The sequence below is a fragment of the Manis javanica genome, chromosome 11, assembly GCF_040802235.1.
Source record: "Manis javanica isolate MJ-LG chromosome 11, MJ_LKY, whole genome shotgun sequence".
NCBI classification, from domain to species: Eukaryota; Metazoa; Chordata; class Mammalia; order Pholidota; family Manidae; genus Manis; species Manis javanica.
In genome coordinates this window covers 86,130,588-86,274,766 of record NC_133166.1, presented here as the reverse complement: position 1 = coordinate 86,274,766, position 144,179 = coordinate 86,130,588, and positions in this window count along the sequence as shown.

The window sequence follows — 144,179 nt, the reverse complement described above, 5'->3', positions numbered from 1 at the left end:
ACCATATATGTTTGGGTTAATGTCTGGAGTCTTTAATCTGTTCCACTGGTCTCTGGCTCTGTCCTTGTGCCAGTACCAAATTGTCTTGATTACTATGGCTTTGTAGTAGAGCTTGAAGTTGGGGAGTGAGATCCCCCCTACTTTATTCTTCTTTCTCAGGATTGCTTTGGCTATTCGGGGTCTTTGGTGTTTCCATATGAATTTTTGAATTATTTGTTCCAGTTCATTGAAGAATGTTGCTGGTAATTTGATAGGTATTGCATCAAATCTGTATATTGCTTTGGGCAGGGTGGCTATTTTGACGATATTAATTCTTCCTAGCCATGAGCATGGGATGAGTTTCCATTTGTTAGTGTCCTCTTTAATTTCTCTTAAGAGTGACTTGTAGTTTTCAGGGTATAGGTCTTTCACTTCTTTGGTTAGGTTTATTCCTAGGTATTTTATTCTCTTTGATATAATTGTGAATGGAATTGTTTTCCTGATTTCTCTTTCTATTGGTTCATTATTAGTGTATAGGAAAGCTACAGATTTCTGTGTGTTAATTTTGTATACTGCAACTTTGCTGTATTCTGATATCAGTTCTAGTAGTTTTGGAGTGGAGTCTTTAGGGTTTTTTATGTACAATATCATATCATCTGCAAATAGTGACAGTTTAACTACTTCTTTACCAATCTGGATTCCTTGTATTTCTTTGTTTTGTCTGATTGCTGTGGCTAGGACCTCTAGTACTATGTTAAATAACAGTGGGGAGAGTGGACATCCCTGTCTAGTTCCCGATCTCAGAGGAAAAGCTTTCAGCTGCTCGCTGTTCAGTATAATGTTGGCTGTGGGTTTATCATATATGGCCTTTATTATGTTGAGGTACTTGCCCTCTATTCCCATTTTGCTGAGAGTTTTTATCATGAATGGGTGTTGAATTTTGTCAAATGCTTTTTCAGCATCTATGGAGATGATCATGTGGTTTTTGTCTTTCTTTTTGTTGATGTGGTGGATGATGTTGATGGATTTTCGAATGTTGTACCATCCTTGCATCCCTGGGATGAATCCCACTTGGTCATGGTATATGATCCTTTTGATATGCTGTTGAATTCTGTTTGCTAATATTTTATTGAGTATTTTTGCATCTACATTCATCAGGGATATTGGTCTGTAATTTTCTTTTTTGGTGGGGTCTTTGCCTGGTTTTGGTATTAGGGTGATGTTGGCTTCATAGAATGAGTTTGGGAGTATTCCCTCTTCTTCTATTTTTTGGAACACTTTAAGGAGAATGGGTGTTATGTCTTCTCTGTGTGTCTGATAAAATTCCGAGGTAAATCCGTCCAGCCCCGGGGTTTTGTTCTTGGGTAGGTTTTTGATTACCGTTTCAATTTCTTTGCTCGTAATTGGTTTGTTTAACTTTTGTGTTTCTTCCTTGGTCAGTCTTGGGAAGTTGTATTTTTCTAGGAAGTTGTCCATTTCTTCTAGGTTTTCCAGCTTGTTGGCATATAGGTTTTCATAGTAGTCTTTAATAATTCTTTGTATTTCTGTGGAATCTGTCGTGATTATTCCGTTCTCATTTCTGATTCTGTTGATTTGTGTTGATTCTCTTTTTCTCTTAATAAATTGGGCTAGAGGCTTATCTATTTTGTTTATTTTCTCAAAGAACCAGCTCTTGGTTTCATTGATTTTTGCTATTGTTTTATTCTTCTCAATTTTGTTTATTCTCTGATCTTTATTATGTCCCTCCTTCTGCTGACTTTAGGCCTCATTTGTTCTTCTTTTTCCAGTTTCGATAATTGTGATGTTAGACTATTTATTTGGGATTGTTCTTCCTTTTTCAAGTGTACCTGGATCGCTATATAGTTTCCTGTTAAGACTGCTTTCGCTGCATCCCACAGAAGTTGGGGCTTTGTGTTGTTGTTGTCATTTGTTTCTATATATTCCTTGATCTCTATTTTGATTTGTTCATTGATCCATTGATTATTTAGAAGCATGTTGTTAAGCCTCCATGTCTTTGTGAGCCTTTTTGTTTTCTTTGTAGAATTTATTTCTACTTTCATACCTTTGTGGTCTGAAAAATTGGTTGGTAGAATTTCAGTATTTTGGAATTTACTGAGGCTCTTTTTGTGAGCTAGTATGTGGTCTATTCTGGAGAATGTTCCATGTGCACTTGAGAAGAATGTATATCCTGTTGCTTTTGGATGTAGAGTTCTATAGATGTCTATTAGGTCCATCTGTTCTAGTGTGTTGTTCAGTGCCTGTGTGTCCTTACTTATTTTCTGCCCGGTGGATCTATCCTTTGGGGTGAGTGGTATGTTGAAGTCTCCTAAAATGAATGCATTGCAGTCTATTTCCCTCTTTAGTTCTGTTAGTATTTGTTTCACATATGCTGGTGCTCCTGTGTTGGGTGCATATATATTTAGAATGGTTATATCCTCTTGTTTGCCTGAGCCCTTTATCATTATGTAGTGTCCTTCTTTATCTCTTGTTACTTTCTTTGTTTTGAAGTCTATTTTGTCTGATATTAGTACTGCAACCCCTGCTTTCTTCTCACTGTTGTTTGCCTGAAATATGTTTTTCCATACTTTGACTTTTAGTCTGTGCATGTCTTTGGGTTTGAGATGAGTTTCTTGTAAGCAGCATATAGATGGGTCTTGCTTTTTTATCCATTCTATTACTGTGTGTCTTTTGATTGGTGCATTAAGTCCATTTACATTTAGGTTGACTATTGAGAGATATGTACTTATTGCCATTGCAGCCTTTAGATTCTTGGTTACCAAAGGTTCAAGGTTAGCCTCTTTCATATCTTACTGCCTAACTTAGCTCACTTATTAAGCTGTTATATACACTGTCTGGAGATTCTTTTCTTCTCTCCCTTCTTATTCCTCCTCCTCCATTCTTCATATGTTGTGTGTTTTGTTCTGTGCTCTTTTTAGGAGTGCTCCCATCTAGAGCATTCCCTGTAAGATGCCCTGTAGAGGTGGTTTGTGGGAAGCAAATTCCCTCAGCTTTTGCATGTCTGCGAATTGTTTAATCCCGCCTTCATATTTAAATGATAGTCGTGCTGGATACAGTATCCTTGGTTCAAGGCCCTTCTGTTTCATTGCATTAAATATATCATGCCATTCTCCTCTGGCCTGTAGGGCTTCTGTCAAGAAGTCTGATGTTAGCCTGATCGGTTTTCCTTTATAGGTAATCTTTTTCTCTCTAGCTGCCTTTAAAACTCTTTCCTTGTCCTTGATCCTTGCCATTTTAATTATGATGTGTCTTGGTGTTGTCCTCCTTGGATCCTTTCTTTTGGTGGTTCTGTGTATTTCCGTGGTCTGTTCGATCATTTCCTCCCCCAGTTTGGGGAAGTGTCATTTTCTTCAAAGAGACTTTCTATCCCTTTTCCTCTCTCTTCTTCTTCTGTTACCCCTATAATACGGATATTATTCCTTTTGAATTGGTCACATAGTTCTCTTAGTATTGTTTCATTCCTGGAGATTCTTTTATCTCTCTCTATGTCAGCTTCTATATGTTCCTGTTCTCTGGTTTCTATTCCTTCAATGGCCTCTTGCATCTTATCCGTTCTGCTTAGAAATCCTTCCAGGGTTTGTTTCACTTTTGTGATCTCCTTCCTGACATCTGTGATCTCTCTCCGGACTTCATCCCATTGCTCTTCCATTTTTCTCTGCATGTCATCCCATTGCTCTTGCGTTTTTCTCTGCATCTCCATCAGCATGTTCATGATTTTTATTTTGAATTCTTTTTCAGGAAGACTGGTTAGGTCTGTTTCCTTCTCAGGTGTTGTCTCTGTGATCTTTGTCTGCCTGTAGTTTTGCCTTTTCATGGTGATAGAGATAGTTTGCAGAGCTGTTACGAGTGACAGCTGGAAGGGCTTTCCTTCCTGTTGGTTTGTGGCCTTCCTCTCCTGGGAGAATAGCAACCTCTAGTGGTTTGTGCTTCGCAGCTGTGCGCAGACAGGGCTTCTGCTTCCTGCCAGTTTGCTATGGTGTTTATCTCCGCTGTTGCAGTGGGCGTGGCCTGGCTGGGGCTGCTCCTCCAAAATGGTGGAGCCCTGTTGGAGGGGGAGTAGCCGGGAGGCTATTCATCTCTGTAAGGGGCCTCTGTGCTCCCTGCTGCCCAAGGGGTTAGAGTGCCCAGAGATCTCCAGATTCCCTGCCTCTGGTCTAAGTGACCTGTCCTGCCCCTTTAAGACTTCCAAAAAGCACTCTCCAAACCAAATCAACAACAGCAACAACAAGAGAGAAAAAAAATTAAATAAATAATTTTTTTAAAAAAAGGAAAAACACACAATTTTCTTTGTCAGGTGCCGTTCTCAGGCACCCGCTGACTGGTCTTGCTGCCCTGTTTCCCTAGTATTGGGGTCCCTGTCACTTTAAGGCTTCCAGAAAGCACTCGCCAAAAAGAAAAAAAAAAAACCCCTCCCGTTTCTTTGTTCTCTGGTGTCAGCCTCAGGCACCCTCTCACTGGTCCTCGTGCCCTGTTTCCCTAGTATCCAGGACCTCACGCATGCACTGTGTCTGTGCTCTGGTCTGGAATCCTGGGGCTGGGTGTTCAGCAGTCCTGATCTCCCTCTCCCTCCCTGCTGACTCCTCTCCTCCCGCCGGGAGCCGGGGGGAGGGGCGCTCAGGTCCCTCCGGGCCGGCCTTGTATCTTACCCTCTTCTTGAGGCTCTGGGTTCTCACAGGTGTGGATGTGGTCTGGATGTTGTCCTGTGTCCTCTGGTCTCTATTTTAGGAAGAGTTGTTTTTGTTATATTTTCATAGATAAATGTGGTTTTGGGAGGAGATTGCTGCTGCTCTACTCACGCCACCATCTTGGCTCCCTTGTCCCACTCATAGTCCTTTTAATTCCCCAGTGTAGCCAGTGAAAAAGCCAGACAGCTCCTGGCGTATGACCGTGGACTACAGGGAATTGAATAAAATCACACCCCCTTTGCATGCTGTTGTCCCCTCTATAGCAGCCCTTATGTACACCCTAGGTTATCAACTAGGGACATATTATGTTGTGGACCTTGCTAATGCTTCCTTCTCTATTGACATAGCACAGGAAAGTCAGGAACAGTTTGCCTTTACATGGGAAGGCTGGCTGTGGACATATACTGTCCTTCCACAGGGATACCTCCACAGTCCCACTGTTTGTCATGGACCTGTAGCCCAGGACTTGGCCACACAGAAGAAACTGAAAATGGTGCATCTGTATCACTACATTGATGATAGTATGTTCACATCTGATTCTCTTGCAGATTTAGAAGGGGCAGTTCCTAGACTGCTGCAACATCTACAGCAGAAAGGATGGACTGTGAACAGCACCAAGGTTCAAAGATCTGGTTTGTCAGTAAAGTTCTTGGGGGTTGTCTGGTCAGGTAAAACTAAAGTTATTCCTAAAGCAGTCATAGACAAGGTCCAGTCTTTCCCTACCCCTATGACTGTGGCAGTATTACAAGAGTTTTTGGATCTTTTAGGATACTGAAGAGTGTTTTTCCTGCACTTGGCACAAATTCTGAAGCCCTTATACCAGTTGGTATGAAAGGGCATCAGTTGGGCTGGGATGAGACATGTGCAGCTGCTTTTACTGCTGCTAAGCAAGCAGTCAGGGCTGTACAAGCCTTGAGTACAATGGACTCATCAAGGCCCTGTGAGCTAAATGTTCAGGTAACTGAAGATGGTTATGGATGGGGTTTTTTGCAGTGGCTTGAACGGGCATGCCAACCTATTGCATTCTGGTCACAACTATGGAAAGGAGGAGAAGTCTGGTACACTTTGATAGAGAAGCAACTGGCTGCTGTGTACCACACCTTGCTGGCTATGGAGCCCATTGCTGGAACAGCTCCAACTAAGGTAATAACCACCTATCCCATCACGGCTGGGTGCAAGACTGGACCCAAAGGCCATGGAGTGGCGTGACACAGACTCCTACACTGGCCAGATGAGATGCATATTTACAGCAGCATAGCACCCTCTCTACTAGCCCCTTAAGTGGAGAACCCCAACACTTACTGAGGCCAGTGACACATACCTGTGGAAAGCAGGAAGAACCTGCTTTTCAGCCATTGGTAGCTGAGAGTCCTTATCAGGAGGGAAAAGCCCCTATACTTGAAGATGCTTGGTATACAGACATCTCCAGTCATGGGCAGCCCCTGAAGTGGAGGGCTGTGGCTTTCCATCCTAAGACTGAGACAATATGGATGGAGGATGGAAAAGGGAAGAGCAGCCAGTGGGCTGAGTTGCAGGCAGTGTGGGTCATGATCACCCAGGAGCCCTCCCCCATAGTTGTCTGCACTGACAGCTGGGCTGTCTATCAGAGCTTGACCCAGTGGCTACCAGTATTGTACCATGCCTCCTGGATGGTTGGTCACTGGCTGCTTTGGGGGCAAGAGTTGTGGCAAGACCTACAGGCCTCTGGTCAGAATAAGACAGTTACCGTAGATCATGTGATTGGCCATTTGCCTTTGGCATCCTCAGGGAATGATGAAGCAGACACACTGGCCCAGGTGTGTTGGCTAGAAGGAAAGCCTGGCTCTGATGTAGCCCAGTGGTTACATAAGCGTTTGTTGCATGCAGGGCAAAAGACAGTGTGGGCTGTAGCCCATTGGTGGGGCTTTCTGTTAACCTTTGAAGAAATCAGCAGAGCCTGGAAGGAGTGCCTTGTGTGTTCTAAGAGGGACTTATACCGAGTCCCACAGCAACATGGAACAATAGTAAAGGGGCCTATACACCTTGTCAGATGGCAAATATTATTGGGCCTCTGCCCATATCAGAAGGATATTGGTATACCATGGCTTGTGTGGACATGGCTACTGGACTATTGGTTGCTTTTCCTGCACATTGTGCAGATCAGCAAACCAAGAGGGCCCTGAAAAGTCTCTTTGTAGCCTATGGCCACCACAGGTGATTGAGAGCGATCAAGGCACCCACTTTACTGGACATGTATTACAAGAATGGGTATAGCAATTATGAATAAAGTGGAAATTTCATGTACCATATAATCCTACTGGGGCAGGCATGATAGAGAGGTACAATGGTTTGTTGAATTCTGTCTTGAAGTTGGATGCCAGTAGTCTATGGGTTTTGTCAGTTCACCTGTGGACAGTGCTGTGGCGTTTGAATGAGAAGCCACGTAAAGGACCTTTGAGCTCTGTGGATATGCTCACACACCTTGCTGCCTCTCCTATAGAATTGTATGTCCAAACCAAAGAATAGTTATTGAAGCCAGGCTATGGCTAGCAGAGCTATATCCTGCTGCCAGCCCCTGCTGTATTAAACCCTGGAGATGCTGTTGAATAGCCGTGGCCCTGGACATTTTGACACATGGACCAGCAATGGCTGGCACTTCTGGCACCTCGGGGGAAAGGCCTGAAAGCTGGCCTCATGTGTATTCCTGCTATAACAGCTGAGTGCCCCCCAAAGATCTTGGTAGTGTACCCAAAACATCCAGGAGGTCAGAGTGTCTTGCACGGAAGTTTTGTGCACGGAAGTTTTGTTTTGTCTTTTATGTCCAGTGCATGTACCTCCCATAGCCCTATATATTGACCCATGTGTAACTCCCACAGGGAGGGGGGTGAAAGTCTGGTATACTAGACCAGGAGGAGATCCCATTCCTGCTACTATTCTATCACAGGACCACTCTCTTACATGCATCCTACCTGATAGACAAGATTTGCCTCTGCTGGTGTCATTAAAACATGTGTCTTATCGCTCTTAAGGTTATTTTCTCCTACTGTCCTTGTGGCCTGAATGCGCCCCCTGGCTGCAGCTGCCACGTGATGATTGCTCTGAACCCTCAGCTACTGCCTGCCTATGGAATGGACGAGCTCTGGACTTAATCTCCATAAGACTTTGAACCTAGCTGAATCCTCGGGCTTGAGGATTATCATGATTTTATTGCTATTTCTATTGTTATGTCATTAGTCTGGTCACAATGCTCTAGTTTTCTCACCCAGGGACCATTGTGGAAGAGGGGGAATGAGTAGATTCTAAGGAGAGATTTCTGAAGGGGTGGCCTGTGGGTAAAATTGTAATATTTCCAGAATATCTTGCCTGGCTTTAGTGCATTTGCATATCCTCAGGGGTGGAATGAAGTTTATTTCCATATCAGTGCATAATTAACTGGGCAACTGAGGGCGTGTCTGAACCTGAGAGGTTAAGGGGAGGGGCTGGCTTGCTTGCTTATGCCAGAGCAGGAGAGAGAGACAGTCCTGGACTGCAGTTTGTAAGCAATAAAGGGGTTTTAAACTTTATTTCTCCCTTTGACTGATTTCGGTTTTAGAAATATTTTGTTCCGGGATTTCCTTTCCCCAGACTTACACTCATATTACAGAAATGATGTGGTAAACGTAAGCCAGAGTAGCAGGTGAAGAAGAGGTATAGATATGGATGGTGACAGGCTCCACTCACTAACAATAAGCCCTTGTCCACCCCCCTGCCCCCGGCCTTCCTGTACCCTCGGGATACCTTTACCCTTTCCAGGGCAACTGGAAAATCTCAAGATTAGGAGGTTGCAAGATTGTGAGGATCTAGTTCTGCTTTTTGGTTCTTCTCAGCATAGTTCTTGGCTTCTGCTGTTTCTACTGAAGACAGCCTGGAGAGATGTAGACTGTAGAGGTCTTGGGGTGGGGAGGCAGTTATTAGAGTGACCAAGATCAGTTTTTCTTTGTCATCCTTATAGCCCCCTCTTTATTTTATGGCCCCTGGTGTTTTATGGTCCTATAATTATATAGGGACTGGCACACTGAGTATGTGTGAGGCCATGCCCATTCTGTTATTTTAGTCTATGCAATAGTTTGTACCAACATTATTAAACAGAAGTGACTGGATCTAAGAAACCGGAATTGGAAGGTTGAAAAGGTTAATGAGAGAGCAGCAAAGAAACTGGTGGACTGTTTACAAATATTGCTTCACAGTGAGATTATTTAGAAATTTGGAACCTATATAAGTCCCTGGAGGGAAAAGGGGATATTACATGTGTATATATTTTATTTATTGTCTTCTCTCCAAACAGTAAGTAATAAACAGATGAAATCACAAGGTAATAGAACTGTATTAGCTTTTGGCTTTGGCCAAGTAAAACTTTAATTTTCTACCTAGAGATAGCAGACACCTCGTATTACTGTGAAGCAGGGTAAGGGCTAATGTAAAATCTTCACATAAGGGGATTTGCTCAGGGCTTTAGTGGCTCCGGGGGAAAAAAATGCACAGGGGACTGGTTGATCTAAGGGAGAGTGTCACGGATTAGGGTAAGCTCCCTCCCAGAGGCAGGCCAGTCAGATATATAGTGTTTTCTGAATGTAAACTGAGTTTTCTGAATTCCAGTGGTAGGTCATGGCTTTTTTCCCTTTTCCAGCTCTTCATGCACAGCCCCTAACCTCACATTTAAAGTTCAAAAGGTCAATAGATCAATCGTTGATTTCCTCCTAGCCTTCATGGCCTGACCTGGCAGGATCTGGGGTTAGCTCTTTCTGGCTGTATGACAAAGGGCACCAATGATTACTGTATGCATATTATTCGGGTTACATTAAACTGTGCTGCAGTAATATCCCTAAGATTTCAGTGGTTTAACAACAAAAGTTTATTTCTTCTGCAAAATCCCCTGTGATTCCCAACGACTATCCGGGGCACTCTACCCACCCATCCATCCATCCATCCATCCATCCATCCATCCATCCATCCATCCATCCAGGTTACTTCAATCTTTTGGCCTGATCATCTCAACACATGGCCCCCAGACTCCCCACTAAGGGAAAGAGCAAAGCTGGAGAATCTCACTGAGACTTTTGCTGACTCAACCTGAATCACTTTTCATATGATTTTGTATACTTCAAAGAAGCTGAATTTTGCAATTGTCCATGTGCCCAGGAAGGAAAAGAACTACTTATTGGCAAGCACTGGTGCCATCTACCATAGTGTTCTTCCCATATTCCATAATTTTAAAAACGAATGATATGGGCTATCTCTATTATTATTCCTGCTTTTCAGACCAGGACATTGGGATTCAGAAAAGTTAAGGACTTGCCAATGAACCACTGGGTCAACATTCAAGGCAGGTCTGCCTGGCTCTCATACATAGGGTGTGTGTTTGACTTTCCACCGCAGGTACAAAGGCTTTTCTGTTTTGTTTTGCTTATTTCTATGTTCTCGTAAAATGTGTGCTCATTTGAATAGCCTGTGCTCTTTCAATCTTGATATACCATCTCTGACCTCATTAACAATCTCTGGCAGGACCTTATAAGCATAGTGAATATGAGAATTGTTTCCCATAGAGAGGGAAACAATTATTAGGTACATGTAATAACTTCATACACTTGAGGTAGATATCCCCCATTTTCCCTGCAGTAGTATGGGGAAGTAGTTTGCAGTAGTTTCCCTTTTAATCTGTACTCAGATCCCCAACCCTGTGTTTTGCCTATTCTGGTCATAGTTAACCTTAGGGCAGTCAATGAATGTCTCAGGGCCTCAGTTTTACCATCTATGAAATGAAGACAAGGAGAGCTTCCCTGTACCACTAAGGGATGTCTTGATGTTTAATTACTTCAGAGGGCAATCTGAAAACCCAGTTTCCTTGGAGGCTAGAGCATTACCGATAGAAACTCTTATCATCCTTGCTTTCCTTGTGACAGGTTTATAGCCTGTGGGACTCGGTACCTGTCACTTACTTTCCTCTTGATCCCTTCCTACAGAGCTTTATCTGTCACTGCATCTCAGGATCAAAAGAGTGTATAAAATCAGGCTCCTGGGGGATAGTACTGGCGACACATTGTTTTCTACAGGACACCAAAGGTGCTGGGCTGCCCTCAGCAACAGGAGGCATTTTAGGAGAGGCTAAAGTCTGGTCTACTTGTGGTTACCCAGCCTACACTGTTAATTAACCCCCACTGTGGGCTAAGTACACCCACTGTGAACCACTGTATTAAGAAGTGTGAATACTTTACATGGTAGTACAAACCATTTCTGATTTATGTCTTTCCTAACTACTGGCTTCTTGTCCAGACTTCCTAAAATAGCATCCTCTATCATTCTCAGGTAATTCATTTTTTTTAACCCTTTGTACTTCCTGACATCTTTTGTATTTGTTTATTTACTTTTCTCAACCCTACTGTTGTCTATTGGCAACATAGACAATGGGGACATAGAGTTGAGAGCAAGGACTCTTGTCTTATTTGCTGTTAATTTTTCAGTGTTAGGACAGTGACAGGAACATAACAGGACACATTTGTTGAGTGAATCGTTGGTTAGGTCTCCTGAACATCACCTCTTCTGTGTATCTGTCCGATGAATATCTGTCCCCTGTGTATCTTCCTCAGAGTTGTGTATGCAGTAAGGCGAGAGTGTATTAAAAAGTAACACCAACATCCTGTATTTAAGTAATAGTGTCATTAGGGGACAAGGCTAGTTTGCTTGAGATGAAACTCCAAAGCACTCTGTTGCTTTCCTGAGCAGTTCTAATTGTATTCATTGTACTGTGCCTTCCAAACTCCCCTTGTGCAGCACTTGTCGGCAGGCTATTATTCTTTATTCTCTTTCTTAAATTGAGGCTCTTTGCTCTAGCAGTTAGCAGCTGTGGTATTTCACCTCTAAGTTGTCTGGCACCCAGTAGAATGGCGAAGTGATTCCTATGTGAGCTTATCGATATCCATTTGATATGTTTGTCTTCTAGACTAGCTCCTGCTCAGCCTGCCCCAACTATTCTTTAACTCTGTAAGTCATTTTAATCTGAGATGCTCTGCAGATGAAATTTATGCCACCCATCCCATATAAATTAATATTATGATGCTAAGACCATTCCATTTGTCTAGGGATTTGCAATGATTTACTTTTTATGGGTAAAGTTTTATTCAACTTTTAACAGTGAAGCATAAAACTGTTACAGTTATAATGAAACCTATAAAAGCACAGAGGGGTCTTGGGCAAAATGTCCCAGAGGGGGATGATGATACCTCTGAGAACCCATTGAGGAAAGCTTTGGTTAGTCATTCTCAAAGGTCATTATCATATTTTGGGTGGTCCTAGACCGGAGCTCAGAGCCAATATTGTTTATAACTTAGGTTTCCAGCAATAAAATTTGGAATGCTGAGTGTTCACAGAGGGCCTCAAAAGGGTCCTCAAAAAAAGATGAGCCTATTTCTAACTCCTTTGCCAAGTATGGAGCAAGTTGGGTATGCCAGGTATGTTGGCAGTACGTAACCAATGACCCAATTACATTAGAATAATTTTAGGGTATTTTTATTAAAGGAACTGTTTTTAAAGGTAAGGTGTGGGAATAGTCCTAAGTGATAGTGCAGTACCCGGGTGCTAGCAGCAGTGGGGCTCCAGTTCCACCTCTCCATCTAAAGGAGTGGGGAGACCAAGTGGGTCCTGGAGCTGTGGGACAGACAGAGCTTCTGGAGAGCATTGAACTATAGCCTAAATCTTTGGAAACAGGCAGCCTACAGCAACCCTTCTGGAGTGGAACAGTGGTCCCTCCCTCCCTCTGGTCTCCTGCCATTGCTCTCAATTGGCCAAACTCAACTGGAAGCCGGAGGACAAGGGGACCCGTGGATGTAGACTACATAGGTTAGACCTGTGGGAATTATGAGTGGATGTGCATGGGGACCGTAGGGGCAGAAAGGCTTCCTTTATGGGGAGGAAAGGCCCATGCCAGGATCTCAGCTGTCGTGGCAGTGAAGATGACAACTCTCCAAGCTGCTATAAAACCCTGTGCAATGCACAAGTCCACTGGAAACTCTTAGGCTGAGACAAGTTATACAGTTTTTGCTTCCTGCCTGGTTTTCTGGATGTGACAGACAGCAGAAGGGAAGGTGAAAGAGAAACAAGAGCCCTGGCAAAGTTGAACTCCAAACCTAAGGGAAAGGCTCGTTTGATATTGTGGCATTCATTAGTATCACAAATTTCACCACTAATCAAAGATTTTACCTATGTACTTCACCCTTAGACTTTGGAATTCTAAAGCTTTATTTTGTAATTTAGGAGTAAGGTGAGAAATGTTTTGGTACCACGGCAGGTCTTTATAACATGCCTGGTATGAATCACCATCTGCTTATGTCGGTCTTCATCAACTTTTCCTAAAAAGCTGTGGTCATCTTCCCAGGCTCTCACAAAGGATTTAGAGAGCTGAGAATAAGCAGGAATGGATATTGCTGGTTTTGGCTCAGGCTCTCTGGCCTTGTTGAAGAAACAGTTCCAGAGACCAAACAGGTGTGTGAACCATACACCAAAGCAAGAGTTGTCAGCCTTTGAGTTGCTGCCCATAGTCGGTTTTGCCTTGTTTGCTTGACTGCCCTGCTTCATCTCTTCACTGTTTATCTCTCTTTAAAATGCTGTGTGACACAGGTAATTATGAATTCTTGTTTATTTATGAAATCTGTTGAATGTTAATCATGTCCTTCTGTTCATGGTACATTATCATTAGTCCATTTAAGGTCATTCATTCATTCATTCATTCATTCCCATTTACCCCATTTCCTTCTCTATACCCATAGGAAACCATTCTAATGTCTAATATTTATCCTTTTGTTTAGATGTATTATCTTAAAATGCTAATTTTTATTTCATATACATGTATTTTCATTTTACATTAAGTTATGTTATACACAAAGGAGCACTGTGTTTTCAGATCCATCCACATTAATATACGTATGTATAGACTGCTTCTGACTTATTTCATGAAGTGCATCCATGTAGGCAAACAGTACCATACCAATGATATTAGGTCCTTAATGGGTATCATACCACAGTTTTCCTATCCATTCTCCCACTGATGGGCACTCAGATGATCTCCAGCTGCTTACCATCTCAAGCCGTGCTTCAGTGAATAGCCTCACAGTGCTCAAGAGTTCTTATAACCCCACACCTTCACTAACACGGATATTATATTAACAATATATATTTTTTGCCACTTTAATTGGTGTAAAGTGACATCTTGCTGTTGCTTAATTCATGATCGCCTGATAATTACTAATTTTGAGCCTGTCTTATATATACTTCGTAGCCATTTGGATTTCTTCCCTGTGAATTGTATGTTCCTACCCTTTAACCATTTGCAAATTGATGTTCCTGTATATATTCTTTTAAATGTTGACTTGCATGAGTTCCTGTGAGTTCCTACATCATTCTTTTTTTTATTTTGCTATTATTCATGTACAATTACATGAGTAATATTATGGTTACTAGACTCCCCCTATTATCAAGTCCCCACCACATACCCCATTACATTCACCATCCATCAGCGTAGTAAGATGCTATAGAATCACTACTTGTCTTCTCTGTGTTATACTGCCTTCCCCGTACTCCCCCCTTCTGCTAAATTATGTTTGCTAATCATAATACCCCTTTTTCCCTCTTATCCCTCCCTTCCCACCCACGTTCCCCAGTTCCTTTCCCTTTGGTAACTGTTAGTCCATTCTTGGGTTCTGTGAGTCTGCCGCTGTTTTGTTCCTTCAGTTTTTTCTTTGTTCTTATACTCCACAGATGAGTGAAATCATTTAGTATTTGTCTTTCTCCGCTTGGCTTATTTCACTGAGCATAATACCCTCTAGCTCCATCCATGTTGTTGCAAATGGTAGGATTTGATTTCTTCTTATGGCTGAATAATATTCCATTGTGTATATGTACCACATCTTCTTTATCTATTCATCTGCTGATGGACACTTAGGTTGCTTCCATTTCTTGGCTATTGTAAATAGTGCTGTGATGAACATAGGGGTGCATATGTCTTTTTCAAACTGGGCTGCTGCATTCTTAGGGTAAATTCCTAAAAGTGGAATTCCTGGGTCAAATGGTATTTCTATTTTGAGTTTTTTGAGGAACCTCCATACTGCTTTCCACAATGGTTGAACTAATTTACATTCCCACCAGCAGTGTAGGAGGGTTCCCCTTTCTCCACATCCTCGCCAACATTTGTTGTTGTTTGTCTTTTGGATGGTGATGATCCTTACTGGTGTGAGGTGATACCTCAATGTGGTTTTAATTTGCATTTCTCTGATGATTAGCGATGTGGAGCATCTTTTCATGTGTCTGTTGGCCATCTGAATTTCTTCTTTGGAGAAGTGTCTGTTCAGCTCCTCTGCCCATTTTTTAATTGGCTTATTTGCTTTTTGGGTGTTGAGTTGTGTGAGCTCTTTATATAATTTAAATGTCAACCCCTTATTGGATATGTCATTTATGAATATATTCTCCCATACTATAGGATCTCTTTTTGTTCTATTGATGGTGTCCTTTGCTGTACAGAAACTTTTTAGTTTGATATAGTCCCACTCGTTCATTTTTGCTTTTGTTTCTCTTGCCCAGGGAGATATGTTCATGAGGAAGTTGCTCATATTTATGTCCAAGAGATTTTTGCCCATGTTTTTCTCTAAGAGTTTTATGCTTTCATGACTTACATTCATGTCTTTGATCCATTTTAAGTTTACTTTTGTGTATGGAATTAGACAGTAATCCAGTTTCATTCTCTTACATGTAGCTGTCCAGTTTTGCCAACACCAGCTGTTGAAGAGGCTGTCATTTCCCCATTGTATATCCATGGCTCCTTTATTGTCTATTAATTGACCATATGTGCTTGAGTTTATATCTGGGCTCTCTAGTCTGTTCCATTGGTCTATGGGTCTGTTATTGTGCCGGTTCCAAATTGTCTTGATCACTGTGGCTTTGTAGTAGAGCTTGAAGTCAGGGAGCGTAATTCCCCCCACTTTATTCTTCCTTCTCAGGACTGCTTTGGCTATTTGGGGTCTTTTGTGGTTCCATATGAAATTTAGAATCCTACATGATTCTTGATGGAATATTTTATTTTTGATTTAAGGCATTATGAAATATCATCTTAATATGTGATCTCTTAACTTCGTGATACCCTTAGAATAGAAAAATATTTAATTTTGATGAAAACCTTGGTGTTTTTTTTTTGCCTTTATGACTGCTGCCAATTTTTTAGGGAACACACCTAAAAAATCCTTCATTACATATAATGTGTTACAGGTTGTTGTAATATTACCTTTAAAAAGTTAAGGAAGTTGACTGGTTATTGATAAAACATTTTTTAAAGTTGTCATCATAAATGAAGGTGTTGAACCTTGTCAAATACTGTTTCTACATCAATTGAATTGTATTTTTATTCTTAAGTCTATTACTGTCATGAATTACATTTACAGATTTCTCTGATTTTTGAAATCACTATTTCAATACCAGAATCACCTATAAATAATCAACATTTTCTTTATTTTTCTTACACAAAATTAGAAATAAAAAGTACATAGAGTAGTATAACCATCTCCTATAATAACCACCTAACTTCAGTACTTATCAACTCATGAACCATCTTGCTTCTTCACACACCCCAGACTGGATCATTTACAGCAAATTCCAGGTGTTCTAGCAGCAGTCTTCCAAAGATGCTGGTTAGCCACCCCTGCTTTCAACATTTCACCCCAGCATGCCTCTGCACTCCTGGAATTTAATGCCAACACCAATTATCTGGAATGTAAAATGATTTCTGCAAGGAAGAGGCTGGTGGTAGTTTTCTGAAAACAATGAGGGAGAAAGCTAAGAGCCACAGTGAAAAGCTTTTCTCCAGCCCACCTTCCCACTGCTACTTCTCACAGCCTCTGTCTCACAGTGCAGCGCAATCACCACCTACCAGTTCAAAACATCTGTCCATCTCCTATGAGATTCACATTTTTTATTAGCTTCAAACATTCACATTTCCCTCCTGCTTCTTCATATATTCCAGGGTTGAATTTGAAGTAGGAGTCAGCAGGTAGTAGGTCATCGTCTTCACAATTTCTGGAAGCCTAAATATAGCTCTTTAAAAATATTACTTTATATGATTTTATTACCTTGAAAAAATGTTTTTTTGCTATTTCTTAAAGACTTTAAGGTAATTGAAAGAGAACTCTGATGTCCCCAAATGAAGCTTGGTTGGTATATTAGGGTTCTTCATAGAAGCAGAACCAATAGTATATACATCAGAAGAGATTTATTATGAGGGATTGGCTTATGTGATTATGAAGGCTGGGGAGTCCCACCATCTGCTGTCTGCAAGTGGGAGACCCAGGAAAAGTGGTATAATCCCAGTCTGAGCCTGATAGCCTGAGAATGGAGGTAGCTGAGGGTGTAAATCCCAGTGCAGGGGCAGTAGATGACAGATGTCTCAGTTCAAGCAGGTATGCAGGAAGCAAAAGGGGTGCATCCTTCCTTCCTCCACCTTTTTGTTCTGTACTGAGTCTACCAATTCAGTGCTGATTTCATCCAGAAACACCCTCACAGACACACCCAGAAATAATATTTAATGTGGGCACTCCTTAGCCCGGTTACACTGACATAAAATTAACCATCACAGTTGGCATTAGTGGTGAAGTCAGGTAAAGAAAGGACGCTGACTTCCCAGACAATGAAACCCGGAAGAGCACAACTCGATCCTCATTCAATCAATTGCCCTCTCATCATCAAGCTTCCATGTCTGTGAATTGGCCATAAGAATACATGCCCTGTTTCCCTCACATGGTTGTTGTGCTGCTCAATAGGATAATACCTAGGGAAGGCACTCTGAGCCCCACTCTACCCAGGAAGAGAGCAGCATTTTTAACATGGACCAAAGAGCATTTGAAATGATATTAACTCTCAGGAGACAGAATGTTCTTTGGCTGTGAAGGCAGTAATCCCTCCCCTCAGCGACCTCAGTGAATTTCAGACAGATCTTCAAAGCAGATCAGGTCTCTGCAGCACAGAATGGTGAAAATATTCCAAGTTCTCTGACCTCTCCAAGCTGGGGAAGGTTGGCATCAAGGACAAAAGCTTTCAATTGCATTGAACATGGCCTGGACAGGCTCCAAGCGGGTACTTTATGCTTACTTAAAATGTCCCCTTCAACTTTCAAGGGATAGAGCATCCCTCACTTCCTGGATTAGTGGGGCTTGTTCAGCGTTGCTAGGCATATGTTGAACAGCTGCCCCGGTCACCCACCTCAGCAGACATCACATTTTAGTAATGAAGTCAGGGCTCAAATTGGGCAAGACGATAGCACATTTCTTTGATTAGTGTGTAAGACAAAAGTGGCCTCTCTTTGAACAGTAGGGAGGGCATTTAGCATGTTTTTTTTCCATCGCTTGCATCAGTAGCAGGAGTAAATGGAGCAGGTTCTTTGAAAGCCAGCTTTGAAAGTGCTCTGACATGAATCTAATTAAGGAAAATGTATTAATTTTATCAGAATCAATAACCACATCAGTTACTCTTTGATTTTGACAAATACATGCTCTTGAAAAGTGTGGGAAACAAAATTTCATCTCAGGAATTGTGTCCTTTGAACGTCTTGTCTTATGAAACAGGTTGCTTATGGGCATTAAAATACCTCCAGTCTGAAGGGAGGCAGGCTGTGGGAAGTGAGGGATTTCACAGGGCTCCAGATCAAAAGTTTATTTTGAGTGGTCTCAAATACGCCAAACAGCTGCTTCTCTCCCACCCCCTCATTTTTTCTGTGGCCAAGTTCACATAATGATTTTGGTCTAGGCACATAACTTTGCTGAGCAGCACACTCTTTCATTCACATGTTGATGCCTCTCTCACAGGCCTCTTGTGAGGAATAAAGAAGACAATTATTCCTGGCACATGGAAAGAACTCCATCAATGTTTGTGACTGTTATTACTATTGTTGTTACTCATCTTTCAGGTCTTAGTTTAAATGTCACTTTCTTTGTTACCACTAACTTCAGCCCTTAGTTCAAGATTAGGTTGAGTGAATGGCTTTATGCTTCTATAGAACACCTTACATTCCCTGTAAAAAGACAGCATTTTTTTGAGTATGTACCAGGGTTTCTGCACTATTTGAATTGTTTTCCATGTGTATATTAGTATGCTGTTTTACAAATAAAGGAACTTAGGTACAAAGAATTCATACAACTTGTAAGGGGGAGGATTGGAATGTATTTTGACTCCAAAGCTTGTGTTCTTAACTGTGATACTTACCATGTTTTATGGTGTGATAATTCATGTAATTTTCTTTTCTAGACAGTAAGCCCTGTGTGTCCACCAGCCCCTCATCCTTTCCAAAGCCACCACCACTAGCTTATGTGTGGTCTCCCTCTCTCCAAAACCCACAGATGCCCACAACTTTTATCTTTTGACTCCTCAGTTTCCTCTCAACCAGTAACATCTTTCTCTATGTTCTTGACTTCTCATCTAATCTCTAGTTTAAGGTAAGTCACATCAATATTGCCCTTGCTGACAATTAGGTTTGCTCTCATCCTTCTGACTGTCTACTATACTGTGTGTATCAATCAGGGGTTTTGACTGCAAGTCACAGAAACTGTCTCTGATAATTTTATGCAGAAAGGGCATACATGCAAGGACACGAAGGGCTCAGAGAATTAGAGGGGCTTAGAAAATTAGAAGGAACCAAGGATCCTATTACCCTTCCTGTAGTCTCCACCAATCCCTACCTTCTTGTCTTACGTGTTCAGGATTCAAAGTCTTGGAGTCTTACTGGCTAAGCACAGGGCCAGTGCCTACTTCCTAGGATGGCCAAGTACGGGAGGAGCCGGGATCTGGTTCCCCCAGCTTCTGTAATGGAAGATGGTAGCGGCAGACATGGTGGATCATCCGCACTGGAGACATCATCACACAGGTGGAAGGATATTTCCTCACAAGGAAGGAGGACATATGCTTGACAGTAAAAATGTTACAATTGTCCACTCTCTATTTCAACTGTTAACTCTGGTCACCTCTACCAAACTGTGTAATTTCTCAGTCTCAGTTTCACAAGATCAGGAAGTCTCTCAGACTGTAGCCCAGGTCCACTCATATGCCATGTGATCTCACTTCAGAAGCCTTGTGCTGAATGCTTTGCATCCTTTTGATCCCTACACTATATGCCTTTCCGGTGGCCTGCCTGGTTCCCTGGCAGAGGCCTTTAAAGCTGGGGTAGAGCCTGCCTGTGCACAGTCACGGTGATCCCATCTTAGTCGCAGCACGGTATCTTAGTCTAGGCAACATGCCTCCCAGCTCGCTCCTCCGAGACATCTTTCCAAGCTGGGATCCTTGACCATGTAAATGTGTTTACCTCCCTTTTTCTTCCTCTTCCTCTTTCTCTTTCACTTTTTAAAATGTACTGATTTTTCTTTCACTGCCATAGCCTGCACTTCTCTTTTCAGGAACACTGTGGTGTCTCCCCACTTCTGCATGCTCTTGTGGTGATTGTTTCCACTAACCCTGGGCTTCTGGAGTCTTATATGGCTTCACTCTGGCCAACCAGATCTCCTGGGATTCTGTGTTCAAATCCATCTTTACCACGTCCTGAAGCTACATGTTGTCACTGCTGGTTTAATCTTTTTGGAGATTCCAGAACTCATGTTGATGGTGGTAGGAGCAATTAATGTAGTGTGACCTTTATGACTAGTTACAAGAGAGGCCCAAGATTTGTCATATTTTTAAGTCTCAGTCACTTCTTTGTCCATAATTCTGATAAGTAGCCTGCTGTACCTTTTCTTCAAGAACTACTCTTCAGAGAAAATCTCAATTTTAGTGTAAAGCTTGTGACCTGTTTTGTTGTGCTGGTCCTGCTTTGGTAACCTTAGTGTGTTAGCCTTTTTCAGGGCTGTAAACTTGTCCTGGGCTAGTGTCCTGACTTTGACCTTGAGACCGGCTGGCTGTGACACCTCTCTGGAGCTGCCTGCTTGTTTGTTGATGCCAAAGGGCAAGCACACTTTAAAAATACTCTATGAAGGAAGTGGCCTCAGTCATGGATAGCTTGATAAGAATATGGCCACACAGCCGCAGAGGCTGTGAAATAGCAGAGTTCACTGAGCTGCACTAGTGAGCCCTTTGATGCCTGTCTCTGTATTTGCTTCTAAGCTCCTTCTCTAGTCTTCTCTACTCAATTTGGTCTTTACTTTTGATTAGAGTTCTGAGCATCTCTTTCATGTGCCCTGGGATCTAAGGCAGCACTGCTCTGGGTTGCATTTTCCTTCCTTCCTCTGTCACTCTACCACAGGATGCACTTAAATATGCCTTTGCCTTCCCTATAAGTGCTCTTTATCAGCCTGTCTGGGAGAAGCCAGCCCCGTCACCATAGAAGGTTTTATGTCAGGTGTCCCTCATATATCTGCTTTGTTTTGCTGAATACAACAAGGATGTCTGACATAGACCTTGTACCAAGGGAGGACACTGCTGCCTATTAGCTCTTCTTAATCTCTTCCACTCTCCTTAAGGTTCCCACATTAGCAGTCCTCTTGTTCTCTCAGCAAATGGGTTTGCTCTGTGCATTTCTGAGACAATGAAAGCCTACTGGAAGTTTATTCTCTACCTGCTCCCTCAAATATCTTCATTCTCCTCCTATCTTGGAGGAGAAGGAGTCCCTTTTTCCTAGGCTCACTCCTGACCCCAATATTTAGTGCTGGTCCCTATCTCCTCTTTCAGAATATTATGCTTTTCTTGGGCATTTTCAATTTGTCTTCCTCTCTGTGGGATCCTTCCCATCTGCCTTTAAACCAGCTTGATCTATTGCCTCTAAAAGTATGGTCCTATGTTTTCTCCTTGCCAAACTTCTTGAATATGTGAGCTCCACCCACAGACTGGGCTTCGTTACCAATATTCCACTCCAAATGCCCTGCAATCTGGCTTCTATTGTCACCATATTTTTGAAGTTCCTCTCTCAAAGTTCACTGTTAATCTCCTAACTGCCAAACATAAAATTCTTAGATTTTATGTCCTTTGTTCCATCAGCAACACCGGTACTGTTATATAGTTGGTCTTAGCTTTCCTGCTTGAAATTATTTTCTATATGACTTATTTTTATTGCATGTTTAAATGCTATTTAGGTTTACCTCTGTTCTTTTGTTTGCATTCTTTCCAGCCATACATAAGTAGTTCCCTTAGGCTGGGAGCTGTATGCTATAGAAAGGTAGATGTACATCATTGTTCCAAGAGCACCTGGCATCATGCAATGTACCTAATAGATGTATGATAACTATTTTCTAAATGAAGAAATAATAGCACTATTCAGAGTCCACTAAGCACACAGGAAAAGGATGTTAAAGGTGGGAACTGGCCAAGAAAGCTGAAATTCTCCTGAGAAACGGAGGGTGTTCCCTAAGTGAAAGGCAGGGACCTTCTCCAAGTGAATGTAGTGGCCTGATGAAGGCTGGGGGAAAACAGGTGAATGGAACAAATCCCCCACCTAGATGCATGGGGCCTTTCCTGAGTGCAAGACCATGTCCCACTGGAGGCTGCTATCAGGGCAGGAAAATTTATGGAAATCTTTCTAAGGCTTACTGAAACTCTCAGTGGCTCTTCACCAAATGTACTGAAGATGCTCCCTTATGGCTGGGGGAAGATCAGCAAAGGCAGAACAGAATTCCTCCTAGACATTTCAAGTCTTTACTCAATCCATTGCTACAGCTCTCTAAAAATTGGAGACAGGGCTTCAGAGTGCAAAGAGATCTCCTGAGGTATAGAAAGTTAAAAGTGGGGCTAGAAAGAAAAGAGAACTCCCCCAATGACCCCAAAGCTGGTGGTCAGGCTGTAGAGCAGAGAGCTCTCATGGTTCAGAAAGATGGTGACTGAGGTACAAAGCAGAAAAAAAGTCTCCAAAGTGTCCTTGGTGCTCAGATCCCAAGTTATGCTAAAGGTAAAGTCTTAATCCTGTCCTCAAAATATTTAAATGCAATTATAAACTGAATCTATCGAAAGCTGCAAGAAAGCCCAGTTAAATACAAACTAGATGCAAACAGGCCCTTATAATAGTGGCCTGACAGAAGAAAGGTTGCTCTATTTTCTAGGAGTAAGTACTTTTCAGTCTAATTTTTTTTGTCACAAAGAGTGTTTGGCACAGTAAGAAAAAAAAAAGTGGCATCAAGAACATGTGACACATGATCTAGAGAAAAAGAATCAATAGGAACAGATCATCAGATGGTCAAATTATTGAAATTATCAGACAAAAACTTAAAAATGACTATAGTAAATATATTAAAGGACCAGACCTCTCCAAGTCACTAACCTTGGCTTCCTTACAGAATAATGATCTTTGGATAGTTGGAATTTTAATACATGGTGCCTGGTTTCCATGAAAGAAGTGGAAGCTGCAAGTTCTCTTAAGATCTAGACTTCTAAGTCCTAGGACGTCATTTCTGATGCATTCTCGTTTTCAAAGCAAATGCTAATTTCAGCCTAGATCTCACCACTTAGTATATGCAATAGCATGTGTGTATAAAAGAGGAAGAATTGATGGTGACCATTCTGGACACTGTCTGCCTTACTCCTCCTCACTCTTCCCTCTGACCACAGTAGTTCACATCCTCCCGTGTGAAAACTACATCACAACCCCCTTCCAAGGTCATCAGGCTCAGCTGAAGCATCGTGGTCTGCATCAAGTCCAGATGTGGATGAGGCTTCTCAAGTGCATCTCTTCCTCTCCTCCCTTGCAGGTGTTAATGACAGAGCTTTGACATTTTCTTTTGTTCACTGCATTTTCTCTAGTTCTTCTTAATTCCCCTTTATGTTTGTTTTTTGTCTGACTTTCAAATTGGAGCACTTGTACACCGCTGGTGGGAATGTAAGGTGGTTCAATCGTTGTGAATCACAGTTTGTCAGTTCCTCAGAAAGTTAAACAGAATTACCATATGAACCAGCAATTGCACTCCTAGGCCTATATATCCAGAAGAATTACAAACAGGAACTCAAACAGATACATGCTAGCATTCATTGCAGCATTATTTATATAGCCAGCAGTTGAAAACAATTCAAGTGTCCATTGACAGAAGAATGGATAAGATTACATATATATATATATATATATATATACACACACACACACACACACACACACACAAACACATACACAATGAAATATTATTCAGCCATAAAAAGGAGGATATATAGATGATACATGCTACAACATAGATGAATCTTGAAAACATAGTTAAGTGAACTAAACCAGACACAAAAGGGCAAGTATTATATGATTATACTGATATGACATATTTAAAATTGACAAATTTATAGAGACAAAAAGTAGATTGGTGGTTACCAGAGGTAGAAATGGGGATTGGGAATTATTGTTTAATGGGTACAGAGTTTCTATTTGGAGTAATGAAGAGGTTTTGGATTTAGAAAGTGGTGATGGTTGTACAACATTGCAAATGTAATTAATGCCACTGAATCATATACTTAAAAATAGTTAAAATGTCAAATTTTATGTTATACATATTTTACCACAATAAAAATATTTTTAAAAAGCTAATGGTCAGGGGCTCCCTTGTCCCCTCCTGGCCTGAGCCAGGAGCTCTGTCCTCTCGCCTTTTTTCTAAAAAAAAAAAAAAAAAAAAAAAAGCTAATGGTCATGTCAAAAGAACAATGAAGCCAACTTGAAGGGACTCCTGATTTACATTGGGACAAGTTCATTATTAAAAAGAATAATAATTACACTGAGTTGAAACACATGATACATAAAAATCTATGACTTCAAATTGACACTAAAAAAATTGAGTGGCATTCGACCTTTCAGGGCATAATTTATTACTTTGAAGAGAGGTAAATAACAGGAAAGAATTAAGCACTTGCCTTTCTTGTAGGAACTGTATTCAGGGAAATCAGTGGCTGATAAACAGAGGTCCTTCTTTACAGAATTCCAGTAATAGATACAAGGGTAATAATGGAATTGAAAATTACCATTTGCAACCCCTAATGAGACAATGGATTATCAATTGATTGAGTGATGCACAATTTTTAGGTGAAAGATTAGTGAAGCGTGTTATAATGGGGAGATCTGTTGATCCAGTTGATCAATTTTAGTATCACTAAAAATGGGACTCCAAAAATCATGTGCCCTATGATAAGAGGCAGTAAGTATATGGCACCATCTATGAATTATTTTAATTAAAAAAAACTGAACTTGTCTATAATAAAACTTCCAGCTTCAACCTCTGGTTTACAGGAAATATGGAAGATAGAAGAACAAGTTCAGAATCACCACAAGGAAGCAATCAGCCAAATTCAGAATATAGGACTTTTTAGAGAACAAATGACTCAGTTTTACCAACTGTTCTGGGAAGAGATGAGTGAAAAACAGAAGGAAGGAGTATAAAACCTCACAACCAAAACTTGTTTAGATCTTGCATAGAAATCCAAATGTAAACTGACATTTTGGAGACAAGCAGAAAAACTTGAATGTCTTCTCATTATTTAATGGTAAGAGGACATGTTAATTTTTGTAAATGTCATAGTGGTTATTTATGCATAGATAGGTAATGTTTTTACTGATTAGAAATCCATAGTGAAGAATTTTTGGGAAGAATGGCATATCTTGGTTTTGCTTTAAAATATTCCAGGAAAAAACAAAAACAGATTGGGGAGATAGATAAAAGAAGATTGGTAAAAGTTGATGACTACTGAAGGAGAATTGTGAGTTTGCTGGGTTCATTCTATTCTCTCTACCTTTAGTGTGTTTATACACAATAAAAAAAGCTTGAAACATTGCATTTTCTTTCTTTGAATAAGAAAATATACTCCAAAAGTAAAGGATAGGAGTGCACTCCCACTTTGCCTAGGTTTTAAGCCATAGTAGATGTAATTTGGAGAGGCATCAGCACATGCCACAGCAGGAAGGAGTTCTGACACATATAGGCTCTGGGTGGGGACACCAATATTTTGAGAATCAGCTTTGAGGAGCTGAGATCGAATTGAATTAAAAGACATGGACTGCATACAAATAGTCGGATCATATCAGTGAGGGACTTTATGTTCCTTGTGCTTCTGGACTGCCAGTCCCCTCTTTGTGCCAATGGCTCTGTCTCTCACAAGCTGGAGGCTGATTCTTCATTTACTGAGTTAATTTTAAATGAAATGAAAACCCAAGTCATAATGTTTGGTTCACTACACGGGCAACAGGCATTGTCTGCCTCATTAATGATTAACATGGCAGCTGGTAATGTCTTGCAGCTGGTTGACCGGTTTAATGATGCCAAATTTTGGCTACATCTTTCTCCTGCTCAGACCAATGCAGGGATCAGCTTTCCTCACAGTGGTTGGAGCTTGGTGGATAGTTTATCCATCAGTCCACACTGATTATCAAGAAGAAGGAATAGTACTGTACTGGGAGCAACTCAGATGCAAAGGCTCTAATGATTTTTCTGGGCCAGACACAAAGAATGTGGGACCCAGAATGCATTTATCTGATTTTGGAAGAAGTGGGATACCCTACCAGGCAAAGCTAAGTCTCAGAAAGAGGTAAGGGAGTTAAAGGTACCTGTTCCTAGAGACTGGCCCTGCAAGAATATCTAAGAGGTTCCAGATGGCCAAGAAAAGAAGTAAGAACCTGTTCTTCCAAGGGTTACACGTAGGGCCCAGGACTGAAGGTTAAAGAGCAGGTCAGGGTAGGCAAAAGCTTGAAATCCAGGCTAAGGTAAGCTGCAACAAAGACACAGCCTCAACACTGTGACATGAATGTCAAACTTATTCTATTTACTTTTCTGCAAAGTACCAGGTCTGAGAAGATCTGAACCCAGAAGTGTGATTGGGGAAATGCCTACTTTTGTCTGTTTGTGGCCAATCATGGCATTGAAAGGCTGGCAGCATGGAATGAAGAGGAGCAAGTGGGCTTTGAAGTCAACATCCTGAGCTGAAATCTTAGCCATTCTGTTTATTACCCATGTGACTTTGAACAAGATTCTTAACCTTTTCAGATTCAGTTTCCTCATGTATAAAGTAGAGCATTCAAAAACTCAAATAACCAACCAATATAATGAATAGTAGCTATTATTAGTATTTAGACAGTCTCAAATAATAGCTTTGATTTTTCTGTGTCAGGTATACATGTTTATGCATACCTCAGCTCTTATTTATTTGGGAAAAATCCCTGCCATGTAGCTACTGTTATCTTGATCTTACAGGCGAGGAAGCTGAGGCTCAGAATCTGCCTTGTTATCACCTGGAAGTAGCAGATTTGGGACCAAGTGGGTTCCGCCTTCTGAATCTCTGGCTGCCTACTCTGCCACAGTTCACCATTTCCTAGCCTTTCCTGGTCGCAGCTTACTGTAGGCTCTAGCATCTGGATGATCTTGACCAGCTACCCTGGCATGCTTTGCAGAGCAACTCATAGTTTACAGCAGTGTAGCCTGGCTTGCTAATAGAAGGTGTCATTATCGGTGAGAACAGACCTCCATTCTGGGGCCATCTTTGTCTTGGCTGCTTGACTTTCTTGATGCCCCTGAGTAAGAGGACATTGTGATATTCTAGGCTGTAGAGACTGCTTTTACCTGCTGCATGTTATAACGGTGCTCTCTGCCCATTGTGTGACCCAAGTTACTCATTTTTCAGCATTAGAGGTTGCAGGCATCTGAGAAGAGAACAGAATTTTAAGAATCACACCATCTCCCATCCCTGCCCCTGCCTCCTGTTCACACAAGCACAGAGGCACGTGCACACGCGTATGCAGGCCTCCACACTCTCACGTTGGAGTGAAGCCTCCCCAGTGCCAGAACAGATACTGTTTCACTTGGAAGAAGTGTTTCATTTCTACCCTTCTAAAACCTTGTCAGGGAAAGAAAAACGGAAGCTGCGACTTTTCAATGCCATCTGGTAAGTTAGATTGAGCATCGGCACTGCGGCACGTGTCTGTTGTGCAGAAAGCCTCTCTGCAATTGAATAGCTGATGTTCCCACTGGGGCTCTCAGGAAAAGGTGGTATTTCTGAGGCCTGCCTCACTGAGAGGAGTGTCAGGAATTAGCCACCCTTCCCTCTGCCCCCACCATGGCTGTCCTCTTTTGGATTTGCTCATCCTGTGTGAGTCATGTGTGTGCTCACAGTCCCAAACCACCTGCCTGGGGTCCTGGCAAAGCCCCGGTTCAGTTAATGAGGAGTTTAATAATCTCTGCACATGCCAACATGGGGCCATAACATTGAACTCCTTTCTCTCCAGCCCCAGGCAGTTCTCCCTTGTTTTTACAGTAGCGCCATAGAACCCAGCTGATTGCAAGTCCCTGCAATGAAGCCCATTACCAAAGTGAAAATTGAGGATGAAGAGAGCCTTTCTGTCTGTTTCTCCTAATAGAGCTGAGCTCCCCCTCCAGAAGTCAGAGGTGAATGATGAAATGAACATGTCCCCAGCCCAGGAGGGAATAGCAGATCTGCCAGTGAGGATGGAAAGGTGGTGGTGTGTCGTCACTCCACTGGTCCAAGTACCCTGGGGCTGGGGAAGGAGAGTGGAGGCCACGTCAAGCCGGCTTCCATCTTATCCCTGGCCCTTGGCGTGTTTGGTGACTGCAAACTCTTTCACTCAGATGTACTTCTCTGTCCTTTCTCCAGCTCTATCATGGGCCAGCACTGCAAGCCTGTGGCACCCTGACACTCAGCCTGCTGGCCGTGGCTGAGCTAAACCGTTGCTGCTGAGAGAGGCTTTAGATGACGTGGTGGCTTTGTAATGCATGGACAGGCTGAACTGTGTTTCCCAGAATTCCCTTTCCTGGATGTGTCCTGTTGGAGTAAGCCAGGGGAGATTCTTGTGTGAGAACTGGGAAGGAAAGTGAAGCAGCAGCAATTTTGTAGCTCACGTACATTGTCACTGATCAGATGATTCGCCTTGGTAGCATGAGGGAGTGACTGGGCAATTGATCTACCTTCTGAAATTTTCCAGTTTCCTTGACTCTTTAGGCCTGGTGAGTGAGTGAGTGAGTGAGTGAGTGAGTGAGTGAGTGAGTGAGTGTGTGTGTGTGTGTGTCCATGGTAAAGGACCCTGGTGATAACACAGCCACACCATGAAGGCCAGAGGACAGGCATTTCTGTCCATCCGTTTGATTTTGTGGATGCTGGTTTGTTCTTTCTTTCCTCCACCTTTCTGACTGCTTGCCCTGTGGTTTCCAAGCTCCAACATGAGCTGTACAGATGTACAGAAGAAACTTGCTTAACCAGGTTTCACAATTGCATAAAATCAAATCCTGTAATAAGTCTATGCATCTATCCATCTGTCAACCTGCTTGTCTATCAAATATCACAGTGGTTCTGCTTCTTTAACTGGACCTGGATGATACAGATTAAAATACAGAAGTGAACCCCATCAGTCCCCTAAGGCTGAATCCCCTTAGGACTGCTGCCTGGGGATAATGCTGTCATGACTGAACACTCTCAAACATGCTTTCCCACTTTCCATTCTGGGAAATGGACCCTTTCCCTTACATATTCCACATCATGTCATGTTTGCTGTGTGGGAACATGTATTAGTATTGCAAAGACCTCTTCCAGCCCCCTATTAAGTGTCCCCACTGCTGTACATATTTTCTTCTCCTCATCCTTGCATCTCCTGCACTTGATTATTTGGGAAATTGACACTGTCTGGTCCTGAATCAGCTTAAGCCAGCTTCTCTGAAGGAGTCAGGTAGGTGGGAGACTTCAAGGGAAGGGCCCAGCTGGGAAGTCAGTGCAGCAGATCCCTGGTAGCAGCCCCTCCAGTGTGGGGCAGACAGATAAAGAAGGAACATAATTTGTTCCTCACTGCAGTGTGGGAGCATCACAGACCTGTTGCTCGGTCCAAGATCAGACAAAGTTCCAAACAAGAAGCCAGCTTGGTTCAGCTGCAACCTCCGGCCCCCTGCTGATGGCTCAGAGCTAGCTGGGAGGTAAGGCTGACACTCCCTACTATCCCAGGCAGCAGAAACTGGGTCCCTCTGACTCCCCTCACAAAAGGTAGAGCCTGGAAACCCTGGTACCTCTGACGAACTTGCCCCAAGTCCCTTGTCATAGGATGTGTAGCATGTTTTTCATTTTGAGGTTTGATGGGTAGGTCACTGCCGCCTGGTAATTTCTCAGCACAAAATAATGACAGCTTGAATGAAATTCAATGGTTACTATTTTTTCCCCCAACTCTTAGTTATTGTTTTGCACCAGCTCATTACTTCCTCTAGTTAGAACTGGTAGCAGAAACAGAAGGGGTGAAATACCGCCAAGGGGACTATTCCTTCAGTGTTCATAGCAGGTGTCTCCATTAGGCTTTTCCTAAGAGCCACATCCAGGTGTATCAAATTAGCTAAGAGGGCCATGGGTTCATTTGCATGTGATCTGCATATGGCTTCTGAGTACCTAGATAAATAGTGCTCATGCTTTTCAGGCAATTCCAAGTTTAAATTTTGTTGCTTCTTCCTTGGTCTTTCTCTCTTTGTCTTTTTCTCCTGTTTCCTACCCACAACTCCATGATTTCTGGCTTCACACCAGAATGTACATAGTCACATGCATGGGAGAACTTTGAAGCAGGGAAGAGAGAGTAGAGAGTAGTGGCGAAGATGGCTGTGCTGCGGTACCCTGGGGTCTGTCGATGCAGCAGACGTGCAGTAGGGGAGGGAAGCTGCAAGTATAGGAGCCTATCCTTGAAGGATTTTCCCATTTAAAAGTTCAATAATGATGAAAATGATGTTATTGATGATGGTAGCAGTAACAAGAATAACCATTTGGGTCTGACATGCCAGGAAGTTCTCATATGACCTCCTCAGGCTCAAAATACACTCAGGAATCATCCATTTGATCTCTACATTTATGTAAATGCTGGTTTAATTTACAGATCCACAACCTGTCTGGAAAATCAGTGATTGAAGCCTGTCAGGTTTGCTGAGCTAAACAACACTCTGCAGTCAGAGGGTTCTTCTAGGATCCTTCAGGGAAAAATTCAGTTGTACCCCAACCCCCAACTCACCTGTCCTCACTTTCCCATCCTTTCCTCCTTGCTGTGTTTGTATCTGGGGTCTATTAGGAGGTTTATTTTCCTTGCCAACAGCCTGCAGGCTTAAAAACACAAGCTCACTCTTTTCCTTGGCTGAGTTGAAAGAACACCTCCATCTGATTTCCTTAGGGATTTGATACAGTTTTTTTCTAACTTTTTATTCTCTTTTCTGTATCTCTGCCTCTGTCTTCTCTCTTCTACATCTGTCTTCCCTCCTGGTTTCAATTTCCCTCCCTCGTCTCCTCCCCCTTCTACACACTGCACAGAGTAACACAAATTCAGTCCACTCAGAAAGGCAGTGGCTGGGGGAGAGCAGTGTCATGGACGACACCACAGTGAACAGGGCAGTGGACGGTAGTGCATGCCATGCTGAGGAAGCGGGGGCTGTGTAACGGGGGGGCACAAAATCCTGTGATCACACACCCCGTAAAGCCTGCTCTGCTGCAGCTGGATTCCATGCCAGGAGGACTAAGGGAGTTTTGTTAAGACCCTTAAAGAAGCAATGAGTGGCAGCAGTTACAGGAGCTATAGGAGACTTGTTGGAGTAAAGCAAGACCAGGCTGCCTGGTTTGGTTGGAGGGAGGAGAGAGCCATTGTCCAAATATGTGTTAAAGCCTGGACACTAGAGGGACATGGAAGCCAGGATGCCAGGGGGTAGTGGGATTAACTGACCAGTCTTTCAGTACCAGAGTGAAGCAGGCTTTATTGCAGACCCCAGGGAGTTGACAAAATAACCTTTTTGTATTTTTTCTGCTTGACTTGCGTTTGTTCTTTCACCAAGGAGCTCAAAGTGCTTTCTATACCCCACACAGTATTCAACTGATCCTGTATTTTATCCTGCATCTTGAGCCAAGGAGTGGTGTGGCAGGTACCAGACATTCTGGGTCAGGATCTAAGAACCTATGTTGAGCCCCTGTGAATTCATCTCTAATCTAGGTCAATCCTGTGTCCTCCTAGAGGAATAGAAATGATTGGCAGCCTCATTTTATTGATGGGCAAAACCACCAATGGGCAAAAGGGACATCCTCAGAGTGACTCACTGGCAGAAGCCCCTCCCAAGGACCTGGGAGAGACCCTAATAATCATATGATTATACATTTGAGATAGTATTTTTTTTTTACTGCAATTGGTTGACACTGCTGTCTCTGTTATCTCCCAGTTCCCTTTGGTCTCACTTCCTTTTGTGCAGGGAGACGTTGGAATGTCCACGGGCATTTTGGAATGCAGCTAAGTGAGACATTTAATTTGGGTTCAGTGACTATGTTAATATAGGTCACTGGCACTTTCATGCACACTTAAGTGACTGGCCAGCTACTCCAGTGTAGGAGTGGCTACCCAGGATAAATTTGTGCCATCTCCGCAGCCTCCTGAATTGTATGGCTGGAAGTCATATCATAATAGGAAGATGGAGTATGATGCCTGGTACTGGATGTGTGTTTGGTAAAGGAGCAAAAAGTTTTAAAAGGTATAGAGTTAGAAGCTAGTCTATGGAAAATAATTTTAAATCTTACTGCTCACATGTGAAAGAAACTTGACTGAAGTTTTCTCTAATTTGTCAACAATCCTAAAAATTTACATGACATTGCTAATTGCAAAGTACGAAGCTGCAAGAAACTTCTCTAAATTATCAATAATAAATGCTCATCAACTATGTAGAGAAAAACTAAGCTGTCTTTCTCTTCTTTCTGTGGAAGCTGTTATAACTGCCATATGAAGATGTGATTATGTAATAATGTATAGAAAAACAGTGTAGGTATTTGTCAGGTGATTAGTAAAAGTGTTATTTTTTAAAATTCAAAGAAAATTTGGTGTTTGGTATTTGTCAGCTTTTTCAAAGATGTCATTTATTGTCATTTATTTTCTCTTTCTAAGCACATATCCACTTTTACACCTAACTTTGAATTTGTCATTTTGTATTCTTTTCTAAAAGAGGAATTCTCAAATTTATAAGCTTCAGTCTCATAAACCCTGACTACTCCCTTGGGTGTTTGAGTTGGCTGGGAATCCAGGCTCCTGGTAGCTCTCCTGCTTTGCTGGCAGGGCTCTGCTTGCCTGACTGTCAGTCTGGTATTTAAGCTACAGGCAGATATAATGAATGGACCTCCCAATCACTTGTTTAAAGTCATGCATAGAATAAAAATCCCCTGGTATCTTGTCTTTCCTAAGAGTTTTTTTTTCTTTTTTTTTTTCATTCAGGGTTAATGCCAGTGAGATTTAATGGAAAGATCCCCAGGATAATCTGATTGTAGTTGAAAGTCACATGCTACCTAATTGGGTGAATTTGGCCAAGTCAGTGTACCTTTCTAGACAATGTTTCATCTGGGCATAGTTAAAATAGCCCATTCTTTCTTCCAGGGTTATGGATGGGACCACTGGGATTAAATGAGAGGCTAATGTTTTCTGTGAAGTACAGAGTACAGAAAGGATTATATTTTATTTATAAAATCAAAGCAACCATCTTCCAAACCTGAGATTTTTCATACTCAGTCTGGGATTCCAACTGAGTCAATAGTATCTGCATTTGTCCTCCTGACAATCACAACCGCTTTGCCTTTTATAGGGGTGGTGCAAAAAGTCACGGCACCTTGATGGTGGCATGTGTGATGGGACAAGCAACTGTATCACATAGATGCCGGAGCTCATTAGAAGATCTGGTGTATAAGAGGGGGCTTAATTCAGTTCACATTCTCAGAGGCTGCTGCTCCAAGGTGAGCTCCTCTCCTGGGTACTGAATCCTCTGATTCTTCTAATTGACTTGAAAATATCTTGTCTCTCCTTGGAAATGTCACCTGCCCTTTTCAAGTACATTTCCAGGCAATCAGGATCAATGCATTGCTTAGGTTAGGCGTATGAGATAGAGATTGACAGCCTAAATGAGTACAGGCTTCGGCTCCCAGCATCAGTTCCGGTATTAGGAGCTGCTGAAACCTATTCATCATATCTATGAGTGGAGATCAATGACCTAGGAAGACAACTTTTTGCAAAGAGCTGTGGTCTAGAGTGGAGTTTATCACAACTGGCCTTAGGGTCAAGCTGGCCGGAGGGCCCAGGATTCAAAGTCAATTCCAATTAAACAGTTACTTGCTGGGGCTCTGTTCTATTCTAGACATTGTGTTGTACATGAGGAAGTATAAGGAAGATCAAGCTTGTCCCTTCTGAAAATGAGCTTACAGTATAGTCGAGGATTAAGGCACATATACAACATCCTCATGACAGTTGGGCTAGGGATGTAACAGCAGGAGCTCTTTAAAAAATAAAAAGCTCCCAGGGGGAAGAGCCAAGATGGTGGCATGAGTAGAGCAGTGGAAATTGACTCCCAAAACCATATATATTTTTGAAAATTCAACAAATAGAACTGTCCCTAAAGGGGAGACCAGAAGATACAGGACAACAGCCAGACTACATCTATGCCTGCGAGAACCCAGCACCTCATGAAGGGGGTAAGATACAAGCTGTGGCCCAGCGGGACCTGAGCGCCCCTCACCCCAGCACCTGGTGGGAAGAGAGGAGTCGGAGCGCGGAGGGAGAGGGAGCCCAGGACTGCTAAACACCCAGCCCTAGCCATCCACACCGAGAGCGCAGACACACAGTGCGTGGGGTGCTGGATACTAGGGAAACGGGAAAGTAAAACCTGCGAGTGGGTCCCTGCAGCCGGTGCCTCTGGGACAAAGAAAAGTGAGTGCTTTTTGAAAGACATAAAGGGACAGGGACCTCACAGCTGGACGGAAACATCCTGGGACACTTAGCCCAGCAGCTGGGAATCTCAGGGAACCCTGGGCACCCTAACCCCCTGGCGGAAGCACAGCTTGGAGGCCCCTCACGGAGATAAACAGCCTTCTTCCCGTTTCGCCTCTGACACTGCTCTTCCATAGTGGAGCAGCAGCCTGAGGCAGCAGGGCAGAGTTTCTTTCACAGTGGCCAGGCAAGAATTAGAAACCCTGTCTGTGCGCAGCTGCCCAGCCCAAGTCACCAGGGGTCGCTGTTCTCCCAGGAGAGGAAGGCAACAACGAGCAAGAAGGGATGTTCTCCCAGCCAACACAAGCACCAGCTCCCCACAACTACCTCTATAACCATGAAAAGCCAGAAGAATTTGATACAGACCAGACTAACCCAGACATCTTCCCCTGAGAAGGAATCTGAGGAGATAGCCATAACACATCTCCCTGAAAAAGAATTCAAAATAAAGGTCATAACCATGCTGATGGAGCTGCAGAGAAATATGCAAGAGCTAAGGGACGAAGTCCGGAAGGAGATTACAGAAATGAAACAATCTCCGAAAGGATTTATAAGCAGAATGGATAAGATGTAAGAGGCCATTGATGGAATAGAAACCAGAGAACAGGAATGCATAGAAGCTAACACAGAGAGAGATAAAAGGATCTCCAAGAATGAATCAATATTAAGAGAACTGTGTGAGCAAACAGAACAATATTCACATTATAGGGGTCCCAGAAGAAGAAGACAGAGAAAAAGGGATAGAAAGTATATTTGAAGAAATAATTGCTGAAAACTTCTCCAAACTGGGGGAGGAAATAATCATTCAGAGCACAGAAGTACACAGAACTCCCAACAGAAGGGACCCAAGGAGAACAACACCAAGACACATAATAATTAAAATGGCAAAGATCAAGGACAAGGACAGAGTTTTAAAGGCAGTTAAAGTGAGGAAAAAGGTCACCTACAAAGGAAAACCCATCAGGTTATCATCAAATTTCTCAGCAGAAACCTTACAGGCCAGAAGAGAATGGCATGATATATTTAATGCAATGAAACAGAGGGCCTTGAACCAAGAATACTCTATCCAGCATGATTATCATTTAAATATGAAGGAGGGATTAAACAATTCCCAGACAAGCAAAAGTTGAGGGAATTTGTCTCCCACAAACCACCTCTACAGGGTATTTCTGCTCTATTTGGGAGCACTCCTAAGGCTAAACAGATGTCACAGGAAAAATAAAATCACAGCAAAGAAAGCAGACCAACCAAATACTAACTAAAGGCAAAAAATAAAATCAGCTACCCACAAAAGCAGTCAAAGGAAACACAAAAGAGCACAGAATAAAACAACCAACATATAAAGAATGAGGAGGAGGAATAAGAAGGGAGAGAAATAAAGAATCACCAGACAGTGTTTACAACAGCTCAATAAGTGAGTTAAGTTAGACAGTAAGATACTAAAGAAGCTAACCTTGAACCTTTGATAACCACGAATGTAAAGCCTGCAATGGCAATAAGTACATATCTTTCAATAATCACCCTAAATGTAAATGGACTGAATGCACAAATCAAAAGACATAGAGTAATAGAATGGATAAAAAAGCAAGACCCATCTATATGCTGCTTACAAGAGACTCACCTCAAACCCAAAGACATGCATAGATTAAAAGTCAAGGGATGGAAAAAGATATTTCATGCAAACAACAGAGAGAAAAAAGCAGGTGTTGCAATACTAGTATCAGACAAAATAGACTTCAAAATAAAGGAAGTAGCAAGAGATAAAGAAGGACATTACATAATGATAAAGGGCTCAGTCCAACAAGAGGATATAACCATTATAAACATATATTCACCCAATACAGGAGCACCAATATATGTGAAACAAATACTAACAGAATTAAAGGAGGAAATAGAATGCAATGCATTCATTTTGGGAGATTTTAACACACCACTCACTCCAAAGGACAGATCTATCAGACAGAAAATAAGTAAGGACACAGAGGCGCTGAACAACACATTAGAACAGATGGACCTATCAGACATCTACAGAACTCTACACCCAAAAGCAGCAGGATACACATTCTTCTCAAGTGCACATGGAACATTCTCCAGAATAGACCACATACTAGCTCACAAAAAGAGCCTCAGTAAATTCCAAAAGATTGAAATCCTACCAACCAACATTTCAAACCACAAAGGTATAAAACAAGAAATAAATTGTACAAAGAAAGCAAAAAGGCTCATGTACACATGGAGGCTTAACAAAATGTTCCTAAATAATCAATGAATCAAGAACAAAATTAAAACAAAGATCCAGCAATATATGGAAACAAATGACAACAACAACACAAAGCCCGAACTTCTGTGGGGCACAGCAAAAGCAATCTTAAGAGGAAAGTATATAGCAATCCAGGCATATTTAAAGAAGGAAGAACAATCCCAAACGAATAGTCTAAAGTCACAATTATTGAAACTGGAAAAAGAAGAACAAATGAGGCCTAAAGTCAGCAGAAGGAGGGACATAATAAAGATCAGAGAAGAAATAAACAAAATTGAGAAGAATAAAACAATAGCAAAAATCAATGAAACCAAGAGCTGTTTCTTTGAGAAAATAAACAAAATAGATAATCCTCTAGTCAGATTTATTAAGGGAAAAAGAGAATCAACACACATCAACAGAATCAGAAATGAGAAAGGAAACATCATGACAGACCTCATAGAAATATAAAAAATTTATTAGAGAATACTATGAAAACCTATGTGCTAACAAGCTGGAAAACCTAGAAGAAATGGAGAACTTCTTATAAAAATATAACCTTCCAAGACTGACCAAGGAAGAAACACAAAATCTAAACAAACCAATACCAGCAAAGAAACTGAAGCGGTAATGAAAAACTACCCAGGAACAAAATCCCCGGGCCAGATGGATTTACCTCAGAATTTTATCAGACATGCAGAGAAGACATAATACCCATTCTCCTTAAAGTTTTCCAAAAAATAGAAGAGGAGGGAATACTCCCAAACTCATTCTATGAAGCCAACATTGCCCTAATACCAAAACCAGGCAAAGACCCCACCAAAAAAGAAAATTACAGACCAATATCTCTGATGAACATAGATGCAAAAATACTCAACAAAATATTAGCAAACTGAATTAAAAAATATATCAAAAGGATCATACAACATGACCAAGTGGGATTCATCCCAGGGATGCAAGGATGGTACAACATTTGAAAATCCATCAACATCATCCACCACATCAATAAAAAGAAAGATAAAAACCACATGATCATCTCCATAGATGCTGAAAAAGCATTCGACAAAATTCAACATCCATTCATGATAAAAACTCTCAGCAAAATGGGTATAGAGGGCAAGTACCTCAACATAATAAAGGCCATATATGATAAGCCCACAGCCAATATCACACTGAACAGTGAGAAGCTGAGAGCTTTTCCTCTGAGATCAGGAACAAGACAAGGATAGCCACTCTTCCCACAGTAATTCAACATAGTACTGGAGGTCCTAGCCACGGCAATTAGACAAAACAAAGAAATACAACCAATCCAACTTGGTAAAGAAGAAGTTAAGCTGTCACTATTTGCAGATGACATGATACTGTACATAAAAAACCCTCAAGACTCTACTCCAAATCCACTAGAACTGATACCGGAACACAGCAAAGTTGCAGGATACAAAATTAACACACAGAAATCTGTGGCTTTCCTATAAACTAACAATGAACTAATAGAAAGAGAAATCAGCAAAACAATTCCATTCACAATTGCATCAAAAAGAATTAATACCTAAGAATAAACCTAACCAAGAAAGTGAAAGACCTATACCCTGAAAACTACAAGACACTCTTAAGAGAAATTAAAAAGGACACTAACAAATGGAAACTCATCCCATGCTCTTGGCTAGGAAGAATTAATATTGTCAAAATGGCCATCCTGCCCAAAGCAATATTCAGATTTGATGCAATTCCTATCAAATTACCAACAGCATTCTTCAACGAACTGGAACAAATAGTTCAAAAATTCATATGGAAACACCAAAGATCCCAAATATCCAAAGCAATCCTGAGAAGGAAGAATAAAGTTGGGGGGATCTCGCTTCCCAACTTCAAGCTCTACTACAAAGCCACAGTAATAAAGACAATTTGGTACTGGCACAAGAACAGAGCCACAGACCAGTGGAACAGAATAGAGACTCCAGACATTAACCCAAACATATATGGTCAATTAATGTACAATAAAGGAGCCATGGACATATAATGGTGAAATGACAGTCTCTTCAACAGATGGTGCTGGCAAAACTGGACAGCTACATGTAAGAGAATGAAACTGGATCACTGTCTAACCCCATACACAAAAAGTAAATTCGAAATGGATCAAAGGCCTGAATGTAAGTCAGGAAACCATAAAACTCTTAGGAAAAAACATAGGCAAAAATCTCTTGGACATAAACATGAGAGACTTATTCATGAACATATCTCCCCGGGCAAGGGAAACAAAAGCTAAGTGTTACTATATCAAGCTGAAAAGCTTCTGTACAGCAAAGGACACCATCAGTAGAACAAAAAGGTGCCCTACAGTATGGGAGAATATATTCATAAATGACAGATCTGATAAAGGGTTGACATTCAAAATATATAAAGAGCTCACACACCTCAACAAACAAAAAGCAAATAATCCAATTAAAAAATGGGCAGAGGAGCTGAACACACAGTTCTCCAAAGAAGAAATTCAGATGGCCAAGAGACACATGAAAAGATGCTCCACATCACTAGTCATCAGAGAAATGCAAATTAAAACCACAATGAGATATCACCTCACACCAGTAAGGATCGCCACCATCCAAAAGACGACAACAACACCTGTTGGCGAGGTTGTGGAGAAAGGGGAACCCTCCTACACTGCTGGTGGGAATATAAATTAGTTCAACCATTGTGGAAAGCAGTATAGAGGTTCCTCAAAAAGCTCAAAATAGACATACCATTTGACCCAGGAATTCCACTTCTAGGAATTTACCCTAAGAATGCAGCAGCCCAGTTTTAAAAAGACAGATGCAACTCTATGTTTATTGCAGCACTATTTACAATAGCCAAGAAATGGAAGCAACCTAAATGTCTATCAGTAGATGAATGGATAAAGAAGATGTGGTACATATACACAATGGAATATTATTCGGCCATAAGAAGAAACCAGATCCTACCATTTGCAACAACAAGGATGGAGCTAGAGGGTATTATGCTCAGTGAAATAAACCAGGCGGAGAGACAAGTATCGAATGATTTCATTCATATGTGGAGTATAAGAATAAAGACAAACTGAAGGAACAAAACAGCAGTAGAATCACAGAACCCAAAAATGGAACAACAGTTACCAAAGGGAAAGGGTCTAGGGAGAATGGGTGGGATGGGAGGGATAAGGGTGGGGTAAATGAAAGGGAGTATTATGATTAGCATGTATAATTAGCATGTAGGGAGGGGCATGGGGAGGGCTGTGCAACAAAGTGAAGACAAGTAGTGATTCTACATCATCTTACCGTGCTGATGGACAGTGACTGTAATGGGGTGTGTGTGGGGGGAGGACTTGGTGAAGGGGGGAGCCTAGTAAACATAATGCTCTTCATGTAATTGTAGATTAATGATAACAAAATAAAAATTAAAAAATAAATAAAAAATAAAATACAAAGCTCCCTAGATCCAAGGAAGGAGAGACAGTGTCCCATCTTTTGGCCTTCATTTCTCAGTATGTGAACAGTGGGAAATGTCCTAGTAAAGAGAGACTTAGGTTGAGGAATTGTAATGTTAACCCTTTTACCAGCTTAGGCCAGAAAAAATGACTGTATTTTTCCCCTTTAATGATCAGGCACTCATTTCCCATAATGTGTAAGTCACTGTACCATGTCCTATTTAGGTTAAAGAATATCTATTCCCTGACTTTAAGGAGAACGTGGCCTAATACCGCAGTCTTTAATAGAGGAAAATAAGACTGATGGCTCTCCAGGAAGGACAGGCCGTACTGGGGGCCCGTTTCTGCTCATCTGTGGCCACGTTGCCACTCAGTTCTCCTGTGGTCACTTAATGTTTGGTCACAGGAGAGTGAAGCGGCTCTGGCTGGTGTGTCTGTGGGTGCGGGCCACCACAGCCGCCCACACGGGAACTGAGCACACACCTTGGCTTCCTTTGTGCGGCCTAGCCATCTGCCAAACCACAGTGTCCTGCAGTGTCCTGCCATTCCCAGGGCTTTTGTCCTTACAAGTCAGGGGGCGGTAGCTGGTATCAACACAGACGTCAGAGTAGATTGGAGAATCGTGTACTTGGAATTCAAAGGCCTGGATTCTAGTCCCATGTAGCCCGAGGGAGGTGTTTGTTTCCTGCCCTGCCTTGGCTCTACTGACATATTTTCAGTTAGGTTGGGGTCTGTGTGTATGTGTTTTTGGATGTTATTACCTTTACCTGCAGGTCAGAACTGAGCTTCCTGGGGATAGGCTCAGGAGGGTAAGGGGTGGTGATGGCAGTGATCTTAGGACAGGCTGCATCGCTGGCCATTCTTACCTGGTCCCAGGGGCTAGCCACCTCTGTTCCCATTCCTGTCTGCCCTACTCCCTCACTCAATTCCTGTAAATCTTACTGTGAGTGCTTGCTTGTCTGGCCCACTTTGGCAGTGCCAGCAGCTCTCCTCACTTCTATTTGTAATTGGACATCGTGCCCTACTAGGCTTCTGGCTTCTCTGATACCTGGATTTCCTGTGAGTTTATGCTCTAAGGTGACTCTTTCCATGTGAAGCATGAAACAAGGGATAACATAAGATAGGTAATCCTGGAATTTGCTGAGGTAAAGGGGCCCTGGAATAGGCACTGGTTAAAGGAGCCAATGAACGGAAAGCCCTCAGCATGGCCCTTTCAAGTTGTATACTCTCAGTAAATCCTGCTATTATGATGGTAGTTGTAGTAACAGTGCTGTTATTGTTGCTTTATTATTATCATCATTATCATTATTTAGTACTTGTTAACCTGTCTTCACTCTGCAAGAGAAAGGGACCTAGAGCAATGCTCCTTGAATTTTAATGTGCATATCTCCGGTGTATCTTGTTCAAATGAGGATTTTTATTTAGAAACTCTGAGCTTCTGAATTTTTTTAACAAACTTTCAGGTGATGCTGGTGCTCCTTGGTGCATGAGTACAGTTTGAGTAGCAATGGTCTAAGGCACCTAGAAGGGGTTGACCTGGGGTTTTGAGGAAAGAGAACAGGCATGGGGATGTTTGCTGTCTGAGTACCTCTGGAGTCAGGAACTGTGCTCCTGTGCTGATGGAGGCTTTGTAGGTTCCCGAAGTTTGTAATTTTTGGAGTGATGGTTAAAAACTACTTTCTTATGGAGATTGCCCTTTTCATTTCATCCCTACTAGCTTGTTTTGCATATTAGAGAAGCCAGGAAGAGAATACATCCTATCGAGTAATACTGGAGAAGAATAACCTGGGTCTTGGCAGGTCTTGAGAGGACCTCCTGAATCTTTAGGTTTTTGGAAGGAGAGAAAGGGGAAGGTTGTGGGAGTCCTGAGAGAGAGTAGTGATCCTCTACAGGTCATATTTTATTCAACCTGTTTGGTCCCTTTGGACTCCTTCTTCCCCCAGTTCAGTAGATTATAAGCCTGACAGAGGAGTTGAACTCAAAGCAGAAATAATTTCTGTTCCCTTTTATTACCTTCTTAATAATAGTGCTTGTTGCAGTATTGGAGCTTATTTGGGGCCAGCTGTTATTTCATTTAATCTGCACAACAATTCTAAGTGGGTGCTACCTTATTCCAAGACCTTTTGTACCACCTAGCATACTTTCTGTTTTGCTTATTTATTTTGTTCATTGTCTCCCCCAGCTAGACTGCATACTCCACATAGTTTGGCTCATTGCTTCCCAGCCTCACAGAGAGTAGTTGAGCATTATGCATTTGTCCAATAAATGAGTAGGTGGGTGAGAAAATCAAGAAATAGTAAGGTTGAGTCATTTGCCATAGATTACCCTGATGGTAAGTGCCACAGCCATAACCTGAATCCTGGGCATCTGGCTCTAAAGTTCTTCCTCACTCTGTTGCACATGCGCCCTGTCATTTTAGAAGCTCCCTAACCACATTGTCGTACCACTCAGTTGAGTCCTTAGCTCCTGAGGCCAAAGTGGAATGGGTACTACCTTGGTCCCTGAGCATCAGTTATCAGTGATCTCTGTGAGGACAGTGGGGCTGGCTGATAAGCCAGCTGTAGGCATCCCAGGTTTTCTGTGCTTCCAGATAGAAAGTGCACATTCCAGTATGCCTGGGTCAGCAGGCCAGCTTGGAGAGAGGTTTTCTCTACAAGTACAGGCCCATATCATCTTTTTCTTTGAGGCTTTTAATTCAGCCCTAGCTTCTGCTCATTTATCTTTTTTGGTTCCCAAGGACAACCTATAAGGTACATGTTAGGGTTGGAAGAGTTGGAGTCTCTAGGGGAAGCAGTCAAGCAAGCCTCCCAAACCACACAGACCCCACAAGCAGTATCCTGCTTTCCTTGTTGAGACAGCAGTTGAGTGTTGGCAGTGGTCCTTCTGCTGAGCAGTGTGCACTGCTTTAGAATTTCATTGGAAACTCAGGATGGCAGCTTTGGAAGAAGAGCAGAAAGCAAAACCAACCTGTTTCCTAAAGCTAAGTTCTTGAGTCAGAATTAGCATCTCAGAATCTCCTAACACAGTCATGATGTGCACACCCAGAGCTAGGTGACCTTTATTGAGCAAAACAGTCCCATCCTGCCATGTCACAACCTTGGGCCAAGATCCGGAAGATTGATGCTGGAGATCCCTCCCCACCCAAGCTCAAGGGTATGATAGTGCAAGTGATGACCCCTGCCACTTAACACATTCCCAGATGTCCTTGAACATAACCAGGAGCAATGGACATGAGGCCAGAAATGAGATCTCAATTGATGGAAATACAATGTGCTATGGCCTGAGAAAGTTGTCAGGAAAGGAGGGAAGAAAGGGAGGTAATTATGTGCCAGAAAACTGAAACTTTCTGTTCTGGTTATTTTAAATATTTATTCTGAGATGGAAGCCATGATCCCAGGAAGTCGACATTAGAAGCTCACCTAGACTTTAATCATATGATCAAGACAGAACATCTTCTAATTGGTTCATTACACATCTACAGTGCCTCCAAATGAAATGCTCAGTTTTTAAGGGCTTTATCCAATGGAAAATAAGATCTGTTGTTCCTATTATGTCCCTTGTAAGCAATTTTAGTGTCTAACTGGTTTCGTGAATTTAGACGAAAGACTTTCAAATTCCTATAATCTACTCTAAAACAGAATTTCCTATGGCTTAATGTTTTAGTGAAGGGATAATTTCTAGGATCCTAATTTACAGGACCTTTCCTGTACTGTGAATATGGAAACAAGAGCAAGGAAGACGACTCTCAAGTTTTGGCTGATCAGTGGCTCACACCTTTTCTTCAACTCTTGAGTTCATTTTGTAACAAAGGGTTGAGGAATTTTCCACTTGAGGTATATACATCACAAAAACCTGCAAACCCAAATGAGGGGCCGAGTTCCATCAGGAATAACGAATGTCCAAGCTGTTTTGGAGTATAATTTATTTCTGTTCCCAGAGTTCATCACATGATCCGCCACCACTGCTCACTTTCTGAAAATAATTTCTGTAGATGTCCATGGGCTTCCAGCTCTCATCACCCAGCACAGTAAAGAATAGTCACAGCACCTCACATAATTCATTCCAGTGTCCACAAATCTTCCCAGGTCTCCACAAACAAAGCAGAATGCAAAATGCAGAATACAATTGCTCATCAGTGCATGGGCATGTCTCCAGGCACATAATAGAACATGTGAATAAAGGAGAGAATTGTGGGGTTGAGACTTTTAACCAATGGTTCTGATTTTACCCTTGCCTTGCTCTAAACTAAATGGGCTTCTAGCTACAGATAGATTCCCCTTGTTTCTAATATGAAATCCCTAATTATAGGTAGTCTAATGCAGTTTGCTCTAAAATTAAACTAGATATCCTGTCTCTGTAGTCTTGGGAAATACCACAAGGGGAAGTAAACAGAGCAAGAATCATGTTTCATGATGGAATTAGGATAGAGTTTAGATCCTCTAAGAAGAACATGTCCAACAACTGTCTCCATATGTATTTGCTTCAGAATCACTGGTATTTTTGGTCAGTCCCAATCTTAGAGGAAGGTAATAAGAGGCCAGGAAATCAGGGCTATCATGGCTTGAGTCAACATGATTAAATCTTTTTTTTCCTCTCAGATAAATAGTATGTTAGGAAAATCTACCGGGGAAATATTACAGAGAAAAATTCACCGCAAGTATCATCAAACTCAATAAAGCAAGTCCCATGGAAGGAGCCAGTCTAATGTTGCTCTTATGTTTTGGGGAAGTAAATCAAATGCAGCCAGGGAAATAACTATAATTATTATTTGGGAATTTGTTCAGCAAGAACAAATAACTCATCTAGTTCCTGCCTATGTAATTCCTCCTCCCATTTCGAGGGGGTTATATGTCACAACTGAAGAGCGATCATTGGCTGCCTCCCCTATCCTTCTGCTACCCCTCAGTCTCTACATAGCCTTCTCCATCAGCCAGAGAATTTAATCATCTCTCTCTCTCTTTTTTTAGTAACTCTGTCTTGTTCTTACCATCATCCCCAGACAGCTATTTTGTAATTATAAGTATCCATCTTTCTCCTGTATTTGGCTATATATATCATAGTCATCTTTGCAACCCTGTGCCCAGCACACTGCTGACCAGATGGCAGGGTTTCACATAAGGTTATTGAATGAATAAATTTGGAACCAAGAGGAAAATGCCATTTTCAAATATTCTGTGAAAATACATACATACACACACCATGTGTGTATATGTACACCTATAAAATCTCAGAGTTATCATTAATAAATGAAAACCTATAGGTTATCATTATATATCATGCATAGGGCTCTTTTGTTTGCTCTTGACTATAAACTTCTTGAATTTAGTTTAAAATTATTTTTTGTTTTTTTAATTTTTATTAAAGTATCGTTAATATACGATCTTATGTTGGCTTCACTGTACATCACAGTGGTTCAACAGCCCCCATGATAAACTTATATTGTGATTGTGAATTATTTCTATCATTTTCCCCCTCCCTCTTCCCCACTCCCACACCCACCCCAACCGTTCCCCCTTGGTAACCACTAATCACTTCTCAATTTCAATGAGCCTACTGCTGTTTGTTCCTTCTGTTTTGCTTTGATTTTATATTCCACAAATAAGTGAAATCATATGGTATTTGTCTTTCTCCACCTGGTTTATTTCACTGAGCATAATACCCTCTAGATCCACCCTGTTGTTGTAAATGGCAGGATTTCTTTTCTTTTTATGGCTGAATAATATTCCTTTGTGTATATGTACCACATCTTCTTTATCCATTTATCTATTGATGGACACTTAGGTTGCTTCCATAATTTGGCTATTGCAAACAGTGCAGTGATAAACATAGGGATGCATATGTCTTTTTGAATCAGGGATTTTGTTTTCTGCAGGTAAATTCCTGAGAGTGGAATTACTGGGTCAAATTGTATTTCTATTTTTAGTTTTTTTGAGGAACCTCCATACTGCTTTCCACATTGGTTGCACCAATTTGCATCCCCACCAGCAGTGTGGGAGGGTTCCTATTTCTTCGCATCTTTACCAGAATTTGTTATCTCTTGCCTTTGGATAATGGCCCTTCAAACTGGTGTGAAATGATTTTTGATTGGGGTATTTGTTTTTTGGGTGTTGAGGTGTGTGAGTTCTTTATATTTTTGTATGTTAACCCCTTATCAGAGTCATTTATGAATATATTCTCCCATACTATACGATGCCTTTTTGTTCTGCTGATGGTGTCCTTTGCTGTACAGAAGCTTTTTAGTTTGACATAGTCCCACTTGTTCATTTTTTATTTTGTTTCCCTTGCCTGAGGAGATGTGTCCAGGAAAAAGTTGCTCGTGTATAGTCAAGAAATTTTTACCTGTGTTTTCTTCTAAGAGTTTTATGGTTTCATGATTTACATTCAGGTCTTTTGTGTGTTTACTTTTGTGTGTAGAGTTAGACAATAATCCAGTTTGATTCTCTTGTAGCCATCCAGCTTTCCCAACACCAGTTGTTGAAGAGGGTGTCATTTTCTCATTGTATATCCATGGCTCCGTAATCATTTGTTAATTGATCATATATGCTTGGGTTATATCTGGCTCTCTGTTCTGTTCCATTGATCTATGGATCTGTTCTTGTGCCAGTACTGTGCTGTTATGATTACTGTTGCTTTGTAGTAGAGCTTGAAGTCAGTAAGTGTAATTCCCACAGCTTTGTTCTTCTTTCTCAAGATTGTTTTGGCTATTCAGGGTCTTTTATGGTTCCATATAAATTTTAGAGCTATTTGTTCTAGTTCATTGAAAAATGCTGCTGGTAGTTGGTTAGGGGTTGCTTGAATCTGTAAATTGCTTTGGGCAGTATGGCCATTTTGACAACATTAATTCTTCCTATTCATGAGCATGGGATAGATTTCCATTTATTGGTGTCTTCTTTAATTTCTCTCCTGAGTGTCGTGTAGTTTTCAGAGTACAGGTCTTTCACCTCTTTGGTTAGGTTTATTCCTAGGTATTTTATTCTTTTTGATACAGTTGTAAATGGAGTTGTCTTCCTAATTTCTCTTTCTGCTAGTTTGTTGTTATTATATAGTAATGCAACATATTTCTGTGTATTAATTTTGTATCCTGGAACTTTGCTGAATTCAATGATTAGTTTTAGTAATTTTTGGTGGATTATTTAGGGTTTTCTGCATACAATATCTTGTCACCTGCAAATTGTGGCAGTTTAACTTATTCCTTACCAATTTGGATGCCTTTTATCTCTTTGTGTTGTCTGATTGCCATGGCAAGGACCTCCAGTACTATGTTGAATAAAAGTGGTGAGAATGGGCATCCTTGTCTCGTTCCCCATCTTAGAGGAAAAGCTTTTAGCTTGTCACTATTAAGTACAATGCTGGCTATGGGTCCCTCATATATAGCCTTTATTATGTTGAGGCGTATACCCTCTATACCCATTTTGTTGAGTTTTTATCATGATTGGATGTTGAATTTTCTCCATTGGTTTCTCAGAATCTATTGAGATGATCATATGGTATAAAATACTGCATTGCATTTTTGTGAGATGCTTCTGTAAAATTCTAAAAGTTCTGAAAACCTGCAAGATTGTCCATATCTTTTCTTGTAAATGTCAGTAAAGAACTATGAAAACCACTTGAATAATTAATGTCCACAATCAATTGAGACAAAAAGATTTGTCTTGCATCTAACTATCTACCATTTGGCCCAGTCCTTTTTGCACAAAGCCCTGTCTTTGGTTGGCTAGAGGTGTTAGGACCCTGGGCTTAGGAAGACCTCACATTTTCTTCAGTAACAGTCAATGGATTTTTCCATCATTTCCATCTCTTAAGTGTCCTGAGGACTCTTTTCCTTCTCTAACTTCAGGTGCCTTAGAAGAAATGAAAAAACCCCTCCATCTTCCCTCTCTCTGACAGCATAGACCTCCTCTCTCTGGCTGCATATCTCTCTGAAATTAAGGGGTTATAAATGTACCACCCCTAAGTGGCAGCTGCTGTGTTTTTATGATGGGTGACAAGTTTGTTTCTTATCTGATGGTATTGCATTATCCTTTTCCCCTGCTGCCCGTTCTCAGAAGGAGCCAAGACTCCAGACTTACTGTGCTGCTAAGTTTCCTTTTCTTTCCTTTCTGGCTCTATGGTTGACCTTGCACAGAATGCTTTTTTGAACATTCTAGGGCTCATCACATAGGTTTCCAGTGGTCACTGGATGCCGTGAGATACCTGATTCTTACTCCATTATTCCTGCTTCTTTCTCATCACCAATCTATAAAATATTGTTTTTGATTTTTTATTGTATTGAACAGGATGGGGTGGATTGTGTCTTAAGAATGAGTACTGATACATATAGTTAGCTTTTGAGAGATGCTTACTATACCTAGTACCTGGCCTCCTCCCTACTATGTGGATGTGGGAGACCTCCAAACCTTACAGCCTTTGTCTGTCAGGCTCTGTCCAACCCCAGGAAGGTATAGTGGTAGCAGCAGCAGGATGGACAAGGGTAGAGATAAAGGGCAATAAACTTGCATCAGGTGGTATTCTTCCTGCAAGAAAACCCAACACAATTTAACCAAATTATTTTATTGACTTTTAAGTTCTTCAGAATGTATCCAGATTATCCCAAACTTTTGTTTGCTTAAAAAGAAAGCAATAATAAGGAATAATGGTATAGTGCTTTACAGTTTTCATTGCACTTCCGGGTATTCTATCTCATATGATGTTCAAAACAGCCTTGTAAGGTAGGCAAGGCTTGTAACATTCATTATCATTCCATGAATGCTTCCTTCATCCTGCTTTCACTTTCTATGGTTAAACATCAAAATCAGATGAACACTGAGCTCATTTTTGCCATTCTGCTCCACAAGCAGGAAAACAGAAGCCCAGGGAGGTGAGCTTGCCTAATTAGGTAACTTGCCTAATGTCCATGGATGAAAGTTAAAGAATTCAGGTCTCAAGTCCATGCTGTTCATATACTTTAAAAAAGAAATTTAGCTTTTTCATCTTGAAATAAATGTAGATTCACATGTACTTGTTAGAAATAATATAGAGAGACCTGTATCACCTTTTACCCAGTTTTCATCAATGGTAACATCTTGCAAAACTATTGTACAGTATTACAGTCAGGATGCTATAGTGATTTAGACATGATGCAGAACTTTCCCATCACCACAAGGATCCCACTTATCTCCTGGCCCCTACCTGCTCCCTAACCTCTGACAACCACTAATCTGTTCTCCACTTTTATAATTTTGTCATTATATGAATGTTATAGAAACAGAAATCATATGATAGGCAACCTTTGGGATTGGCTTTTTCATTCAGCATAATTCTCTGAAGATTCATCCAGGTTGATGCATGTATCAGTAGTTTATTCCTTATTATTGTTGGATAGCATTCCATGATACGGATATACCACCACAGTTTAACCATTCGCCCCTAATGGACATCTGGGTTTCTAGTTTGGGACATCACAAATAAAGCTGCTATAAACATTCAGGTAGGGTTTTGTGTGAATGTTAAGTTTTTATTTCTCTGGGATAAATTCCCAGGAGAGTGATTTTTGGGTTGTTTGGTAGTTGCATGTTTAGTTTTATAAGGAAATGCCAGACTGTTTTCTAGAGTGGATGTACCATTGTACATTCCCATCAGCAATGCATGAGTGATCTAGCTTTTCTATTTCCTCACTGGCCTTTGGTGTTGTCACTATATTTTATTTTAGTCATTCTGATAGATATATAACAATCTCATTTTGATGTTAATATGCATTTCTTTGATGACTAGTGATGAACATCTTTTCATGTGCTTATTTACTATCTATGTCTGCCTTGGTTAAACATCTCTTTATGTCTCTTGTCCATTATCTAATTGCATTCTCTTATTTTTGTTTGCTCTTTTTTACTATTGAGTTTAGAGTTCCTTATATATTCTAGATACTGGTTCTTCATTGGATATGTGGTTTGCACATATTTTCTTCCAGTCTGTAGCTTGTTTTTTCATCCTCTTAGCAAAATCTTTTACAGAACATAACTTTTAAATTTTGATGAAGTCCAGTTTATCAGTTTCTCCTTTTATGTATCATGCTTTTGGAGTCAAGTCTAATAACTCTTTGCCTAGGCTTAGATTCCGAAGATGTTTCTATATTGCTTTCTAAAAACTTTATAGTTTTATATTTAATCTATGATGTATTTTGAGTTAATTTTTTGTAGAAGGGGTTAAGACCTAGGTCAAAGTTTTTTTGTTTTGTTCTGTTTTTCTTAATGCTGATGCCTGCAATTGACCCAGTACCATTTGTTGAAAAGTCTATTTTGGCCATCACTGAATTACTTTTGCACCTTTGTAAAAAATAAATTTGGCTTATTTATATGGATCTATATATAGGTCTTTTGTTCTATTGATCTACTGACTTCTCCACCAATACCACACAGTCTTGATTACAGTAGTTATATACTAAGTCTTAGAATCAACTAGAATGGTTCCTTCCACTTTATTCTTATTGAAATTTATTTTTTTAGCTATTCTAATTCCTTCACTTTTCCATATAAATTTTAAAATAGTCTTGCCTATATCCACAAAATAATTTTTGGGATTTTGGATTTTTGGGGATATGCCTTAAACTTGTATATCAGTTGGGGAAAAATTGACATCCTTACTATGTTGAGTATTCCAATCCATGAGTATGGTATGTCTTCTCATTTATTTAGATCTTTGATTTTGTTCATCAGCATTTTGTAGATTTTAGTATACAGATACTCTATATGTTTTTTAGATTTTTTGAGTTATTGTAAATGGTATTGTGTTTAAGTTCTGTGTCTAGAACTATAGTATTGCTTTTATCTAGAACTATAATAGATTGTTGTATGTTTATATCTTCCAACCTTGCTGAATTTATTTAGTAGTTCTTTGAGTTAAAACATTTTTTTTGTATATTCCTTGAGAATTTCTATGGGGATAGTCACATCACCTAAAAATTTGACTAAATGTCTTGGTGTAGATCTCTGTAGTTTATCCTTTTTGAGATTTATTCATATTCTTTTTTGTTGTGGTGAAATATCTATATTTCTAAAACTAAGACTAAGAAATAATCTTGAGAGCAGCCAGAGAATAATAACCCCTTGCCTATGACAGAAATGCCATTTGAATAATAGCATATATCTCTTCAAAAACCATGGAAGTGAGAAAGAGGTGACACAATATTTTCCAAGTGCTGAAAGAACAGAATAAACAAAGTTTGCCATTTTTGCCATTTTAAGTATACGATTTAGTGGTATTAGTTACATTCACAATTTGCACAACTATAATCACTGTCTAGTTCTAAAACCTTTTCATCACCCAAAACAGAAACAATTCATTCATTAAGCTATAATCTCCCTATTCCCCCTCCTCTCAGTCTCTGGTAGCCTCTAACCTACTTTCTGTGTCTATGAATTTGTCTATTCTAGATATTTCATGTAAATGGAATTGTACAATATTTGTCCTTTTATGTCTGGCTTAGTTCACTTAGTACAATATTTTCAAGGCTAATCCATTTGGTAGCACATATCAAAACTTCCATTTTCTTTTTTGGCTGAGTAACATTCCATTGGATAGCAACACCACACTGTTTATACATTATTTATATATTGTTTATACATTCATCTGCTGATGGACACTCAGTTGTTGCCACATTTGGCTATTCTAAATAATGCTTCTATGAACATTGGTGTGCACATGTTTGAATCCCTGCTGCCAATTCTTTTGGGTAAACCTATGAGTAGAATTACTGGGTCATATAATAATGCTATGTTTAGCTTTTTGAAGAATTGCCGAACTGTTTTCCACACTGAGTGTGCCATTTTACATTCCCATAAGCAATACATGAGGGTTCCAATTTCTCCACCTCCTCATCAATACTTATTTTTCATTTAATTTTTATAATAGCCATCCTACTGGGTACAAAATAGTATATCATTATGGTTTTGTGTATCTCCACTGATTAATAATGTTGAGTATCTTTTTATGTGCTATTGGCCGTTTGTATATCTTTGGAGAAATGTCTATCCCTATACTTGGCCCATTTAAAAAGTTAGGTTGAGTTAATTGTCTTTTTTTGTTGAGTTGTAGGAGCTCTTTTTATATTCTGGATGTTAAACTCTTATTGAATATTTGATTTGCTAATATTTTCTTCCATTCTATAAAACAGTTCATTTTCTTTTGTAGATTTTAATAGACTTCCTCATAATGTCTCTGATGACACTGAAGGCAGGGGTGAGAGGAACTTACTACCATCCTCCAGGGATGGAAATCCTTACTTAACCTTCTCTGATGTCGCCCCATTGGGTGAGTTAGGGTGCCTTATTATAGCCTTGTCTCTCTTCATGTGGCCTTTGCTGGTATGGGTGGGGATGGGGCCATACTTTTACCTGTTGTGTTTGGCATAGGATAGTTATTGTCCAAAAGGTTTCTGTCTTTGTAGGCTTACCCTTTCTCGGTCTTTTGTTTAGATAGATTCGATTTTTTCTGCACTTGTTACCATTTGGAGATTCTTCAGCTCCAAGTCTGAGACATGTAAGGCAAAAAGAATTTGGAGAATTCAGCATTATGTTATTCCTTAGGTCCCTAGTTCCTAGACTGTCATCTACTTTCCACCTTTCAGAGCCTTAAGTTTATTATATGTAATTCCTAGGGTTTTTAGTTGTACTACTTAGTGGGAGGAATAGGGTATAAAGTACATCTTTTCTATTTTATCTGTCCATATACTTTAAAAAACTTAAACCTTCTATGTACTTTAAAGTATGCTCTTCATTTACTCCTTTTCCAGACTAGTAGCTCCAAGATCAATGTTTTTAAAACTATAGGCTGTGACTCATTAGTGAGTCATAAAATCAATCTGATGGGTCATGACCAGCATTAAAAACAAGAAATAAAATACAATAGAGTGGAAAGTAAAGTACATCATACATAGTGAGGGCAAGAATTGTTGCATAACATTTTTGATAGTCCTGTGTGTGTATGTGTATGTGTGCATGTGTGTGTGTGACTACTGGATTGCAAAGTAAAATATATTTCTGAACTGTGGGTTATAGTCAACAGAATTTGAAAGCCAGTCAGATGACAAAGCAGGGTGAGAGGGAGAGAAGAGTTATTCAAACTGATTTAGATAAAGCCCCCTGCCACCCACAGGCAGTAGTTGAGTTAGGGGATTGTATGTCAGCCAAGTACAGATTAGACTAAAGGCTCACATTTGCCATTTCAAAGTGCTTTCTGCCCGAGGAGTTCTTGCTTGTAGGTTGAAAGGAGGAGGGCACAGTGTCAGTATTGCCCCTGAACCTGAGGGGACCCTTTCAGCCCCTGAGTTTCGCTGCAAGTAGGCTCTTGTAGGGAATGTTTGGAGAATTCTTCTTTGTACTCCAGACATGGATTTCTCTAAGCAAGTTCTCTTAGGAAGAAAAAGCAGTTTAGTGCCATCTTTCACCTCAGCCCCAAGTGGTTGCATCTTAGAGTTTAAAGCATAATCATAGATATTATAAACAATTTTGGCTACTTCTAGTGCTCTGTTGGCACTGAGTGAGGACAAGGTGATAGGGAGGTACAGGAGACGGAACTTCGGTAGGGAATTTGCAGAGCTGTTCTATGGTGAGGAGGGTAAAAATAAAAAGTTTCAAAACGAAATAGTAGCAATTTGAACTGTGGGACCTGTATTACTGAAGAATAAGCACAGGAGGTTGGGTATAAATCGGGTGTATCTTAAATGGCCAGAACACCTTACATTGCTGTGGAGTTCTCCATATTACTTCACCTTAGGAGACTCTGTGTAAATTAGTAAGTTATGTGATCTCATGCTAGATGTATTGTGTGTTCCCTAGAGATTCCAACAGTGAATCTTGATTATCTACTTTGGGCCATTCATAGCCCCAATTCATAGATGAGGATGATGAAGCTTAGAGAAGTTAAATGATTTGTCCAAAATTATAGAGTTTGTAAGTGGCAGTCAGAATTTAGGCCCAGGTAAACTGAGTCCAGGGCCCACATGCCTCCTAGTCCACCACAGTTTTTGTGAAATGAGGCCCTGAGAGAATGCAACCAACCTCTAGAAGAATTAAGAGGCTCAAATATTTTTTAAAGATCTCCAGACCCACTGTGGATATATAGGCCAGTGGAAAGATTTCATGATACAGGATTCTTTCTGCAGCTTGACTATTTAAAGAAAATGTGTCATCTTCCCTGAAACAAATTTTACTGGTTAAAGAGAGATCACCATGAAATCTACCAAAGCATAGAACAAAATGTAAAATATGACAGGACATATAAGCTGTTTCATCTAACACTGAATGGTTCATTTTCAGAAAACAGCTGTAAATTAAATAAAGGAGCACACATTTGAAACTGTTTAAGCCTGTAACAAATATTTGGGACAGTGATGCTGTCATAGAAACTTACTGTCAGTGATAAAAGTACCAGTAGAGATAAATTCTGGTTAATAAATCTTGTCATTTTGTCAGTGGAGGAGCAAGTACTTTGAATAAGCAGTTCATGATGCAGGACACATTCCAGTGACTGCTTCTTCAACTTCCGGGCTAGGTGGCATGGTCTGAATCCCAGCCTTAGCTTGCTGCTACCTTTTGCGTTCTACTCTGATATGAAGCAACCAAAGAAAATACATACAGACATCTCAACAATCCCAACCCCAGTCTCAGGAATAGCTGAGTGGTTCCTGAGCAGACTAATAGGGATGGTGCTAAGGTGGGAAGTGCAGACTGAGCAATACAGGTAGAAACCTTAATAATTGACTCTATGCTGGCTCTGAGTGGCTGTAAAGGATTCTTTGGGGACAGTATTTTATAAAAGGGAACACAATTGCCTGAATCAGCTCGACTGTGTTAGCTGAGTTGGGGGGTTCTGGAAAGGTTTGAACATCTAAATCGGGTGCATTATTCACTGTGCAGAGGCTTAATTAAAAAAGGAAAAAAAATCATATGCTGTAACCTTATGTGGGAAAAAAATTTTTTTAAACCATCATTCCAGTGACACCTGGATCATTTCAGCAAAGAAGAATTTAAAATCTAATTATCTACAGGGTGTTTACATATGTTATCACAGGAGTGTGGAGAGCAAACCAAGACACATCTAGGTATTCTTTATTTAACCAGCAGTCAGTCTTGACTTTCTAGTTCCTCAGATGCAAATACAATGTCATTATGGAGGTAACTCAATTTACATAGATGTATTCCTGAAAACCAGATGTGCTGTGTGAAATTCAAATTGTTGTGGATCAAATTATGTTTTATATCCTAAGGGAACTTGTTGTTTAAGCATCTGTGATGCTTACTATGACTCAAAGGATTGGCATTTATAGGCCAAGTGGTTACCTCTGCGAAGATGGTGCATCTGTGTGGTAGTCAGGGTTATGTCAGGCCATGCTGTGGGAAAAATTAAGTGCTGATGACTTCATATAATGAAGGATTTATTTCTTGTGTTCATCAGAATCTGATGCAGGTTGATGGTCCTGTGCTGTTGTTGTCTTCCAGGGACCCAGTGACTCATGGACTGTTTCCTTTTCTGCAACTACGCTATTTCAGTGTCCTAGGACCACAAATAAATGCACAGAGGCAGAAAAGGTGTTCAGGTAAGTGGCCATTAAGTTGGAAGCAGTTTGGTGTGACCACAGTCTGCCACCTTTGTGCTTAGGTTCTGGAAGCATTGAGGAGACTTTCTGGAATAGCCAATTGATTTTCAAAGCTCTTGGTACAGGACACACTCAGTAACACTTTTTGTATATAAATATCATTCTTCATTAAAATGATGATAAAGGCAATCTCTTAAAAAGAATATATTGTCCATCAGATTCAGGAACTAGAGGAAGAAAATCAATGGGGAAGGATTACAGGCCCTCAAAAGGGGTCTTGGCACAATAAAATGCTCTCTTCAATATCTTTGGTCCTTTGGTGGTGCATGCTGTCTCTTCCTTTGCCTTGACTTCATAATACCTTCTTGGATACAGTGACAGATATGGATATGTCTTGAAGTCAAGATATGGATATGGACACCATTCCTGTGAAGTTCCTCTGAGTCTGATCCCCCCTTTATTTGTGCTTGGCCTGCATGTTCCAGACTTGGTCTCCAGCCTCAGCCTGCAGCCCTGATCCTTGCCTTCATTCCACATCCTTGATTGGTAACTTGCTTATGTGGTCTTCCCAGTTTCTAACCATTGTCCATATTCTGCACGTCTGTCCATATCTGTGCTCTCACTCAGCTCATGCCACTATATTCCCTAAGGCCTGCCTGAGGACGTCACTGGCAATTTTTCCCTCTCTCCTGCATCAGCAGTTTCTCCCTCTCTACTAAATATTCTCTGCTTGATGTTCTGCTCTGTAGTGCATACAAACAGTTCCTTGTTTCTCCCATCCTAAAAGAAAGAAAACCCCTCCTGACCTCAATTCCCATTCTCGTTAACTCTATTAGCTCCTTCTCATTATTTCAAAATGTCTTCAATTTCTTCAATTACTTTAATTCCTCTCCTTCTAGTCTCACCTGAATTTACCCCAATGAGGCCTTCACCTGGGGTAGTGATGACTGCCCTCCTGAAACTGTACTTGTCAAGGTCACCCTTGATTTCCATGTTGCTGAATCCAATAGCTATTTTCAGTCTTCAGTTTATTTAGAATCTCAACAGCATTTTACACACAGCTGTTCACTCTGTTCTCCATGAAACTCTCTTCTTGGTTTCCAAGATGACCACACTTGCCTGGTTTTCCTCCTACCTTTATAAATGCTCCTCCTCAGGCCTTTGATTCCTTTTTTTTTTTTCTGGCTTTCCTCATTTCCGCATCTTCTAAATATTGGAGTACCTCAGCACTCAGCCCTTGGACCTCTTCTTTTTTTTTCTGTCTGTGGTCACACCATAGCTGACCCAGTCCAGATTTCAGGGCTTTAAATAGCATCTCTGTGTTGATATCCAGGTTCTTATCTCCAACCCAGCTGTCTTTCCTGATCCAGACCCATTTATCCTACTGCCTACTTGGCATCTATGCTTGGATGTCTAATGAGGATTGCAAGTTTAACATCTCCAAAGCTAAGCTCTGGGTCTTTCTTCAAACTAGCTTCTCTTAAAACTTTTTCCTTCTTAGTTAATGTAACTTCATTCTTTAAATTGCTAGGATAAAAAAAAATCTTGATGCTCAGCCTTAATCCTTCCCTTTCTCTCATAATCTTCATGTGAGTCCTCAGAAAATCCTAACAAATTCTTCCAAAATGTGACTGTTTCTCACCACTCCTGTCATACCTCATGTGTGTTACTACAGTAACTTCCTAACTGGTGTCTTCTTTGTCCTCTTTCTCCCCCAAACCTATTTTTATCAAGGCAGCAAGAGTGACACTATGAAAATGTAATTCAGATCCTATCACTTGTCTGCTTATTACTCTCATTGGATTCCCATCTCACCAAACTAAAGCCCAAAGTCCTCATGCTCATTCACCTACAGGGCTCAGTGTGGCCTGGCTCCTGTTTTTTCTCTTCTCTTTCCTTACATTGCCTCCCTGGTATCCTTGAACATATCAGACAGTCTCCCCTTTCTAGGCCTTGCCTTGGCCGTTTCTTCTGCTTGACCTACTATTTTCCCAGCTGTTCACATAGTTCACTTCCTCACTTCCTTCAGGTTTTTACTCTAGGGTACCATTTCTGTGAAGCCTTTCCTGATCACTTAATCTAAAAATTACAACCATTTCTCCTGATATTTTCTACCCTTATGCCATGATTTTTTTTCCTTTTACCATTATCACTTTTTAACATGCCATATTTTTAAACTTATTTTATCTATTCTCTTTGGAATACAGGCTCCATGAGGGCAAGATATTTGACTAAATTGCTTACTGTCGTATCTCTTGCAATTCAATACAATACCTGACATACAGTAAGTGTTCAAGAAACATTTGTTGAACGAAAGAATGAATCAATGATAGGATAGTGTTCCCAAAGTTAATTTGAAATTCTGCTGTTTAGAACACTGTTTTCCTACAGAAACATACAGGAACACATTTTCCCATAGAAACAGTGCTGTTCATGGTAGATGATTCCTGTAACATTTGTTCAAAATCTAAGTTCTACAATATCTCTGAAATTGAGGGCCTTAGGTGAGGCCTCATACAATGTCTCCTTGTTAGCTGTCACCAGTGAGACACACTTGGAAATGATTGATCACAATATAACTGTAAAGGCTGTCGCTCCAGAGGGAAGTAGGGGGTTCCCTGCCTGCAACAAGTTCTCTATGAATCCGGTGAAACCAAAGTAAGACAAAGGGAAGGACAGGTTAGGTTAGAGGGGTTTATTTCTTGCAGCTTGCTGGAGTTTGCTAGCCAGGCCCTGCTCTGTCCGTCCCCTCCGACCACAGTGTGTGCTCTCTTTCCTCTGCCTGCCCCTTCTGGGAGGAACTTCATGGGTCCCTGGTGACTGGAAAACACCAGACCAATTAGTACCAGGAATAGGGAGGAGGAGAGAATGGCTGTTTTCTCTTCCACTCCTTTCCCCAGATCAAGATGGCTCTGCCATTGGTATGTAAATGAGTTAAGGCCAGGCAGGATATTCTGGAAATTCTGGGTGGAAACTTCCATTTACCCCCACAAGGCTACAAAAAGGAATTACAGTATCCAATGGAAAACTCAGAAGAAGGAGCAATGATTTTAGAATTGAAGTTAATTTTACATGAGGTGGTATTTGACCTGGATCTTTAAGAATGAATGAAAGTTTGCCAGAGAGAAAAGGAGATAGATATTAATAGGCAGAGGAAAAGCATATTAGATGGCACAGACATAAAGGTATATGGTGGGTTCGTGGAAAGGAGAACAGATGTTCTGTGACTACAATATTGGGAGAGAGGCAGGTGGGTCAAAGTTGCAAAAAATACTATTAGCCATGTTAGGGAATTTAGATTTATTCTGTCAGTGCTAAGAAAGTTTTCTGGATTGAATGGAGCCCTGGAAACTGGTAAAAAAGCAAAATCTCATTTCTTTTCTAGAAATTGTCCTAACACTTTGTGGCTTATCAGTTGTGATTCTCAAATTTCTTTTAGCTTCTAAGCAATTCAAAATATCAATTGATTGTCCTGACTCAAAGGTTAGGTAATTACTAGTTTTTAAATTCTTATATATTTCTAATTCATTGTGATAAAGAACATGCTCATTTATATCATATTTTCTGACCTCTGGAGGTCCAAATTGGAGTTTACTAAGTCTTACCTAAGCATTACCTTTATGATATCCAAATATACACAGGCTAAATACTGCCATAGCCACTCAGATTTGATTTTTAGGAAGAGGCTGGTCACCTGGATGAAGGCACAGTAGGTTTGCTTATCAAAAATGCAGGTGCCAGAGTCCTGAGAGAGATAGCTAAGGGAAAAGATGAAGGAAATGAGAGTCAAAATTATCTCGAGCCTAAGTCCCGAATGCTGAGTCCCTACCAAGAAGAAAAAAGTTTTTCACAGATAATATGATTATCTACATAGAAAATACAAATGATTTTGTAGATAAATGATTAAATTTAATAAGAAAGCTTGGTAGTGGTAAGACTAAATCCATATATAAATATTGTACTTCTATGTAACAGCAATAAACAAATTATTTTTAAATATATTATTTGAATTGCTGTAAAAATATATATGGTACCTGGAAATAAATAAACCATTCTGCCCTTTGATTCTGTGAATTTGACTATTTTATATAACTCATGTAAGTGGAATCACGCGGTATTTGTCTTTGTGTGACTAGCTTATTTTACCTCGTGTAATGTGCTCAGGGTTCATCCATATTGTTGCATATTGCAAAATTTCCTTCTTATTTAAGGCTGAGTAGTATTTCACTGCAGGTATATACCTTATTTTCCCTGTCCATTCATCTTAGGTTGTTTCCACATATGGCAACTGCACAAAATACTGCAATGAATGTGGGGTATTATGATTTCTTTGAGATTCTGATTTCAATACTTTTGGACAAATACTCAGAAGTGGGATTGCTGGATCATATGGTAGTTCTATTTGTAACTTTTGAGGAACTTCCATACTGTCTACTAGAGCAGCTGCACCATTTTGCGTTCCCATCTATATTGAAAATGTTTCAGTTTCTTCACATCCTTGCCAACTCTTGTTGTCTTTTGTGTTTTTGATAACAACCATCCTGACAGGTATGCAGTAATATTTTATTGTGATTTTCATTTTCACTTCCCTGATAATTAGTGACAATGAGCATTTTTATATCCCCGTTGGCCATATGTATATATATTTATATATATTGAAATATGTAATTGCAATGTCTGTTCAGGTCTTTGGAATCACTAAGAAGGGCATTGTGTCTGACCTATAAGGGTGAGTGTTCCTTCTTGCATCATATTTGGAGTACTGTACTTAACTCAGGGGCTACATTTTAACTGAGCCACAAAGTGGCCCTGAGGAAGGCAGTCAGGATGCTGTGGGGTTTGGAAACTTATATGGAAAATGACAAAAGCGATTAAGGATGTATGCCTGGAAGAGAGATTAAAGGGACGCTTGATAGTTGCTTTAAGTATGAAGGACCATTATATTCAAGAAGGAAAAGTTTGGGTATCAAAAAGGTTTTATCCTCAAAATAAACAGAAAAGAGTGCTTTAATAATTGAATTTCAAAAATGGAAAAGGAATCTTATGAGGCAGTGAGGTCCCTATACGAGATATATTCAAGCTAGGTTGTGAGCGTTGTAGGGATGCAGTAGAAGTGGTTCCTCCAGTGGTTGGAAGATTTGACAAGCTGGCTTCTAAGATCCCTTTAAACTGTAAGAATATATGAGTGTAAGAGGTCCTCAGTCCAAAGGGTAAGCCATTAAATCTTTACACTCCATTTGATATTACAAATACCATTTTAGATTGTATTCTTTATCCAAGGTCATTTACCATAACCCTTTATATAAATCAATGGATGATATGATTTTAGCAATTCCCAGATGATCTAACAATATATCAATTCTAAACATAGAATACACATTAGATTTGGTTCACAGATCAAAGAGTTTTAGAGCCATGAGCTATGAGGTCCTTAGAGATTGTCTGGCCAAATCCTTTTATTGTAAAGATGACAAAATTGAAGTTAAGAGGCACTATGTCTGCTCCTGCATTATCTAGCTCCTGACAGGGGCATAACAAATAAACAGGCTCACCCCTGTTCATTTCTAAGCCAGTACGAACTAGGGCAGCACACCTAGCAAAAATCTTTCACTCACATTTGGGGAGGCCTAGAATTTGTTGAATAATAAAAACTGCAATTTATTAAGCTCCAACTCTGTAGTAAACACCATGAGGATGTTTTGCAAACAATATGAAACTTAGTTCTATGAAAGCAGGATTATAATTATTTTACAGATGGTGAAAGTAAGGCTTAGAGGTTACATGATTCACTCAAGGTCACACAGCTAGTAAGGTGGCAGACTTCTTCAAATGCACAAAGGTTTGACCCCAAAGCCTGTGCCACTTTACATTGCCATTCAGTCATAGCCCATATGTGCCCACCTCACCTGGGGCATTTCTTTTGCTCACCAGATTGAATCTTTCTAGCATAGGTGTCCTCCTGGATCACGCCTAATCTCACTACTCCTTTTGGATACAGGGTGTGGAGCCACTGACCTGCTCCTCAGGGCCAGTCTTGGCAGCCAGGCCATCATCATACCTCTGAGGTTGTGATTGCCACATCATTTTCACCTTGAGTTGGGACACATGAAGTAACTTGCTCAGAGAGAGTAATGAAAGATCTGGGACCTGGAACCCAGAATTCTAATACCCAGCATAATGCACATTTCTCTATACTTCATTCTATTTCCACCTAGAGCTGTAAATAAGATAAATACTTTTTGTTTTTAAATTCAAGCTTCACAGACTAATACAAAGTAAAAAGCTGTGATGAGAAGCGCTCCATTGTCTTGTGAACTACTGCCATGAAGGCATCCAGGATAACGTGGGTTTGTAAACAACCTGATATTTTTCTCCTGCATAATGTAAATCAGTTTCAAGCATTTCTTATTAATGAAGGATTTTTAAAGTATTTATTCTGTACTGTTTGGTGTATTTTATTTGTTGTAAACACTGAATTGTATATATATTAGATCTTTGTCTTCCATATCAATCAGGTTCTTTTGAATCATTTTTGTAAAAGATTTCTATCAATTTTTCTCTCTATATTTAGAACTATGTAAAACAATTGTAGAGTATTCAAGTTTTCAACTCTAATTGTGGGTTCGTCTATTTCTATCTTCAGTTCTGTCGGTTATTCATGAATTTTGAAGTTCTGTTATTAGGTACATTCACATTTAGGATTGTTCTCTGTTTTTGAATATACCATTATCATTAAAATTTATCACCCCTATTAAGAGATGATAATAGTTCTTCTGAAGTCTCCTTTTCTCACATTAACAGCTTGTTTTTAAGTATTTTATTCTGACTGATGCATATCATTTTTCATTATTTAATTTTTAACCCAGTTAATCTAGTTTACTTTTTGTTTAACATTAGCAATATTTTTCTGTTCTCTTACTTTCAACCTACCTATGTTGTTGTGTTTAAAGAGTTTCTCGTAGACAGCATATAGCTGGGAAAATGTTTTAAAAAATCTACACTGCCCATTTCTGTTTTGTACTTATTGTGTTTGAACCATTTATATATAAGTAATTTGTATATTAAACTAAAGTCTTCTCCTTTAATATTTTTGTTTGTTTCCTTGGTGGCATGTTCTGTAGATAGCAGTTAGGTCAAGTTGATTTATGGTGGAATTCAAGTCTTTCTTGACCTTTTATTTTTTTTCTGTGTTTTTTTGGGGCTGCTTCTGTATTTTCCTTTGCATTTCCATGTGGATTTTGAAGTCACTTACTATATTCCATGAAAGATGGCTGATGTTTTAGTTGATATTGTATGAGTCTATATGTAAAATATAAGACAACTGATATTTTCATGATAGAGAGTATCCTCATCTATGAATATGGTATGTTTCCATTTATATGGTTCTCTTAATTGTCTTTCATTTTTGGTCTATACTTTCTTGATGAAAACATTGCACATATTTTGGTATATTTATGTCCAGGTACCATACATATTTTTATAGCAATTCAAATGATATATTTAAAAATAATTTGTTTATTGCTGTTACATAGAAGTACAATATTTATATATAGATTTAGTCTTACCACTGCCAAGCTTTCTTATTAATTTTAGTAATTTTTCTACAAAATCGTTTGTATTTTCTATGTAGATAATCATATTATCTGTGAATAAAAACAGTTTTGTTTCTATCATTCCAATCTTTATAGCTTTTTTCTTTATTACTATTATACTGGCTAGGCTCCCCTCCAGTGCTGAATAGAAGTTCTTTTATTAGGAAACCTTATCTTGTTACTGATTCTACAGAAAGTAATTTTAATAATTTTCTATTGAGGTGATGTTTCTTCCATTTTTCTGGTAAGATGCCATTTACTAGGTTTAGGAAGATACTGTGTGCATATACTGTTCATTCTTGTCTTTAGAGTTAAGTTCATGCCATCCTATAAGATGAACTGAAATTCTGTATGCCAGAAATTGTTCTAGAGATTGGAGACACAGCACAGAAGAAAGCATATAAAAATACCTGCCCTATGTGTATTATATTTTATTGTTCCTTAAATATTTGGTAGAATTTACCTATAAAGTAGTTTGAGACCAGTGTTTTCTGGAACATCTGGCACATTTATTTTTTTTTGAGAGGGCATCTCTCATATTTATTGATTAAATGGTTGTTAACAACAATAAAATTCTGTAAAGGGGACTCAATGCACCATCATTAATCAACCCCAAGCCTAATTCTCAACAGTCTCCAATCTTCTGAAGCATAACGAACAAGTTCTTACATGGTGAACAGTGGAAGGGCAGTCATATCACAGAAACTTTCGGTTTTGATCACGCATCATGAACTATAAACAATCAGGTCAGATATGATTATTCATTTGATTTTTATACTTGATTCATATGTGAATCCCATATTTCTCCCGTATTTTTTTTTAATAAAATGCTGAAGTGGTTGGTAGGTGTAAGATAAAGGTAGAAAACATAATTTAGTGCTGTAAGAGGGCAAATGTAGATGATTAGGTCTGTGCCTATAGACTAAGTATTAATCCAAGCTAGACAAGGGCAACAAAACATCCATGGATACAGAAGATTTCTCTCAAAACAGGGGGGTGAGGTTCTAAGCCTCACCTCTGTTGATCCCCGATTTCTCACCTGATGGCCCCCCTGTGACTGTGCCTGTCTTAGGTTGTTCCTCCCTTGAGGAATCTTACCTGTCTCTGGCTAACCAGCCATCTTCCGGGGCCATACAGGGAAATGTAAAGTTGGTAAGTGAGAGAGAAGCCATATTGTTTGCAAAGGTTAGCTTTTTACTTCTTTGCAGATTTATGCCCTGTGGCTTCTATGCCCAGCATTTGTCTTGAGGTATCTTTACCACTTGGAGGAATTGGCACATTTTTAAGTTAATGGCCCAATGTCTTTTATGATAATTGTTTTACTGTTCTTTCTTGAGTCAGTTTTGACAGTATCTTTTCAGGAATTTGTCAGTTTTATCTACATTTTAACACATATTGTATAAAATTTGTGATGATAATCTATATTGTTTATGTATTTGTTCTATCAGTAGTTGTATTCCTTTTTTATTTCAAATATTATTAATTTCTGTCTTTTTATGTATTGTTCTTTGTTTTGATTTTTGTTTTGTGAGTTTTTTTGCATAGGTAATATACTTTCATCATTAAAATTTAGAAAGTAGAGGACCAGCAGTAGAAAATACCTCTCTCATTCTTGTTTTCCTGACGTTGTCTTCTAATAACTAATGTTATCAATTTCTTATATGTCCTTCTAGATAAGGATACACAATATATAAGTAAACATAAGTATATATAGGTGAATAGTTTTACATTTTTAAAAATACATGCTTTTGTTCTCTTAACGTTTTGCACTTAATAGTATGTGTTGGAGATAATTCCATATCAGGAAATAATGATTTTATTTTCATGCGTGCATAGTATAATCCTAGATGGATGTATATAATTAATTTTACTGAATTTTTGTCATAAAACTGGACATAAAATTATATCTAATATTTTCTACTAAAATAACACTGCAATAAATAACTTTGTACATACATCAGCTTTGGACATGTGCAGATTTATCTTAGGATGAATTACTAGAAGCAAAATTATTGGATCAAAGGATATAGGGAGTGTATTTTGTTGTATTCATTTTAGGTAGGCTATATGTATACACATTATAAAATTCAAAAGAAACTAAGGGTTAAATGGTCAATAGGCTTCCTCACATCCTTTTCAGAAAGTTCCTCTTTCCAGAGATAATCAGATGTATCTCTCCAGAGATATTCTGCACATATACAAGTATACATGCATATATAGGATAAATTCTCATATGTTTCTAATTGTGTTTCAATAAGTGGGCATCAGAAAATTTTTGCTAATTTTTTAGCTAAAAAGAGTGTCCAAGTTTAGTGAGTCCACTCATTTTAGGAATATATTCTTTGCTCTCAGTTTTTATTTATTTATTTATTTATTTATTTATTTATTTATTATTAAGGTATCATTGATATATAATCTTATGAATGTTTCACATGAGCAACATTGTGGTTACTACATTCACCCATATTATCAAGTCCCCCAACATACCCTGTTACAGTCACTGAGCATTAGCATAGTAAGATGGTATAGAGTCAGTACTTGTCTTTGCTATACTACCTCCCTGATGCCCCCACTACATTATGTGTGCTCATCATAATACCCTTTAGTCCCCTTCTCCCTCACATCCCACCTGCCCTCCCCACCCCATTTCCCTTTGGTAACCACTAATCCCTTCTTGGAGTCTCTAAGTGCTGCTGTTTTTGTTCCTTCAGTTTTTGCTTTGCTGTTATACTCCTTAAATGAGTGAAATCATTTGGTACTGGTCTCTCTCTAACTGGCTTATGTCACTGAGCATAATACCCTATAGCTCCATCCATGTTGTTGCAAGTGGTAGGATTTTTTTTTCTTCTTATGACTGAATAATATTCCATTGAGTATATGTACTAGCTCTTCCTTATCCATTCATCTATTGCTGGATACTAGGTTGTTTTTATGTTTTGGCTATTGTAAGTAGTGCTGCTATAAACATAGGGTGAATATGTCTTTTTGAATCTGTGATCTTGTTTTCTTGTTATCCATATCTTTAGGTAAATTCCAAGGAGTGGGATTTCTGGATCAAATGGTATTTCTATTTTTAGTTTTTTGAGGAACCTCCATATTGCTTTCCACAATGGTTGAACTAGCTTACATTCCCACCAGCAGTGTAGGAGGGTTCCCCTTTCTCCACATCCTCGCCAGCATTTGTTGTTCTTAGTGTTTTTGATGCTGGCCATCCTTCCTGGTGTGAGGTGATATCTCATTGTGGTTTTAATTTGCATTTCCCTGATGATTAGTGATGTGGAGCATCTTTTCATGTGTCTGTTGGCCATCTGAATTTCTTCTTTGGAGAACTGTCTCTTCATATCTTCCACCCATTTTTTTAATCTCATTATTTGCTTCTTGGGTGTTGAAGTGTGTAAGTTCTTTATATATTTTGGATGTTTACCCCTTGTCAGATGTGTCATTTACAAATATATTCTCCCATACTGTAGGATGCCTTTTTGTTCTGTTGATGGTCTCTTTTGCTGTACAGAAACTTTTTAGTTTGATGTAGTCCCGTGAGTTCATTTTTGCTTTTGTTTCCCTTGCTTGAGGAGATGCGTTCATGAAGAAGTTGCTCATGCTTATATTCAGGGGATTTTTGCCTATGTTGTCTTTTAAGAATTTTATGGTCTCATGACTTACATTCAGGTCTTTGATCCATTTCGAGTTTACTTATGTGTATGGGATTAAATAATAATCCAGTTTCATTCTCTTACATGTAGCTGTCCAGTTTTGCCAACACCAGCTGTTGAAGAGGCTGCCATTTTCCCATTGTATGTCCATGGCTCCTTTATCATATATTAATTGATCATATATGGTTGTGTTTATATCAGGGCTCTATAGTCTTTTCCATTGGTCTATGGGTCTGTTCCTGTGCTAGTACCAAATTGTCTTGATTACTGTGGCTTTGTAGTAGGGCTTGAAGTTGGGGAGCATAATTCCCCCAGCTTTATTCTTCCTTCGCAGGAGTGCTTTAGCTATTTGGGGGCTTTTGGACTGCCATATAAATTTTAGAATGATTTTCTCTAGTTTGTTGTAGAATGCTGTTGGTATTTTGATAGGAATTGCATTGAATCTATAGATTGCTTTAGGCAGGATGGCCATTTGGACAATATTAATTCTTCATATCCATGAGCACGGGATGTGTTTCCATTTATTGGTATCTTCTTTAATTTCTCTCATGAGTGTCTTATAGTTTTCAGAGTATAGGTCTTTCACTTCCTTGGTTAGGTTTATTCCTAGGTATTTTATTCTTTTTGGTGCAGTTGTGAATGGAATTGTTTTCCTGATTTCTCTTTCTGCTAGTTCATTGTTAGTGTATAGGAATGCCACAGATTTCTGTGTATTAGTTTTGTAGCCTGCAACTTTGCTGAATTCAGGTATTAGATCTAGTAGTTTTGGAGTGGATTCTTTAGGGTTTTTTATGTACAATATCATGTCATTTGCAAACAGTGACAGTTTACCTTCTTCTTTGCCAATCTGGATACCTTTAATTTCTCTGTGTTGTCTAATTGCTGTTGTTAGGAACTCCAGGACTATGTTGAATAGAAGTGAGGAGAGTGGGCATCCTTGTCTTGTTCCCAATCTTAAGGGAAAAGCTTTGAGCTTCTTGCTGGTAAGTATAATATTGGCTGTGGGTTTGTCATATATGCCTTTATTATGCTGAGGTACTTGCTTTCTATACCCATTTTGTTGAGAGTTTTTGTCATGAATGGATGTTGAATATGTCAAATGCTTTTTCAGCATCTATGGAGATGATCATGTGGCTTTTGTCCTTCTTTTTGTTTCTGTGGTGGATGATGTTGATGGATTTTTAAATGTTGTACCATCCTTGCATCCCTGGAATAAATCCTACTTGATCATGATCGATGATCTTTTTGATGTATTTTTGAATTTGGTTTGCTAATATTTGTTGAGTATTTTTGCATCTATGTTCATCAGGGATATTGGTCTGTTATTTTCTTTTTTTGTGGTGTCTTTGCCTGGTTTTGGTATTAGCGTGATGCTGGCCTCATAGAAAGACTTTGGAAGTATTCCCTCTTCTACTCTTTGGAAAACTTTATAGGAAGATGGGTATTAGGTCCTCACCAAATGTTTGATTAAATCCAGCAGTGAAGCCACTTGGTCCAGGGATTTTGTTCTTAGGTAGGTTTTTGATTACCAGTTCGATTTTATTGCTGGTAATTTGTTCAGATTTTCTGTTTCTTCCTTGGTCAGCCTTGGAAGGTTGTATTTTTCCAGAAAGTTGTTCATTTCTTCTAGGTTATCCAGTTTGTTAGCATATAATTTTTCATAGTATTCTCTAATAATTCTTTGTAGTTTTGTGGTGTCCATAGTGATTTTTCCTTTCTCATTTCTGATTCTGTTTATGTGAGTAGACTCTCTTTTTTCTTGATAAGTCTGGCTAAGCGTTTATCTATTTTGTTTATTTTCTTGAAGAACCAGTTCTTGTTTTCATTGATTCTTTCTATTATTTTGTTCATCTTGATTTTATTTATTTCTGTTCCAATCTTTATTATGTCCCTCCCTGTACTGATTTTGGGCCTCATTTGTTGTTCTTTTTCTAGTTTCATTAATTGTGAGTTTAGACTGCTCATATGGGATTGTTGTTCTTTCCTGAGGTAGGCTTATATTGCAATATACTTTCCTCTCAGCATGGCCTTTGCTGTGTTGAATTATTGTTTTCATTTGTCTCCATATATTGCTTGATCTCTGATTTTATTTGGTCATTGATCCATTGGTTATTTAGGAACATGTTGTGAAGCCTCCATGTGTTTGTGGAATTTTTTATTTTCTTTGCGTAACTTATTTCTAGTTTCATACCTTTGTGGTCTGAGAAGCTGGTTGGTACAATTTCAATCTTTTTAAATTTACCAAGGCTCTTTTTGTGGCCTAGTATATGATTTATTCTTGAAAATGTTCCATGTGCACTTGAGAAGAATGTGTATTCTCTTGCTTTTGGGTGTAGAGTTCTGTAGATGTCTGTTAGGTCCATCTGTTCTAATGTGTTTTTCAGTGCCTATGTGTCCTTACTTATTTTCTGTCTGGTTGATCTGTCCTTCACAGTGAATGGAGTGTTGAAGTCTCCTAGAATGAATGCATTGCATTCTATTTCCCCTTTTAATTCTGTTAGTATTTGTTTCACATATCTAGGTGCTCCTGTATTGGACGCATAGTTATTTATAATGGTTATATCTTCTTGTTGGATTGACCCTTTTATCATTATGTAATGTCATTCTTTGTCTCTTGTGACTTTCTGTGTTTTGAAGTCTATTTTATCTGATACAAGTACTGCAACTCCTGCTTTTTTCTCTCTATTAGTTGCATGAAATATCTTTTTCCATCCCTTCCCTTTTAGTCTGTGTCTTTGGGTTTAAAGTGAGTCTTGTTGACAGCATATAGATGGGTCTTGTGTTTTTATCCATTCAGTGACTCTATGTCTTTTGATTGGTGCATTCAGTACATTTACCTTTAGGGTGATTATTAATAGGTATGTACTTATTGCCATTGCTGGGTTTAGATTCATCATAACCAAAGGTTCAGGGTTAACTTCCTTACTATGTAAAAGTCCAACTTAACTCATTTAATATGCTATTATAAACACAATCTAAAGGTTTTCTTTTTCTCTTCCTTTTTCTTCCTCCTCCATTCTTTATATATTAGGTACCATATTCTGTACTCTTTGTCTATCCCTTGATTGACTTTGGGGTAGTTAATTTAATTTTGCTTTTGCTTAGTAATTACATGTTCTTCTTTCTTTTCTGTGGTTTTATTATGTCTGGTGACAGCTATTAAACCTTAGGAACACTTCCATGTATAGTATTCCCTCCAAAATACAGATGGTTTGTGGGAGGTAAATTCTCTCAGCTTTTGCTTATCTGGAAATTGTTTAATCCCTCCTTCAAATTTAAGTAATAATTTTGCCAGATAAAGTAATCTTGGGTCGAGGCCCTTCTGCTTCATTGCATTAAATACATCATGTCACTCCCTTCTAGCCTCCAAGATTTTTGCTGAGAAGTCTGATGATAGCCTGATGGGCTTTCCTTTGTATGTGATCTTAATTCTCTCTCTGGCTGCTTTTAGTAGTCTGTTGTTATCCTTGATCTTTGCCCGTTTAATTACTATATGTCTTGGTCTTGTCTTCCTTGGGTCCCTTGTGTTGGGAGATCTGTGGATCTCCATGGCCTGAGCAACTATCTCCTTCCCCAGACTGGGGAAGTTTTCAGCAATTACCTCCTCAAAGACACTTTCTATCCCTTTTTCTCTCTCTTTTTCTTCTGGTACCCCTATAATGTGAACATTGTTCCATTTGGATTGGTCACACAGTTCTCTCAGCATTCTTTCATTCTTAGAGATCCTTTTTTCTCTCTGTGCCTCAGCTTCTTTGTATTCCTCTTCTCTAGTTTCTATTTCATTGATTGTCTCCTCTACCACATCTAATCTTCTTTTAATACTCTCCATTGTGCTCTTCAACAATTGGATCTCTGACAGGAATTCATTCCTGAGTTCTTGAATATGTTTCTGCAACTCCATGAGCATGTTAGTGGTTTTTATTTTGAACTCCCGTTCAGGCAGAGTCATGAGGTTGATGTCATTTAAATCTTTCTCAAGAGTTGTATTAATAATTTTACTCTGAACCAGGTTCCTTTGGCAGTTCATATTTGTATATGGTACTCTGTAGTGCCCAGAAGCTCTGTTCTCTGGAGCTGCTTAGCCTCTCAAGCAATGTTGGGGGTCAGAGGGGAGTGGTATTGGTGCCTGGGGGGAGGAAAGAGCTGTTTCTTCCTTCCTGGCTGCTGTGCCTGTCTCCACTGTCCCAGAGCAGCTGGGTATGGATCCCTGCTTTCCACAAGTGGCTGGAATTTCAATCTCTCCATGAATTCTGCCTGACTTAGCTTTCCAACCCCCTAATCACGAGACTATCATGCAAGCACCATGAAGTGTAGGTTTGTGCTCCCAAAGCAGCTCTCTGGAGTTAGCTATTCAGCAGTCCCAGGCCTCCACTCCCTCCCGGCTTGGTTTCTCTTCCTCCCGCCGGTTAGCTTGGGTTGGGGAAGAGCTTGGGTCCTGCCAGGCCACAGCTTTGGTATGTTTCCCTGTTCTGTGAGGTCTTCTCTTTTCTCCAGGTGTATGCAGTCTGGCGCAGTCCTCTTCCCTGTTGCTCTTTCAGGATTAGTTGTATTAATTATATCTTTTGTATTATATGAGGTTTCGGGAGGAAGCCTCTGTCTCACCTCTCATACTGCCATCTGTAATCCAATCTCTTTGCATAATTTATTTCTAATTTCATACCTTTGTGGTCTGAGAAGCTGGTTGGTACAATTTCAATCCTTCTGAATTTACTGAGGCCCTTTTTGTGGCCTAGTATATGATCTATTCTTGAAATTGTTCCATGTGCACTTGAGAAGAATATGTATCCTGCTGCTTTTGGGTGGAGTGCTTTATAGATGTCTGTTAGGACCATCTGTTTTAATGTGTTATTCTGTGCCTGTCTCCTTACTTATTTTCTGACTGGTTGATCTGTCTTTTGGAGTGAGTGGTGTGTTGAAGTCTCCTAAAATGAATGCATTGCACTCTATTTCCCCCTTTAATTCTGTTAGTATTTGTTGCACATATTTGGGTGCTCCTATGTTGGGTGCATAGATATTTATAATGGTTATATCCTCTTGTTGGGCTGACCCCTTTATCATTATATAATATCCTTCTTTGTCTCTTGTTACTTTCTTTGTTTTGATGTCTCTTTTATCTGATACAAGTATTGCAACTCCTGCTTTTTTCTCCCTATTGTTTGCGTGAAATGTCTTTTTCCATCCCTTCACTTTTAGTCTGTGTATGTCTTTGGGTTTGAAGTGAGTTTCTTGTAGGCAGCATATAGACAGGTGTTGCTTTTTTATCCATTCTGTAACTCTGTGTCTTTTTAGTGTTGCATTTTTCTCTCAGTTTTTAGGTTGGCTTTACACCAGTATGCTTTGGAATTCATGGCACAAATGTCTTTCCATTGACTTGTATTATGTCCATTTGCATGTTTTAGAGGGAAGGGTGATTATTTTTATGGGATCCTGAATCTTTCTTGTCCAAACATTTGAAACATCATCCGGGTTTTATTTTCCACCTTATGCCTCACCATTCAGCATCATCTTGCTGATGCATTTCTTTTGCACTGAGCTTTCATTTCTTGTGTTTTTTTCTTGCTTTCCTTCCTAGCTTTCATGGAATTCCTTTTTTAGTTGTTTTCTGATAAAGGGTATGTAGCAGGAAAGTGTTAGAGTATCCATATCTGAAAATATGTATACTGTTCCTCCCATTTAATTGGTGTTTGGTTGGTATAGAAATCTGACTTAGAAAACACTTTCCTTCAGATTTTGAAAGCATTGCTTACTTGTTGCTGTTTTTCTGTATTGGCATGGAAATACCTGATGCCACTGTGATTCTTGATCTACCTATGTCACCTATATTTTTCTGTCCAAAAGTTTTAAGAACTTCTTTTTGTTTTCAGTGGTCTGAAATTTTACATTACTATGCCTTAGAATGGACTTATCACCACCCATGGTGCTATACCCTCTCCATTCTTGAAAGTCACATCTTTCATTCTTGAGAAATTTCCTTGAATTATTCCATTGGTGATATCTTTCTTAATTTTCTGTTCTCTCTTTTTGGATGCTGGACATACTGAAATGGTTCTCTAATTTGATTATCTTTTTCCTGCTATGATCAGTTTATTGTCTTTTTCCTTTATGGTAAAGTTTCCTAAATTAATTTAGCAATTTCCCTTCTTGATTTTTAAAAAATTTCTGCTATCATATATTCACTTTTATTCCCTTCATGTTCCTTTTATTCTAATATTCTGCTATTGCTTCACTAAAGCCTTGTCTTTTCTTCTGTGTCTGAGGATATTAAAGATAGCTTTTAATTTTTTTTTACTTTATGAGTAATCTCTGCTTTATCCAAATTGCTTTTTTCTCCCTGCTTTATTCAATTTTATTTGCCTTACAGGTTAGAGGCTTTCCTTGTATATCTGATAATCTTTGGTTCCATGTTAATGATTGAGAGCTAGAACCTAAAAATTTATTTGGAAGCCCCAAGCACATCATACAGTTGTCAACTTTGAGCATTTCCTATGAGCCAAACAGTGTGAGCTGCTTCCTGGAGGAAAATCTTGTTAAACTTTGGTTCTATTTCACTAACTTCTCTTTTCTTTATTAATAACTTCCTTATACTTTTACTTGGGCTTATTCTCTTAATTTTTTATCCTGACTTCCTAGGTTATTTGCTTACCTTTTTAGGTTTCACCCTCTCCATTTTTCTATTTCAAGTATTCAAATATATAAAAAATTGTCTAAGCATCACTTTACCTATGTCCTACAAGGTTTGATGAGTGGGAGTTTCATTGCTATTCTGTTCTAAGTATTCTGTAATTTCCATTAGGGGTTCTTCCTTCTTCTTATTGTATAAGTTTCAAAGGGCTTCTGTTTCTTTACCCATGAATTATTTAAAAGTGTATATGAGTGTGCATATGTATGTGCACACCCTTGTCTTTGTATATGTGTGTATACATACACACACACATACACACACACACACACATATATATATATATATGAATTACTTATTTAAAATAACTCCTCTTTTATGGTGATTCCTTTTCAAATCTATAATATAATGTTCACATACTTTAGTTTGTATTCCTTTTCCTTTACTTGGTCCCTAATTTGGATCCAGCAGTCATAGCTTCCCACAATTTTAGTTTTTCAGATGCTGGTTCAGAAGTCAAGTCTCAGAGATCACAGGCTTTCTGGCCTGTGATTCGGTGATCACAATCATGATGTCTTCCTCACCTTGTTTCACCCCACAGTGGCCCCCCTTGGGTAGGAGTTAAGGGCAGAGATAGTAAGATGTGATGTCAGCATTGTTGTTTCTTACATTTCTTCTCCCCTGAGTATTATAATGTTCATATCTACTTCTCTCAAACATTCTGGCTGGTTGTTGATAGACCAGCCTTTCCTGGATAATTGCTTTTAAGGATCTTATGATGAACTGTGGAGGTAGGCCAGCTCCTAGAATCTCCTTCATCTTAGTCCAGATTTCTCAGAAGCATTTCTCAGAAGCATTTGGCACATACACTTCACTGTTTATAGCTGCTTGCTTACTTCACTAAGTTTAAAATTTTGTTGTTGTTTCTGTGTGTTTTAGAAGGTTTGTGGAGTCAAAATGACCTGACTCTGCCAGCTTTACATGGAAATTACTTTATAATGTTTAATAGCTTAACAGTTAATCAAAGCGAAGTAACCAGTTTGGGAATGAGAACTACGGGAAAGCCAAAGAGTTAAAATGTGTTGGATTGTTTTAATACCAGTTTTATCTCTTCTTGTAGTCACTTGTCCCCTCTTCACTAACACAAAATAATTGATAACATTTTGACCAATATACTTAAGAGCTTGGCTGAGTCAGATCATCCTGGTTTGCTTGGGTATATATTTTTGTGGCAGAGATGGCAAACTTTAAGCCAAATATCATGCTTGTTCTTCCATGTTGTTGCGTTGTCACAGCTCCATATCCAGGAATTATATTTCCTAGCTCCTCTGCACCTGGGGAGGCCATGTGGCTAGTTCTCACCAATGGAATATAAACAAAAACAATGATGCCACTTCAAGGCCAAGGATATTAAGGAGAGGTGTGACTCTTCTACCTTCTATTTTTCCATCTGCCAGAATAGAACAGATGGCTTCAAGGCTCTAGAGGAATAACAAAGCTGCAAGATGTTCAATGAAACTTGGGTCTTTCAATCATCAAGTGGAGAAAAGCAGCTTATCTATCAGGAACACCTACATTTGAATGCTATTTAAGTGAGAAATACACTTTTATTTTGTAAGAGTGGGTGCTGAAATTTTGGAATTGGTTTGTTATAGCTGTGTGCATTACCCTAACTTACATAATCTAGGTACTTTCTTTTAGTGGTCAAAAACACTGGGAACATCATAGCAAATGTTCCATGCTGTATGATTCTAAGCATTCAAGGCTTTCTGTCATCTTTAGTGCTCGTCTAATTTTGAGTCCTTGAAGGAAGTTGCCTTCTGACACATCACTGTATGTAATGACTTATATACCTCTTTAAGGTTTCTTTTTTTAAAAAGTATATTGCCTAATATAGTAATTAAGAAATCATATTCCTATGCAGTCCACATTTCTATAGAAGGGCAGGAATACATCTCATCTTATTCAGACATTTTACAAAATGCTTTTTTAAAATCCCAGAATTTGTAGATATTTTATGTCTGCTGTATTTTCCTGCACCAAAAGTTCTTTTTATTTAATTTCTTCCTGAAACTTGATACATGGTTTAGTACTATGATTTTGAACCCTGTAATGTTCTTTTCCAAGGGTTTTGATGAAACGTGATGTTCATTTCTGAAGTGAGAGCACAGTGGATCCCTGGCAGAGATCTCTCTACTCATGTAACAATAGCTTATCATGACAGTTTTAGGAGGGGATAAATAACCTAACTATTAGTCGTTTGTGGACTCTCACTATAATTGGATATAAACAAAGGGTTTCATTGAGTTAATCAGATTCCAGGCTCACAAGTAAGTGCAAGTAGAGGGGAAGAGGAGTTGGAAACTGCATTAGCTATTTTAAGATGATAGGGCCATTGGAGTCTATTTCTCTGTTCAGAACTTTTCTTACAGTTACTGCTCCCATTAGCATGTGCCCTGGAAGATGAAGGGAAGAATGGATTGGGTGACAGCAGCCAGAAATTTTCTTATATGCCTTTATGTAGTGACTGAATAGGTGTGGGTTACTGTACTTGGCATTGAGACTTAGCAGGTGCCAACAGATGAATGTGGGGAATTTGTCCTTAGAATGACAGAGAGGGCAGTAATAGAGCTTAACACAAACAGAAGACTAATGGTTCTGCTGTGCCCTGGCAGGTTGTCCTAATGGGTCTCCCTAGAGTAGCTACAATGACCTGTGTGCTCCCTAGAACTGGTGCAGAGGAAGTCCGTGCTCTTTTCTGCCTCCTTCAGGTTTATGAAAGGGCCACCCACTGTTCCAACAGTTTCATATGTTTTGCTTACTAATCTAACATCTTGAAGCATTTCCCTCTAGTTTTACCAGGAACAGGGGTTAATTACAGCTGCAGAAAGAGACAGGCTGTTCGGCTCTTCATTATAGCCTGGGCTGGGAGGCCACAGTCTGGCTGGTTTGAACACAAACCTGGAGGGCCTCTCCTCTGAAATGGAATCAGAGACTGCTGTGGCCTCACGTTTGTTTGCTTTTGTTATTATCCTAGGTTTTTTGGCCCTTCTGGTTCTTAGAGAGGCAAAAGGCTCTAAAAGGCCCTGACCCAGAGTCAGGTTTAGCACTGGGAGGAATTATGTGCAATGAGATCAGCAATATCCTGATTGTTTACCCCGACACACACAAGGAGTGAGGGCTGGGCCATCTGTCTGAGACATCCCCTGAAACCCCCAGTGCAGCTGGATTTTCCCCTCCCTTGTGCCAAGCAGACCTATCATTATTAAATCACTCTGCTTTGGGCCATGTGACAAGAATACTATGGGGCAAATAATACAGTAAAGAAGAATGGAAAAGGAACTACATTTTCTTTTTTTTAAATTCTCTTTGCAGAAAGTCTCTAAGTGTTATGCTAAAATCTGCCTATTGATTTGGGTATAAATAGCCCCCTTTTTATAATCCAGATGCAGCCATATGCCCCTCCATACAGGGTTGGTGATTCTCTGTTGTATCTTGGGAGTAATAAAAAGATTCTACTGGAAAAGAATGCAGCAAATCAGCCCAGCTGAGATTATATAAAAGGAGCAAAATTGGAAAAACTATGTAATAAACCTCAATATCTAGTTGAGGGTGATTTTAACAAAAATAAAAAAAAATTAACAAAAGCCTCTTGCATTTAGCTCAATGACTTAAGATCTTTAGATAGCAGCTAAATGCATTTTATTCAAACTTTTCCAGCCCTGCCTGGTCAGGAGCCATTTCAGTAGGCAAGGTAATTCTTCTGCAAAGCATAAGCCTTTAAAATCAGAGGCTTAGGGGTAGATTTCAGCTCCTTGGTGATTTGTATTTATAACTTCAGAGGCTTGGGTCCTGCTAATGAGCAGCGAGGCATCTTATAGGAAGTTCCACTTTCCTGATCTAGGAGAGAGGCCTCTTATCTTGAAAGATTTGGTGAATTTTTGGTTCATCCTTATATTTTTAGTGTTCCATAGCTCCATTATTCTTGGGTTCCTATGAATTTTTTTTGTATCTATCTTAGCCCCTGCTTTCCTTCTCCAGTGCTATCCATAGCTCTTTCCCTCCTGCCTTTAGATATTTTGGCTTTGTAGAAAAGCATTTTCCAAGCATGTTATCATCAGATCTATGAGATTCTGCACAACAAAAGGCTTCATGGTCATTTTAGATTGAGAAATGATGCATACTACACACCTCTCTTAGAAATTTGTAATGCATTTTTTAAAAGGCACTGAAGGAAAATTATTTACATTTACTTATATGAATATATATTTATTTATTTAATATCAAAGTGTCTATAAGGCCTTTTAAAAATTACTTGTTTTCAGAATTTGCTTTGGGCCTTGCTACTATGATGCCCGCAGGCTGACCACTAGGTATGCAAATTACTGAGAAATGTTCATCAAACTCTCTGAAGAGACTTATCTTTCAAGGCTAAGTATAAGCACTGACTGATTGTGTAAATAGAAATGAAAGGAATCAGATGTTCAGCAAAGCATGGACTGGTTAATGTAAGCTGGATTGGCTGCTGTCCATATGTAGAGGTGCTGAAACAGAGACACACTTGGTATAGATGTCTGTTAAGCAGATACCTGACAGAGCCCTTAAAAAGAAACTGCTTAGAGACTGAATTTTTGTTGCACATGGAATATCTAGATATAAAACTTGGTTAGTATAACTGTGCAAGAGACATATTGGGAATTAGCATATACTGGATAGGAATTAATAGAAATGGGGTTTGATCTTACTACTCACACTAATTGGATATGTGAGCATGGGCAAGCCATTCAATCTCCCCATGCCTCATTTATTAATTAAGATATCAAATAAGTTCATTACCAGTTCTAAAAGTCATATAATGGCTCTCCAAGTTGATTTTTGTGTGAGCACAGGAGAAATTAAAGTGATGCATATTTGCCTCAGATCTGTGGGCTTCTCTGGTCCCCTTTTATTCATGGGGAATGATATACCTCTCAACTGTATGTGTTGCATTAATTGGTAAGAGTATTTCATCCTGAGTCAGTAACAAACTACAAGTTTGAGAAAGGAGTGAGTGCTTGACACAGGCCTGGGCCAAGCATCTTGCAAATTTCAGTTCATGGTATTGAAAAGGAAGTTCTCCTTCTTCTGCCTTCTAAAAGGAGGAAGCTTTTTGGAGTGTGTTTAGCAAACATTAACTAATAAATACCTATTATGTACCAGGCTCTGTTCTAGGCACAGATTCTTCTCTCTCTGTCTCTCTCTCTCTCTGTGTGTAGGAAAGGGAAAAAAGACAAAATTTCCTACTCAAGGAGCTTATATTTTAGGGGGAGAGAGATAATAAACAGTATTCCTAGTACATAAGTATATAGCAAAAAGTAAATTGTGTAGCATATTAGATGATACATTCTATAGGCAAGGGTAAGGGGGCATGGAGGGGTGTGACTATAAATAGGATGGTTAGGGTAAGCCTCATTGAGAGAGGGACCTTTGAGCTAAGACCTGAAGGAGGTCTTGGGAGTGAAATACATGCCTGTATGGAGGAAGAAGGATGCAGGCAGAGGTAACAGTTAGTGCAGAGGTGAGAGTGTGCCTGGAGGTTCCAGGAACAGCAAGAGCCTGTGATGCTGGAGTGGTGTGAGTAAGTAGGTATGTTGGAGAGGGGGAGTCTTGGCTGCTTTGTTTGGCTGAAAATAAGACCACCAAACCTACGAGAGCAAGTTCCATGCCCAGTAACATTTCTTTTTTGTAGGAAGCCTTATGGAAGTCCCATCCCAGGTGAATGGGACTGTGCCTGGCCTGAGATACCCAGATAGCAGAATATCCTCTCCCCAGCAATGAAGCATCCAGCTTTTACATCTGTAACAGCCTCCCCTGTAATTTATGCATACTGTAGTGAGTTTAAATGCTGACTCTATCATTATTGGAGTTTATTACTGTTTCCATTTGCATATGTTTGATGGGGGTGGGGCAGGAAACCTCTGGACAGATTCCAAATTGAAAGTCTGCATGTCTCTTCTCGCCCTTGCTTCTCCTCTTCCTTTCTCAGAGCCTGGGCCTTGGCCAGCTGTGCCTAGTACTATGGACTAGGTAAGTTCTCTGTAACACTCTTGCCATGTTTTGAGGCTGCCTTCTTTCATGTTCCTACTATGTCTCTCTCCCAAAATTCCTGACTTAGTGCTGTACAGTGAATCTGCCCCTCTCCCTATCTCCATGAATGATCAATACTGATTTTCAACCAGGAACTGATAAATTTGCTCATATTAACATAAGCCTGGTGGTTACCTCTTGGAGGGTGGAATTCTTTTTAATGGGAAATAGAGAATTTCCTTCATTTTAAATTTCATGTGTGATCAACTTAGAATTGAGAGGGTAAATGGGTGTTGGGGAAGCTTCTCAGCATCCTAGAACCCTGAAAATTACTGCCAAATGGCAGGCAGCCACTGACTCAGAGAACCAACCTTGGCCCCTCTGTCCCCTTACTCCCAGCTCAGATCACTTTCCGTAAATTACTTTTCAGCACAGGAGTTCACTGCCTTTTTTGTTTTTGTATAGGAAAACTTCTGTAGTGGATAAGGTATGCAGTGAAATGTTTGCGTGAGCCTTTGATTTGCCTTTAGGAGCCAGGAAGCAGCTCAAGCCATAAGGGAAGAGTGGAAGGAATTGTTGCCCCGTGGCCAGCAACTTGGTTTATTTCACAAGACTGTCTTTTCTATGTTGCTTGCATTGTGAAATAGTGTGCACAGGTGCACCCATTTGATTCAATTTCAGCCCTCATCATGATTGATAATCCCACCTGATCACAGCCAGATCACTTTGCTGTTTGCCCTTGACTGCTGGGCTGCAGTCTGTGAAGGGGAGGGTGGGGTAGCCAGACATTTTAAGAACTCAGAATGGACAAGTGTATCTCTCTCTCCCTTCTCCCTAAATTTTTACCCTTTTAGATTTTTTGTTCAGTCAACAAAAGTCTAATTTACATTTCTTTGAAAGGAGGCACTGCCAGGCTACAGAGAATGTTAAACTGAATGGAGGAATTACAAATATCAGAGATGCAAAACCCTTAGAAGAGGTAAAATGGGTAAGAGAGTATTGATGACCCATTTATGATCTTGTGTCCCCTTGTTCATGCCATCACCATCACTGATGCCATCATATCATCATTGGCATTATCATAAGTTAATAAAATAACCATCAGTTATTGAATATATATTATTTTGTCACTTTGACAAGTATTTTATAATAGGTTTTTAAAATTATCTTAACTACCTTAAAAAGACACAGTTATTATCTCCATATTACAGATGAAAAAACTGAGTTTCAAGAGGTTTAGTAACTTTCTCCAGGTCTAAGCTGATCAAATAGGCAAAAGTCTGTATAATCAAATGCAGATAAAAAGTAAAATGTGTATATATAAGTATAGATTTTTAGGTAGTAATTCACCTGAGCAAGATTCTAAAGAACTCCTTTTACATGTGAACCTTTCCTGTGCCTTAAGATTGGATTCAGTCACATGTTGACTGCTCAGGAACACATTTCCTTCTTAAATAAGCCACTTCTACATCACTCTTGCTTGGCCTGGTGCTCCCCTCCTTCTTCATTGGGTTCTGTTCTTTGACTTCTGTATTCCAGTAGTGATATTTGGCTGGCCCTGGGCAGGTGCCTATGAACAAAGGATGAAAAAACTTGGAAGTTTAAATACCACCTCCTTTGAGAAACCTCCCCATCAGGAAGGCATAAAGCTCCTTCCTCTGTGCTTGCAAAGCACATTGTTTTCTAGTTCACTTAGTAATGCTGTTCATATTATTGCTACTATGTTTTATGCAATGCTAGAACAGTCCTTCCTTTTAAGTCCCAGGCTTTTTTCTAAGATTTTAGCACTTACTGACCCATCTGACCCTCCAGGAACCCTGCAAGCTGGGCTCTATTGCTATCCTGATGCTATAGATGAGGAACCCAGGCACAGAGAGATCAGTAACTTGCTCAAGGTCATCTAGCTAATAAGTAGCAGAACCAAAATTATGGACCTCAGTGGTTTGGTGCCAGCACCTGGGCCTTAATCACATTGCCTTTCAGTGGTGGGCATTAGCCTGTTCATAAGGCTGTTTCCTAATTAGGTTGTGACCTCAAAGGCAGGCAGTGTTATCTCATGTATCTGTTTGTCCTCAGCTCTGGGCATTGCCTGGCACCTAGCAGGCACTTGGGAATCGTCTGTTGAGTGAGTGACAGAAGGGTAGTCACTGGGGAATACCTGGAGGCAGCCAGGGCAAACCACCCAGGTCGGTCTCTTCTTCAAAGCACATAATTGCTGCCTGGACTCTTTGTTTTGGGACCAAGAAAGTAAGAGAGGTGGTGGTGGTGGGTATTACAGAGCAAGTCTGTTTGCCTTGGACCTTCTCTGACACCGTGCCTTCTTGCTTCTCTTCTGTTTGGTTCTAAAAACCTGCCCTGGGTTTACTGTATTTGGGTTACATTTACCTCACTCTCCTTTGTCCTCTCTGTTGTGTCTCCATAGTGGCATCTGTGTTCCTCACCCCAACAGTCTGTATGTGTCACTGGCCCCTTCCTCCCACCACCCTGACACTGAACTCATTAAGGGAATGACCTTGTCTTCATCATCTTGTGCCCAGTGCCTTGAGCAGGGTCTAGCCCACCAGAGGCCCCCAAGGCATGCTTCCTAAGTGAAAGAATGCTTAGCCATTGCTAGACCTGGCACAGGTAAGTGAAGAAAAACAGAAAGGAAGGAATTGTTCTGCATTTGAGGAAAAAAAAAAAAAAAGAAGGAACTCATCTCTAGTCCAAGGAACTGGGACTAATTTAGAACTTGTTTCTCATTCTTTTCCCTCTCACTCTTGTCATTTGATGAGCAATGCAGACAAATTCTTCTCTCAGGATTGATTAAGAGAGGCTGAGGAGATGGTTGGACTGGGTGGGGGTAGGGAGTTAGAGGAAACATAAAACAATAAAGATGATTTAATTTATATCTGATCACAAGCAACCAGCTGGCTAAGCCATCAATTATTACACCCTCGAAGTTATTATAGAGCACCTCTGTCGTAGGTACCTTATTAGTAAGGGATTTATGGAGCATAGAGCCACAGCAGGAAATACTGATATTTCACTCACAACATCACCCATGTATGTCTGGGTTGTCTGTCTCTCAGCCCTATCTTTTCAGTATATCCTCATTTTTAGACCCTATAGCCTTAGGCTTGACTTCCAGAGTGTTTTGCTCCTTAAGTATGTGTGATGGTAAGCAATCTCACTACAAAGCTGTGGTTATACTATTCCTGCTTTCTAGCTGGAAAGTGTTCTGGCCTCATTCAAATACTAGAATTTTCCGTATCATAAATCACTTCCTTTGAAAGGAATTCTGGTTTCAAACTAATTTTTAAGAGAAAAAACTAAACACTGGATTTTATCTTACTTATATGTGCTGTAGATGTGTCCCAGGATCTGAGCTCTTAGTTTCCTTGGCCTCAGCCCTGTCTTCCTTGAAGCCCCAGTGCAAACAGGTCTCGGCCTCACTGAAGGAAACTTCCAGGTTCCTTAACTTAGATTTTGGTACTTAATGTAAATAAATAGTTGCCTTGATATAAAAGGCACATTTCTTTTTAACACAATTAGACACTTTACTCATCCCCAGAAGCAATTTATTCCTAATTATAACCAATTACTATGTGTGATATTAGAAAAAACACCAAATTGCATTTTAAAATTTGAAACCTGTGCAGCGAAGAATTATAATATGAAACGATTCATGTCAGTGCAAGTCAGTTGTAGAATTTTTCCTTTGAAGGTAGTAACATTTTTAAGACTTTAAAGAATTTCCATATTTTGATCCCTTAAAGTGTCAAAGTGACAACACAGGCAGGAATAAGTGATACAAGAAAAGCAGCAATTTAGTTATTTAGTTATATAAAAGCAACAATTAAGAAAAGCAGAAATGCAAAGTTAGGTGTTACTAATGAATGACTAGATCACAGATGACATTTTACAAAATGTCATACCATCACATCTGTACATGCAGACACACACACACACACACACGTGTGTACTTATACTGTATGTGGAGTAGAATGAGAGAAGAGGACAGAACTGATTCTTCTTCTTCACAGGCAGAATCAACTATAAATAGTGCCTGTCTTGGTAATAGAGAATAAGATGAAATGGAGGAGTCAGGAATTAAATCCATGAATGATGAACATTAGCTGGGCTAGATTTATATGCATACACATAAATTTACTCTGTTTACACATGCATATGCATTTACATCTTTTTACAACTCTGCAATGGGTCTAGACTGCTATTGCTATTCTGATTTTAAGATTGAAGGAGTCAAGCTGTCTATGGGAATAATGTCCAAAGTAGCACTGGATGTTGGAACTCCAGATATTTATTCTTGCACTTGGCTGCTGAGCTCATAGTGTCACAAACAGTAGCTAAGTGAGGTGAGTCATAGCTTTGGCTCTTTATTTATTATTTGTTTTTTCTGGATTTATTGAGGTATAATTGACAGAGAAAATTTGTATCTAAGGTATAAACATGATGATTTGATATACAGAAGTCTCCCTCTATCTATGGGTGATACATTCCAAGACCCCCTAGAAGATGCTTGAAACCATAGCTACTACTGAACCCTACATATACTAAGTTTTTGCCTATGTGTACATACCTATGGTTAAGTTTAATTTATAAGTTAGGAACAATACTGATAATAAATACTGATAATAAAATAGAACAATTATAACAATATTCCTTAATAAAAGTCATGTGAATGCTGTCTTTGTCTCTCCTCAAATATCCTATTGTACTGTAGTTACCTTTCTTCCTCTCATGATGATGTGAGATGTTAAAATGCTCGCCTGATGAAATGAGCAGAGCTGAATGATGTAGTCATCATGACATGGCATTAGGCCTCTATCGTATCATCAGAAGAAGGACCGCTGGTCCGTGGTTGACCGTGGGTAGCAAACTGTGGAAAGAAAACTGTGGATAAAGGAGGACTGTTGTATACATACATTGTGAAATGCCTACCACTAACTGAAAGTTGTATGTTTCTATGAGTTTATTTACTTTAGGTTGTCTAGTTTGTTGGTGCATAATTGTTCATAGTAAGTTTTGTATGTGTTTCTATGCCTCAGTTGGCTTTTTATTAATGACTTTTGAGATTTCGAAACATGTGGCAAACCCAATAAGTCAAAAGGAACCTAGAGGCCTTGATTCTAATTCCCTTCTTTTAAAGAGAGGGAACCTAGCTTGAAGAGGGGTCAGATTTGTTTACTGTCCCATAACTTTTCAGTGCCTGAAGCCAGGCCTTCCCACCAAGATCTTTCAGCATTGCAAGGTAGCTTCCTGGCTTGAAGGGTGCCCAGCTGTCAGCACTGATACTAGTAATAGAGGTGGTGATGAGTGTACACCACTCTGTCACTCTCTCTACCCTGCACAGTGGCCCTCAGTTATGACCTGAAGAGCCCTGTGGTTGAAATTAACATCCCTAACTAGTTCCTATTATTCTAGAGCAGTCTGATATACTGCACTTTTTTACTAGATCAGGGACAGTATCTACCTGTACAGTGAGTATAGAATACACTGTAGAACTCCCAAAATGAAAGTCTCATTCAGGAAATACTCATTGAGTACCTACTATGTGCCAGGTTCCCTTCATTGAAAATGCAGTAGGATATGAGACAAAGTTCCCACCGTATGGACCTTATTTTATCAGCAGGGATCCCTGACAGAATCCATAGTAACCACTGGCTGGAGATGAGGAGCAGCTGTCCTTCTAGGGGAGTGTGTGGCTCCTGTGGTTCACTGTAGTTCCTGGCATTCACTTGACATATTTGTATGTCCTAATACCTGTCACCTTCTCTTGTTTCAGTTCCCTGCCTGGCCTCTGCAAGATTCTAAATTTAAACCCTGTGAGCCACAAGTTTGCCGTCATAGAGTAAGACCTTGCTGACTTTCAACAGTGAAAACTAGCATAATTTCAGTCTTCCATCTCCCATCCAGCTGGGTACAGCCTCTGGCTGTTAGAAGATGAAATAAATCAGGCTTTGTGGTCGGTGCAGATGTTGTGAGAATACAAGTTTAGAGTAAGTTGGGGATACCTCAAGGGTACAACTGAGGGACGTCAGAGGTGTGGAAGTTGGTGGAGGAAGAAGAGCAACTTTAATCAGAGTGACTATGAAGTCTAATTAGCCTCTCATTTTCATTTGCAGAAGGAACATTCAATCACTTGACACTACTCCACACATCCTTCTACTCTCAGCTGTACCCAGGGGAGAACAAATTCTAGTGTTACAGAGCATTTGGACAGTAGCAGACTTGAGCAGGGAGAGCAGGTAGCCGAAAGTGCGGAGGTCTGGGTCCCCAGTCTTGGCTCTGCTCCTGCTGGCTCTGATTCTTAGCTCAGTGTCTCATCCCTAGGGGCCCCAGGGCACATCTGCTAAGTATAGAGATTGGATTCAAACATTTCAAAGGTCTCTCTCTTTAACTCCATAATGCTGTGTTTGTTTTTCAGTGTATAACTCCTCCATGCTATGGCTTAGTAAGGTATGCAGTCAGAATTTGGGGATTATTCACTGTAGTTCTGTTGATGAGAGTGTGAGTTTTGGAATCAAACAAACCTGCATCCCATTGGTGAGCCACTTAACATTGTGTCAGTTAATCTTTCTAATCCTCAACTTGTAAAACCAGAATAATAGTAGTAATATTTATTTTATAGGATTATTTTGTAGATTAAATGAGCTTATATATTCAAAACACTTTGTACAGTATTTGGGACATAGTAATATATGTTTAGCTGTTATTATTTAGTGGTCCTATTTACTATAAAGTTTTAGAATAACTAGGATATTTTAATCTAAAAATTAAAAAAATATATGGGGTGGGTCTCTTTTTTAAAAAATTGCTTGGTGACATGGCTGGGGAGGTTTAATGGTGGATAGGTTAACTAATGGAGTGAGACTGAAATAGCTCCATGGAAATAAAGCATTTAATCTGGGAATAAATGAAGTTGCCACCAAGAACTAACAGCCAGAGTCCTGGCTGGACTGTAATTAATGAATACGATAGCAAGATTTATAAGGATATTTTAAGAAGTAACGGCATTGCATGGAGCCCTGGGTTTTATGTCTGGACTGAAGTAAGATCAATGGGAAATCCATTAGGCACAAGGCTTAATGAGTAAGGATGGGGCCTTGTCCCCCACCATTGGGGCTTTGTGCATGATGGCTACCAGGATATTGTCTCTGGGTGGAGGCCAAGGGGATGTAGAAAAGGTTGTTGATCACTTAGTGCCAGAGGAGAAAGGACGGCCCACACCTCTTCCTTGTTAGAAAGTGCAGAGAACAGACTCCCAAACAAAACCTTTTAAGGCCTTAGGTTCCAGCTAGCATGTGGAAGGTTCTCCTCTTGAGGAAGAACCTCCTTCTTGAGGAAGCCTTTGGACAGAACTGCACTGAGCACAGTGTACCTCCCATTGCCAGAAGCAGAGGCACCCCGAGGATGTAAGCACTGGGTGCCTGAGACGGCAGAGCCCCAAATCACAGGCTTCTGCAGACAGCTTCGCTATTGACAGGGATGTCTAGGGCTCATCCAGAGTGTATCCCAGGTGGCCATTTGCACCCTGAGGCCCTTAGTAAGCTGGAATTTGCTTTGTGATTTGCCTCATTTTCATCAGTAGCAGAGAGAGAGGTGGCTCATGCTCTCCTTCTAAGACTTCTTTTCTGCAGTGGGATTTGGGGATAAAATCACATATATGTTCACTTCTCATTTCACTTTGTGCTCAAAGAGGTTTGAAGAATCGGAGCACAGCTCACTGTGTCTCCTTGGACTTGACTTCTGAATACACCAGGCCAGGGAAACATTGAATTCAAGCTCCCCTCCACCACCCCCACCCACCCCCCACCAACTGGAAGGTGATTTTCCATTGTTTTCTGGTCCATGCTTAACACTTTTATGCTGTGCCAGTTTTGTTCATGTTGTTCCTTCTGCCTGCACGTCCTTCTCCCAGGAGCCCAGCTGAGCTCCTTTTAGGGTTCTCTTCTGAGCTGCATATAAACATGACATGACATGTTTAGTTCTCATTGTTCATGGATTTAATACCTGGCTCCCTCCATATCACTTGCTTGTAATTTTTGCTTTGCCCTTTCTTTTCCATAGTTCGCCCATTCTTTAATCCTGCCTCTTATAAAATACCCTCTTTGTGAAAGACTCATCAGCTACTTCCAGTTTCAGTCACAGATCGTTAGCTTTGTTTTCTGGATATGATTCTTGCATTTCTTCAATAATGGTTTACTTTATAGGTGGAGTGCCTGGTGGTGATATCTATCCCTCCATCAGTCCCAAAGATATACTCCATGAATTTGTTTGGAAGTTTACATTTTATTAGCAGTTATAAAATAATTATCATTCATTGTATGTTTACTTTGTATCAGGTGCTGTGCTGAAAACTGTATACATTATCTCATTTTATCACATTATTATCCCCATTTTACAGATGAACAAACTAAAGCTCAGAGAGTCTTCAAAGCCTGGTTAACATCACACAATTAGTAAGTGAACCTGTGTCTGCTGGATTCAAAAGTCCATCTTTTAATCATAATATTCATTTCTTTATATCCAAAATCTAATTTGATCCCCTCAACAGTACTGCCAAATAGATATCATTATCTCTATTTTACAGATGAAGAAAACCAGAGGCCTGGGAGAGTTAGGTGACTTGCCTAAGGTAATTCAATTAGAAAACAGAAAATTGGGACTTGAATATGGGTCTTGTGATTCTAAGTCCAGTTCCTAATCCATTGCATCTTGGAGCTAGCCTAAGAAGTTAAGGTTCTTGTGTGAAATTCTCATTTTTTATAACCTACAACCTCTAGCTTCATATCAATTTCAGTCCCATTGTGCCTCTTCTTCTTCTTGCAGAGACATCACAGGTTATGGCTACAGAGGCTTTGCCTTTTCCATGAAAAGCCACAAATATGGCTTTGTCCTAGAGAGACAGCATCTGAGAGGATTCCATCCCATCCATATTCTCTGCTTGATACTAAGAAGACAAATGAGTAGAATTATCTTACCAGTAAATGCAAGGAACAGATAATCTTTGTAAAACCAAGTTGTCTTTCTTTCTGATAGGAAATTACACCATAAGCCAGTCCTTTATCTTGATGAACAGTGTTTATTTCATATCTATTAACACCTAGGTAAGTGGTTTGGTACCACTTGACAAAGGCACAAAGAAATAACTAGAACATGATAAGTAATTGCTGAGCATCCTGGAAAAACCAAGACACAGGCATGTCTTGAATCATTGTCAGTGATGGGGATGGGGATTGGGAAGGAAATAGAAACATGCTAAATGTTATTACATAGTGTATACACACATCCACCTTAGGAAGGTGTATCTGAAGGGCAAGGAGGGAGAGACTGGAAGTGTTTGCATGAGGGCACGGTCCAGGTCTGCTCCTTCACTGTAGCCTTGCAGGTGTTTGCACGGGGCAGCACTATATGACACCTAGAGAGATGACTCATGATTCATGAAGATGCTCTTAACTGAGATGGGAAATTTGAAATGAAGAGGAGTTGTGAGGACTGGGAGTAAGGGAAAAAGAGCATGAATTTCAAACATATCATGTTGAATTCAAGATGCCTTTGGGAAATCCAGGGGGATGTATTCAGTAGACAAGTTGTGACACCAGATTGGATTTTTGGAGAAAAGTGAGATCTAGGAATTTATAGAAGGAAATTATCAGCATATAGGAATTACATGCTAGTAGTATGAATGAAGAGTGTTGTTGGAGAGCATTAAGAGGGCTTAGAAAATCCCTTCTTGGCATTAACCATCTCTTAGACTGATGAAGCAGTCTAGAATATTGAGTCTCCTTTGTCTAGAAACATCTTTTCTGATAATATTGAAAATATATGTTTTATCTGTGACTCAGTGAAGTAGAAAATCTTGAAAATATTTTCACAAACTTTAAAGGGAGTCTCTCATTCATTCCTTCATCTTCACTACTACCATTCAGATGAAGTCAGTTCGGCACCATGACCAAACTCCTAGTATGTGAAAATCACTGTATTTGGTACTGTAGGGTTTACATAAGAAGTGAACCTTCTTCAAGGAACTTTACAGCAGCACAGAGAACAGAAAGCAAGGTGTGACTGTCATGTAAGGTAGAAGAAAGTAAGTACTATTTGTATAAAAAAAATTAAGTGCTGTGAGTGTTCAATTAAGAGCAATTAGTATGTTTGCAGAGGTCAGAAAATATGTCCCATAGAGAAAGTGGTCTTGAAGAATAAAAAGAAGATAGTTGAGATTAGTGATAGAAAAAAACAATAAAATCAGAGTGACAGAGGATTAAGTTCAGCCTGTTTATAGGAAACATTGGGAAATAACACTGAGAATGTGGATTAAGGCCTTGAATGCTGGAGTGAAGAGATTGTATTTGATCCCATAGCTTGAAAAGCTCAAACTCTTTTTCAGCAACATTTCAGAGGTCAGTGCTAGGCCCTCCCCAATTTCAGAACAAATGGGTATTAGAAGAACTGTGATCCTTTTCAAGGAGAAAGTTAATTGATCGGTGTTACAGTCATCATATATGGTCAACCCAAAATTGAAAATCCACTTCTGAAGACAGATACTGTTTGTTCAGAATTAAGCCCCAGCCTCAGTTCCCATTCCCTTAGATCCTGATCTGTATTTTCTTAGCACACGATTCCCTTGAGGGACTACTCTTGTTTTTCTGTGAGTCATTTGTTATCTTAAATATTGGCATCTGTGAGATAAGAGTTTTCTAAATCACATTTACAGAATGCTTGTAAACACTCCTCATGTTTAGAACAGGTTTCTTCATTGACCTTGTGCCATTGATGTGCTCCAAGCTACTTCAGAGCATTAAATTCCCCAAAGCTTTTCCATGAAAAACATACTCCCAGGTCATAATTTTTTCCTTTGCCTGGGCGTGGGCCCCAAACCTTTATGTGGTGGCTCACATAACCAAACCAACAGGATTTTCAGTAAAACATGAGCTGCCATAGGGACACAATATTTCTTTTCCTAATTGCTCATCATTTTATCCGATTTCTTCTAACAGCAATTGAAGATGACATTACACTCCCTTTTATGTCAGTTGATGATGCATAATTCTTTCCTGTAACAGCCAACAACTGTATTTACTAACACATTAAAAAACATCGATGTGTATTCAGGCCAGAGCCATTTTTACACCAGGATTTTATGTGTTTATTCATCAGATGGTTGAATGTTGAAAAGGGACTTCATTCTTAGAAAGAACATCTTCCACCCTGCAGACAGAATGTGCAACTGAAGGCCTGTGAATTACCCTATGTACTGGTTATTCTGTTTGCACCAACCCCACTGATTCCCATCCCAACCCCAGATCCAATTTCTGTTTTTGCCTGCTTTGCTCTGTACTTGGGAGATTGTCCACTGCAGACTGCATCACCTGGGCCCCTAATTGGCTTTGGCCAGTGGAAGGTACCAGCAAGAGACAAGAGGATAGGGGGAGAGAAATTAAGTGTTTTTTTTGCTGCTTTTCCCCTGCTGTAGTGCGTTTCTTGCAGTAGCTGTCCCCTGCTGTGACTGTATCCTTTACTGGGGTTTAGTTACACTAACTCTTCCCTTTGTCCCTTCTGCCCTGGAAGTATAACAGCTTTCATCAGTTGCCAGTCCCTGGGTGTCTCTGTATCCTTGCCTATCACTGTAGATAATCCCCTCATACAAGTCTCTTAATTTGAGCCATTTGGGGTATATTTCCCAGTGGGGTAGAAACACAAGATACTGCAGTTTCCAAATAAATTATTTGGCAAATAAACTCTGTTCACCATACCCATAACCTGCCTGGACCTTTCTTTCATGGCCAACAAGGGGCCCATTATGGAAATACCAGAAGTAATTAATTATGTAAAATTGAGGCTTACTTCTGAAAAAAGAAAAATGGGGCCAGAATATTCTACTTTGAATGGAGACACAATATATTGTAGGTTTTATATGCATAGCTATGGAAGCACATAAGATGATAAAGCTTTGAGATGAATAATGTGTTCACTGGTAAAAAAAAAAAGGTCAGAGGAAGAGGCACAGTGGATCAGTTCCGGGCAATTCAGCGGACTTACACTGCCAAGTGAGAAAAGAAAAGGCAGGGTATATGGAACATTGAAAAATACTAAAAGCTTGTTCTGCCTATACTAGTTCCTGATAAAGGGTTGCTTCTGCATGATTAGGGTAGAATGGAGGATATAAAATTGCACCTGATACAAAGTGCTCTTTTGTAAGAAATGCATAGATTACTCACTCAGCATGAGAATTCTGGGGATCTAGTTTCATTGCCAGTTCTACCACTGTGAGAGCTTCACCAAGTCATCGAACCTCAATTTTACCTTAGGCATATGGGGATAATTATAACCATTTTAACTATTCCACAGATTGCTATGGTTATAAAATTTAATTATAGTTACGAAAGCACAAGGGTATACATACATGCTATGCACTACCAAAATAAGATCTTATTTTATTAGTAGAAGTGAAGGCTAAATTTTTTTTTAACTTTGATGTGAAAAATGTATATGATTTGGAAGGCAGTCTTGTTGCCTGAGGCTATGTCTGATGGGGCTCACTAGGATCCACAGCTCAGATGTAAACCATGAAACCACTTTGCCTGTATAATGTCCTGTACACAGAGGAGATTAGTACGTATTTGTAGACTAGATTTATTTTATCTAGATTGGTTTGGGAATAATTAACATTTTTATGATTGCAATGGCATAGATCAAAACACTAGGTGACTTTTCCTACAACACCTTAATTTTAATTGGATCACAGCTAAATTATTGGGCACAATCTCTTATTCATAATAAGGAGTAACAATGATGGACAATTCCCACTGGGCTTCCATAATGGTTAACAATAGAGAATGTACTAGAAACTCTGTTGTGTTCTGGGCCTCTGTAGAGCAAGTAATGAGGCCATATACAGAAAATTCTGTATTTGGTAGCAATAATAGGCTTTTAATAAAGAGAAATGAATATTATTGAGGTAGTCACTTCCTACCAAAAATGGGAAGAAGGAATCTTTATCATGAGAGAGTCTTTTCAAAGTCCCTGAAACAGCACAACCTGGTATCAGAAAGTCTTCCTCACTAACTGCTTGACCTTGGAGCAGCTTTTTAAAGTCTCTGTGAGTCTCAGTTCTCCTGTTCATACAATGAATGTAGAATGCCACGGATGTTATTAAAAAATACACATATGTATATATAGTGCTGAGCATGGTACCTGGCATGGAGAAGGTCCTTAATAGCAACTATTATTGATAAAACAATAATTTGACTTCAATTTACCATCTTTTCTCCAGTGTGTATTAATCAGTATAGGCTATATTGCGTTAAGTAACAAACTACAAAATATCAGTAGCCTAACATGAGAAAGGTTTATTCATTGCCTCTGTCATATTCTGACATGGATTAGGTAACTCTCCTTCAGGAGGTGACTTGGATCTGGGGTTCTTCCATTGTGTAGTTATGCCAACTTGGACTCATTGGTTTCAGTGGAAAGAGAAACAAAGGATGGAAGATGCTGGCATAATGCTTTTAAGGGCCAGGACTAGAACTGATCTCCATCTCTTCCATCTGCCTTTCATTGGCCAAAAGTTAGTTGCATGGTTTTCACCTAATTGCAAGACAGACTGGAAAATCTCGTTTTCATATATCTTCAAGAAAATAATGTCGATTAATTACACATAACAGGTATAAGGCTCACTGACTCTAAAAAAATGGATTGATAAGATGCTTCTTTTGTGTATTTGATCATTTTCCTAATTTTTTATATTGCAGTAGGTCAGGACCTTGGTTTGTAAAACCCCCAGCTCTTGAAAAGGATCAAGCATATTCTAGTCATGACAGATGCAGGTTAAAGGTAGCTGAGGCTTGGGCCTCTTTTCAAACGCACCCTGGACAAGCAGAAGTAGAAGAGAGAGTGGAGAGCTGGGGGGCATGTAGTGAGTAGTTTTGGCTTCAGGCATCTGCCAGGAAGAGCAGGTGATATAAAGCTGCTTTGGGCATTAGCAGATGAAGCAAGAGGCCCAGAAGATCCTCAGAGATTATGAAGAAAAAAAAAGATGTCTCTGTGATTAGGAGTTATCCTAGCAGTTCAAGAAAACAAAGTGGTCAGCCCACCTTGTTGGGAGTGGGCTGTAATGGCAAGACAACATCAGAGTCATGACTGGGAATAAAAATCTCAGGAACTTGTTATTATAAAATCCAAGGAGGAGACTTTACCATAGAAAAAGCTTTAATTGTTCTGGTTTAAAAAATTATGTTGGCTCAACTATCTTTTACAAAATTTTTTCAATCACCAAATAACATTTACATTTGCGATATTGCTGGTTGTAGGACCTAGAATTCATAGTTGACATTTTATTAATGATAGGATTTTTGTGTAAAATGCATGGAAAATTTGGGCCTCAAACTCATAAGCCTTGCTCATGCTATGTGTTTATGCTGATCGTCTTTCTTATACTCATTTATTCAAAACCTTTCTTAAGCCTCAAACTCAAGTACTACCTCTTACATGAAGGCTTCCCAGGGGAGTCTGCCTACACTGACTATTGCTAATGAATCATTGTCCATGTGACATTTAATCACACACCACTTGGTAACATTTCTTGGTTTGTTTCATGGTGTTTAATTCTAGGATTATACTTGAGCTTCTGTTTGGGATACTACCTGGGCTCTGCAACCTGAGGCCCAGTGTAAAGCACACAGAAGATGCTCCATAAATGCATATTGTGTTGAATGCATGCCATAGCCAGACAAGTCAGAGGCAGAGGCTGAATTATGTAGTAAGAAATGAAAACATGCCCCCAAACACAGTTGCCTTCATAAGAGTTTGTATTTTGTGGATGTGGTTTTGGAGGTACCTCTGTTGGTACTTTTCTGTGTCACTGAGAGGAGAGGTGCTTTTCACAGATGGCCCATCTTTTTTTCTTTGGTAAGTGAAGTAGCAGGGAATTAAGCTGGAGCTTCCTTAAGCACATTGAGAAATACCCAGTTGTCAGTATCCTATTGGGAGAATGAATCATACTCATGTACTTTGTGAGTTTAAAAGGAAAGAAACTCAATGCACATATATAATTTTTTCTGTGGTGGTGGTGATTATTGTTCTTGGGATAATTATGACTATCAACAGATTTGGACTGTCTGGGGATTTTTCTGGGGACACCTGGAGATTAGAGAAAGGGAGAGTTTGTAAGGTAGGCAGGCATCCGTCTACCTACCTAACATCTGTGTCTCCAAAGCCCACCGGGTGTTAAGTCCTGCAGCTGACTCTGTCAGGGCCCAGGGCTACCTGATGCTCACTTGTTCCTCAGAGCAGTAGCTCCCTTTAAACTCTGATCGACATCAGAGGGAACCACTGACCAGTCACCTGCAACTTAGACGCATCTACTTTTACTTTGATTGAATAAAAGTATATTGGGTATCTTCTGTATGCCAGATACTGGGGAAAGAGAGCTAGTCTGGATTCTAGTGAAAAGGCACATCAGGGAACATTAAAACATGTAAAATCACAGTGTACAGAGTCTAGGCCAAGTCTCAGACTCCCAGGGCTTTGTGTTCTCTTTGCTGTTTACATTTAGCTATCATTTCTTGAACACTTACAATGCATCAGATACTGTGCTGAATTTTTACATGTATTATCTCATTTAGTGTGTACAATATTACTATTCTCATCCCTCATTCAACAAATATGTAGTAAGCATCTATTTTGTATCTGACAATATTCTAGGCCCAGGGAGTACAATATATATTATGGACAAAAACATCACCTCGTATGGACCTTACATTCTGGTAGCAGAAACAGATAATAAGCAAAATATATATGTACAAAAAAATCAGTGTGTTAGGTGATGACAAGGTTTTAGGGAAAAAACAGGGCAGGAAAGGAGGACATGAAGTCCAGGAAAGCTGCAGAGAGAAGGTGGACTTTGAGTAAAGATTTGGAAGAGGGAAGGGAGTGAGCCTTATAAGTATTTGGGGAAAGAATATTGCACAGAGAGGCAGCTAGAAGTGCAAAGCCCTGGAGAACAGCAAGGAGACCCCTGTGGCCATAGTAAAATGAGCAGAGAACAGAGCACTGGGATGCAAGCACATGAGGTCTTGTAGGCCACTGTAAGGAATGTGGCATTTACAGTGAGTGAGGTGGGAAACCACTGGATAGTTTGAGCAGAAAAGAAACACATCTGACTCACTGGTTAATGGCTTGACTAAGGGTGACCTGGACAGAGAGACAATTAGGAAACTAATGCAGTAATCTGCATAAGAGATGTTGGTGGCTTGGACAAGGATTCTAGAAAGTGGATGTGGTGATAGGAGGCTAGGTTTAAGATGTATGTTAAAAGCAGAGCCAGTAGGATTTCCCTGCACATTGGATATGGGGTGTAGAAAAAAGGCAAGGCTTAGGTATGATTGATTGGAATTATGCCAGTTAATTAGATCAGAAAGAGACAGGAGGAAAACATTAGTGGAAAACATTAGGCTTTCCATTCTAGATATGCTCATTTTTAGATGCTCATGAGCTATCCAAGTATAGATGTGGAATAGAAGATGTACATCTATGGAGTTTAGGGAAGAAGTTTTCTTTAGAAATGTAAATTTTAGCATCATCAACATATGGGTGGTGTGTAAAGTCATGGGCTTGGATAAGATAACCAAGGAAATAATCATAATCATGAAGATAATAAGGAAGACAAGACTGAGGGCAGTTAAATTATTTACCCAAGATCATATGGCAATGGCAGATCAGGACCCCAGTCTTGGTCCAGCTGACCACCAAGCCTGTGCCCTTCACTGGCAGAGTATCCTTCCACCTTTGATGGCTGACAGTGAATAGTTTTCCTAGACTTGGCCAACTGGAGAGTGGCAGCTGATGACAAAAAAATGAATGATCCATTGAAATCTGGAAGAATTCAACAATGAGAAAGCCAGTGTATTCCCCAGTTCTCTGAAACACATGGGCAATAATGTCGTGCATTTTTCAAGTACTTAGATTGTATTAACAACCCTAACTCTTTACCCAACCCTGTATCTGTGCCCTCTGCCACAGAACATGAGTTTCATTCACTACAGAGGCAGGTCATATCCTTCACCTCTTTTCCTCAGGCTCACGAGTGTGACTTGTTTATGCCAATGGAATGCTGGCAGGTGTGATGTGAGCAAAGTCTTGAGGAGCCTTTTGTGTGCCTTGGCTTGTTCTTTTATGCCTGTTCCATTGCCGTGAGAAGAACATGCTTGCGCTAGCCTGCTGATTGCAGGAGGAGGAGAAACATGTGGACTAGAGCTGATCTTCCTCACTGAGCCCTGCCTGTATCAGCTGACTCCAGTCTGACCACCAGGCTTGTGAGTGAAGCCGTCTTAAGATCAGGGAAATTGTTTAGTGAAGCCCTCTTGAGCCCTGCAAGGATCAGCCAAACTGCACATCAGTGAGAATAAACTGATGCTTTAAGCCCCTGATATTTTAGGTATTTTGTTATGCAGCATATTTTTTGGCAATAACTAACTAGTACAGCGCCTTCTAAGGTGCTTCATGGACATTGCCTCATGTGAACCTCATAGCAATTTTGTCACATACATATTATACCACCTTTGTACTTCTGAGGGAAACTGAGGCTCAGGGAAGTCTTCTGACTTGCCATAAGGTATGTAGTTCATTAGTGGGAGAGCAAGAATGCAAGGAAGGATCAGCTTCTGATGAGATCACCTGTCCTCTTTAGTCTACTGCTTTGTCAGTCAGAGAGCTTGAAGCCAGACTAGTAGAAATGTTATTCTCATGAGATAATGGAAGCAGAATCTTTCTGGTTAATCTGGAGCCCCTCTTTTATATGAATAATTCTTTTTTTTTAATTTTTTAATTTTGGTATCATTAATTTACAATTACATGAGTAACATTATGTTCATCAGACTCTCCCCATCATCAAGTCCCCCCCACATACCCCATTACAGTCACTGTCCATCAGCATAGTAAGATGCTATAGAATCACTACTTGTCTTCCCTGTGTTGTACAACCCTCCCTGGGTGCCCCCCTCTACATTATACTTGCTAATTGTAATGCCCCCCCTTTTTTTCCCCTTATCCCTCCCTTCCCATCCATCCTCCCCAGTCCCTTTCCCTTTGGTAACTGCTAGTCCACTCTTGGGTTCTGTGAGTCTGCTGCTGTTTTGTTCTTGAGTTTTTGCTTTGTTGTTACACTCCACAGGTAAGTGAAATCATTTCCTACTTCTCTTTCTCCACATGGCTTATTTCACTGAGCATAATACCCTCTAGCTCCATCCTTGTTGTTGCAAATGGTAGGATTTGGTTTCTTCTTAAGGCTGAATAGTATTCCATTGTATATATGTACCACATCTTCTTTATCCATTCATCTACTGATGGACACTTAGGTTGCTTCCATTTCTTGGCTATTGTAAATAGTGCTGCAATAAACATAGGGGTGCATCTGTCTTTTTCAAATTGCGCTGCTGCATTCTTAGGGTAAATTCCTAGAAGTGGAATTCCTGGGTCAAATGGTATTTCTATTTTGATTTTTTTGAGGAACCTCCATACTGCTTTCCACAATGGTTGAACTAATTTACATTCCCACCAGCAGTGTAGGAGGATTCCCCTTTCTCCACGTCTTCACCAGCATTTGTTGTTGTCTGTCATTTCGATGGTGACCATCCTTACTGGTGTGAGGTGATATCTCACTGTGGTTTTAATTTGCATTTATCCGATGATTAGCAATGTGGAGCATCTTTTCATGTGCCTGTTGGCCATCTGAATTTCTTCTTTGGAGAAGTGTCTGTTCAGATCCTGTGCCCATTTTTTAATTGAATTATTTGCTTTTTGTTTGTTGAGGTGCGTGAGCTCTTTATATATTTTGGATGTCAACCCTTTATTGGATCTGTCATTTATGAATATATTCTCCCATACTGTAGGACGCCTTTTTGTTTTATGATGGTGTCCTTTGCTGTACAGAAGCTTTTCAGCTTGATATAGTCCCACTTTTTCATTTTTGCTTTCGTTTCCCTTGCCCGGGGAGATATGTTCATGAAGAAGTTGCTCATGTTTATATTCAAGAGATTTTTGCCTATGTTTTTTTCTAAGAGTTTTATGATTTCATAACTTACATTCAAGTCTTTGATCCATTTTGAATTTACTTTTATGTATGGGGTTGGACAATGATCCAGTTTCATTCTTTTACGTGTAGCTCTCCAGTTTTGCTAACATCAGCTGTTGAAGAGGCTGCCATTTCCCCATTGCATATCCATGGCTCCTTTATCATATATTAATTGACCATATGCTTGGGTTAATATCTGGACTCTCTATTCTGTTCCACTGGTCTGTGGGTCTGTTCTTGTGACAGTACCAAATTGTCTTGATTACTGTGGCTTTGTTGTAGAGCTTCAAGTTGGGAAGCGAGATTCCCCCTGCTTTATTCTTCCTTCTGAGGATTGCTTTGGCTATTCAGGGTCTTTTGTCATTCCATATGAATTTTAGAGCTATTTATTCCAGTTCATTGGTATTTTGATAGGGATTGCATTGAATCTATAGATTGCTTTAGGCAGCATGCCATTTTGACAATATTAATTCTTCTTAGCCAGGAGCATGGATGAGTTTCCATTTGTTAGTGTCCTCTTTAATTGCTCTTAGGAGTATCTTGTAGTTTTCAGGGTATAGGTCTTTTACTTCCTTGGTAAGGTTTATTCCTAGGTATTTTATTCTCTTTGATGCAGTTGTGAATGGAATTGTTTTCCTGATTTCTCTTTCTGCTAGTTCATCGTTAGTGTATAGGAAAGCAACAGATTTCTGTGTATTAATTTTGTATCCTGCAACTTTGCTGAATTCAGATATTAGTTCTAGTAGTTTTGGAGTGGAGTCTTTAGGGTTTTTTATGTACAATATCATGTCATCTGCAAATAGTGACAGTTTGACTTCTCTACCAATCTGGATTCCTTGTATTTCTTTGTTTTGTCTGATTGCTGTGGCTAGGACCTCCAGTCCTATGTTGAATAACAGTGGGGAAAGTGAGCATCCATGTCTTGTTCCCGATCTTAGGTGAAAAGCTTTCAGCTTCTTGCTGTTAAGTATGATGTTGGCTGTGGGTTTGTCATATATGGCCTTTATTATGTTGAGGTACTTGCCCTCTATAGACATTTTACTGAGAGTTTTTATCATGAATGGATGTTGAATTTTGTTGAATGCTTTTTCAGCATCTGTGTAGATGAACATGTTGTTTTTGTCCTTCTTTTTGTTGATGTAGTGGATGATGTTGATGGATTTTTGAATGTTGTAGCATCCTTGCATCCCTGAGATGAATCCCACTTGATCATGTTGTATGATCTTTCTGATGTATTTTTGAATTTGGTTTGCTAATATTTTGTTGAGTATTTTTGCATCTATGTTCATCAGGGATATTGGTCTGTAATTTTCTTTTCTGGTGGGGTCTTTGCCTGGTTTTGGTATTAGTATATGACTATTTCTTGATGTATTTTATTGGCTTTTCATAAATGTACACAAACACACATACACACTGGGTGATCTAAATCCTGCTCTTCTCTTACGGCTTAGGGGAATCTGTTCAGGGTAATGACAGGGAGGAAAGGCATCTCAGTCCTGACCTCAAGGAAGAGTCTACTGTATTCCTGAAACCCTGACTGAAATCTTGCATCTTCCATGGCTCCTGCCTGTCTCACAGACCTCACATCGAAGTCCAGAGACATCTGTGTTTCCCAGAGCAATTCTCCTGGAGAGCATGCTGAATTCTGGAAAAAAAAACCAGTTATGTGAAATGCCCAGTGGTTTTTACAGCTTGTCTGAAAATTAAAACCATCTTTGAATTTCCTACCAAGGAAGAAATGGCTAACATATTGTCTAGGGAGGCCTTTTCTTTGTTGGTTTAATTTTTATTAAGGTATCATTGATATACTATCTTAAGAAGGTTTCACATGAGCAATATTGTGGTTACAACATTCACCCATATTTTCAAGTACCTCCCCCAACCCATTGCAATCACTGTCCATCAGTGTAGTAAGATGTTACACAGTCATTAGTTGTTTTCTCCATGCTGTACTGCCTTCCCTGTGACCTCCTTATATTGTGGTTTTGAATTATAGTGCCCCTTAATCCCCTTCTCCCTCCCTCTCCACCCACCCTCTCTGACCCCCTCCCTTTCATAACCTCTAGTCCCTTCTTGGAGTCTGTGAGTCTGCTGCTGTTTTGTTCCTTCATTTTTGTTTTGTTGTTATACTCCAAAAATGAGTGAAATCATCTGGTACTTGTCTTTTTCCACCTGGCTTATTTCACTAAACATAATACCCTCTAGCTCCATCCATGTTGTTGCAGATGGTAGGATTTGTTTTCTTCTTGTGGCTGAATAATATTCCATTGTGTATATGTACCACATCTTCTTTATCCATTCATCTACTGATGGACACTTAGGTTGTTTCCATATCTTGGCTATTGTAAACAGTGCTGTGATAAACATAGGGGTGCATATGTCTTTTTTGAATCAGGGATCTTGTTTTCTTTGGGGAAATTCCTAGGAGTGGAATTCCTGGTGAAATGCTATTTCTGTTTTTAGGTTTTTGAGGAATGTCCATTTTGCTTTCCACAATGGTTGAACTAATTTACATTCCCACCAGAAGTGTAGGAAGCTTCCCCTTTCTCTTCATCCTTGTCAGCATTTATTGTTCCTTGTCTTTTAGTTGTTGGGAGGCCCTTTATTTTTGTGTTCACAGGATGCTCCAAATCAGAGTGTGATCTGTTCAAGACTTCAAACAAATGAAAAATAGTTCTTCCTGACAAAAACTTGGTGTTTTTTAATTAGATGTTAATACTAGGCTGTCAGCTCTCTACGTCTGTGGCAGAGGGTGCTTGGTAAGGCAGTGGGGTGGGGACATCTCATGGCCTGGAAGGCAAAATATCATCATCTCTACCTTTTCTGCCTTAATTCCCACTTTCCTATGGCAGAATGCCCATCCTTCCAGGTGAACCTCCTTGTTGCCTCCCCTTCCCTACACCTAAGGTTTCCCACCTTTGTAATTTTGTTCACAATGTTCTCTTTCCTAGTATCCTTTCTCATCCCCAGTGTCCTTTCTCAGTAACTATCTCAATTAATGAATGCCAGCTGTGTGCCAGGTGCTTGCTGTTCCAGGTGCTGTGAAAAAATATAGTAAACAGACAAAAACTCCTTTCTTTATGTAGCTTGTGTTTAAGTGTGTAAACAATGTATTGATGGCATCAGATGATGGTGAGTTACAGAGAAAGACCACACAGAGCTGAGCATCAGAGTCTTGCAGTGTTAATTAGTGTGGTTAGCCACAGCCTCCCTGAGAAGGTGGCATTTGAGCTATGACCTAGGGAAGGTAAGGGTGAGCCAGGAAGTAATCTGGGTTGGGGGTGACTCCAAAAGTGTGCCAAGTATGCTTGGAAAATGTTAAGAGCCTCAGTGCCATTGAAACAGAGTGAAGGGAAATTGGAGGAAAGTAGTAGTAGATGAAGGCAGAGAATTAATGGAGAATCAGGCCATCTGAGATTTGTAGGGCATTGTGAGAGTGAGATGAGACTCCAGAGGGATGACAAGATCTGATTTAAGTGCTAATTGGACCTTCCTGAGTGCCACGTGGACAATAGTCTGTAGGCAGTTCACAAAAGTGGTGACTCTAGTTAAGGGGCAAATATAATTATCTGGGTGGGAGAGGATAGGGATTTGGACATGGAGGGAGTGATGGAGGTGGGGAGAAGTAGTCACTTTTTGTATATATTTTGAAGGTAGAGCTGGCAGAATTTGGATGGGAGTATGAAAGAAGAGTCAGGGATGACTGCGATTTAGAGACCTGCAGAGTGAGACTTGTCTTCCTCCAAAGGCCGCTCCAGCTCTTGCTTCTGCAGGAAGACTTTGCTGAGCGCTCCAGAAACCTCTCTGTCTCTCTTCTAAACAAATATCATTTATGGGTGATTTAACAAACACCGTTGTGAACTGTGGCCTTTTCCTCTTAATGCTTCTGTGTCTCATCTCCCCAAGGAGTGTGTACACTCCTAAGAGCTGACACTTTACAGCGCCTCCCAAAGTTCAAGAAATAGTGTCTAGCACAAAAGGAATAAAACTGGTCTTCTAATTATGAATTGATATAGGATTGTATAGTAGTTCAAATTCTGTTTGCACTAAATGGGTCCTCTAAAACTTTGGGTCCCAAACTATTTTTTTCTGAGAAAGTTACTTATTATCTTGAAACCTTGTGGATGTGTGTGTGTGCATGTGTGTATGTGTAGTTAAGCTTCAAAACTTGTCATTTTTGGTCTGTTACCGGTTCTAAATAGCCAGATAAAGAGGCAGATGGACAGAGCTCCAGGAGGTGAGGGACATGTGACTGCTCAGTTTTTGTCAATTAGTTGATTAATGACCATCAGGAGCAGGAAGGCAGATTGGACTCTCAAAGTCAGTTGAGAGGCTTAGAAAAAGGGGAACCTCCTTGTGTGTGGGCTACTCAGCTTCTAGACCAGTGTTTTTCAACCTCTGGATTGAGATATATTAGTGGGTTCTGAGATGAATTTGGTGAATTGCAGCTGGCATTTAAAAAAATGTAATAAAATGAGCTAAAATATCAAAATGCCTTCATGAATGATGGTTTTGTTTTGGGAAACTTGGTTTCAGTGTTGCGCATTTATGGATGTGTATGTCCTAGGTAATAATGTAAAATCTATTTCAAATAAGTTTAAAATATATTTCAAAGAGCAAAAACACTGTCCCAACCTGCAGGACTATCTACGGGGGTCGACGACCTGGAGGAGAGAATGAAGGGGCAAGGGACACAAAGAACGGACAGCAAGACAGGATGTCTGATCAAGCTGACACAGTTTATTGTTTGCAGGCTCAATTTATACAGGTAGCAAGGAAGGGGTGGGTCAGAAGGTAATTGGGCCTTAGGTGGCGCCGGCGGGAAGGTGTAGAGGGGTGATTGGGCCTTGGCTGGCGCCGGCAGGAGCGAAGGACCCGGAAGAGAAGCAGGGAGTTCGCCATCTTGTGCGTGGGGACCCTTGGAAGGGAGGTTTCAAGGGTGGGGCTTTCCCCTGGGTCAGAGGGTGTTTCTTGATTAACAGGATGTTGGCAATATTAATAGGCCAGTGGAAAGAACAGAAAAGCACATGTTGCTAGGTAACTTAACCACTAGTTCTAGCTTAGGAGTTTGCTAAATGCGTTTCTTGGTAATAGGGGAAAACTTGTTTCTAACGCGTGGATGGATTCATTGTTTCCGACTTTACAGGAGAGACCCCACTCAAAGGTTGCTGCTGTCTTAAGGCTTTTGTAACCGAGCCTGCCTAAAGGCCCACAGGTTTGCTCCCAACAAACACTATTCAAGACAATTTGGAGGCATGTGTAATATCTAATTTGGAGGAAGACACTTTGTTCCTTGGGACCCCTCCCCAAAGGCCAAGCACACAAAGTCCTGGATTTCCCAGGAGGTTTCCAGCCACATGGGTCACACCCTCACATGAATCTCTTAAAGGGAATGACTGCTCTCTAACTACAATTTCAGATAACACACACTTGTGTCAGGCCAAAAGCACCCCTTCACTGGAAACAGTATCCCCACCTCCGGGAGACATTGCTGAGCCCTGATAGATTCTCAGAACTCAGCGTTCATCCAAGGGTGAAATTCAAGAAACTGGGGCTGTCAGTTTCTTGCCTGAAGCTGCCTATAAAGCTTCATTAAAAAGGTCTCCCCCCTCCCTTCCTGCCACATACTGCTGTTTGCTGGGCCGGGCATGAGCCCTTATTAAGCATGCACTTCTAAGCAAGGAGCATTGACTTCCTCTTAATTGAGGCATAATAATTAGAGCATTAGCACATTAGGAGGGTGAGACAGCATGTTTAGCTTTTGTGATTAATTATCTGAGGATTGTAATAAGTTGTTAACACATTAATTATGCTGGCATGTTTACTGCTCTAGGTGGCACATGCGACACTTTGCTGTGGCAAGTTGTAACATGTCTAAGGAGGTGGCCTTGATGGACGGCATGGTGGGTTGGTCACATAAGCTTATCTGTGCAGCACCGTAGCCCTGTCGGAGGGAGTCGGAGTCAAGGCCTGCTGCTTTTTTTCCTGGTTGACTGTGAACTCAGGATGTAGAAGAATTAGCTTTTCTTTTAATGTTGACTCAGTGAAACCCAGGACTGAGCACTCCCAAATCCAAAGCTTTTTGACTCCCAGAGGTGAATAAAAATGTAAAACATGTCACGCCTTACGCAAATGAAGGCTTGTAGGCCTTCCCCCTCTGGCTACTGCACAAAGGTGAGCCTGGTTGGGTGACCTGCTGGAGGGAAGAAGAGCAGACCCTGGACATCGGAGCTGGGTAGGAGCAAGGAGGGTGAGCCTGGAAGCCTCTGGACAGAAGCCTGAGGGAGAAGGCACTGCCCATTCTGTTTCTGATGTCACGGGGTGTGGCCACTACCACTGGAAAGGCGTAAACACAGGTTGGGGGTACAAATGTGATGGGGGCACTGTCCCTATAGCTTAAAAGGAGAACTGATACTACTGGGGGAGAAAAGCAGTGCAGGAAACCCACACCTGGAGAGAGAACTTAATAAATGCTTCAGGCTCTTTGCACAGGCTTCCTTGGGAAGTGGTTACTTGTTCTGGTTCAGTGGGGAGGTCAAAAAGAGAAGCCCGGGAGGTATGTGGGTCTCACATTTTGGTCTGATGTTGAATAGTCATGGATGAAAATCAACATTTAGCTGAAGTCAAATATTACCATTAGAGAATGAACTTCAGAGGTCATTTAATGAGTCTAAATAATAAATTTTATTTAAAAAGTAATCATTTTTATTCCAAAACCTTTATTAGAGAGAAATTTAGGATTCATATTTTATTATATAATTTATTTTATTAAATTTATTACAGAAAATTTTAGAAGTCATATTTTAGAAGTTTGACATATGGTACAGGAGCAACAATCTCTCAGCTCTGCTAGGCACCACTGAGATCAATATATCAGAGAAGTACCATCCTAAAGCCACCACTAGGTCATGCAGCTATACTCATGCTTAGCTCAGGTGAATGGAGGAGTAAGAGGTGTGGCCTAAGAGAAAGTAGATAACTAAACAGCTAATACATTTCTTTGAGATTATTTTGTTTGATGTTATAAATGCCATATTTTAAAAAAATAGCAAAAGATTAGAAATATGATTTTATCTAATCTCTATTACTCTGCCTTGAATAGTTGTTTACATTGTAATAAACATTCATTGTTGCAAAAGGATGCAGTACTCTTCCTAAAGCTGTTCAGCTAATACACTCATATTATATAATTCCCCCTTAATTTTCTCATTTATTTAGCAATTTAAAAGTTCTACATAATGAGTTTTGTCCTTAATCACCATTAATTTTTGTGGAATTTTTGTGGAAATTTTGTGGACCCTTGCAATAAAAAAATGTTTATTTAAAACAACTGGCTAGTAGAATTTCAACATATAAAACACATGAGATTTTCATTCCAAGTTTTGTGTGCAATGCTTTCCTATATTTGAGTGTAAATACTCAGAAATTAACAATAAATTCAAAAGACATGAGTTTTTTTTAACTGATAGGATTATCTTAATTAGAAAAGCTAGTGACCTAAATGATTACACAATTGTTGATCACACATACACTCAGGTCCTGGAAATGATACTGTAGTGGGCCTTTGGTTATTTGATCTCTTGATGCCACAGTTCAAAAAGAATAGCAGATTTGGCCAAACATCAAGTCTAAAGGCTGATTTTGGTGCATCTCCATCTCACAGGAATGCCCAGGATGTGCAGCAGGTGAATTACCAGCATCAGGAGTTGGGGCCAATGACTGTTGAGAAGGCATAATTTAAATGAAGGGAACTGATATCCAAGATCACATGGCAGGGTGGTGGGGGGTATAGAGGAGAACCTGGACATGAGCTGCTCACCCCCACCAACATCTTACCATGTGGTCAAACTAAAGTTTCTTTATCCAGACTAGTCTGGCCTGGGGAAGAACGCACAGTAGGGAGATCTGTCAGCCTGAGCTGGAACTGATGGGAATTACCAGCCTTCAGAACCCCAGAAAGGCCTGTAGCCTGGAGGTGTGGAGAGGAATGAGATGGACCCTCTTTCCTTTTATATCCCACAACCTCACTCCAGAAAATTCCTTCCTCAGCTCCTTTTAAGAATGTTCAACTCGCAATGTGGGGTGGGTCTTGCTGAACCTGTCTATCTCGGGGTTCTTTGGGTTTGCCCTGCCAGGCTGGGGAGAGAGACCTTCTAGACTCCAGAGCATACCACTGACCTGCAGGTGAAGGCCTTCTGGGCTTCAGATCCTATAGATCATACATTCTTTCTCAGTTCAAAGCTTCCACCCTCACTTTCCTGTTCTTTCTCTCTGCCTTATTCTGCTCAGAGTTTAAAATGTGGTGCAGTTTGGTTATCCCACTAGACCATCACCAGAGCTTAGAAAATGGAAGTTATCATTATTAAATACACCTTATGTCTTCCACACATATCTGAGTACGGCAAACATTAAAAATTAATGCCTCTAATAATAAAACCCAGAATAACGATGCTGTTCCTACTAATTGTGATTTATTGCAAACCGGTAGTGTGTTAAGTGCCCTGAAGAATATAAAAGTAAAAAGCAGCCTTCTTTGAATAGGTGAGTGGGATGAGTGATTTCCCCACTCCTGAGATTACCTGTACATTGGTATTTACAGCAGTGTCATCAGGAGCACCACCCTCCCAGTCACAGGCCAGATCTGCCCCTTTCACAGTGGGGGACAAATAAAGAAGTCTTTGAACCATTTAAAGGGGTGATGATTCCTTCTGTGGCCCATGGCGTATGATTCACATCACTGCTATCAGCTGGCATTTGGTGTTATTAGCTGTCTTTCTGTGGATGCATCAATCTCTACTAAATAATCCCTTGAGATTTAGAACATTTTTATATCTCCCAATGACTGTTACAGTGTCTTAATTTGCATTATTGTAAGAGCTCTTAAAATGGAATTGTGTTTGTGTGTGCATGCATATCTTTTGGCTCCTACTAAACTGTAAACTCTCTGAAGTTCAAGACCATATTTTACCTTTTATCTGCTATTCTTACCAGTACCCTCTCCTCACTATCAAAGATATTAATTGGTTAAATATTAAGCTGTGTTAACTTTCCTCATAGCTCTGATATCCTTTCACATCAGACACATGATTCTTTACTCATTTGTTCATTCATCAAATCTAGGTTTTTAAATTACACTCAGCCCTATGCTAAGGGCCAAGGATACAGGCAAACCAGACGAGTCTGTGTCCTCTTGGAACTTATTTTTCTGACAGGACACACAGTAATCAAAAAAGACTATGAATAGCTGTGATAGGTGCTGGTGGGTAAACTCTTGAGTAAAGGGTGAGTGGGGGTAAGGAGGCTGCTTCAGAGAGTCTTCAGGGAAAGTCTCTGCATCTTAGTGAAGACCTGGAAATTATCTCCAGGTGCTCTAGGAGGATGCTTCTGAGGCCACATTCATTCGGCTTACTAAATTTGCTTTCTCTGATTGATTTATTCATTCATTTAATTCCTTTAACATATGTGAGCCCATGAGTGTAGAGTTCTGAACTTGGCTCTGAGAATCCAGAGATGATTATGGCATAATTCTGCCTTGAGGAATTTATAATCTAGTGGTGGAGAGTAACAGGAGAACGTAAAATCACAATGGATTTCAAAGAGTAGCAGAATAAAAGTACCTGGGTAGCAGCTCACTTTGTGTCAGCCCCTGGCCCAGGTTTGCTATGCAGTCAGCCTTCAGGGACCATCTATGGAACTGCATTGAGTGAAATGGGTGGGATGGAAGCTGCAGATAAGAAAGAGAGAGCAGGAAGACAGGCAGGAAGGCAGAAGTCAGTGCAAACTTGAGCGGCTTAATGCTTTAAATAGGGCTCTGGTCAGGGGCTGTACTGCCGCTTTGTTCTTCATTTGAATTTACTCCCTGCAGAATTAATTGCTGAAGTCCTTCAGAAAGCAGCAGGGAAGTATTACTTGCCCAGAAGACATTCTGATTTAGTGAGATTTTGGCTTATGACATCTTTCTGAGAGGAGGAACCAATTTTATATCCTTCATATTTCTTTGAGAGCCCATTAGAGAACTTAATTTATATAAATAAATAAACAAACAAACAAATAAATAAATAAATGGTACATTGTTTGATTTGAGGTCTATAACCAACGAAGGAAAAGGACTTTTGGTTTCTAAAAGGCTCTACTCTCTGTCCCCTAAAAGATGTGCCACAAGAATGTCAAAAGACAGTTTAAAAGGAGAGACACAGGATTATGCGTTCCTTCTGGTTATTGCGTATAAATTGCTTCTTTGCCTGAAAGATCATGTTCCATGGGCACCAGCAAGTGACTGGCTTAATATTGTTGGTCCCTGTACTACAGAGTGAATTGAGTTCTTTCCCCAGTAGTCGGGCGATTGTGTCTAGAATACCAAGCGCAGGAGGTGGGCATTAATTAGGGTTAACGGCCTCTGATTGGAGTTGCCATTATCCCTCCTTCCATTTGCCAAGCCTGAGACTGTCACAAAGCTCGTTTTCACTCAAGCGTCATAATTAATGCAGAGCCTAATGTGAAAGGCAGATGAGGTTGAAGCCCAGAATAGCTCAGAGCTACCCAAGGGTGTATGTGCGCAGAGCGGTGGGGAGCAAGCATGGGAAAAGAGGAGGCTAGCATTTAGGCTGACCTCCAAATGATTTCCTTTCAGAGGGAGTTTGGGGGTCAACACTGCAATCTCCTTTTCATATTCCTAAAAGGAGTACTCTAAAATACTGAAATACTCATTATAGACTAGGGTTTCAGAGTCCTGGGTCCTGGAAGTTACAGGAACCACACATTTGGCGAGTGTCAAGTCTTCTGCTTTCCTTTTTTTCTTGTTTGTGAAGGAAGACTTTGTCCCTCATGAGGCTGACATCTTTTTCTGGGTGGAAGTGAGGGCGCCAGGGAGGACTGGTAAATGTAATAATGTCCATGAAGCCCTTGGAGTGCCTTGGAAGAAAATTCAAGGTATTTCTCTTATTAATGCTGGTCTTCCAATTCCCCTGAACTCTGAGAACTCATTTAAGCAATTACTTCATGAGGAGACTAGTAGAAAAGCAAGACTAATGTATTTCTTCACTTGGCAGCTCCCACATAGCAACGGACCCTAAGTGCACTTACAATTGCTATCATATTCTCACTCTTTCCCCCTTGGTTCTGCTTAGAACATAATAAACTAAACACCTGCAGTTCATCTCTTGGAAGCCCAGATTGCATGAAGCTCCTAGCCAGTGGCTCATAGCACCCCTTGTGCACACAGATGAATGTTACTTAATTCTGTGCCATTGGGGAACTGGGGAAAAGGTAAGGTGGGGGAGTGCCTCTGCCACATCCCGACTCCAGACCCCAGGTAAGACAACAGATCAACAGGAAAAGAGAAAACTGTTGAATGGTCTGGGTTCTTTAGGCCAGGCTTCCTTGAAATATTCAGACAAGTTAGTGGTTGAATTTCCATCCTGAGCCATTTATTGGAAGGAGATCCCTAAATATATGCAGTTTTCCTCTTCCCATCAAGGTGGGGTACCAGTGCAGTGTCATAGGATGCTACATGTACAGAGAAAAAAGTATCTATATAATAGTTGCTGACTCAGTATGGGGATGATTGACACTTTGTAGATACTGTCTGATTGCGCTTCCTCTTGCAGGGTGCTTTTGTGGCTTGGGAACCTGAAGGCATGCAGCTTTTATGGTAGAGATGGCGAATGGCACTGAGAGTATTCATAGCCCGCTGCAGACTCATGAATGCTGGAGGTACCCACATGCAAAAACCAGCTGCTTTGTTTCTGCAGAGTGTTTTTATGCCCGACTGGGGCCCTTTTTTAGTCCTTTCTCTTGGACAATACTTTACTAATTCATTTTAAGTTGCTTCATCAGTAGATTTCTCCGGATCATTTGGATTTTTATTCTGATGCTTGGCTATATTGGCAAAATTGGGGATAAATCATTTCCCCTATCACGGAATAATCAGGGCCTGGATTATCATAATAAAGACATTGTTTTCTGATTTTTCAAAATTTCACTGACATTTAATCATTTGTCTGAGCTGAAATAGCTGCAAGTATAAGTAGTATGAGCCAAAAGCCATCCAGTGTGAACATCTTAAAATCACCTGGTGGAAAGTCACTGGCTAGCTGTGAATGTGAGCTTTGGCACTGATCTGGGATATGTAGCCAGGGTGGAGGAATAGTGTTTATCTGGCACACACTGGCTGACATGGCCCTACTGAACCCCTTCTGGTGTGGGTACCTGACATCCTCATGGTTTCATTCCTTGAATATTCACATGCAGCCCAGTGCTCTGGTTTTGGCAGTGGCACCAAAGTATGTTGAAGGAAAGGTGGTGTTGCTTTCCATATACTGAAACTTGAAAGGCTGGAGATATATTTAGATACACACAACTTTTATATTTTTTTAAAGGCTGGAGGTAAACCCAAAATCTCTGCATTTTCTCCATAATAATTTTTTAGTGGGCTAGCATTCATAATTTTTTTTTTTGGCCAACTTTTCTAAAACATTAGAAGTTTGAGAAGCATGAGAAAACAGGCTGCTTTCAGGAAACCCCAAGTTTCAGGCAACTAGTGACTAGGAAAGACACGTAGGAAGAGATTAGCAGATAGGACTGCAAACAGGAAAATTCTGATGGGCACTGAGTATTGTGTGGTAGCTGTACGGGAAAGAACACCAAGGACTGGGGTTAAAGATTCAGCTCCATTGTTTATTTGACTGTGGGAAAGGCATGTTAGCTCTCTAGTCTCAGTTTCTTAATCTATTAGATGGGGAGAAGACATCACTGAGAAGACCCAAGTACTTTGCATATTTCTGCTCTGCTATCCTCAGACTGTCATTTAATTCCTCTCCTGATTGCAGGAGGGCTGCTGCAGCTCCTACCATGACATGATCATACACCAATGTCTGAATGCAAGCATAGAATCATGCTATATTTCACAGATTCTAAGATGTCAAGTATTTTATACACCACCGCAAAAGAAACAACATAATCTGCCAGTTAGATTATGACAAGCTATTCATTATCAGATGCATCCTGAGTTTGCCAATCGATGAAATACAATATGCATTTTCCTAGTGTCTCTAAGAATGTAAACTTTCACCGTACCATTCCCTTCTGTCAGCAGACTTCCCACAGGCCAACCCTCCAACCAGTCCCTAGAGGTACCACTGTATCTGCCTTATCTTGCATCTGTCATCCTTTTCTTGTGTCGCCTGGGCCCTTGGATGTCTACAGCAGGTGCTGCAGTACCCTGGGCCATTTCTGTGCAAGCCCACACTATTCTGATAAGTCTCTGCTTCTCCCACCACTCTGCACTTACGTGAAGCACCAGGCCAGCAGTTACTTCTTATGGGGCAAACTCATCCCAATGGAAGACAGAGAATGGGAAGAGACATGTAGATAGATTCCTTCTCTATTCCCCACTGAGCTTCTAAAGCTCAGATTTTTGATGTTCCTTATCTGGATACCTCTTGAGTGGCTTCGTCACTGTATCTCTGGGAAATGGTGGCCAACCTGGAAAAGCATCAGGTTTTAGTTACTTCCCATTCTTGTCTCACTTTCTTCTTCCTTCATCCTTTATGCCCTGGCATTATACCTTTCCAGTAACATCTTCGCACTGAAGCCTCACCTTAGACCTTGTTTTCAAGGGAAGCAGGCTGACACAATCTGGACCACACTTACCCAGCACTAGTCAAAATTACTTCTGGTTACCTGGGGGAGGTGTGGACTTCAGGAGAAAATGGGCTCTGCCAGGTGGAGGAGAAATGGCAATGACAGTGGTGCTCATTTGTGAATCTGCTGTCAGTGTTGTTTGTCCTGTTCATGGAGGATCAGTAGCAGTGTTAGTTTTGCCCAAGTAGGATGTTACACAGAGATGCGGAAGGAGAGTAAAACTACTGGAGTTTGGAAAAAGAAAATCCGAATGTAGACAGTGTTCATGAGAAGAGGCTTACCAGATGTGGGGAAGAGGTTCTAGAAGACTTGGTGACGAAAGAAGTTTATGAATTCCTTAGGGATAGTGAAATATTCACCCCTTTTTAACTATTTGGTTATCTAGTACATACTGTTTTTTTCCTTTAGTTGCCAAGATCAAGAATATCAACCATTCTGAAATAATGCTATCCTGGGGTTGAGAAAGGGCTTCATCTCCCATGTCAGAGCAGACATGGCTTGTCACTGTAGATGGTGACTAAATGCCTGATTTTCAATCCAGGCGGATTATGGGGTGAAAACAACTTCTGGTGGAAACAAGGTCAGAACCGTGAGCAATGGTGATGGCATACTCTTAAAAGTTTTCTTCTGACCTTGAATCGTAAAGCCAAGAAATAAATGAGAATATTACTAGATTTTCTAAATTTTCCCAAGGAGTTTCCATTTTAGATTCATAAAATTTAACATGACATAACTCAAAGCTTCCTCTCTTCTCCAAGCGAACATTTTACTCAGTAGGATTTACTACCAACCAGACAGATAAAATTCTAATGAATGATATTTCCTCTCATCCTTTTTGGAAAAAACAAAAACAAAAATGTGCTGTTCACCCATCCCACCCTTCCTGACTGGAGGAAGGACATTTAATCTGCATGTCACTTTCTTTTGCCAGAAGTCAGTAACCCTCAGTATTTTTAGCTCCTTTTGAAAGTCCATTAGTAACATTGCTCTTTTTTGAGACCTTTCCTGCTTTAGGCACTGACATCAGCAAATTTCTAGTTTGAACCTATGGGAGACTTTCTGTCCATAAACCCTGCCTGAATTTTCTTACGTTTCTTTGTGTCTTTCTGTTTTTTATTCATTAAGTCTTGTTCTCCTTTTTATCCTTTCTTTATGTTTTAGTTGTTCATAGAATGTCTGTCATTCCAAGTAGCCTCCTGCATGCATCACAGGTTCATGCGCTCGCATCCCTGTGTTCTCTTCGCTGCTTGTGCGGTGCTCTCAGGGGTGGGACACGAGAGCTGCATGGGGTCAGTGCTGAGCTGTGTAGGCACACGGTGCTGAACACTATATTCAGTTGAGTTATAACTCCAACTGATGGAGTGTGATTGCCTACTTTTCAATCCAGGCAGATTATGGGGCGAAAACAACTTCTGGTGGAAATGCTTTAGTAGTTTATTTATTAAACACTTAAAGGGAACTTAATAACTTACTGATTAAAGACTGATTGGTGCCAATTCTCTTTGCTTCATCAGTTGAAAGTTGGGGTTTACTGTGGTGTGAGATGAGAGAAAAGCAAATATCGCAATGATTCTCACTTTGCTGTTTGCTACACTTCCTGTGTTTGCTGCCCAGAGAGGTGATGTCCATTACACTCAAACATGAAGCGTGTGTACAGACATTAAAGAGTTAAAGAGCAGAGAGCCCTAGTTATACATCAGTAAAATGAAATAAGACTGAATTTTATCCCACATAATAGCTCTTAATTTCAATTTTCAACTGAGGTCATTTACTATGTGAGGCAGGAATAGCCACAGACGATTAGACATTATAGTAATGATGGAAGGTCCTCCAGGCAATCCAGAAAATATTTCTCATCTAGAATCATGCAAGTCTTAAAAGCAAAACAAAACCACTCTTTTGTGGAGTGAGGGTAGGCATTTGACGAATTAAACCAGCATGGTTGCTTATGGCCTGTTAGGCTGCATTGCAAATGTCAGTGCAGGAGCAAGTAAGAGGTGGAAGTAGAGATGGAAGAGCGATGGAAACGGAAGGATGCTGGGCTTCTACGTGACCCGACGGCACAGCTGCCTTTGGATGGAGGGAATTGTCGGTACAGTACAGTTTGTACTATAGGGTTCTTTTTCAAAAACTGACTCTACTATTTCATTTAAAGTATATAATGAATTTTCAGACGATTCACTGATACACAAATATTACAATGAAAATATGATGATGAAAAGTTAATATTGAAGAATTGCTTTGTAAACTTTTTTCAGCTATAGCTTTACTCTCTTTTTATGAAACAAAATGAACATAATACGAGATTTAGAAATTTTAAGCATTCAGTTTACTGAATTTTGACAAATATATATGCCACAATCAATAAATACATCTCATCACCCACAAAGTTCCCTCATGCCAATTCTAGTCAATTCCCACATCCACCTGATAGGCAGTGATCTGATTTCTTCACCTTATAGTCTTGTAAGATTCTTGCTTTACAAGAATAGTTTTGCCTATTCTTGAATATCATAAAAGTGGAATCATACACTGGGAGCACATTTTTCCCCCCTCATACTGAAAATGTTACTTGTCAGGTATGAAAATCTTTGCTTTTTAACTGGCATGTTGAGTACACTTACATTTAATGTATTAATTTCTATATTTGGATTTAAGTCATCATCTTGGTGGTTGTTTTATCTGTATCCCATCTACTAGTCCTGTGACCTTTCTTTTCTTTTCTTTTCTTTTTTGAGTGGTTCAAGTATTTTTCAGTATTCCATTTAATCCCCTCTACTGACATGTCAGTTATGTTTGTGATTTTAGTAAGTTGTTCCTCTGGAGATTCCAGTATGCATGTTTAACTTATCAGAATCTACCTGCAAATATATTCTATTACTATTTGATCAACTAAAAAGCCTTACAGCCACATACTTCCATTGACCACCCTCCTACACTGTGTGTGTAAATTTCGTTATTGATATTACTCACTGCAGTCTCTATTTCAATTTTGATGTTGTGGAGTATGTGGCAGCAGCAGCCTACCCAGTAAAGTGTTTATTTCAGATATTTACTGTTCCAGTATACTGTCTAGATTTTTCTATTTGATTTTTTATTTTAGTTTTTATTTCTCTGCTGAGATTTCCTTATTCCTTCACATACGAGTTCATCTTTTTCTTAATATCAGTGAGCATAATGTTTAAGTTATTTTAACATTTTTGTATACAGATTCCAGCATCTGTTTCTATTGACTGCTTTATCTCTAGATTAGTCACATTTTCCTCCTTATTCACATGTATACTGCTTTTTGATATAATTTTACTTCTGTTATGGTGTAAATTTACCAACCTTTTGCATTTAACCTTCCCTATCCTTATATTCAAAGTGGAAGCCTTGTATACGACATATAATTGCGTCTAGTTTTTTTGTCCACTTTGACAGTTACGGTATTTAGACCTGAGCATATGTTACATTTAATGAAAATTGATACAATTGGGTTTAAGTTCACTGTATTGCTATTTGTTTGTTTCATCTGTTCTTTGTTCCTCTCAGAGGAACTTCTTTCTTTTAGATTTATTCAGTAACATGATTTCATTTAGATCTCTTTTTTTGACTAATAAACTATAACTTTTTTTATAGAAATTTCTTTTGGGTTTGTAGGACACATTTTTAAATGATTGTATTCTACTTTCAAGTACTATTGTTCCATTTCTCATACACTATAAGAATCCTACAATAATATATTTCCATTTCCCATTTCCCATACTTCATGCTATTCTTTTTACTGGAGTGTTGTTGGCATACGATGCTGTATTAATTCCAGGCACACAACATAGTGATTCACATTTATACGTATCATGAAGTAATCACCATGATAAATCTAGCTACCATCTGTCACCATACAAAGTTGTTACATATCACTAACTGTATTCCCTATGGTATATATATTGCATCTATGTGTCTTATTTATTTTATAACTGGAAATTAATGCCTTTTAATCCCTTTCCCCTATTTAGCCCATTTCCCCCATCTACTTTCCCTCTGGCAACCAAGAAATTGTCTGTATCTGTTTTGTTTTATTTGTTTTCTTTTTAAGATTATACATATAAGTGAAATCATACAGTATTTGTCTTTTCCTGACTTTATTCACTTAGCATAATAACCTCTAGGTCTTCCATGTTGTTGAAAATGGCAAGATTTCATTTTTTTATGGCTGAATAACATTCCATTGTACATATATACATACATTTATACATACATGCTACTTTATCCATTCATCTGTTGATGGACACTTAGGTTGGCTAACATATAAATATGGCCAACATATTTGGTTTGGTGTTACCCTGAGGTTACACTGGCGGTTATTTCTTTAAATATTTTTTCTGTACCCTGTGCCACTTCTTTAGGGATTCCAATTACATGTATATTAGATGTTTGAAGGTCATTGACCTTTTTTCTTCTGTACTTGTCTCTGTTTATATTTAATATGTCTATTTATCTAGTTTCCATTGCTATGTCTTCAAGTGTAATAATCTTTTCTTTTATAGAATTGAATCTACTTTTAATACCTACCAGTGTCATTTTCTTTTATTATTATTATTATTTAGGTTATTTTTTATTTTTTATTTCATTATCATTAATTTACAGTCACGTGAGCAACATTGTGGTTACTAGATTTCCCCCATTATCAAGTCCCCACCACATACCCCATTACAGTCACTATCCATCAGCATAGTAAGATGCTATAGAGTCATTACTTGTCTTCTCTGTCCTGTACTGCCTTCACTGTGCTCGCCCATGTTATGTATGCTAATTGTAATGCCCCTTATTCCCCTTATCCCTCCCTTTCCATCCACCCACCCACACCAGTCCCTTTCCCTTTGGTAACTGTTAGTCCATTCTCAGGTTCTGTATTTCTGCTGCTGTTTTGTTCCTTCAGTTTTTTCTTTGTTCTTATACTCCACAGATGAGTGAAATGATTTGGTACTTGTCTTTCTCTGCTTGGCTTATTTCACTGAGCATAATACCCTCTAGCTCCATCCATGTTGTTGCAAATGGTAGGATTTGATTTCTTCTTATGGCTGAATAATATTCCATTGTGTATATGTACCACATCTTCTTTATCCATTCATTTACTCATGGACACTTAGGTTGCTTCCATTTCTTGGCTATTGTGAATAGTGCTGTGATAAACATATGGGTGCACCTGTCTTTTTCAAACTGGGCTGCTGCATTCTTACGGTAAATTCCTATGAGTGGAATTCCTGGGTCAAATGGTATTTCTATTTGGAGATTTTTGAGGAACCTCCATACTGCTTTCCACAACAGCTGAATTAATTTACATTCCTATCAGCAGTGTAGCAGGGTTCCCCTTTCTCCACATCCTTGCCAGCATTTGTTGTTATTCATCTTTTGAATGTTGGCCATCCTAACTGGTGTGAGGTGATATCTCATTGTGGTTTTACTTTGCATTTCTTTGATGATTAATGATGTGGAGCATCTTTTCATGTGCCTGTTGGCCATCTGAATTTCTTCTTTGAAGAAGTGTTTGTTCAGATCCCCTGCCTATCTTTTAATTGGATTATTTGCTTTTTATTTGTTGAGGCATGTCAGCTCTTTATATATTTTAGATGTTAACCTGTTATTGGATATGTCATTTATGAATATATTCTCCCATACTGCAGGATGCCTTTTTGTTCTATTGATGGTGTCCTTTGCTGTACAGAAGCTTTTTAGTTTGTTATAGTCCTACTTGTTTATTTTTTATTTTGTTTCCCTTGCCTGGAGAGATATGTTCATGGAAAAGTTACTCATGTTTATATTCAAGAGAGTTTTATGTTTTCATGACTTACATTCAGGTCTTTGATCCATTTCGAGTTTACTTTTGTGTATGGAGTTAGACAATCATCCAGTTTCATTCACTTACATGTAGCTGTCCACTTTTGCCAACATCAGCTGTTGAAGAGGCTGTCATTTCCCCACTGTATATTCATGGCTCCTTTATGATATATTAATTGACCATATGCTTGGGTTAATATCTGGACTCTCCACTGGTCTGTGGTTCTGTTTTTGTGCCAGTACTAAGTTGTCTTGATTACTGTGGCTTTGTAGTAGAGCTTGAAATTGGGAAGTGAGATTCCCCCCTGCTTTGTTCTTCCTTCTCAGGATTTCTTTGGCTATTCGGGGTCTTTTGTGGTTGCATATAAATTTTAGAACTATTTGATCCACTTAGTTGAAGAATGCTGTTGGTATTTTGATAGGGATTGCATTGAATCTGTAGATTGCTTTAGGCAGCATGGCCATTTTGACAATATTAATTCTTCCTATCCAAGAGCATGGGATGAATTTCCATTTATTAGTGTCCTCCTTAATTTCTCTTAAGAGTGTTTTGTAGTCTTCAATGTATGGATCTTTCACTTCCTTGGTTAGGTTTATTCCTAGGTATATTTTTGATGCAATTGTGATGGAATTGTTTTCCTGATTTTCTGCTAGTTCATTGTTAGTGTATAGGAATGCAACAGATTTCTGTGTACTAATTTTGTATCCTGCAACTTTGCTAAATTCAGATATTAGTTCTAGTAGCTTTGGAGTGGATTGTTTAGGGTTTTTTATGTATAATATAATGTCATCTGAAAACAGTGACAGTTTGACTTCTTCCTTACGAGTTTGGATGCCTTTTATTTCTTTTTGTTGTTTGATTGCCATGTCTAGGACCTCCAGTACTGTGTTGAATAAAAGTGGGGAGAGTGGACATCCTTTTCTTGTTCCTTATCTTAGAGGAAAAGCTTTCAGCTTTTCACTCTTAAGTATGGTGTTGGCTGTGGGTTTGTCATATATGACCTTTGCTATGTTGAGGAACTTGCCCTCTATATGCATTTTGTTGAGAGTTTTTATCATGAATGGGTGTTGAATTTTGTCAAATGATTTTTCAGCATCTATAGAGATGATCATATGATGTTTATCCTTCTTTTTATTGATATAGTATATGATATTGATGGATTTTCTAATGTTGTGGCATCCTTGCATCCCTGGAATAAATCCCTCTTGATCATGGTGTATGATCCACTTGATATATTTTTGAATTCAGTTTGCTAATATTTTGTTGAGTATTTTTGCATGTATGTTCATGAGAGATATTGGACTGTAGTTTTCTTTTGTTGTAGTATCTTTGCCTGGTTTTGGTATGAGAGTGATGCTGGCTTCATAGAATGAGTTTGGAAGTATTCCCTCCTCTTCTATTTTGTGGAAAACTTTAAGGAAAATGGGTATTATGTCTTCTCTAAATGTCTGATAAAAGTCAGTGGTGAATCTATCTGGTCCAGGTGTTTTGTTCTTGGATAGTTTTTTGACTACCAATTCAATATCATTGCTGGTAATTGGTCTGTTTAGATTTTCTGTTTCTTCCTTGGTCAGTCTTGGAAGGTTATGTTTTTGTAGAAAGTTGCCCATTTCTTCTAAGTCATCCAGTTTGTTAGCATGTAATTTTTCATAATTACATAATTACAGTTTTTTAGCATGTATTCTCTCATAATTCTTTTTATTTCTGTGATGTCCATACTGATTTTTATTTTATCATTTCTGATTCTGTTTACGTGTGTAGATAGTCTCTTTTTCTTGAAGGGTTTGGCTAGGGGTTATCTATTTTGTTTATTTTCTCAAAGAAACAGCTGTTGGTTTTACTAATTTTTTCTATTGTTTTATTCTTCTCGATTTTATTTATTTCTTCTCTTATCTATATTATGTCCCTTCTTCAATTGACTTTGCGCCTAATTTGTTCTTCTTTTTGTGTTTTCAATAATTGTGAATTTAGACTATTCATTTGGCATTGTTCTTCCTTCTTTAAATAGGGCTGAATTGCTATATACTTTCCTCTTAGAATTGCCTTTGCTGTGTCTCACAGAAGTTGGGATGTGTGTTGTTGTTTTCGTTTGTCTCCATATATTGCTTGATCTCTGTTTTAATTTGATCATTGACCCATTGATTATTTAGGAGCATGTTGTTAAGCCTCCATGTGTTTGTGAGCCTTTTTGTTTTCTTTGTACAATTTATTTCTAGTTTTATACCTTTTTGATCTGAGAAGTTGGCTGGTACAATTTCAATCTTTTTGCATTTGTTGAGGCTCTTTTTGTGGCTTAGTATGGTTTCTATTCTGGAAAATGTTCCATGTGTACTTGAGAAGAATGTGTATCCTGCTGCTTTTGGGTGTAGAGTTCTGTAGATGTCTGTTAGGTCCATCTGTTCCAATGTGTTGTTCAGTGCCTCTGTGTCCTTACTTATTTTCTGTCTGGTTAATATGTCCTTTGGAGTGAGTGGTGTGTTGAAGTCTCCTAAAGTGAATTCATTGCATTCTATTTCCTCCTTTAATTCTGTTAGTATTTGTTTCACATATGTTGATGCTCCTGTGTTGGGTGCATAGATATTTATAATGGTTATATCCTCTTGTTGGACTGACCCCTTTATCATTATGTAATGTCCTTTTTTGTCTCTTGTTACTTTCTTTGTTTTGAAGTCTATTTTGTCTGATAGAAGTACTGCTACTCCTGCTTTTTCTCCCTATTGTTTGCATGAAATATCTTTTCCCATCCCTTCACTTTTAGTCTGTGTATATCTTTGGGTTTGCAGTGAGTCTCTTGTAGGCAGCATATAGATGTTTCTTGCTTTTTTATCCATTCTGTAACTCTCTGTGTTTTTAGGGTGATTATTGATAGATATGTACTTATTGCCATTGCAGGCTTTGGATTTGTGGTTACCAATGGTTCAAGGGTAGCTTCTTTGCTATCTAACCATCTAACGTGACTCACTTATTACACTGTTATAAACACAGCCTGATGATTCTTTTTTTCTCTCCATTCTTTTTCTTCCCCCTCCACTCTTTATATGTTAGGTGTCTTATTCTGTGCTCTTCGTTTATCTGTTGACTGACTTCATGGATAGTTGATTTAATTTTGCATTTAGTTAGCATTTAATTGGTCTACTTCCTTTGCTGTGGTTTTATTTTCTCTGTGACAGCTATTTAGCCTTAGGCATACTTCCATTTAGAGCAGTCCCTTTAAAATACACTGTATATATGGTTTGTGAGAGATAAATTCCCTCACCTTTTGCTTATCTGGGCATTGTTTAATCCCTCCTTCAAATTTAAATGATAATGTTGCTTGACAGAGTGTTCTTTGTTTGAGGCCCTTCTGTTTCATTGCATTGAATATATCATGCCATTTCCTTATGGCCTGTAGGATTTCTGCTGAGAAGTCTGATGACCTGATGGATTTTCCTTTGTAAGTGATCTTTTTTTCTCTCTCTGGCTGTTTTCTGGTTTTTTGTTTTTTTCCTCTGGCTATTTTTAATACCATGTCCTTGTCTTTGATCTTTCCTATTTTTATTATTATATGTCTTGGTGTTGTCCTCCTTGCCTCCCTGGTGTTGGGAGATCTGTGGACTTCCATTTCCTCAGTGACTATGTCCTTCCCCAGATTTAGGAAGTTTTCAGCAAATATTTCTTCAAAGACACTTTCTATCTCTGTCTCTCTCTCTTCTTCTTGTACTCCTATAGTGTGAATATTGTTCCATTTGGATTGGTCACACAGTTCTCTCAATATTCTTTCATTCCTGAGAAACTTTTTTCTCTCTCTGCCTCAGCTTCTCTATATACCTGTTCAGTGATTTCTATTCCATTAACAGTCTCCTCCACCTCTTCTAGTCTGCTCTGAAATCCTTCCATTGTTTGTTTCATTTCTGTTATCTCCCTCCTGAATTCATCCCTTAGCTTTTGATATTTTTCTGTAGCTCCATCAGCATTCTTATGACTTTTATTTTGAATTCTCTTTCAGGAAGATTTGTGATTTCAGTCTCACCAAGCCCTCTTTCTAGTGTTTAAGGGATTTGGGGTTGAACAAGGATCTTCTACCTTTTCATGGTAATGGGAGTGGTTGCTGGCGAGTGGCATGTGTTTCAGCTGGGATAACAAAGTCCCTTCCTGCTTGCTGATCACCTTGCCTGTCTCTGCTGTCTGTGCTGGTTAACTGTGCACAGAGAGCAGCCTCTGGGTTAATCCCCTAGGCTGCCATGGATGGAGCGGCCCTCGGGATTGCCTAGGGCACTGGCAGCGGTCACAGGCAAGTGTCGCATGTTCTGCCATGTTAACAAAGCCCCTTCATGCCTCCTGATTTCTGCACCCATGTCCGCTGTCTCTGCTGGTCAACCCCACGCAGGCAGCAGCCTCTGGGTCTGGGCCAGGTAGCTGCATGCAGGGCAAAGCCTCTGTGTTAAGCTGTATGGATGCTATAGGTGGGGCTGCTCTCCCCCTGGTCTGCTGCAATGGCGGGGACAGCTGGTTTGCTTGCAGGTGCCAGTGAGAAGGATGGAATGGCTGGCTGCTTATCATCATAAGGGGCTTCGGAACTGCTTTACCAACCGGGGAATAGGGCGCCTGAAGCTCCTTAAAAATCCCGCCCTGCTGGGCTGAGTGTGCCAGGATGATTTTGTCCACTTGTTAAACCTTTGTCCCTTTAAGACTTTTAAAGTGCCTGCTTTTCTTTTGTGCCAGGGCAGCCTGTTGTGGGAACCTGTTTGCAGTCTTATTCTCAGATTTTGCTCTTCTGCTCCTCTAATATCCACAGCACCATGCAATGTGTGTCTGTGCTCCTGCTGCAGATTACTAGGGCTGGTTTTTTAGCAGTCCTGGGCTTTCACTCTCTCCCTGCTCTGATTCTTTTCCTCCTGCTGCTGAGTTGGCATGGGGGGAGTGCTCAGGTCCCGCCAGGTCATGGCTTTGTACTTTACTCTTTTCTGTGAGATGTTCGGTTTTCACAGATGTTGACTGGCTGATGTACTTTTACTTGTGGTCACTCTTTTAGTAATAGTTGTATCTACTGTATTTTCAAAATATATATGGTTTTGGGAGGAGATTTCCACCACCCTGCACATGCTGCCATCTTTTCCTCTCCCTCCCAGTGTCCTTTTCATCTCATACATTATAGTTTTATTCTAGAAGTACAGTTTGAGTCTTGTTAGTGCCTTCCTTGTCTCTGTTTAACATTTGCAATCTTTCTTCTACCTACTTGAACAAATGGAATCTAGTTATAATAACTAATGCCCTTGCCTAATGATTTAGTCATATATGCCATTTATGTGTCTCATTCCATTGATTGATTTTTCTCCTAATTATGGGCTTTATTTTTTAGCTTTTTTGCATTTCTTCTAATTTTTGGTTAGATGACAGCAATTTTGAATTTTGGAATACAGGATTCCATTATTGGAATGTTGGATATTTTCATATTTCTATAAATATTCCTGAGCTATGTTCTAGAACACAATAAAGTTATTTGAAAACCATTTGATTTATTTTAAGCATACTTTTAAGCTTTCTTAGGTGGCAGCAGAGAAGCTTTTACCTAGGCATTATTTTTCCCTGCTACTACAATGATACCCTTGTGAATTATGAATTTTTTCTACTATGCTGGTATGAATGTGAATGACTTCTGATAATGTGTGAGCTCTGAGACTTTTTTCTCTCTGTTCCTTTTGGGAGTTTACCCAGTCTTAGGTAAATTTTTTTTTTTTACCTAGTACTTTGTTTAGTACTCAGCTGAAGAATTGAGGCTAACCCTCTGCAATTCTTTCAGGGAAGATTTCTCCTCTCTGGTACATTGCAATTTGAACTCTGGTAGCATTGACATTTTCAATGTCACACTTTCTGTATCCCTTCAACTCAAGGAAATGACTGGGCTTGTCTTTTTTGCCCCTCCCTTGGTCTGCATCTTGAAAAGTCACTCTAGGCAGGAAGGTAGAACAATAGTAGTTCTCCCCTCATTCATTTCTGTTTTCTCATGGATCATTGTCTTCTACTACTTAGTATCCTATATCTTGACAATCATTGTAGTATATGTTTTGTGTACTTTTAAACTTGTTCTAGGTGAGAGGGTGAATTCAGTCTCTGTTACTTCATGTTGGATTACATGGAAGCATATTTTGATGTAACTTCAAACATGAGGTTTCAAAAGCATTATAAGGTATTCTCATATACCTTTACTTATTTTTACCAATTGCTTATATTTTACCAATTTGCTTATTCTCTTCCTATATATCTATTTTCTCCTGAAAAAAATTTTGAGAGCAAGATCAAGACACTATGTCCCTTTATACTTACATATGTCAGTGTGCATATACTAAGAATAAGGGCATTTTCTTTCATAACCAGATTAGAGTTATGAACACCAGGAAATTTGATATTAATACAGTAATGTCATCCCATCCTTTTTATCAATTGTCCCAATAATATCCTGAATAGAGTTGATTTTTGCCAGTCCAGGATCAAATCCAGAATCCTGTATTACTTTCATTGTCACATGCCTTTAGTGTCTAATTTAGGATAGTTCTTCAGCCTTTGTTCTTCTTGACCTTGATATTTTGAAGCCTTTAAGCCATCTGCTTTGTAGAATATTCCTCAATTTTTATTCATCTGATGTTTTCTCATTATTAGTTTCAGGATATGCATTTTTGGTGAGAATACCACTGAAGCAATAGTGTATTCTTCTCAGTGAATCTTATTAGGAGGCATATAATGTCACTTTGCTCCCAAATTGTCTGTTAGCTTTGATGACTTGAATAAAATGGGGTTTTCTAAGTTTCTCTACATTAAAGTTTTTCCTTGGTAATTAATAAGTAAATTTGGTGAAATATTTTTAAAATATACGAATGTACAGCTGTCATCAAACTTTTACCTATCAGTTTTAGCCTGCAATGATGGTTTTCTAATTCATCAATCTCTATATATTTATTAGTTGGATTCTACTATAAGGAAAAACTTACTTTGCTCCCTATTTATATATTTTTATGGTGATAGACTCAGGAATTTAAAAACTTTTATTAATTGGTTATAATACATTATTAGTATTATCTATTTCAATATTCAGATTGTCCCAGATTTAACCAGTAGAGAATTCCTCTATCTGCTACTGTAGTCTTTTGATGTGTCTTCATATTTCTTTGAGTATTTTCTTAGTTTTTAGCCGCATGAGATACCCCAGGCTTTGTACTTTCCTTATGTTTTTCTGTGAGGAATTGTCATTTATCTATGAAGTCTTTGGTTCATAGTAAGTATAATAGTTAGAAACCAAGATATGTGTATAATGTATGCTTATTGTTACCAGTGTGACATTACTTCTAGGCCTTCTGAGTGACACATACACAATTCTATATATATATGTATTAAAGGCATGAGTTTATTTTTATAACTTCAATTCAAATCCAGTACCACAGGATATATCTTCTACTTCCTTTTCCTTGTATTTTTAAATCCATTTTCTAACAATGGGAAACTTGGTTCCAATATCTTCAATATATTCATCAATGGTATACTGATAAATATTTAACAAGCTGCTCTTCAAAAAACAAAATAAAAAGCCTGATTTATAGGACTTATTTATTTTCATAGTGTGATTACTTCCACCATGGCCAAATTAAATCTACTAACATGACTGTATCACTGAACATCAGAGCTTGGGAAAGATGTGCACAATTGAGATGGGGTGAACCAGTTGCAAAACACATTACAGTGTGGGATGCAGAGAAGTAGTATAGTTGAAAAGCTGTATTTCCATAAAAAGCAAATTTACTAACAAGAATTAATAATAACAAATGAATTTATAAGCAATATATTTATTAACAAGAGGACTCTGCAAATTTTTAGTGTTCTCTTGCACCCCATTTTCCCACATTTCCCTCAGCAGCTCTCTCCTTTGTGATATTCTGACCTATCAGCTCTAGCAGTCTCTGCTTCCCCATACTCCCAGCTCTGTCTCATCAACTCAGGAAGCCAACAGGTTCTGTCAGAGTTCCCGCCCCCCCACGCTCTGCCCAATCAGGAAGCTCTCTCCAGGGAATTGGGTTAAGCATTCATAGGGTTTACTTAATTCATTTCTGCTCTCTCACTGATTGCTTTTATTTACTGATTCATATCCAATGTCTTAAAAAAGAAAAACACTGTTTCATGTATATCCTCAGGTTTTTAGTTATTTCAGATAGGCAGGTAAATATGGTCCCTGTTATTTTTTCTTGGTTGAATGCAAGGACCCTTATATCATTAAAAAATTTAAGTGAGGAGGAAGATGAAAGAGTAAGGAAGTCCAAAAGTCCATCCCTCCAAGAAAATTAATGAACAAACTGTTAAAAATTCTCTGAGTCAATATTTTAGGAACTTGGAGGAAAGTAACTAGGAGCTTGCAGCAACCAGCGAATACTCAGGAAAAAGTTTAGTTTCAGTTAAGTACAGTGAGCTTTGTGGCATTTGAGCTTACTTTGGTGTCCCCCACTCTAACTTGTGGTAGCCTTAAAAATAACAGTTTGCATTCTGGTACATGTACCAGAAGAAGCAGAATGGACTTTATTAGCAAAAGTTTATAATGGTTTTGACCTGTCTAGTGCCTCCCTGTTAAACCAGCTCAAAAGGCTTACATTTATCTTGCCTAACAGAATTATCACAGTGCTATAGCAGTTATCCAGGGAACATCTCTGAAAAATTTTATATGCAAAGTAATTAGTTGTTCTTGACAGAGAGACAGATAATAAGACAAACAATGAGTACTGAAAACATTTGGGATGAAAGATTGAGGAATGGAATGTTTTGGGGAATAAGGGCTCTGAAAAACTCTGACATATTCTTCTTGGAAATATGTATGGTCAGAGCTATGTATATATTCAGGAAAGACCCAAGAAGGTACTGAATTCTCAGCTCTGTCTGATATTCTTTCTATGTTCAAGTAGGAAGTGAAGGTTAAGGCAAAGATATAAACTATGTGTCTGAGTGTGGAAGGCTTGCACACATAGAACTCATCTGAAAGACTGGGAGGTTTTTTAGGTTTCATACATTTAAGGAAATCTCTGTCCCATCACTATCTGACCACTAGGAAAATGGAACAGAGACTTCAGTGGCCACATATGACAAGCTATACAGACTTTATAAAATTAGTTTTAAAAGTCACTGAAGTACAAACCACCACCAACTACAACAAATAGCAATGGCAAAACTATGGAGGGAGTATTAATCTGATTTCCAGAGTTGCTATATCACATTACTCAAAGCATCCAGTTTTCAACAATAGGAGACATACAAAGAAACAACAAACTCTGACTCATGCACAGGAAAAGAAAATTGTTCATTAGAAACTTTCTTTGAGGAATCACAGACATTGAACTTACTAGACAAAGACTTTAAGTCTGGTGTTTTAAACAGGTTCAGAAAACTAAAGTAAACCATATGCAAAGAACTAAAGGAAACTGTGAGACTGTCCTCTCAAATAGAATATATCAGTAAAGAGAAAAACAAATGAAAGTAAGTAGGAATTCCGGCATTGAAAAGTACAGTAACTGAAATGAATTTTGTCATGCAGAAGAAAAAAAATCAGTGAACTTGAAGACAGGTCAATTAAAGTTATCCATAGGAATAGAAGGAAAAAAGAAAGAAAAATGGTCAGACTCTATAATACCTAATAGATTCCATCAAGTATACCAACATATGCATGCATAATAGAAGGCCTAGAAAGAGAAAGGGAATCCAGAATATTGTAAGAAATAATGTCTGAATTCATCCTAGATTGGTGAAAAATGCATCTACACATGCAAGAGACTCACTGAGCTCCAATTAAGACAAACTCATATAGATCCATAGAGACACATTGTAACTGTTGAAAGCCAAAGACAAAAAAGAATGTTGAAAGCAAGAGAGATCATAAACATAGGATCCTTAGTAAGATTAGCAGCTGATTTCTCATCAAAACCATGGAGGCTAGAAAGCAGTGCTATGAAATATTCAAAATGTAGAAAGAAAAATAACCTGTCAACCAAGAATTCTATTCAGTAAAACTGTCCTTCAGAGGTGAAGGAGAAATTAAGACATTTCAAGATAAACAACAATTGTCCATTGCTAGCATACAGTAACTTGAATGAACACAAAGACATAAAGTATCAGTAATGGTAACAAGATATGGAAATATAAAACTTGTGTTAATGTATTTTTGTTTGTACCTCCTCTTTATTCCTATTTTATTTAAAAGGCAGCTATATACAACAATAATTATAAATCTATGTTGATAAGTACAAAGGGTATAAGGGTATAATTTGTGAGAGTAACATACAGAAGGGGGACAGAACTATACAGGAGGAAAGTTTTTGTATACTATTACGAGTGACTAAGTCTTAAATTATGAGTTAAGATTATAATATATTAATATTATGAATTAAGATGTTAATTATAATTGTCATTCACTAAGAAAACTCAAAATTATATAGTAAAAGAAATGAAATTAAAACAATACACTGGAAAATATTACTTAATACAAAAGAAGACAGTAATGGAGCAATTGTGAAAGAAAACTGATGTGCCACATACAAAACAAATAGCAAAATGGCAAAAGTAAGTCCTTCCTTATCAGTAATTATGTTAAATGTAAATGAATTAAACTCTCCAATTAAAAGGCAGGGATTAGTACAATGGATTAAAAATTCATGATCCAACATCATCATGTTGGCTACAAGGGATTCATTTAGATTCAGATACACATACAGGTTGAAAATAAAAAGATGGTGAGAAGATATTCATGAAAAAAATATACAAAGGAAAGCTGGGGTGGCTATATCAATATTCAAAATAGACTTTAAGTAAAAAAAATCATTGGATACAAAGAAGCATTTTATGTAATGGCAAAAAGGTTAATTCATCAAGAAGGTATAACACTATAAACATATATGCTGCTAACAACATAGCTAAAATTACATGAAGCCAAAACTGACAGAACTTCAGTAAGAAATAGACAGTTTAATAATAATGTAGACTTATTCCCCACTTAATAATAGAACAACTTAACAGAAAGTCACCAAGGAAATAGCAAGGAAACTGAATTACGCTATAAACTAACTAGGCCTAACAGACATATGTAGAACATTTTGTCCAACAAATACAGAATGCACAATCTTCTCAAGTGCACACGCAACTTAGTATATATGCAGAAAAATAGAAAACATAAGTTTACACAAGAACTTGTACATGAATGTTCATTTCCATGTTATTCACAGTAGCCAGAGAGTGGAATGTCTATGAGTTCATCAATAGATAACAAATAGTGTGTTTATACAATGGAGAATTATTCGTCCATAAAATGGAATGAACAACTAATACATGTTACAAGATAGATGAATCTTGAAAACATTATTCTAATGAACAAAACACAAAAGTCCATATACTGTATGATTCCATTATATGAAATGTCTGAATAGGCAAATCCATAGAGACAGAAAATAGATTTAGTGGTTGGCACAAGCTAGGGTAAGGATGCAACTTAATAGACATAGAGTTTCTTTTGGCAGTGACAAAAATATTCTAGAATATACAGTGATGATGGTTGCATAAAATTGAGTCTATACTAAAAACCACCAGAGTTTGTCCTCTAAATTGGCCAAATGGTAAATATTATGTTCAGTGAATTTTATGTCAATAAGAAATTAAATTGAAAAAAATTAAGCAAAGAAAATTTTTAATATTTGCATTTTGATGGTTATTATTTATTTGTGTAGATATGGGTTTCCATCTGCTGCCATTTCCCTTTATTCTGAGGACTGTCTTTTATCATTTGCTCTAGTACAGTTCTGCTAGAGATGAATTATTTCAGAATTTTTACCTTTCTGCATATTTTGTCATAACTGAAGTACATTTTCACTGGATTTAAGATTCTGGGCTTATAATATTTTTCAGCACTTTAAAGGTGTTACCTGGACTTCCTTCTTTCTAATGTTAAGCTAGCTATAATTTATTTTATTTTTTTTCTGCATATATATGTATCCACTTTCCCTCAGGCTGATTTTAAGATTTTATCTTTGTCTTTGGTCTTCATTGGTATGATTAGGATATGTCTAGATGGGATTCTCTTTGTGTTTACTTCATTGAGATTTGTGGAGATTGGTTCTGTCACTTGATATTTTTCCTTAATCTTGGAAATTTTTTAGGCATTATTTTTCAAGTATATATACTTCCCAGTATATATTTATTTTTCTTCTGAGACTCCAATGACAAGAATATTAAGCAGTTTAATATGTTCTTACATGTTGATGACTCCATAAAAAGATGGGAGAGTAGGAAGGCAAGGTGGAAACCTCCTCCCAAAAACACATAAAAGAAGAAAATACAGGAAATATAACTAAACCTGAAAATGACCTGAAGACTTCACAACAGACTACCTAAATCTGAGGAAGAAGAGATGACCACACAGAAAAGGGTAAAGTGGCAGAGCTGAGATCAAGTGGGATCCAAGCCCTACCCCCACCCCAGCCTACAGGTCGGAGAAAGAGGAAAAGAGCAGGGAGGGTGTAGGAGCCCAGGAGCACCGTGCCCCTGGCCCTAGAGATCTGCTTGGGGAGCATGTGCCCACATTACATGGGGTTCTGCTGATTCATGGGGCTAGACATCAGGGACAGGTGGAACACTTTGGGAGGCTGAGACTCCAGCCAGTGTAGAGGGCAGGCATACTCCACCAGTCCTGAGACCCAAAGTAGAGATGGAAGTTTGTGAAAGACTTGCCAGCAATGGGAGAGGTGCCAGAGGGGCAAAGCTTGGACAAAACTCTGTCCTCAGGAGAAAGGTCAGGTGGAGGATACCTCCCCAGCCCTTCCTTGACCCAACAAATTGGGAACTCTCAGAAGGCCCAGATGTTCCATTCCCCTTGTGGCAATGCAGTCCCAAGTTTCCTCCCTGCATGCATGGCCAGGAGCCAACCCACTGGGACCAGCATCAGCATCAGACTTTGCTGCCAGACAGGCAGAGGGAGACTCTCCCAGCTTGCTTGGCTCCATTTCATCCCAACCAGGAAGGTGCCTGCAGGAGCCAGCCCCAAGAGCTCCTTCCTCCCTGTGGAGGTCTAAGCTGTGAGTCTGGCCCAGGCAGAGCTGCACATAAGCCCATCCACCCCATTATTCCTGTAGCCCCACCACTGCTTCAGGCCAGGCAGGGTGTGGCCCCACCCACAGTGAGCTAAACAGACTCCTGAGCTGATCACAAAGGTGGTGGCTGAAGCCAACTGCTAGCACAGATAGAAAGATAACCCACCCACTACACACAAACAGCTGGGGCCCTGCAAAGCAGAACCAGGCAGTAGAGAGTAAAAAATATTGAGCTTCTGCAAAACTGAATAAACAAAACAGCATCAGACTCACAGACTCTAAGAAGGGACTAGCAGTTACCAAAGGGAAGTGATTTGGGAGGGTATGTGGAGAGGGAGGGAGAAGAGGCATTATGATTAGTACATGTAATATGGGGGTATCATGGGTAATGCAGTATAGCACAGAGAATACAGGTAATGACTCTATAGCATCTTACTACACTGATGGACAGTGACTAGTGGAGTGTGTGTAGGGGACATGGTAATGTGGGTGAATGTAATAACCACAATGTTGCTCATGTGAAACTTTTATAAGATTGTATATCAATGATACCTTAATAAAAAGAAAGAAAGAGAGACAGAAAGAAAGAAGGAAAGAAAGAAGAAAGAAGGAAGGAAGGAAGGAAGGAAGGAAGGAAAGAAAGAAAGAAAGAAAGAAAGAAAGAAAGAAAGAAAGAAAGAAAGAAAGAAAGAAAGAAAGAAAGAAAGAAAGAAAGAAAGAAGGAAGGAAGGAAGGAAGGAAGGAAGGAAGGAAGGAAGGAAGGAGAGAGGGAGAGAGGGAGAGAGGGAGGGAGGGAACGGAAGGAAGGAAGGAAGGAAGGAAGGATAAAGAAGGAAGGAAGGAAAGGGAAGCAAAGGGAAGAGAAAGGAAGAGAAGGGAAGGGAAAGGAAAAAGGAGAGGAAAGAAAAAAGGAAAGGAAAGGATGATGACACCATAGGATGCCTTCATCATAAGGATATTACTCTACTGGCCAGGAATCATAGCAGAGCCATCTAATACAAAGGAAGAAACACAGAAGCCCTGACAAAATGAGTAGGCAGAGTAATATATTCTGAACAAAACTACAGAAATGGACCCCAGAAAGAGGACTAAATGAAAAGGAGATCACCAATATTAAAAAATATTTCAAAATAAAAGTCATATAAATATGTTCACAGATATACAGAAAAATATTCAAGATCTTAGGGAGGACTTCAACAAAGAAATACAAAACCTGAAAGAGAACCTCTCAGAGCTGAAGAATACATTATCTGAAATGAAATATCAGTGGAGGGATTCAAGAATAGATTAATGCAGATAGAAGAGACAAGTGAGTGAGATGAAAACTAGAGAACAGGAAAACAATGAAGCTAAGGAACAGAGGGAACAAAGGATCTTTAGAAACAAAAGAATGATAAGAGAGCTATGTGACCAATAGAAACAAAACAATATTCACATAATAGGGGTACCAGAAGGAGAAGAGAAAGACAAATAGAACGTCTCTTTAAGAAATAATTGTTGAAAACTTCCCTAATCTAGAGAAGGAAATAGATACTCAGGTCATCAAAGTACAGAGATACCCCTAACAAAAGGAACCCCAGCAAGACAACACCAAGACATATAGTAATTAAAAGAGCAAAGATCAAGGATAAGGAGAGCATATTGAAAGCAGCCAGAGAGAGAAAAAAACATTACTTATAAAGGAAATCTAATCAGGCTATCAGCAGACTTCTCAACAGAAACTCTTCAGAAGGGAGTGGTATAATATATTTAATGCACTGAAATGCTCCTCCAAACAAGAATCCTCTATCCAGCAAGATTATCATTTATATTTGAAGCAGGGATTAGACATTTTCCAGATAAACAAAAGTTGAAGGAATTTAACACCACTAAGCAAGTCTTACATAGTACGTTAAAGGGATTGCTGTAGATGGAAAGGATCCAGTGCTAAATACTTTCACCAGTGAAAATAAACCCACAGTAAAGGTAGTAGACCGACTAATTACCAAGCAAGTATGAAATTAAAACAAAAGAAGCAAAACAAACTGTACACAAGATTAGTCAAGGGATACATAAAAAGTACAGATTATGACATCTAAAATGAAAAATATGGAGGAGGAAGAAGAAAAAGGGAAAAGAAGTACCTTTAGATTGTGTTTGAAATAGAGTTATCAACAATTTAAGATAGACCATTATGTAGTAAAGAAGCTAACCACAAAACTAAAGCCTGTAATACACACACACAAAGCTAAGTAAGTTGTAAAAAAGAGAGAGAAAGCCACTTACAACACTAAAGAAAACCATCAATAACAAGAGAACAATAAAGAGAGGGAGAAAGGAACAGAGAGGAGATACAAAAAAACAAAGGAGAAAACAATAAAATAGCAATAAGTACATATCTGTCTATCACCTTAAATGTAAATGTACTGAATTCACCAATGAAAAGACACAGAGTGGCAGAATGGATAAGGAAACAAGATGCTTCTATATGCTGCCTACAAGAGACTCATTTCAGACCCAGAGATGTACACAGACTAAAAATGAAGGGATGGAGAAAGATATTTCATGCAAATAATAGGGAGAAAAAACAGGAGTAGCAGTACTTCTGTCAGACAAAATTGATTTCAAAACAGAAAATAACAAGAGACAAGGAAGGACATTACATAATGATAAAGGGGTCAGTCCAACAAGAGGATATAGTCACTATAAATATCTATACTCCCTACATAGGAGCACCTAAGTATGTAAAACAAATGCTAACAGAATTAAAGGGGGGAAATAGATGGCAACACATTCATTTTAGGAGACTTTAACACACCACTCATATAAATAGATCAACCAGACAGAAAATAAATAAGGAAACGGGCACTGAACAATACACTAGATCAAATGGACTTAGATATCTACAGAACACTCCATCCAAAATCAGCAGGATACACATTTTTCTCAAGTGTATATGGAATGTTCTCCAGAATATATCACATATTAGGACACAGGAAGAGCCTCAATAAATTCAAAAAGATTGAAATTATATCAAGCAGTTTCTCAGACAACAATGATATGAAACTAGGCTAAATCACACAAAGAAAACAAAAAGGCATATAAACACATGGAAGCTAAACATACTTTTAAATAATCAATGGATAAATGAACGAATTAAAATAGAAATCAAGCAATACATGGAGACAAATAGAAACAAAAACACAACGGACCAAAATCTGTGGGGCATGGCAAAGACAGTTCTAAGAGGAAATTACATAGCAATACAGGCTGACCTCAAGAAACAAGAACAATCCCAAATACGCAGTCTAAAATCACAATGAAAGAAACTAGAAAAAGAGAAGATGAAGCCCAAAATTATAAGGAGGGACATAATAAAGATCAGAGCAGAAATAGTAAAACAGAGAATAGAACAATAGAAAAAAATGAAAGAAACCAGGTGGTGGTTGTTTGAGAAAATAAACAAAATAGATAAACCCCTCACAACAGTTATCAAGAAAAAGAGAGAGTGTGCACATATAAACAGAATCAGAAATGAAGAAGGAATAATCACAACAGACACCATAGAAATACAAAAAATTAGAGAATACTATGAAAAATTATATGCCAATAAATTGGACAACCTAGAAAAAATGATAACTTCTTAGAAAAATACAAACTTCTGAGATGGGCCCAGGAAGAAACAGAAAATCTGAGCAAACCAATTACAAGCAGTGAAATCAAATTGGTAATTAAAAATTCCCAAAAAACATAACTCCAGGTCCAGATGGCCTCACCGATGAATCCTACCAAACACTTAAAGAAGAGCTAATACTCATCCTTCTTAAAGTATTCCAAAAAGCAGAAGAGGAGGGAATACTTCTAAATTCATTCTATGAGACCAGCATCACTCTAATACCAAAACCAGTCAAAGAAACCACACACAAAACAGAAAATTACAGACCAATATCCCTGATGAACACAGAGGCAAAAATCATCAACAAAATATTAACAAACCAAATTCAAAAATACATAAAAAGGTCATCCATCATAACCAAGTGGAATTTACTCCAGGGATGCAAGAATGGTATGGTATTCATAAATCAGTATCATACACCACATCAACAAAAAGAAGGATAAAACCCACATAGATTCTGTAAAAGCATTTGACAAAGTTCAACATCCATTCATAATAAAAACTCTCAACAAAATGGGTATAGAGGGTACATACCTCTACATAATAAAGTCTGTATATGACAAATCTGTAGCCAAAATCATACTTAATAGCAAAAAGCTGAAATATTTTCCTCTAAGATGGGGAACAAGAGAAGAATGCCCACTTTCACCACTTTTATTCAACATAGTACTGGAGGTCCTAGCCACAGAAATCAGACAACACTAAGAGACAAAAAACATCCAAATTGGTAAGGAAAAAGCTAAGCTGTCACTGTTTGCAAATTACATGATATTGTACTTAGAAAACCCTAAAGAATTCACCAAAAAAAATACTAGAACTAATAGCTGAATTCAGCAAAATTCCAGATATTAATACACATAATTCCAAAATTAATACACATAAATAAGTCACATTTTTATATATTAACAATGAATTAGCCAAAAGAGAAATCAGGAAACAACTCCATTTACAACTGCATCAAAAAGAATAAGATACCTAGGAATAAACCTAACCAAGGAGGTGAAGGACCTATACCCTGAAAACTATAAGACACTCATGAGAGAATTTAAAGACAATACCAATAAATGGAAATACATCCTGTACTAATGAATAGGAAGAATTAATATTGTCAGAATGGCCATTTGGTCCAAAGCAATTTATAAATTCAAAGCAATCCCTATCAAAATACCAACAGCATTCTTCAATGAACTAGAACAAATAGTTCTAAAATTCATATGGTGCCACAAAAGACCCAGAATAGCCAAAGCAATCTTGAGAAGGAAGAATGAAGCTGGGGGGATTACACTTCCTGACTTCAAACTCTACTACAAAGCTATAGTAATCAAAACGGTATGGTACAGACACATGAGCAGACTCAATTGAAAAGAATAGAGAGCCCAGATACAAAACCATGCATATATGGTCAATTAACATATGATAAAGGGGCCATGAATATACAGTGGGGAAATGAAAGCCTTTTCAACAACTGTTGGGAAAACTGGACAGCTACATGTAAGAGAATGAAACTGGATTACTCTCTAACCCCATACACAAAAGTAAACTCAAAATGGATCAAAGACCTGAATGTAAGTCATGAAGCCGTAAAACTCTTGGAAGAAAACATAAGCAAAATCTCTTAAATATAAACATGAGCATTATTTTCCTGAACACATCTCCTTGGGCAAGAGAAGCAAAAACAAAAATGAATGAATGGGATTACTTCAAACTAAAAAGCTTCTGTACAACAAAGGACAGCATCAGAACAAAAAGGCATCCTGTAGTATGGGAGAGTATGTTCATAAATAACTCATCTGATAAGGGATTAACATCCAAAATATGTAAAGAATTCATTTACCTCAATACCAGAAAACAAAGAAACCAGTTACAAAATGGGCAGAGGACTTGAACAGACACTTCTCCAGTGAAGAAAAACAAAAATTCAAAAACACATGTAAAGATGCTCCATATCATTAATCATCAGAGAAATGCAGATTAAAACCACAAAGAGGAATCATATCACCAGTTTTAAGGGCCACTATCCAAAAGACAAGGAACAACAAATGCTGGTGAGAATGTGGAGAAATAGGACACCTCCTACACTGTTCGTGGAAATGCAAATTGGTGCAACTGCTGTGGAAAGTAATATGGAGGTTCCTCAAAGAACTAAAAATAGAAATGCCATTTGACCCAGTATTTCACTCTCCAGAATTTAACCAAAGAAAATGAAATCCCTGATTCAAAGAGATATATGCACCCCTATGTTTATCATTGCACTGTTTGCAATAGCCAAGATATGGAAGCAATCCAAGTGTCCATCAGTAGATGAATGGATAAAGGAGAGGTGGTACATATACACAATGGAATATTATTCAGCCATAAAAAGGAAGGAATCCTGCCATTTGGAGCAACATGGATGGAAATAGAGGATATTATGCTCAGTGAAATAAGCCAGGTGGAGAAAGACAAATACCATGTGATTTCACTTATTTGTGGAATATAAAAACAAAACAGCAGTAGGCTCATAGCCCCGAGAAGTGACTAATGGTTACCAAGGGGGAGGTGGAGGGTTATAAATCTGCACAATAATTCACAATCACAATATAAGTTGATCACGGGGACTATTGAACGAGTGATGTACATTTGATATCAATATAAGATTGTAAATTAATGATAATTTAATTTAAAAAATGTTCTTGCATGTCACTTGATATGTTTTTGTTAAATTTATGTACATTGATAACCAGTATAAGGTTGTATATTAATGATAATTTAATGAAGAGATTTTTCTTGCATGTCACTTAATATGTTTATTTTGTTGTTAAGTTTATCTGTTCTCCCTATTAGATATTTTGTGTTGATATATCTTCAGCTTAACTGACTCTTTTTCTTCTTCAATATGCTGGTAAGAATTTCCATTAAACATTTCATTTCAGTAATTGTACATAATAATTCTGGTATTTTTTGTTTTAATATTTTTTATCATTTCAGTCTCTGCTTAGATTTCTCATATGAACATCCATTATCACAAATTATTTTAAATCATGAACATACTTAAAACAGCTGATTTAAAGTCCTTATTGGCTATTTCTACCATTTGATTCTTTTGGGTATTTGTTTCTATTGAATGCTTCCTCTCTGACTCTGCATATTTTTCTGTTTCTTTATATATCTAGTCATTTTTCATTCTAAATTGTCCCTGTGTGTGTGATTTTTAAAAGTCTTTGAATTCTGTTATTTTCTTCTATTGAGTTTTGATCTTTATCCTAGCCAGAAATTGTGTTGGATTTAAACCAATCCAAAGAATGTCATCTCTGTGGTAATCAACAGCTGAAATACCCTTTAAGACTTTTCAACTTCTGTTTTCATCATGTCCCTTGAAATTTTCCCCCCAACTGTGTATTTCAGCCATCAGCCAGCCTTGGGCAGGCTTTATATTCAGATACAGGGTCTTACGCCTCTCTGTGGCTCCTTCATATAATTTTTCCCCTAACCCTCCCAATGCTATGCCAAACTTCTTCCTCTGATTCCTCAAGCCGCTAAGGCTGTAACTTTCCTCTACTCTGCTCCATTGATAATGGGAAGTGGCCCTGACTGGAAAGTAGCATATACATAAATTTAATCTAGTGGATTTTGATTTTCAAAGGATCAATTCCTATGAAGTTCCTGTCTGCACTTGATCCCTTTATCAGTTTTCTAGGGCTGCTTAACAAACTACTGCAAACTGGGTAGCTTACACAATAGAAGTTTATTGTCTTACAGTTCTGGAGGCTGGAAGTCTGAGATCAGTGTGTGAGCAGAGTTGGTTCCTTTTGAGGGTTGTGAGAGAGAATCTGTTCCATGCCTCTCTCCTTGCTTCTGGTGGTTTGCTGGCAATCCATGATATTACATGGCTTGTAGGTGAATCACTCAAACTCTGCCTTTATGTTCACATAGTATTTCCCTTGTGTGTGTCTCTGTGTCCAAATTTCCTGTTTTTATTAGGACACCAGTCCTATTGGATTAAGGCCTACTTTTATGACCTCATTTTAGCTTGATTACCTCTGTAAAGAATCTCTTTCCACACAAGGTTACATTTTGAGATACTGGGGGTCAGGATTGCAAATAATCATTTTTTGGAGGGGACACAATTTAATATATAACAGTCGTTCTCCAGTGCCTTAAAATTGTTGTTTTTTAATTTTTCCAGGTTTCATAATCATTATCTATGGATATTCTGCCAATATTGGAAGTGGGAAATGTCTGAAAGGTTTTGATATTAGGTAGACTTTGTAGATGATATGTGGTGGACAGTCTGGTTTGTTTTGTCTTCCTTCAGACCGTGTTAGTTTTATTTTGAAGGTAGACTGTTAAACATTGGCTCTCCTTGAAACTTTCGGATTTGGTTTTACATATTTGTAGGTAGGACTTTTTTTAAGTTTATCCTTATGCTGGGGCATGGTCCTTAATCTAGGCAAAGTGTCTGCAAATTATGGTTCATAGGTCTACTGTGATCTGTAAACTTCTTTTGTATGACCCACAAGGTAAACATGATTGCTTTGGTTTTGAAGAATTGGAGGAGAAGAAGAAGAAGAGTGACCTACAATCCCAAAATATTTACGGAAAGTATTTATGACCCCTTCTCTGGGGCTTGGTCCTTCTTTGTGAAATGTAGACTTAATTGGAGTCACAAATGAATAGGGAGGAGCTCGGTGCGGTCTCCCCACTCCCCACTTGCAGATGGACTGCTACTCCATCTCTCAGCACTACATGACCTTGGGTTTCTCTGTTCAGCGTTTTCCCCATATCAGCCATTCTCTGATAGGCCTCATGGAATTTCACCTTGTTGCAAGCGCAGAGTAGCCCTTGACTAAGAACTAAAGGGGACCTTCCCTCCAGATCTTGAGGCCCTAATATCCACGAAATTTGTTCCTCTTTTACAACCTGACCCACAATTCCAGCTACTTCATCTGCCGTAAACTGATCTCTGCCTCCCCAGCAGCAAGATCTTTGCTCTGCTTTGACTCTGCCTCCCTGTACCGTGGTTCACCCAACAGAGCTGTGATGAACATGGACTCCTCTGAAGTGTTTCATTTCTCTCTCGGCTCACAGTTCTGGTCTGCCTGTTTTTTGTGTCTATGAACAGTTGCTTCATATATTTTGTTGAGTTTTATAGCTGTATAGGATAGAATGGTAAGACCAATTCTAGTTACTCTAACTTGGCCTAAAGTAAAGGCCTGGTCTTAGCTTTTAGTATTCATACAGGTACTAGAGATAAAGAGTTGAGCCTAAAAGAGGCAAACGCTTGGACTAACAGCACCCCTCCCCCAACATACATGGATACATATAAAGTAGGAAGTTTTAAAAGGCTGTAACTTCAGTGAAAGGTATATTGTGAAAATGATCTTGCTAGGATCAGAGGAAGATGATGAGGATATCTGTATGTCTCAGCTTGGCTTCTGGGTAGAGAAAAGTCTTTTGTGATTTACTTTAATTAAGCCCAGCCCTGTGAATCACAGGGCTAGTGTTTTGAATATCCACTGGGTTTTTGTCCTGAGAGATGCCAAGTTAGGAAATTAACATAAAATCCAGTGCCATGTTTATGATATTATTGATATGAGTGACGGGATCAAATGTGAAACTATTCTTGAAGAATAAATCCTCAACTTCGGCGGCACTGTATTTCCGCAGATAAAAGTCTATTAAAGATTAAATAAAAATTTAAATTACATAATACAGGGAAACATTCCACCATATGCAAGAGTCAGCAAATATAGCAAACAATCAGGGAACTGGGTTATTAAAGAATTTCAGATTATTTATTGAACAACCTGAGAGGTGTATGTCCAAAATGATTAAATAAATGAAAGAAATCAAAACAGAAAAGCAAGATGCTATAAAAAAAAACTAAGCAGTTTTGAGATGGAATTAGCTAAAATGTACAAATAAAAAATAGTTCCATAACATAAAACTTAATAGTTTGGTTATGCATATTCTGCCCAACTGAAGAGATAATTAGTGAAATGCAAAAAAGCTTCCCAATGGGATAAGAAATTTGGAAAATATGAAAGAGAGGTCAAGATATCTAGTGATGAGACTATTTTGTTAAAAATTATAGCTCTAACACTCTCAAAACTAACACAGTCAAAATACCATATTAAGTAAGTGTTAGAAAATGTTAAATCCAAAAGAACAAACAGTTGCAGAGGAGTTGATTGGAAAAGAGAAATAACAAGGGACATTGGAAGAATAAAAGAAAATAAATGAGATTTAATTAATTTAGCATACTGCAGAAAGGTAATGTGTAACTAATGCAATTAGAGTAAGTCCAAAATAAAGAAGACGATTGATACTCCAGAACTTCAGAAAGTCTTTGGAATTGAGGGCATCAGGTTCATCTGAAGGCTGAGTGTGATGCAGGGCTGACACCAGAATGAAACTGTAATATAAAAAAGGTCTAGACTCAGGCATACAGAGTGGAGCTTAGGTTGGGTTACTGAGTGAAAGTCTATATAGTGAATGATGAGGTTCCCACTTCAACTATGAAGTCACCAGCAGATGGGCTCATAAAAGGTGGAAGTACAGTTCATGTGCCTAGTGCATATATACTCTGGCCCTCAGCTGTTTGACAATGCAGAGTCCTGAACATACATTTTGCACCTACTCTAATTCCCTCAGCTGTTTCAGCCTCCCCTGATAATTCCTCCAACAACACTAGCACTCAGTTCCAGTACAACCAGACTCAGAGAGGCTCTCCACAAAGCCTCCATAAAATCTCTGGCTCTGTTTTCTACTTCTGCCTGGTGATGGCTTTAGAGGAGGGTGTTCCTAGGGGTGCTACAGTGGGTAACCTCCTATGGTTGTACTCAGCTTATATGATGAACAGAACTTGATCCGTGGTAAGCAGAAATAAAAAGATAATCATTTTTGTGAATAAAACTGCTATGGACCATTCTTTATTTGTGGAAATATGTTTTTGTTATTCTATTCTTTTGTCCTTCCTAGGAGTGTAATTTCTGGGTTACAGGTATATATATGTTTACTTTAATAATAAGCTGTCAGATATTTTTCCAAAGTGGTTGTCCCATTCAGTAATCCCAGCATAATGTGTGAGTTGTGGGTTGCCATCACTGGGTGTGTTCTCTTTATTTAAATTTTTAGCAGTCCTAGTGGTTACATGCTTTTTTATTTCATGGTGGTTTTAATTGCATTTCTTTGAGGACTAATAACATTGAACACTTTTTCATGTGTTTATTGGCCTTTTGTGCATCTTCCTTTGTGCATGTCTATTCAGATCTTTTGCCCAATCCATTTTTTTTAAATTAAGGTATCATTGATATACAATCTTACGAAGATTTCACATGAACAACATTATGGTTCCAACATTCACCCATATTATCAAGTCCCCCCATATACCCCACTGCAGTCACTGTCTATCAGCATAGTAGATGCTATAGAGTCATTAGTTGTCTTCTCTGTGCTGTACTGCCTTCCCTGTGACCTACCTATATTGTGATTGCGAATTGTAGTGCCCCTTAATCCCCTTCTCCCTCCCCTCCCTATTATCCTCCCCAAACCCTTCCCTTTGATAACCTCTAGTCCCTTCCTGGAGTCTGAGTCTGCTGCTGTTTTGTTCCTTCAGTTTTGCTTTGGTGTTGTACTCTACAAATGAATGAAATCAGTTGTACTTGTCTTTACCACCTGGAGTATTTCACTGAGCGTAATACCCTCTAGCTCCATCCCTGTTGTTGCAAATGGTAGGATTTGTTTCATTTTATGGCTGAATAATATTCCATTGTGTATATGTACCACATCTTCTTTATCCATTTATCTGTTGATGGACATTTTGGTTGTTTCCATATCTTGGTTATTGTAAATAGTGCTGTGATAAATATAGGGGTGCATATGTCTTTTTGAATCAGGGATCTTGTTTTCTTTGGGTAAATCTTAGGAGTGGAATTCCTAGGTCAAATGATATTTCTATTTTTACTTTTCTTGAGGAACATCCATATTGCTTCCCACAATGGTTGAACTAATTTGCATTCCCACCAGCAGCAGTGTAGGAGGTTTCCCCTTTCTCTACATCCTCACCAGCATTTGTTGTTTCTTGTCTTTTGGAAGTTGGCCATCCTAACTGGTGTGAGGTGATATCTCATTGTGGTTTCACTTTGCATTTCCCTGTTGATTAGTGATGTGGAGCATCTCTTCATGTGCCTGTTGGCTATTTGAATTTCTTCTTTAGAGGTGTCTGTTCGATGATCCTCTGCCTATTTCTAATCAGGTTATTTGTTTTTTTGGGTTTTGAGATGTATGAGTTCTTTATATATTTTGGATGTTAATCCCTTATTGTATAAATCATTTACAAATGTAGTCTCCAATATTGTAGAATGCCTTTTTGTTCTCCTGATGGTGTCCTTTGCTGTACAGAAGCTTTTTAGTTTGATATAGTCCCACTTGTTCATTTTTTGTTTTGTTTCCCTTGCCTGAGGAGAGATGTTCAGAAAAACATTGCTCATGTTTATATTCAGGAGATTTATGGCTTTATTTTCTTGTATGAGTATTATGCCTTCATGACTTACCTTCAGGTATTTGATCCATTTTGAGTTTATTTTTGTGTGTGGAGTTAGACAATACTCCAGTTTCATTCTCTTACACATAGCTGTCCAGTTTTGCCAACACCAATTTTTGAAGAGGGTGTCATTTCCCCATTGTATATCCATGGCTCCCTTATTGTATGTTAATTGACCATGTATGCTTGGGTTTATATCTGACTGTTTATTCTGTTCCATTGACCTATGGGTCTGTTCTATGCCAGTACCACACTGTTTTCATTACCATAGATTTGTAGTAGAGCTTGAAGTCAGGGAGCATAATCACCCCAGCTTTGTTCCTCCTTCTCAGGATTGCTTTGGCTATGCAGTGTCTTTTGTGGTTCCATATGAATTTTAGAACTATTTGTTCTAGTTCACTGAAGAATGCTGTCAGTATTTTAATAGGGATTACATTGAATCTGTAAATTGCTTTAGGCAGGATGGCCATTTTGACAGTATTAATTCTTCCTATCCATGAGTATGGGATGTATTTCCATTTATTGGTGTCTTCTTTAATTTCTGTCATGAGTGTCTTGTAGTTTTCAGGGTATAAGTCTTTAACCTTCTTGGTTAGGTTTATTCCTAGGTATTTTATTCTTCTAAATGCAATTATAAATGGAGTTATTTTCCCAATTTCTCTTTCTGCTAGTTCATTATTACTATATAAAAATGCAACATATTTCTGTATATTAATTTTGTATCCTGGAGCTTTGCTGGATTCAGTTATTAGTTCTGGTAGTTTTGGGGTTGATTCCTTAGGGTTTTCTGCATACAATATCATG